The 101,075-nt window shown below is 41.5% G+C and overlaps 5 protein-coding genes across 9 annotated transcripts; 2 read left to right on the top strand and 3 right to left on the bottom strand.

The window, feature by feature from the left end:
- Positions 1-2,263: 2,263 nt before the first annotated feature.
- Positions 2,264-10,023, bottom strand: LOC308110059 (elongation factor 1-alpha 1). Of its 3 annotated transcripts, none has more exons than XM_080464104.1 (8): positions 9,935-10,023; positions 6,444-6,598; positions 5,615-5,794; positions 5,239-5,535; positions 4,339-4,489; positions 3,927-4,183; positions 3,621-3,855; positions 2,264-2,902 (listed from the first exon to the last, which is right to left on the bottom strand). In XM_080464104.1, exons 2-8 carry the CDS (start codon positions 6,585-6,587, stop codon positions 2,778-2,780), a joined length of 1,389 nt encoding a protein of 462 aa, XP_080320230.1. In that variant the 5' UTR covers positions 6,588-6,598; positions 9,935-10,023; the 3' UTR covers positions 2,264-2,777. The 3 variants fall into 3 exon arrangements, with proteins under 3 accessions (XP_080320230.1, XP_080320232.1, XP_080320231.1); XM_080464106.1 differs by having other exon boundaries at positions 3,656-3,855; positions 9,935-10,019; XM_080464105.1 differs by having other exon boundaries at positions 6,444-6,615; positions 9,935-10,014.
- Positions 10,024-11,218: 1,195 nt separating this feature from the next.
- Positions 11,219-42,747, bottom strand: LOC308109634 (ras and Rab interactor 2-like). 2 transcript variants are annotated; one of them, XM_080463332.1, is made up of 13 exons: positions 42,685-42,747; positions 34,915-35,023; positions 29,706-29,800; positions 27,339-27,528; positions 27,117-27,231; positions 26,418-26,490; positions 26,212-26,303; positions 21,836-23,215; positions 17,030-17,112; positions 16,726-16,951; positions 16,510-16,641; positions 15,189-15,392; positions 11,219-13,633 (listed from the first exon to the last, which is right to left on the bottom strand). In XM_080463332.1, exons 2-12 carry the CDS (start codon positions 34,981-34,983, stop codon positions 15,211-15,213), a joined length of 2,637 nt encoding a protein of 878 aa, XP_080319458.1. In that variant the 5' UTR covers positions 34,984-35,023; positions 42,685-42,747; the 3' UTR covers positions 11,219-13,633; positions 15,189-15,210. The 2 variants fall into 2 exon arrangements, with proteins under 2 accessions (XP_080319458.1, XP_080319457.1); XM_080463331.1 differs by having other exon boundaries at positions 15,229-15,392.
- Positions 42,748-46,514: 3,767 nt separating this feature from the next.
- LOC308110170 (ribosomal protein S6 kinase beta-2-like) lies at positions 46,515-58,341 on the bottom strand. Its single transcript, XM_080464303.1, has 16 exons — positions 58,182-58,341; positions 55,394-55,448; positions 54,660-54,697; positions 54,171-54,285; positions 53,699-53,767; positions 53,475-53,622; positions 51,893-51,950; positions 51,706-51,806; positions 51,221-51,311; positions 50,901-50,991; positions 49,948-50,055; positions 49,761-49,823; positions 48,607-48,684; positions 48,416-48,523; positions 47,714-47,826; positions 46,515-46,728 (listed from the first exon to the last, which is right to left on the bottom strand). Exons 2-16 carry the CDS (start codon positions 55,445-55,447, stop codon positions 46,551-46,553), a joined length of 1,413 nt encoding a protein of 470 aa, XP_080320429.1. The 5' UTR covers position 55,448; positions 58,182-58,341; the 3' UTR covers positions 46,515-46,550.
- Positions 58,342-73,340: 14,999 nt separating this feature from the next.
- Positions 73,341-78,846, top strand: LOC308110359 (uncharacterized protein). Of its 2 annotated transcripts, none has more exons than XM_080464606.1 (2): positions 73,341-73,514; positions 76,053-78,846. In XM_080464606.1, exon 2 carries the CDS (start codon positions 76,054-76,056, stop codon positions 76,441-76,443), a length of 390 nt encoding a protein of 129 aa, XP_080320732.1. In that variant the 5' UTR covers positions 73,341-73,514; position 76,053; the 3' UTR covers positions 76,444-78,846. The 2 variants fall into 2 exon arrangements, with proteins under 2 accessions (XP_080320732.1, XP_080320733.1); XM_080464607.1 differs by having other exon boundaries at positions 73,387-73,514; positions 76,033-78,840.
- Positions 78,847-87,366: 8,520 nt separating this feature from the next.
- Positions 87,367-88,991, top strand: LOC308110455 (uncharacterized protein). The gene is made up of 4 exons (XM_080464746.1): positions 87,367-87,579; positions 87,712-87,829; positions 87,923-88,015; positions 88,535-88,991. Exons 1-4 carry the CDS (start codon positions 87,507-87,509, stop codon positions 88,611-88,613), a joined length of 363 nt encoding a protein of 120 aa, XP_080320872.1. The 5' UTR covers positions 87,367-87,506; the 3' UTR covers positions 88,614-88,991.
- The last annotated feature ends 12,084 nt before the right edge of the window (positions 88,992-101,075 follow it).

The raw sequence follows: 101,075 nt of genomic DNA, 5'->3' as shown, positions 1-101,075 counted from the left end.
GGTAGGTATCAAGAGTCAGTTTTAAACCTGGAACTCTGGGAACAAAAACAAAAACCTGGTAATGAGGTTTTGGTGGAAGTCTTACGGTTGAGGTGCACCAATATGCATGCACACAATATGCGCACAAGTACAGACAAGAACGACCACGCACACACACACACACACACACACACACACACACACACACACACACACACACATCTCGCCGTCCGTCGATAGAAGGATCTGAGGAACTGGGTGCAGCTTCTTTTTTTTTTTTTTTTTAATGTTATTGATTCTCATATCAATTATGCAGCGATCGGCTGGATTTCCAGCTGAAGACAGCCATGTATTGAAACGCATCTTGAATGTTATTTCCTGGTTTAAAAGAACTATTTGACACTCTTGTCGGCGCGGGGGGTGACCGAGCGACGCACGTTTGTTTTAGTGCAGAAACAAGAAACACTGAGAAGAAGCTAACTTTGTACTGCAGCTTTTTGCGGCTGTGTTTTTACATGAAAGGAAGGTTTTCACATCTTATTTAAATCATAGTTAATGTTTTCATACAGTGGACTGTGGTTTGTTTTTTGTTTTTGTTTTGCTTGTTTGTTTTTTGCTTCCTTGAAGTGAACTTTGCTGCAGAATGTAACGCTTTTTTTAGTAGAAACACGACATCTATTGCTTGAACTGCTGACATCAAGATGATCAGTCAGCATTTTCCTCCTCGTGTTGCATGGTACGGAATCGAGAACCGGTTCTCTTCTAGTTTTAGGAAAATTATTACACAACACGGTCAGTCAGTTCTGCCCCCCCCCCCCCCCCCCCCCCCGCTTGCAGTACCTCATTGACCCCACAGACGTTCCACAGGCCTCGGGCTCGGTTAGATTTCAACAAGCAGATTTTACTTTCCTCAAGGTATTCCCATATATTTTGCATGAAGAGGCTGTCGTAACCACATCTTATCTAGAACTGAGAATGAATGCTCTCTCAACAAGTCAAATGACTATTTATGGTTCAACCTGACTGCAACAGAAGAAAATGAAGCCATGATATGAAAAAAAAAAATAAAGTGCAGTACATACAGTTTTACCGGTGCCTTGCTTTTTGTGGTGCATATTCAACTCTTGGCCCTTCAGTTTTCTTGAGAAGTGCATTAGGAAAGATGGTCGCACTGTCTTTTTTTATTTTTCTCGCTCTCTCTCCTTGTAAATGTTCTGACTTGAGGCATTTTACAGTTTGTTATATTTTTGAATCAGAGATCATTTTGCTACTGGGCATAAAGACGGGCCTGTTAACATTCTGTCTCGTTTTGTTTAATTTATTTAAATTATGTGCACTTATTTACAGACTAGTAATAATCTCAGTTCGATTTATGAAGCCTGTAATGTAATGAAAATGCAAGTGAGCTTTTATTCTCATTCATCAATAAAGGAAATTCTACGGAAAAAAGCCTGAGTCCACTTTGTCACATTGAAGTGAATTATGGAGTTCCACAGGGCACTGTGTTCGATCCCATACCTTTCACATATTTCCCGAAGTTTTATTGGGAGGCATTTCATTAACTACGCAGATGACGCACAGCTCTATTTATAATGGAACCAGATGAAACAAACTCCCGAGTGAAACACTATTAAAAGACAACAGGGCTGTAATGTTCTGCTTCTGAACTCAGGAAAAACACATATTTAACCTCCAACACTTAAAAAGACAAACTGTCTGATAATACATTCACATTCAAGGCTATTAAACTGAACTCCTGTACCTCTGTGGGGATTTCCAATGCTCCCCAAGAGAAAAACGATGGCTGCTCACTGCTTCTTCAGGATGCATTAAATTAAAGAGGCAAAATCTGACTTAAATGTCTGTTTTCTTGATCAGGACTTCGTCTCCAGCTCCCACATTAAACACGTCTGCAGGGCTGCTTTCCTTCACCTCTAATGTCTCTAAGATCCGGAACATGTTGACTGAAGAGGTGAGAAATGAATCCCTGCATTTGTTTCCCTTTTCCAGTGAAGCTGCTAGAAGTTCGATAAGAAACATTCTCCCGTCTCGTCACTCCAGTCATTTCTGTGTCGTCATGTCGTTTCATTAATTGTGACTGTGGAGCCAAGTCTTTCTTCTGCTGTCTGATGTTCACTTATTTGTTTGTATGATTCCTAAAGTTATCAACTATCAAAATGTGCCAAAAAGCATAGAGTCAGAAAAATATTTCATGAAGCGTTTTTTTTTTAATATATATATAATTGCGTTGCTCAATAAAAACAAACTGAATCCAAGACACCAGGACTGTTAAAATGTCTTTACTTTTCATGAACGCGTGCTCACAAGGAACAGCAAATAAGGCGCATGAGCTGAACAGTGACGTTCATCAGAGCGACTGCGAGGAAGCCGGAGTGGAGCAAAGTGCTGAAGCATGAAGGTTTCACAGTTTCTGAAGCTGGCTAAAGTGCAAACATGCAACATGTTAATCTATCTCCGGCGACTGAGCGTAAACGGTTCGTGGTACAGGCCTCAGTTCAAAGCTAGAACACGGAGCATTACTTCAACACACTGCTGCTAACGGAATAACGTCATTACGACTTTTCTTAAGTTTTACTACATCCGGAGAACTAAGAGACGAACCTCTGACACATGGAACGGCGTCTTTAACCTGGATTTTTTTATTTTTTTTTCCTTCGCCTGCTTTTGCGATGCATTGTGATAATAGACCAGATGTTGACTATGGAGTGCACGAGAGGCGGGCTGTTGGAGGGTTTTCGGCCGCGGCGAGCGCTTGGGCCAGCAGCCCAGCACAACGTTCATTTGGCCTTCTGCGCCTTCTGTGCAGACTTGGTGACCTTACCGCTGGTGGGGGCTTTTTTCTCCACGCCTTTGATCACGCCCACCGCCACCGTCTGACGCATGTCACGGACGGCAAACCGCCCTGAGGGGGAGCCAGAAGAGAGAGATGAGATCAACGTTCAAGTTTCTAATATGGGAATATCAATATGATTTGTGATTAATGTGTTTTCATCCAAATACAGCAGGTCTGCCTCGAAATAATCCAAAACAATAAATGCTGAGTTTGAATGAAATGCCTCGACTCCAACAGAAGGTCAAACTGCGCTGAGGTTCAAGCAGAGATTTGTGGCCACATTCAACAGAGAACAAGTCTTTAACAACAAGTCTTTAACAACCCTACAGACTTTGCTCTACGTGACCTTTCAGTAAAATCTCGTCAGATGGCAAACAGTCAGATCAGGTGTGTGTGTGTTTGTACAGGGCACCGATTGGAGGACTGGAATCACCGACTCTAACTGGAATTGGCTCCATCCAGCTGTGCTTCGGAAGCTTTGAGGACTTGTGATTTGTGGGCCCTGAGCTTCTTCCTCTGCTCAAGTGTGAAATAATGTGGAATTATTATCTCTGGACATCTTAATCTTGCTAACAAATTAAATACGGGCATCATCTAGAGCCAAAGTGTCCAAACTATGGCCCACAGGCCTTATGTTTGACACCCTTAGTTTCGTTGACCAGTGTTTGGACATCATTTCTTGCACGTGTTGCTCTAATAAGTGTTGGATAAACAGACTTTAATGTGAGTTTAAGCTCTAGTTCGGTCAAATAAAGTAATACTGAGTGTGTTCTGGGAGGAAACGTACCCAGCGGCGGGTACTCGGAGAAGCTCTCCACACACATGGGTTTGCCGGGGATCATCTCCACGATGGCTGCGTCTCCAGACTTCAGGAACTTGGGGTTGTCTTCCAGCTTCTTCCCGGAGCGCCGGTCGATCTTCTCCTTCAGCTCGGCGAACTTGCAGGCGATGTGTGCGGTGTGGCAGTCCAGCACCGGGGCATAGCCTGCGCTGATCTGCCCCGGGTGGTTCAGGATGATCACCTGCGGAGCAGCAGAGACGGGTTAGGCCGCGGGCGGAGGACGCGGTGTCTGTCGCCGTGAGAGCCGCAGACCTGCGAGGTGAAGCCGGCCGCCTCCTGCGGTGGGTCGTTCCTGCTGTCTCCAGCCACGTTGCCTCGGCGGATGTCCTTCACCGACACGTTCTTCACGTTGAAGCCGACGTTGTCTCCGGGCAGCGCCTCGGTCAGCGCCTCGTGGTGCATCTCCACCGACTTCACCTCAGTGGTCACATTGACGGGGGCAAAGGTCACCACCATGCCAGGTTTGAGGACTCCCGTCTCCACTCGGCCCACAGGAACCGTACCGATACCTTCCAGAGAGGAAGAAGGACAGCGGTGTCCAACAGAATGAAGAGAGACTAAGAAACACTCGGCAGGAGCAATTAGGACAAGGAAGAGCCACCGGGGACTTTTTCAAAAGACCCAATTCCTCAAATACTTGTAAGAACTGGGACACAGAACTCACCTCCAATCTTGTAGACGTCCTGCAGAGGCAGGCGGAGGGGCTTATCGGTGGGCCGGGAGGGGGACTGGATGGCATCCAGAGCCTCCAGCAGGGTGGTGCCCGAGGCATTCCCGTCTTTACGACTGATCTTCCAGCCTTTGAACCAAGACATCTACAGAGGAAGACGAGCTCAGTACGGTGGATTTGACGACAACGTTTTCAAGTGGAAACAGAAAACTGTCGTTGGGGTTTTGGGTGTCCACTGACACGACTCCGCTGCTCAGAGCCAATGAGAACGCAACTTTCCAAAACAGCTCAGACTCTGTGGAAACGGGCAAACACAACTTTTCTCAAACGCTGCTACTGCTGGGATAAAGAGCGAGTCAAATCTGGAGAATGGAAGTGAAGCCCACAGATCAGTTTTGCTCCATAAGTAAGACAAACCGTAGTATTTTGAAAGTATTTTGAATTAGAAGACACTTTAAACCTGAGGTGTCAAACACGAGACCAAAACCGGCCCACAAGAGGCTCCAGTACGGCCAAACCACCAAGAAGATTGTAAAGATTTCAAAGGAAACTTTATTTTTTCTTTTACAAATTCCTTAAGAGCAGCAGCATGTTGAGATTGTGGTCATTTTTGGTGGTAACTGTTTGTTTTTCTGCAAAAATACAGACATACTTTTCATCTATTGGTGTGTGAATGTGATTAATAATGTAAAGCGCTTTGGGACTGCTCAAGCAGTTGAAACACACTATAGAAGTGAAAATCATTTTTACCGTTTGCCACAAAACACTGAAGGTGAAAATGGGATGTATGTGGCCGTGAACTAAAATGTGTCTGAAATCCCTGATTTAAAGTAAACAGTCTAAGAGGATGTTGTTCTCGACCTCACGGTCGTCTCGTTCCACCTGCGGACTCACGTTGGGGCTGGGCTCCAGCATGTTGTCTCCGTTCCAGCCGGAGATTGGCACGAAGGCCACGGTGTCCGGGTTGTAGCCGATCTTCTTGATGTAGGTGCTGACCTCCTTCACGATCTCCTCGTAGCGCTTCTGGCTGTAGTTGGGCTCGGTGGAGTCCATCTTGTTGATGCCCACGATGAGCTGCTTGACGCCCAGCGTGTAGGCCAGCAGCGCGTGCTCGCGGGTCTGCCCGTTCTTGGAGATGCCGGCCTCGAACTCGCCCACGCCGGCGGCCACGATGAGCACGGCGCAGTCGGCCTGAAGGAGGAGAGACTTTAATGAAGGGCCTCCACCCTTCCAGAGCTCGCTGCTGCTACTGAGGAGGAGCGGGTTCTACCTGAGAGGTCCCGGTGATCATGTTCTTGATGAAGTCTCTGTGTCCCGGAGCGTCGATGATGGTCACGTAGTATTTGCTAGTCTCGAACTTCCACAGAGAAATATCGATGGTGATGCCGCGCTCACGCTCCGCCTTCAGTTTATCCAGAACCCAGGCATATTTGAAGGAACCTTTTCCCATCTGGAAGGAGGAAATAAAAAGTTTTTGTTCAGGTCGGGGAGTCTTTGATAGGTGGTACACGTTAAAGGGTGACTTGGTATTTCCCCGCCTGAATCAACCAGGAAACTCATCAAACATGTTGCATCGCAAAAATTAGAAATATGTAAAAACTACTTTTTTGTTATATTGTGAGACTCATTTTGAACATTAGTAAATAATTAGTAAATATTTCCTTTGATTCATCCATTTACATTCACTTTATGGACGTATCTTACTGACATAATTACTCTCTCTCTCAAGCTCCATTTGCAGGATAACATTTCAAGTCCAAACGGATAGTTCTCCTGTTTTCGTTTCAGAGAAGTTTCCCATTTACACGGCAACATTTTGAAACTGATGTTGTTTTCATGTTGGGCCACGAGTGGGTGCTAGTTTTCACAGAGAGAATTTCCATGTTTTTTAAAGGTTTAACTTGTAGCAACACTAAACTGATATAAACTCTTATGATCATTGAAAAACGAAAAAGGTCCTAAATTCCCCCCAAAAAGTCAGATGTAATCAAAAAATGGATTTTACTGCAGTTACATGTTTTTTCATGTAAAAGCTCACAAAGTTTGAAAATGTATAGCTTCACTAAAGCGAAGCTGAAACATGACTTCTTGAGTCTGACCTCGGCAGCTTCTTTCTCGAACTTCTCGATGGTCCTCTTGTCGATGCCTCCACACTTATAGATCAAGTGTCCGGTGGTGGTGGACTTCCCGGAGTCCACATGTCCGATGACCACGATGTTGATATGGAGCTTCTCCTTCCCCATAGCGGCTCGGTCTGGAAGATGCAGAGAACTAGACGCATCGATAACAAATACACTGAAATGCTCTTCGGTCTGATTAATTTTTAGTAGTTTTGTACTCAAGACATACATTTTCCACATCACCGACAAAAAACAAGCACACTTTGGGTCGAATTTACTGAAATATTGTATAAATATTTGGATGAAGCTCTGAGAAAGTGGAGTTGGACCTGTTGGCGCAGTCATCAAACATATCAGGCAAATAAATCTGAATTTACTTATAATTAACTTACTTATAATAAGAAAGTCCACAACTAAAAGCTGATTAATTGTCTCTAATCAGAATAACAGAAGCTTTTCTGCTGATTTGCGTCTCCTTTAAAACATGTTACAATCAGAAAAACAACAGACACACAAAATAAAAGTATTGAGTCGTGTGCATAAACTCCCTCCAGTATTTAGTGCCAGATGTCAAACTTCCCGACAGACAGGGAACTTTCATTTCTGCATCGCTGATCACTGAATTATCTTAGACAAGTGTTCCACTTTCAGCCTTTTCTTTTCCCTTCTTTTGTGCATAATTTAGAGCACTCGTCTTGACACTTGTCTTGCGACTGATTAAAATAAGCCGGCATCAAACTAAGGACTACTTTTTCAAGTAAAAACAGAATACTTTGATTGCATGGGTTTTTGGTTTTCCGTATACATGATGACGTTTTAAAAACGGTTCCCAAGATGGAACTTAAAAAAAAAACAAAACAACTTAATACCTAAACAAGTGAATAAACTAGACACAGCAGTTACTTTATCTAAAAAATAAGAAACTGTCACACTTTGAAAGATCATCTCATAAACTAATTCTAAAAGCTTCATGTTTTATTAAATGAGCCATTAAATATCCTCACCTCAGCCCATTTTAACATTTTCTATAAATTGCATACTAATTACTCAACAGTTTTAAGCATAAAAAGGTGAAATCGGTGGCATATTTTTACACTGACTTGATTTTCAATTTAAAGTTGTTATAGGAATTTAAAGTGGACAGTTTTATCTAAATAACTTTTATCAAACTAATTGAAGATTAAAGACAAAATTGGCATTGTGTATTAGTAATAACATTATTTAACGACTATATGAGACTTTTATTGACTTATTTAACAGATGCTAGTTGTTTTCGTATTTTAAATGAGGCTACAGGCTTCAAGTGAGCGAGCTTAGCATTTTAGAAGTTAAACACGGATTAAAGTTTAAATAAAGGTTCAACACGACAGAGTGTCAAAGTTTTATGTGTAATAAGTTATTTAGTGCCATATACGTGTTAAATTGTGTGGCTGTTAATTTTAAAAACATATAAAATGTGTTTTTAATCAGAGCGGAGCTAACTCTCGTGAGCGCTTGTAAAGTTTAATTCTAAAAATCTAAAAACGGGATTTATCTTTTTTTTTTAAAGACAGTTTTAAATCAACTATCTGACTGTAGAGTAAAAAGCAGAGTGTTAATGTGATTTTACCTTATTTCATCTGCCTTTTAGGCTTCCTTTGTCCTTTTGGATGCGGAAAAAAGTTTTTTTTAATGATTAAAAAAACTTTATTAACAATCTTTCAGTTAACACACATTTCGCAAACAAATCTCATATAAACCTATAAAAACTCTTCAAAAGTAAAAAAAAAAAAAATCTAACTTTTTGACAGAATACACTGAAAGAAAAAATGCCAGATTTTTTTTATATCATAAAGAAAATCTAAATGCTATTCCCAGGGTTTTGTTGTTGTTGTTGCTGCTGCTGCTGCTGCTGCTGCTGTTGTTGTTGTTGTTGTTGTTGTTGTTGTTGTTGTTGTTGTTGTTGTTGATGATGATGATATTGTTGTTTATGATCTTTAATGTGAAAGAATCTATTTCAAATCCCACATTTTTGACCCAAATTTATTTGAATAATTTTCACTGATGAATAAAGAATATTGCATGACTTAGATTATTATTAGTAGTAGTAATAGCAATAGTAGTAGTCGTAGTAGTAGTAGTAGTAGTAGTAGTAGTAGTATTGTTGTTGTTGTTAAGTTGAGTTTCAACACGTTGTATTTAAAGTGACCAGGGGGTGTCACTGTTGCACTTCTTTTGCCTTAGTAGAACAGAATAGAATAACAGAATAGAATCCTAAAATATCAAATAAGACCGAATCAAATTTAAATAAGTATGGATGAATATTAAAATACACAAAGCTTCATGGAGACTAATGTAAGCATGGAACAATGGAACATACAGAAAAACAAACCAAAAAATAACTGTTATTGATCATAATAGTGTTTTTCAAGGCTTTCTATTTAAACCAATTTTTAAAACACCCAACCATCGAAGATAATACATACATTTAATTTAACATTAAAGTATAACAGGTTTATTATTATTATTATCATTATTATCATTATTATCATTATTATCATTATTATGGTGTTGTTGTTGTATAGTCATGACAACAACAATAACAATAATCATAATAATAATATTAAAACTTTGTTTATGTAGCACATTTTCATACATAAAATGCAGCTCAAAGTGTCGATTCAGTGAGTAAATAATTAAAGAATAAAGGCAAACATGTATATATATATATATATATATATATATATATATATGTGTGTGTGTATTTTTAATAAGTGCATGATAATGTTGCGGGTGCTTTTAGTTTTAAATTGCGCATGCGCACCAGGGTCCTCCCAATTATGCTGATTGACCTTTAAATGTAACTGCATCACAGCGACAATAAACAGCACATTACTTTTGTTTTGGTCAGTTAACAACACATTTGGGTTTATTTCTCGTTTCACGTCATCGTGAACTTTTAATTCTAACTATCAGCACTGAAATCACCTCTTACACCTGATTTTTGAAGACTTATTGACAGAGTGGTAAAGGAAAATAAGCATCCAACAATAATAATAATAATAGTCACATTATTATTGATAAAATAAATAGTAATATTAATAATAAATAGTGTTGAAAGTATTAATATTGTGCGTCAGTGGCGCACTGAGCAGGTGATCATGACTCTGCAGAGCTGAGGGTGTTTTGATGAATGTCTCCTCCTCATCCTCCGGCAGACTTTGTCTCCAGTGGCACCAAGACAGGACTTGAACAATCTCCCTCTGAAACTGCGCCATAGGCCCCCCCACCGACACCCCCCTGAACCCCTTCTCCACCCCCCCGGATCACATTACCACAACATGAATCCACTGCAACCATCGAGTCTGCCTGAAGAAGCCTTCATTACATAACTGCTGCTGCTCTTGTCTCCTTCATCCCCGGATCTGTGTGCACCCTGCAGGGGAGGCTGGTGCAGGAAAAACACATTGATGCATGTGGAGGTGTCCTACCTTTTGTGGCTCCGAGGTGAAGATGAAACTGAAGCTGCAGACTTCGCAGCTGGAATCCGCTGCGTCAGCTGACGACCACCTGCAGTACTATGGACTACTGCCAGGGGGCGAGCTCTCTCTCTTTCTCTCTCTCTTTCTCTCTCGCTCTCTCTCTGTCCAGAATGCCACGCCCACTTTTAAAAATCATAAATCCTCCTGCTGCTCGAGTCCCTCAGCTGAGAATGTGATGTGAATATTTGAAGAAAGAACAGTCTATGAATGTGGAAGAAGAGTCCACATTTAACACCACTTGGCTGGTCAGCCATTGAAGAAAAGAGGAAAAAAGAAATACAACTAAAAGAATAAAGGGAAAAGAAAGGAAAAAGAAAAAAAACAAAAGGGAAATAAGAAAAAAAATTGTTTGTTCTTTTAAAGACAAGGAAAGGAGATCAAATGAAACACACAGCTGCTATAGTTAAATAGCTAAAGTGGCTAAAAGAGCCGATGTATAAAATGGCTAAAGCAGGACAATCCATGGAAAGACCCCGTTCAAATTGGCTACAACATCTAAAAATGTAATAGAGTATATCTAAATTGTACCTATGACACTTCATTAATGCAACCTAATGTTTCGTGTGTATAGCAATTTTTTTCCTTCCTTTATATCAGATATTTGGCATGTTTTGTGGCTCCAGACTAATTTTACTTGATATTAAATCATTTTGGTCTTAAAGGTTGCAGACTTCTGTTCTGTACCTTATATTTCTGTGCAGGTCTTGGGTCACTGGAACCAATCCCAGATTACTATGGTTGAAGGCAGGAAGAATAACCCTGTTAATGTAGTTAAATTAAGATGTGGAAATTCTGACATTTTTTTAAAAAACATTTAGATATACTTTATGTTATTTTATATTTAGTGAACATTGTCTTAAATGAAGTTGACTGCTCATTTTGGTTTAGTTAGTTTGGCCATATATTGATTATAAATTCATGATCATTTCTAGACTACCAACTCAATATTTAGTCTCACTGGGGGTGAGAATACTTCAATTCTTTATTGTGTAACACTAAAGCCCACAAAAAACTGATTCCTGCTCCATGACTACAAAAAACAACAGTTTTACAGAAGATATAATCCGACTGACAATAGGTTTGACACCCTAAGGAAACACAGATTTGAAGTCTGGACAAAATGGGTATATTAATTCAATTAAATTTTCACCGAGCTTGTGTGTGATTGTTGTGGATTTTATGTGCAGAACTTTTAAAGATAAAAAATTATAAGAAATATGCATCAGTCACAAAGCAGCTTCTCCTTTTCAGAGATTTTTATAAATTTCCACGGTCAGCATGGAGCTTCTTATTAACATCAGAAAACAACAGTACAGATTTAAAATGACTTTTGAAGAAATACTTGGTATAAATAAGTCCAGTATTGTGTCCAGTACAGAAATATTCAATCAGAATATAAATCTTTGTCACTTTAGGGTTGAAAAATATGTGAATATAAAAATATTTCCATAGAAATACATGTTACAATCGACCAGCAATTGCATAGAAATACAAAAAAAACCAAACAATGATACATTTTTCCAATAGTTCTTTTTACTTTTTAAATTAACGTTTTAGTCTTTTAAAACTGAGGCTGATGATTTGCTGGACGACTGCTTTCAGTAGCACACAATATATTCCGTTCCTTCAAAAGGCACTTGGGAAACAGCAGTTAAGTCAAAAGTTAGTTACATAAAATACAATATCTGACTGGTTTTGAAGGGTAAACATGTCAAACCTGTCCAAACGTTTCATCTCCGCTCGCATCCTTAATCAACAACAACCTGCTAAAAACAACCGAACTAAAGCAAATATTCTCTCACTTTTTCCTTTTCTGATCTGTTGCACTTTCACACGGCCCTCAACATAGTCATAATTCACCTTTTATTCAAAGACATATATAATATTGGTGTCGGCATGCAAATATACAGCTTTGAGGTCATTTCACACTGAAGGTCTTTAATTAAACCACTTCTGCTGTGTTTTGTAATTGGGAGTTTGATTTATGATGAAAGAAACGGGACCAAAAACATCAAGAAACAGTTCATATAAACCCCCTGATGGAAGACAAATACAGTCACTGTGTTATTTAGACCGCGTTCAAACTGTAAATGTGGCTGTAAATGCAGTGTCTAGTCCAGGGGTGTCAAACACTGTTTCATCTTGAGTGTTTAAAACAGTGTCACAATAACATTTAAATTCAAACTTTAAAGTGTTTTCTTTGCTGTGGCGCAGAGTATACGTAATGAAAATGTCATTATTTTCATAAAACCCAAATTATTACTAATGAAAATTACTACAATTTCAAAATAAAGACAATTTCAATGATGCTTTCTGGTGCAAAATGCAGTGAAATGTTGTTGAAATGTCATTGCATTATGTAATTTTTTTTTTAAACACATCCACAGTATGGCTTTGAGGCTAACGATAGCATTTAGGGCGGGATCAGTGATGTCCGCTATTCTTAAGAAATTCGTTTGAAATAAATCTGTTTTCTTTGAAATCTTTACAATTTTCTAGATATTCAGATCGGAGCCTCTTGCGGGGCGGTTTTGGCCCATGGGCCTTATGTTTGACAACCCTGGTCTAGTCTGTCCTGAAGACTGAATTCAAAACTGAAACAGCTCACTGCTGCCACCTGATGTGCAAGCATGGCATTACTCGACTTTTGCATATTGCACTTTTAAAATGAAAGGTGCAGGAAAGATACAGGTGAATATCTGTAAATTAGACCAATTATTCCTGTATTTTAATTCAAACACTGAATATATTTTAGATTTGTCACTCATAAACTTGTTTAAAGCCTTTTTGAGTTTCTTTATCGGTATTGTAGTGATGGCCAAATGAAGGTTCATAAACCAGTCTTTATTTTCTAAAGCCACTAGATGGCGCTGTCTGTTCAACAAACGTTTAAAAGCACACTTATTACCAGTCTTTAAGACTCTATCTTCTAACCGAGAGTGCCATCTGGAGGAGTCAGAAAATAAAGAAAGTGGTTCATAAAGCTTCATGAAGCTTTGGGCATCACTAGGTAATTGTAATCAGTCGAGGACATCAAACTTAAAAAGAAAAAGCTTGCAGAGTTCAGATTGTGAACACTGCTGACCCACACGGTGATGGCGAGTCGAGGTAAAAACAGGACGTATGTAAACTAGAAGACAAAAAAATGAAATGTCCACCTTCGGGATTAATGCAAATTCTCATTGATCTCTCATGTGAGCCGGTCTGCTCCAGACCTTTCTGTAGATATGATTTAAGCTTGTATGTGAGTTGTTTTCTTCCTGAGTCAGCGTTTGATTAAAGCCCTTCAGTGTAGAGAAGAAGCACCGTCTCCTCCAGCTACTCCATGTGGACGGCATTTCCGTTCAGCACGGCGGCAGCGGGGATGCAGAGGTTGAGGTCGAGCGTCCTCCGGTACAGGAAGTGGAAGACGTGCGATCGCGGCCGGCTGTGGAGCTCGGCTTTGATTCGCTGGGGGTGAGTGTCTGGCGCCAGCTGCTGGCTGCCGTCCTCACTCACCAGGAACAGTGCAAAGTTATCGGGGTCGGCGATCTTTAGCTTGTAGGCGCAGAGCGAGCAGACCTCCTCCGTGGTGGTGTACGAGTGCACCATCAGGGTCTTTGCCGTGCAGCACGAGTCACCGTCCTGCAGAGCGACGCGGAGAAAGTTCTGGAAGAAAGAAAAGGAAAAAACATGAAGCGTGTGAAAGTCTGAAAGGTGCAGTGAGGCCACGTTTACACGAAAATGTTTCAAGAGAAAATGCGTGTTTGCTTGTTTTTTTTGCAATTTTGTATCACAAAAAATTTTGCGTTGACACTCGGGATGGCCAAATGAATCTTCGTGAAGCTTCATGAACCACTTTATTTATTTTCTGACTCCACCAGATGGCGCTCTTGAAAGACTGGCAATGAAGTGTGCTTTCAAACATTTGTTTGACCGACAGTGTCAAGTGGCTTCAGTGGTTCATAAAGCTTCATTTGGCCATCACTAATTTGCACAGCAACATTTTTATGAACAATGTCCGTTTACATTCAGAGATGCTGAAAATGATGTAGTTAGCATGCCAGGCCACAAGCTGGCGCTGTGGGTTGTTATTTTGGCGGAAAAGTTTGCTTTCCCCCCCGTTTCCATGGAGTCTGAGCATTTTCAAAAAGTTTCCCTTTTGGGAGCCATTTTCAAAAACTTGCATTTTCAGTGGCTCCGAGTACCATTGCCATGGAGACGGACAGTCAAAACGCAACAAAGGTTTTCCATTTTCACTTGAAAATAATGTGTGCAAACAGGGCCTTAGTTGGATTGTTGTAATGACAGGTTTGTGCACGGGGTGGCAGCAGTGAGTCCTTTTTTTAACATTTATGATCAATAATTCATTTTTTTAACATACTTTTGAGTAAAAGTATGGCACCATTTTAACCCTTCACACTAAACACTATAAAAGTAAACTGAAATTGGAAAAGTGAACAAAACTACCTTTATTTGACCATTTATAGATTAAAATGTTTGAATCCTTTTTTTGTTCGACGAGGTTTAAGTGCAGATTTTAAGTGCTGAAGTGGGATTTTCATACATCTGTAGAAATGTTGTGGTTTAACAAACAAAAAAACAAAAAGGAAGAAGAAATGTTTTAAAGTGTTTTTGCAATTAGGAGACATTTTGTGATAATAATAAAATACTAGAATTATAATACAACCTAAACTGATCCTAATGTTTATCATTATAAATTATAAATAAAAACCTTGATTCATCTCAGGGTAGATTATTTACAGTGTTGCTCTACATGGAGGAGTAATTCACAATAAATAGAAAAAAAGATATTCCGAAGTTATAAAACATCAAATAAGTACAATGTAAAAACATTTTGGTAAATATCAGTGTGTAGATGTTAAAGAGGAAATAAATAAATACAATGTACGCAAAGGGCTTGACAATAAATATCCATTTTTTTTAAAGAATTATAAAGTCCTGTGAATAGTCATTAATCTGATTTTTCAGTTTGTTTGGAAAAACAAAGAAGAAGAAAAGTCAAGCCTGAAAAATCATGAAGAGCTCAGGAAAGCAGAACGTTTTCATGCTGTTCAATGTAAGTTACTGGACACCAGGGGGCGCTGTTTCTGCATGCAGGCATGCCGAGAAGTCGGGGGACAGACGCCAAAAGCTCATGCACATTCTCAGCTCTGCTGGCGAGGTTTTGGGTTGGTGTGGGATCGGTACGACTCGGACTCACAGCCTTGACGCTCAGGGTGGGCTCAGGTCAGGCGTGATACCTGGAAGTCGTCCACGGTGGGCGCCGAGCGCTGGGTGGTGCGCCGGCGGTGCCACTGGTGCAGCGTGTTCCGGGCCTCGGAGCTCAGCACCCGCGCCGCCTGCTCCTCCTTGAAGTTCTTGATGAGGGCCATGGCTCCGTAGGCGCTGGTCAGGTAGTAGCCGCCTGCAGAGGAAGAAGGGAGGAGGTCAGGATGAAGACCAGAGTAGAACCTGATGGGGTTTCTGAGTTACTCGTCTACAAATAAAAACATGAAACAAAGGTTTTCCTTTTTCACTTGAAAACATGTCCCAATCATGTAAACAGGGACGGTTGGCTGGCGCGAGGAGACGAGAGGACCTGGACTAACACACAGGAAGAACATGCAAACAAATAACCCCTAAACCACTTCGCCTTTAAACAGACCCTCATCAAACACTTTAACTCCACGCCTTACGTCGTCCCGCGGGAGGTGGAAAGGAAAATATTTATTTCTTGGAGGCTTTTCTTGTGAATCAGTTCCAGCCATTCAACTAACAGCTCTGAGTGGAATTTCCTCTCCTTATCCTGGAGACTTGTTCCTTCCCGTTCCTACATCACTGGAGGCTTTCTCACTAAACCCGCTGATCAGATAGATCTGAATGTGTACGGACAAACATTAAATATAACAAACATTGTGGATGGGCTCGTAGGAATTCTATTAATGAAAAGTTGGTCAATAATAATCCTCCATGTTAGTTCTAAGTTGTTTTTACATGTTTACATTGCACCTTTTTCACACGTCAGATTATTTATTTATTATTATTTATTTATCAAAGAAAGAATTCTGACTGAAAACATCTTTTCTCCTTAGAAATAGTCTTCTGTGACTTTTTGACCTTGGAGACAGAAAGAGTATGAAAATGCTAAAACGGTCTTTATGTAAGAGTTCATGACCTAAATTAACCTCACATCCCTCTGTGATCGGCTCCACCTCATGGAGGAAGGAATTCCTCCGAGCTGACGAAAGGTCTCTGGACTGTTTCTGTAACGTCTCTGGAATAATTCTCAAAAATCTCTGGAATGTTTCCCTAAGATCTCTGGAACATTTCTCTAAGGTTCTTGGGATTTGGGCTCTGGAATAGTTCTTGAACATTTCTGGAATATTTCTCCAGAGTTTTTGACAAATCTTCTCAAAAGTCTCTCAAATGTTCCTCTGAAGTCCCTGGACTATTTCTCTGGAATATTTCCTGTAAAGTGTCTGGAACATTTCTTGAACATAAACCCCCCACCCCCCCACCCCCAGTCTGCAGACAGGACCTACCCTCCCCCTGGAGCAGAGACGGATCCAGCAGCTCCATCATGTACTGGATCTCCGTTTCCAGCTCCGGCAGGTCGCACTGCGCCAGGACGTAGGTCAGCATGGGAAGGAAGTCGTCGGCTCCGTACATTCTCCCTGTCCGGGAGAGCGAGGGGGGGGCGTCGTCATGGAAACAGTGTGACAGGAAGTCTGGACGCTGGGAAACCGAGCGACGCTCACCTGAGTTGTCCTGCATGATGGTGTAGATGAGTTTACACACTCGCAGCAGCAGCGACACCTTCTTCTCAGGCGAGTACATCTTCCTCATGCTCAAGAATTTGTTTCGGATCTTCTCGATGGCCAGGGGGTCCGGGGGCACGGCGCCGTCCACCCCGAGCTCCTGGGGCCGCTTGGTCTTCGCCAGGGCCAAGTTCTCCTTCAGCCGCTGCCAAGTCCCGCTGTTCACCTGCAGCAACGAGAGGGAAGACGTGAACAGGCCGGCGTCCAATCAGAAGACTGAGCTAACATGAGGCCTCCTCCTCACCTGGAAGCTGTGTAGGACCACCTCGATGACGCCTTTCAGCGGCTTCAGCACACACTTGTGCATCGACTTCTCCAACACGTGATCTGTGGAGGCAACCAACACAACGGTCACCGACAATGGCGCCAGCGTCGGGTTAACATCTGATCCTGGTTGAGTTTTCTCAGGAAGATTCGGATGCTGGAATTTTTATTTACAAAAGGATTTGAGCTAAAACCTGTAATTCTCATGGCCAACTGGGAGGTTTTGTGTTCGTCATGACCTCTTAATGAACAACGCAACCTCTCATTGGATAAATCAGTAACAGCAGCTACGCTTGCTGCTTTCACACTATCGTCGGCTGGATTGAGCAGCCCGGCGTGTGACTCCACAGCTCAATGTCAAACGTCTGAGTACTTTTCCTTCCACTGCTTCACCTTCAAGTCTGACTTTTAAAGCAGCGACAAAGCAAATGTCAACAGATGGATGAGCTATTTAGCGATCAGAGCAAGTTAATCAGTAGCTGGATATATGAGTGTCACACTGGGTTCACGGGACACCTTCACGCCAGGACTGTTTTTTTTTTTTTTTTAACTCATTCTCTATGAGTGAGACGAACTTCATGAATTCAAAGACACTCAAACAAAAAGTGTGTCTCACTATTTTCACTCTAAAGTGTCCGAAATTACACGTAACAGACGGGTGCACTTTTTGGCAGGCATTCAGAGTTGCTAAGAATCTCCATCCCTTGCGCTCTTCACTTTTAAGCCACAAAATGCACCAGTAGAGATGTATATTCCCACAGATACGTTAAGAATAAAACACGACTATTATAATAAACTTATAATAAATAAAATCTCATATTTCTGTTTTAGGCTTCATGTTCGAATAAAGCAGTGATGACCTGAAACACTTGCCAAACAATGTCATTTCTCTGTTGTTACAAACAACAAACAGTTCAGAGTCAAATTATGTTTATTAAAACTTATTTATTCTATAAATATATTTGAATTTATAAGAGTTCATTCAGCTCAAGCAACACGCTTAATGAAAGCGGTCATGACAAAACTGAACTGTTACTATAATGCACCTCCTCATTTGTTCTTACCAACACTTCAAAGTCAAATCATGTCACAAATACTTTATTTTTGTTATCATGTGTTGGAATTCGTCAAAGTAAAAGTGTTTGATGTGACACATTTGATTTAATAAAGTTGTTGTGTTCACAACTCTCGGCTCCTGCCAAATTAGGTACCTTTTTAATTACAAACTACATAAACGTTGGAGTAAATTTTGTCAAACGGACTTTATTTAGTTTAAAATATGTTTAAGAGTAGTTTAAGTTTAGTTTCTTTCATTCATGTAAAACTCCCGCTGATTTTAAGTTTACAAGTTGGATCACCAGCCAAATAACGTGCCGCTCATTTTTGATACCTGCGGGCACTTTAGAGTCACACAGACTTCATTTTGGTGTTAATCTGATTTCATTTATATGAATTAATTTCATGTGACACTCCTGGCCGACTGTATCAGGGTGGCAAACTTAAGCAACTCTGAACACCTGCCAAATAATGCCCCTTAGCCCCATTTTTACCGCCTGCTTAAAAGTCAAATGATAATAAACACTGCTTCAGTCTGAGGTGGCCCTTCATTGTAAATTCTAAATCTTCCCTGCTTTCACGCAGACCTCAGCGTTGTGGCTGAGCTGAGGTCAGTTTTGCTTCAGTCCTGAAGAAAGGGGAAGACCCGCGGTGCTCAAAGCGGCAGGACGAGTCTCTCAGATCCTCATGTGAACACAGGCAGGGTGGAGACTGGTTTCTGACTTCCTGGTTCCTTCCGGAAAAACCTTGTCCCCCTTGACTGATGTTTGGTATTGTCTTTTATCGGAGTTACAACATGTTCAAAGTTCCCTCCTCTCTATAACAAATCAGCCCCACGTGCAGCAGAGCCTGCGAGAGAAACACATTCCACATTCACGGAGTTACAACTCAAAACTTTCCACCTTTTTGTTTGTTAGTTCAGACATGAGCGGGGCCGTACGTCAGGGCGTGTGCCGACACTCCCACAGGCTCTTTATTCCACATTAACCCTTCGTTTGAAGGACTTCCTCATTTCTGAGGAAAGTCAGTGTTTAAACCCTAGGCTGTGATTAGTGGAGCTCTACTTCTTCTTTCCTTTTAAAAGGTACAGTGTGTGAGGGGGCTGCAGCGGTGGTGGCGTGACGTCAGCTCAGCTGTCTGCTCTCGAACCGAGTTTGAAGAGTAAAAATAAAACCTCAATCACACTCACAGTTAAACATTTAAAACCGAAGCCATTCAGCATTTTTCAAACACAATGAGGTGCTGGCATCCAATCTGTTAAAATGAACTGAAACAGATTCTGTTGGTATCACGTATACAAACTGCTGCAGAGCCGTTGTCTCTGAAACTGAATGTCCTCAAAATTGTGAAAGCCACCACGTAGAGTACTGCCAGACATTTGACACACTTGTTGAGAGGTATTTGTGTAACGTTAGTGATTGTGGGGTGCTTCATGTGTGCGTTCGTGTGGTCCGTCAGCACAATGAGAAAGGATCCGTCTGTGACTGTGAACAAAGCTGCGCTGTCATTGTTTACAATGAACAAGGGACATATTACCATATTCGTGTGAGGAATCCCAAAGGAATAAAACCTCTCTTTGATAGAGACTTTCTATCTGTGCAATCACTGCACCTCGCTGAGGCGTACCAATAACTTTTTATAACATTGGGAGACTTTCTTTTGGTGCCGGTAAAACGTCTCGTTGCAGCATTTTGGATGATCCGAGGATGGACCCAATCCAAACAATTCCAGATGAAACCCTCATCTCCTGTTTTGACAAATTCTTTAAATGAGAAAAACGCTTCCTACTTGGAGTCAAACAATAATAAACTGTCAAAGATGACTGAAGCTGGACGTTTGGATGACTGACACGTCGTTTTTGCGTGTTCGTGTCAGAAAAGTTTTGCGTTAACGCAGCAATGTTGAAAAACAAAGTTTGTTTCCATGGAAACGGCAGAAAAGCTGAAAACAATGTAATTTTCATGTTGGGCCAGTAGTGGGTGATGTTGTTTGTTTTTGTATTGAAACCAGCAGTGAACAAAGCGCTATAAACATTAACAATGGAAGTACACAGACAGTCGTATGGACAGACAAAGTTGGATTGTTACTATGGTAACTGAACAATAAAACTTACCAAGTCCGAGGAGAACATGGACTGGTAGTCATGAAACTCTGGAGGCCAACATTGTTGTTATTGTCCATCTACAAACTAGTGCATATGCAGGAGAATTATTTCCTATGGCCATGTTGCGCATGCAACAGCGCTTTCAAAAAGTGGCATTTTTGCCAATCGACCTGGAGACTGAATCAGAAAGTTTTTGAAAACGTGGGAGCAATTTTCAAAAAGTTGAGTTTTCAGTGGCTCCGAGCACCGTTGTCGTATACACAGACACGCAAAACGCAATAAAAGTTGACCGTTTTCACTTAAATACGTTGTCGTATAAACAAGGCCTCAGATAGGATTCCATCTGAAGTGTTGTCTGATCATCTTATTTCAGATTTCTTAGGGTTTAACTGAAGGAACTTGTTTAACCATTGCTTGATTCCTGTCAGTCATTTTTTTTAAACTAAGTAATTCATAAAAATCACAGCCATTGAATGAACTATGAATCCGGATGTCTTCAGCATTGAGACGATAAGAACTGATGTTGTAATAAGTCCACTTTTTTGAGGAAAAGTCACAGGACAACTAAGTGAAAACAGCTTTTTCCAAAGCGCTGGTGACTGCACATGAGCTCTGCGGTCGTAGTAAAGAGTCCTGCCCTTGCACGAGCAGATCGACGACAACAATGGAGAATTCAGCGTGTTAGAAGGACATTCCTGCACTCAGAGTCAGCCTGTGAAACTGTGCCAGGCAGCAGAGTCCAGGATTATCTGAGAGGCACAGCGCGGCCTGGCATCTCTGTAACTCAACACCAGTAATGGAGGCAGATTAATATGGAAAAGTGCAGCGATTCCCGGGACCGAGGCCGAGGCAGGCCCGGGCTCTTCGTTACCATCGCTGATGAATGAAGTCACTCTCAGATGCTGCTTCACTTCCTTAATCATGTAGAATTAAGACGTGTAGAGAACTGAATACTGCACCTCACGCACGCACGCACGCACGCACGCACACACACACACACACACGCACACACACACACTAAACCTTGATTTTCCCTAAGAAGCTACTGAGAACTTATTCTTTCCAGGAATCCTTCATAAGCACACATTTTTCCGTAAATGGCTCCATTAGAACAGATTTTAAGACTCTAACAGTCACTGGTGAAGTGGTTTGTGCTCTCACCTCACAATGATAAAACTGCTGTACGATTCTGGCCTCCAGTTATTTCTGTATGGAGATTTCAAAATACAACTCAAACCTATTTTAAATCTCTACTTATTTTAGTTTATAACATATTTTGCTATATAGAACTGTCTCATTTTCAAAGTTTTTAAATTAAATAAAATTTCTTTATAGTTATTCATTAGCTTTGCTCCTAAACTGTTTATGTTATTAACAATAATTGTTCCTGTTTTTTTTATTCTCTTAACTGAGTTCAGGCTTCGTGTCAATTTGAAACTGACATTAGCTTGTCATGCTTTTCTTTAAATAGAAATCCTTCTATTTCAGGCAGCAACTGTAGGAGGACAGTGAGGCTGGTGCCAAATCACAAGTAATTCTAAACTTTTATTGTTTATCATCATTTATCAATATTGTTCTGAAGCCGCATTTCTGACACAGAAGGACCCGAAGCAGTTGGAGACTTACCGATCTGGTCCTCGGGTATGAGTGACTCAATGGGTGGGTCGAGCTCGGAGCTCTGGCGCAGGTAAGCCTTCATCTGGGTGAGGAACTGCCGGAGAGTCTGCAGGAAGTCTCCGCCCGTGGTGTGGCAGCTCCGGTTCTCCTGAACGAAGCTGATGTAGTCCTGAACCAGGGAGCCGAAGTACGAGTTCTTATCCCGCGACAGCTCGGCGATCTTCTTGACGGCGCGGCGCTCCGGGGTCATGAAGGAGCTCAGCATGCCGCTCACCTTGCGGAAGCGTCCCTTCAGGGCCTGTGGCAGAATGAAGGAGCCCCCGCCCAGGCTCACGGCCACCCGCCTCCTGCGGGACTTAAAGGAGGGACGGAGGCGCATCTCTAAGTCTGCCTCCAGGCCGACTCCGTAATCCTCCTCCTCCTCTTCCTCTGCGTCGTCGTCGTCGTCCTCACTGCTGTCCTCCACGGGGTCCTGGTGGTTCAGGGGTGTGGGGCCCGGGGCCAGGCCCAGAGAGAAGCCGGGGGACTGTGAATACTCCAAAGAGTCGGAGGACGACGTGGACATGCTCATGTCGCTGAGCCGCTGGCGACCCCGCTCGCTCCGCCGACTCCCAGCGTGGTTTTCTAGAAGGGCATCGGGGGGCAGGGGGGGCGGAGGCTGGCAGGGGGGCAGTTTGGCTCGAGACAGCGCCTTGGCGATGGTTTCATCGTCCAGGGCGATGTGGCAGCGGTGGGCTTCCAGATCAGGCTTCTTGGGCCTGGGGGGCGGCGGATTCGAGGGCGACGTGGCGATTTTTGTGGGGCTGGTTAGTTTGGTGCCCATTGAAGGTCGAGCGGGGGCCGGGCGCCTACTGGGGGGCTGCTGCTGCTTCACAGCTAAAGCGACAGGTTCTGGCATGCTCTTGGGTCTGGTGGTCACCGCTGGAGGTCCAGGAGGAGGCGGGGCGGGACGCCGGCGTGGCATGGAGCGGGGGGGAGGGGGGCGAGGGGGCGGGGTCCTGGATTTGCCGCTCAGTTTGATCTGCTCGGTGTGCCGATTGCTACTCTGACTGCTGCTGATCAGCACGTCTGAACCCCCGGTATCCTCCGGGGGGGAGATGGCAGCGGCCCGGTGGGTAGGCGTCTCGTCCTCACGGCGGTGACGAAGGAAAAGGGGGCTCACGAAGCACAGAGGCCCACTGGAGTGTCTCCTCTCCAGGCGAAAAGACGGCGGGGACGCATGCGATCGAAGGGTCGGGGGGGCGCTGTCGCAGTGAGTGACGGTTTGTCGCCGTGACCCCCCGACCTCCCTGTTCCTGTCGGTCCGCTGGGGGCTGAGGGTCCGGCTCAGGGGCCGCCGGGGACGGGGGGAGGAGCGCCGCTGACTGCAGAGAGCCGAGTCCCAGAAGCCTGAAAACACACAAACACACCCAGAGACAAACATGAACACACACTCACACAGCAGCTTCACATAAAGATCCTCACATGAGAGAAAAGTAATCAAACACCAGCAGCTGTTCCTCACCAACTCTTCAGAAGCTCTCCTTCAGGTTTTCTACAAACTGTCTCCAGTCTCTGCTCGGCAGTGTGTGCGTGTGTGTGTTTGGAGCTCTGATTCACTGGAAGCCAACACACACCCAGAGGGGGAGTCGCCCATGTTAATGACAGAGTGGGAGGGAACTGAACCGCAAGCCAGGTCCAGCTCTTCCACTCCTTCTTTCCTGCTCCGCTGCCCTTTGCACTTCCTCCCAACTTTCAAACTTTATTCTTTGTCTATGTTTTCTTTCCTCTGTTTGAGCCCCGGGTTCGATCATGGCAGAGCACTCATGTTCTCATTTTGATGCGTTTCCACTGAATCGGCCCGTTGTTTGGACTGTGTTGAGCATTGTACTTTGACCCAGCAAACACACGGTTAAACACACGGCACAGAGAGCCGCATTTAAACTTTTCCTGGGGCAATAAATAAACAGGCTCCTGCGGGTGGGGGGAGTCTCATATGTCCTGAGACTGAAATGAGCGGTTGGTATGTTTTCCTGCTGCATGTGACCTGAGGTCTCTTGACTCTGCTGCTGTCCATCTGCAGCTCCACCAGACGTCTCAGACACAAGCAGCACGGACCGACCAACACTGAGGGACAGAGCGAATTAGCGTTTTCATTAGCATTAGCCTGTATCCACAGTAGCTGTAAATAGCATCAGCATGCTTCAATAGCGGTTAGCTTTCCTTTCTATGAGCTGTATGCATGTTAGTAGTTTATCTCAGCTGCTTCTTTTTCTGCTTCTTCCTGTCGTCATTAGTTCATAAATCTATTTCGTTTGTCTTTTGACAGCTCAGCTTGTGCTAACACTACAATAATACAGAGTGGTGAACATTACTAAAAATTACAATTTACAAACTGACTGGTAAGAAGAGGTACTAGTAACTGTACTGTGTCATGTACGAGGCTGTATGCTCACATCCATACGGTGGATAAAGTTGGGTGGATTAAAACAAAGAATTTAATGTCACATCACCATTGAACAAAATGGTCCAAGAAGATCAAAAAAAATAAAAAAAATGCTTGGTTTTATTCATCTGGAAATGGTTGGAGTATGATTACTTCAGCAGAGCGCAAACCAAATGCAAAATAAACGGTCTGTTAAAACTTTGATGGAATTTTTTCTTCCTGTTCGCTGGTACAAACAGTACAATCACCAGTAATAAGTTCAGTCTTGCCCTCATCATGACTAATGCTCTCACTATTAAATACAAAAAGCAAGAGTTAACAGGCTCAGAAGTAACATCAACACCCTCCGTGTCCTTCGGGGAAATTAATAAAGTGCAAACACTGAGCAACGGAGTGTTTTTCACATGTGCATCGAGTCCACAACAAACTTCACGCCGCTCTCATTTTCCTCTTTAAATAGAAGCTGTGGAGGGGGAGTTTCCCTGGATGACGCGATGGCTCTGGCTCTAACTTAAAGGACTTTCAGCCTCTTTGATTCGACTCCGGGCTCAATAAAAAGAGAGATCAAAAACACTTGAACTGTGTGTGCTTTCACCTCCAACTACTCACACAATGACAGCATTTAATCTGTGTGATGCAGCTTTCATACATGTCAGAATGCACCGAGATGGAATGTGTGTGTTTGGAGGGCAGTGCAGTAAACTCTCAGCTATGTGGAGGAAGCTGACTCACTGCAGAGAGCGCCCAGAATAACTCTGCACAGACTGAGAGATCGAACCTGTGAAATCAGAGCTGCACGCTCAGTTTGACCCGAGGAAGACAAATAAATCCAACATGTGAAGACAAACACGGGAACTTTGACTTTGTTTGCACCTTACAGCAGATTTAGGCCTGGTTCACATGACAACGGTGCTCGGAGCCACTGAAAACACAAGTTTTTAAAAAAACGGCCCCCAAGGTGGAACTTTTTTATGACAGCGCTCCGACTCGGTCTCGGAGGAAACGTGTTAAAATGCAACTTTTCTGAAATGCTACAACTGCGTATCACGGCCATTGTAAAAACCTCTTCTGCACTTGCTCAGTGGATGAACAATAACAACAATGGCGGCCTCCAGAGTGTCATGACTCCCAGTCCATATTCTCCTGGGACTCTGGAGTTTCATATTTGACGGTCACCTGTAATAGCAATCCAACTTTTTTGTCTGGCTGTACGAATGACCGTGCACTCGCCATTGTATTGTTCACTGCGCGCATATATATGTGTGTGGTTTTATTACAAAAACAAACAGCACCAACTAGTGGCCCAAAGTGATAAGTAGATTGTTTTCAGCATTTCTGCAGTTCCCATATAAACTGACATAATTGTTAACATGAATGTTTTCTGAAACACTGTTGTGTAAATGAGGTCTTAGTGCAAAACTGAAAACCAAAAACCACTAAACATACTGTGATGTGCAGAGGTGGAAAATTAACTTTGTTAAGTAAAATAACAGATACAAACAGGTGGTGTTATCCTTCAGTAGTTTTTTTTACTGTTGTAGTTATCACTTTTAATTAGGCAAAGAAATGAATGGGTATTTTTTACTTTGATAAAAGTTATTTTTAAGTAAATAATGTCACAATACTACAATCAAAATCTAAAGAAGGGGCAACTATTTACTAATTTACAATTCCTAGATGCTAAAAGTCAATAACAATCTTAGTTTAATTCACTTTTAATCTTAAATAACCAGGTTTTATCAATAAATCCTAAGCGTTACCACTCAGTGTGGTTGTGTCAACTTGTGTCAGGGCCCTGCAGTTCCCCCATGAGGCCAGCAGGGAGCAACACTTTCCTGAATTTGTGCCGACAAGGCCAGGAAATAAGATCACATCCTTATTTCTAAGGATCCACATGGTCGTTTCACTGCAAGCATGCTGCAAGAAGCTAATCCACACCAATGCAAAGTAATCAGATTACCTGCTCCAAGCTGTGCCACCTCCTCCAGCTCTTTCTGTGTCTTGGCCGACGCAATGGCTTCTGGGAGTTTGAGTGTGAAAGGCAGGACATCCCTAGGTTAAAAAAAAAAAAAAACAAGAATAGAAGAACAAGCTGAAGAATAATCACATGTAATACAAACTGTAAAACACACAGAAATACATGAAATTAAAGTGCTGGTTGTTTACCTGCTGATACAGTAAAAAGACACCAGACGAAACAGGTCGGCAAAGCTGATCCCAGATGAGTCCAGAGAAAAAGCTACAGAGCAACAGGACACATTTAATCAGTATGCATACATAATTTGTTATATGTGCCACAGAAATCAGCACCGTAGCTCCGTGTCACAATAATAACGAAAATATCAGAAAATGTGAAAAAAGTTACGAAAAATAATTCAGAAGGAGAGAAAATAAACTTAAATTTTTACAACAAAATGACACTTCAGTGGCAGGTTTCATTAATTATTTAGCCATTCGTTCTATTTTTCATTCATATTTCTTATTCTTTTGTTGTTGTTTTTGTTTCATTTTGTTCATTTGTTTTCAACATAAAGCAGCTTGTCGATGATCCCATAGGGCATACGGACACCATGGAAAGCACCCGCTCGGATTCAAACCTGCAACCTGCAGTGATGTAATAGTGTAAACTGGAGGCCATCAGAACCAATAATTAAAGCATAAAATATAATATATATTCATCTAAAATGTGAAAGGTGATGTTGTTTTACGATTTAATTTCTGACAGTGTGATGGAACTGCTGGTTTTATTCACCAGAGATTCATGTGGAGAGCAGCTGAACCCCAGATGAGGGTCGGACCCTGTTGGGCTTTGTTGTATTGGGAGATTTATTACCAAGAGCTCTGTACACCAGACGTGGTACTTACTGTACTGACTCTCTCTGATGGGGACGTGGCTGATGGGAGCTGCTGACTGACCGTTCTGCAGACGCACTGAGAGAACCTTCCTCTGCAGAGCTGCTGACTTCCTCACCAGGAACACCTGAACCATCGAGTCAGGAAACACCAGACACCAAATATCTTCAACAACTATCCAGATTAAAGAGCTTCTCCCCCCCCCCCCCCGTGGTCAGGTAACTGTATTCTCACCCCCGGCGGTTGTCTGCGCAGTATCTGAGAAGCGTCCTCCTCGCTGACGGTCAGCAGCAGCCACACTGGGTGAGTCTGAGTCAGTCGGTCCAACACGCTCATCCTCCTCCGCAGGGAGTCGTACCCAGAATCCTTTTCGCCTCCAAGGCCGACACAGTGAGACTCCTGAAGGTACACGCCGCACTCTAGCCTGGGAGTGGAGGAGAAAGCACCAGTAAGGCAAGGCAAGGCAAGGCAAGGCAAGGCAAGGCAAGGCAGGGCAAATTTATCTATAGAGCACCATTCAAACACAATGCAATTCACAGTGCTTTCCAAAGAAATTAAAGACATTAAAGAACTACAGTAGTCATCAGACACACTGCAGAGTCACACTGAGGAAATGAATAGATCCAGAAGAGCCTTTTTCCACCCAGATAGAGATCTCATTATAGAAGAGGATGTTGTAATATTTCTACATTCTTTTGATTTCACACATTGCGGGAAAAATGAAACAGAAATAAACTGGAGGAGGAAGCAGCTCCTTCATCAGAAAGAAAACTCAACTTGTCAAAGTGTAATGAAACTCCAGCTGGGAAATGACAAAAAAAAAAACACATATGTATGCACTTCTGTCAGTATTTTACCCTTAATGGAGAAAATGACCAAATTTGAAAAGTTCCTCATTTGTTCTTTCAAACAGAGAGAGAACAGTTGTACTGAACATTGAGACAAGTTAAAAATGGCTTCAAAACATTAGAAATAAAAATAGAAAATACTTGATTACATGCCAAAACAACATTGAACATTGAGTCTTTAGTAGTTTTCAGCACACTTCTGGTCCACTTTACTCTTTAAAACTCATTTTAATAAATATTATTGAATTAAAACAGCATAATTACGTATATACTTAAAAAATTACAATAGAACTATAAAATATGAGGGTTGACATTTCTTTCTCTTCTTCTTTCTTCTTTTCTTTTAGCACACATGTCATCATTTCAGGTTTAAGGACCATGATTTGTGTTTAATAGGACATTTTCATTACCCAAAAAACCAAAACATCCAAGGCAGGTTTAACTTTATGGAATAAAAAGTCATCAGAAGGAAGAAATACTATGTGAGATAGATTTAGTTTCGTTTCGTTTCGTTTCGTTTCGTTTATTTTAGACAATTCATTGGAAAACTAAATGTATAAATCCATCAGCGTGTATTTTCAAGGACCAATCTGCTCTGACTCTTTATTTATACGAAGAATACACTAGGACCAGTTTAAACCCATTGACAGGAGTCTGTCACTTCTAATGTGCAGGAAACGTGCAGCAAACCAGCTAAAACTGCAACTAAATTCAGGTTTTTAAGTTCACTTCTAGCTTTCTTCCACAACATCTGAACTAAATGAAACATCATTTCGTAAAAGAAATCCCATCAGCTGCCAAACAGCTTCAAAAGGTGTAACTGAAAGTCTCTGGTCGTTTGGTTACATGGTAAATATAGTAAATAATGTTTTGAGGTCCATGAATATGTGGTTTAAAGTGATTTTCCAGCAAGAGACTGACAGAAAGATCTAAAAGACACAGCTAACTTATTTTAAAATAATAGAAACATACTTGGATATTCTTTTTTACAGAAATGCATAAATATGTTCATATTTCAATGAACAATAATCAAAGATTATAGATGTATATGTTAAAAGGTAGATTAGACCTTCACAGTAACAATCAGTTGTTTGAAGGAAAGTGAATATAGACAACATTTAATGTATTTCACATTTAACCACATGAACTGAACTATTTATAGTTGTTTTATTTTTATTGATATGCTTTAAGTCACTAAAATAAATAGAATATCTGGAAAAATAATTATATTTCAGGAGATCAGATATTGTTGTTTTTAAAGATTGCCATAATTATAACAAATACATTTTTATAAAGAGCTTAAAACTTTTTATATCTCAAACTGCTGGCTTGTGGCCCACTTCTGGGTCACAACCCTCCTGATGTTAAAGAAAGGTAAGCTTGTCCAATTCCAATGATGAAAAACAATTTCATGGATATAAGCGGCAGATACAAAATGATTGTGGTGGCAAATGAGCCAGAAGATGTTCATTTGTGCCTCAAAGTAATGAGAAAATAAAGACAAAATGAGCAGGGAAGAGAAAACCAATCTGTGATCCTACATCATTTGAAATAAAAGTACACATTTTGATAAATAGATGTGAAGGTTTGCTCTGTTCGCACACTGATCGGCCCTCCAGCGAGCCCCCAGCTCAGCCCTATGAGCTGTCAGAGAAGAAACACTGAGCTTCTCGTGGTGTCGTGATGTTCTGAGGTATCTTAGAGCAGCAGTGAGTGAAACATCCTTCAGAATAATGGAGGAAAACAGTCTCACCCGAGCGGCTCGGCGGGCTCCTTCTCCAGGCTCCGGGGGGTCTGCACCATTTCCTTCTTCAGCTCGCAGATCTCCGACGCAAACGCGTCGATCAGCTGGAAGGAGACAGAGCGTGGGGCTTTATGGGAGGAGGCGGGAGGAGCAGGGCGGGCGGGAGGGTGCAAAACCCAGAGCGTTTCTCAACATGAGTTACAGAGTAAAGAAACCAAGAGTGGAGACGAGAGGGAGACTTCAAACTGGTGGACTCGTGCGAGGACGAAAGGAAAGGTTTGGTCATTCTTCCTGAGCCTGGATCCTTTTTCCTCTCAGCAGGAAACGACGAGACAAAGCACGACAGAAAGACTGAGAGGGAAGATTTCCTCTACACACAAACAGTCCTGGACTCAGCTCAACGTGGAGTCTGTCATCAGCTCTAAAGCATCCAGTCTGAGGATGTGGAGCCTCAACGATCCACTGAGCTCAGGCTTCCGCGCTTCACTTCAACATAACGCTAGTTTGGCATGAGACAGACCTCCTGTCACACTATCCAGAACCTGAAGTTTTTCTTTCATAACAAGGAACTACAGCTCAGTGGCATGGTGGCCAAGTGGTAAGGCGTTGGTCTCGTAAACCAAAGATCATGGGTTTGACCCCAATCCATACCTCAGAACCAGTTCCCTTCTGAGGGAGATGGATCCATTGATTTACCATTGAAGAGGACAGAAATCTGTCCTTCGACCTAATGTAGTTATTGTGTTCAGAATAAATACAATCTAAACCATTATCTGTGTCAGTGCAGCAGGAAGAGTTCTTCTGTAACATAAAGTCCTTTTAATCGGTACATCTGCAAAGAAACAACAAACCCAACAACAGTTTTTAACTGCTTTGCCGTATAAAAATGGCTGCCAATTGCTTTCATGTTGTTTGTTTTCTTCCACATTCCTTGGTTCCAGATGTTAAACCCTTCCCAGGCACTTAAACGCAGCAGATTGACAATCTGGGTCAAACAGCTCTGACACACAGAGGAAGGCTCAAATCTAAAAGATTTCATCATAATGCGAGAGTCCAAGGCAAACCCTCAGAGACACTAACGATCTGCAACGCTGCCGTCAGTCCACATTTCAGCCAGGAGGAGGCAGCGTTTCACCCGAGGCCTTCCTGAAGCCCGCAAGCCCACAGCTCTGTCGCAGCTCCTTAAGCTCTTCATTAAATCCAGCAGCAGCCGAGGACTGAGCTGCGTTACTGGTTCAGAAGAGACAACAATCCAGCTCATGAGAGAAATACTCACCTGAACAACTGATCCTCAACAACTGAGAAAGTGAAGACTTTTTCCAGACGTCGACAAACAGACCCGACGAATCAGCAAAGAGGCCAACAAAACAACCTGACCCCTCGATTTAGTCCCCTTACATTAAACATAACCCCAAAACATTCTCGATTCCAAGAAGACAACAAAGATTTCTGCTGCTGGCGTCATTCCCCCCAGTGTTTACACTCACGTCAGTAACCACAACGAAGCCTCAGGTTCAGACTCAGCCGCTCTGAGGTTGATTCGCTGAGTAAGACGTTTTTCAGGGGGAAAACACGCCACTAAATCATGATGTTAGATAACACGATGAACGCCTGAAGGGTGTTTGGGCATTTTGAGTGAAACATGTTTCGTAGATTAGCTGATGGAGCTCAAACATCCGTAGGAATACTACAACCTAACTCATCTGTGCACAACAAGTTAAAGTCAAGAGAAATGTCTCCATGTTAACGATGACACGGTGACAGAGGCGGAGCAACCGAGGTGTAGAATGTGCAGGAGCAGCGCTTCAGAAAAGTTGCGTTTTTCTCATTTTCTATGGAAACTGAGTTTTGAGCATTTTCAGAAAAGTTGGGTTTCCCGCATTTCCACGGAGAGAGTTAGAACGTTTTCGAAAAGTTCCACCCTGGGAGCTGTTTTTCAAAAGTTGGGTTTTCAGTGACTCTGAGCACTTTTGTCATAAATGGAAAGTTTCCGTTTTCACTTTGATACGTTTCCATGTAAACAGTTCAGCATTAACCAGGTGTGTCCCTTCTTGTCAGGCCAAGAATAAAAAAAGCATGATGGACACAGAGAAAGAGACAGCAGCTCCATAACTGTTTCAATCCAAGAAGATTCACTAAAACTTTGCTGTTACTTTTATTCTTGATAAACAAACCGTTTTTGTTCTTGCTTTAGGGGCTGGCGAGGTGATTATCTCACTGTGGAATGAAGCTGATAGCTCCAAGCTCCAATACTGAGTTAAGAGCATTAAATCATGTTCATGAAAATGAGTAGACGTGTCCAGAAGAGACATCGGGGCTAAATTCCAGAGCAGTAGGATGAAGGCCGGCAAGTACGTGAGCAGTTGAGTGACTGGATCTTGGCACGCGGCCTTGAAGGGCCCTCGTTTTCACACGACAGGCTTTTAGAGGAACATCACTGATATCCAGGAGAAAGGTTTGTGTTTTACCTCAGAAAAATGTGGCACTGTACCTTTAAGATGTGTGCGCATGTGTGTATGGAGGTAAGTGATTCTCTGCATGGTGCAGTTAAAGCCATGGATGGAGTCAATGGGAAACTATGTGACACACACACACACACACACACACACACACACACACACACACACACACACACACACACACACACATACACACACACACACACACACACACACACACAGGGCTCTCTCAGTGTTGTGTGGATGGAAAAAGCCGCAAAGGAAATTATAAGTGTGACTTTGGGAATCACTCTGTTAAAAATTCTCCAGGATACCAGCCTGTACTGTATATACTGGGCAGATACATACATTCAAATTATAAAGCACAAAAAGCCACTTTGGACCAAATAAACTACCAATGTTTGATAGAAATCTATTTAATGACAATAATCTGGCTTTGTAGTATAATGTTTAAAAGTTCAACCATTTAATATAATGAAAACATCTACTTTTAAAAAGTTTTAAAAATAGCAGCATTGGGGATGTGGGGTTATGATAATGGACAAATCCCCATTTTCATTTGAAATAAATGAACTTATCTGCTGTTATACTCCTTTAATATCTTCCTATCCATGAAATTGAGTTTGAAATACCAATTTGTGGAATTTATTCACTTAAATATGAAATCCTAAAACTATCATTATTCAAATTAGTCAATACACTAAACAGCCATTATACATTTTATAGTATATACACAGTGTGAAAAAAAATTGCAAACTGTGCAAGAAAACATCTGTTACGTGTTTATTTTAGAGCGTGAAAGTGAGTTTTCGAGGGAATATTTCCTTGATTCGTGAGCTATTTTGGTGGAAAAGGAAAATAAATGGTCAAAGTAAAGATTAAAGGGATTGAGAGGAGTGGTTAGGAACACAGAAACAGACATGGAGAGTTTTATTACTCCTGTGAGTGGGTTTTGTTGAGCCGCCAGCATGCAGCTGGCAGCAAGTGTTTCCAGCACTCCTTCACAGTATGGCCGAAAGTAAGAGGAAACTGTCGAGACACGGCTCGTCATAAACATTTCAACCTGCTAATATGAAGAAAAAGTGTTTGGTCTGATCTACTAATGTGAGAAATTAATTCCACCAAAAAAACTCAGCAGTGCATAAATATCAACGTTGAAGCATAAGAGTCCCAGGAGGGGACGATACGGACAAAAACAACTGTATTCGTAGGCTTATGCTAACAATTGTTTTTGAAATATTGTTAGAAAGAGTGAAAAACATGGAATCTTTTGCTGTTGCAATGTTTCAAAGTGGCGAAGTTGACGCACAGCCGAATAATCATCATTTGTCTTGAATAGTGAGCCACTGAGGCCCTGTCCACACGGCAACGCAGTTCCATGTAACTGTATCGTTTTTGGCCGATCATCCACACCGTGAGACGTTTTGGGAGGCTGAAAAAACGGGTTCCAGATTGGAGAAATTTGACAATGCTGCTGCGGATTTGACGCATGAGATGGACAAAAATGGCTGAATCTGATGTTCTCACCCCACGTCACGTAACAACAACAATGGCGGACTTACATGCTCAATGTCGTGCTGCATAAGCTATTGATGCCATTTGGTTTAATAAGGCAAGATGCTCCATTTCTTGAATACACAGATTTTTTCTTACAGTGCCCCCTATAGGCCTGGTATATGTGCTCCATTGTTTTTAGTCATTTTTATGGTACCGCGTGGACGAGGAAAAAAAAGAACAACGGGGAGATAATAGATTAGCCTGAGATATGGCCTGAGCTTTTGACAGGTTGTTGGACTTACAGAGCTTTAAATTGATCGAATTACGATACCAAGCTATCCCAAAATCCAGTCCACTGGTCTTTAGATGATGACAAAGCATCGCAGAAGATTTCATGCATTTCAGGTGAATACTTTTTGCGAAAAGTTGGTAAAATATATACAAACCAACAAATAAATAAATAAATAAATAAATGCAGCCAAAAGCATAACCGTCGGCCAACTTTCATTGGCGAAGGTTAAAAGACAGCAAGAGACAAAGATATCTGAACTTTGTCGCTGAGATGACGCTACAAACCTGAGAGTTCAGCCTGATTTCAGGACGCTTGTGATGAAAACAAACAACCCGTGTCCGATACTTTTAATGTGGAGGTTACGCGCAGAGGTTTACTACAGGTTATTGGAAAAATTTGGTATGTCTAGAGGTGGAAAAATAAAGATGAACAAACATCCAACAAACTTTCAACAGAAGTTGTTCTAAAATGAAAGAAAAACAGGAAATAATTAAGAACAGGCATCAGTCTTCTGTAATACAAAACGGAGAAATAAACATCAAACGCTGTGGACTCACGAGAAAGTCTGAGCAACAAAAACTCCCAAAAACTTGTGTGATGATGGAAGTAGGTCAGATTGTTCTGTGATTTGTTTTTTTTTTTGTTTTTCTACACTGAGTCTCACTCTGTCTGCCACAATGGATCTGTAATTAGTGAGGATGCACAACACTTTTACAAGCGACATTCCTGAGGACACAAGAGTCATTTTCAATGAGAACCGAGCCACTCTGAAGAAAAGATAGATTGCATACTCTCAGATGGGAAAGGAGACACGTTTATTTTGAATATTTACATACCTCGTACTTACTGAGGTTTAAACAAACCCAGTTTGACTATAAACCGGTTTGTTGCGGTTCTTTCACAACATATGATAGAACAGAAACAATGAATTTAATCTGGTCGAGGTTTTCTGGGGAGATTGGGTCCTTACCTTGAAGAAGCTCCCGCTCCTGTCCGTCAGGCCACAGGTGGGGTTTCCAGGAGGTGTGTTGGAGGCCATGTTGTGGTCCTGGACTCGTTGGTCAGCTCGGGCTTCAGCTCTGGGGGTCACAAACAGGCTTCAGCTTTCAGAGGAAATTCCTTCTTGGACCACAGTCGGTCTGCAGGAGCGATTTCATCGCGGCTGTCTGCTTCCTCGTCTCTTTACACGCACTTCTCCTGTCACTCTCCTCGACCTCCTCGCATACTTTGATTATGTATTCACCGGTTAAATTTGGCCTCAACTGAAACAATTTCTTGTTCCTTCCTCGTTCCCCCAAACGATCTAAGCACTAAACAAGACGCAAATGTCTCCAATGTCTGTCCTCTCGTTGGTCTCCTTTGTTATGAACTCTGTTGTTAGCTCGTCTCTGTGTTTGTGTCCGATCGGTCCACCCTTCTCCTCTTCTTCCTCCTCCTGCAGCTTTTCTTCCTCCTCTCTCCAGCCAGGCTCAAACTATGAGAGCAAACACGGAGCCTTGGAATGATTCTGCAGTTTATCTTACATTAATCCCCCCCCTGACCACAGAGCCAAGTCAGGAGGCTACAAACATTCAGACGAGGAGAAGTTGCCTCACATTATCAATGCAGACTGGAAACTGTGTGAAGCAAAATCAGAGACTTGTTACTTAATAACTGTTACTGACATAATATGAAACGGCTCATTTTTGCAACAGCAATTTTGACTTGAATGAAGATGAAAATATAAACAAATCAGCTGAAGATTTTATTTTCTTGCATTAATGTTAGATAATACTTGGTAGCTAGCAAGCTAACGAGCTCTAACCAGCCTAGCGATCTGGCTATGTCTGTAGTTGCCCGTATTTTGGTTTCTAAAAGAAGAGAACGTCTCTTGACCAAGTATTCTCGTATTCTGTGCAATGTTCATGCAGTTTTTGATCAAAACTGAACATTCATATGAAATCAGAATTTTAAAACAGAGACGGACATGAAAAGAGAACATTCAGTCACACTAATCCATCAAGCAAACCAAGTTTTCTCGTCTCAGTTGGACGTCCATGGGAAACCTCTGATGGAGACTCAACCGCAAAACTGCTCCAAAGAATGTTTTTCTCTCATGTGATGGATCGTGGCTTTGTCGGGGTGAGAGGGCGTTCATAGTCAAAATATGTCCCGAGGTATCTCTTGGTAGGTTCTTGTGGTGCAGACAGTTCTGCAGTGAGGAACCAGACTAAAGCCAAATGGCACAGGAGAGGTCATGAACCCTTCTCTGACCTCGACGTACCACTGGATCTAGGACTGAGGAGCATCTACAAGACGTCAGACACAGGTCAGGTGGGAGGTCCAACTGTAGCTCTTCTCTAATAATAAGATCATTAAAAGAGCAACGAATGACTAAATCCCAACATCTAATGGTGTTTGGATTCATCTGTTATGTATCAGGTCATGTCGGGACGGATTTCCCCTGCTTTTTCACTTTAAAGTTGAGTGCACTGAGAAAGGTGAGCTGTGAATTAAAAAACTGAATTTCAATTAGACTGACCAGCAGTAAAAACAATTTCCTAAACTAACTAATGAAGTAAGATTATTGGTGGAGAGGGAAGGACAATATTGATCTGAGAGTCTAAATATTAAGTTAAATACCTAAAAGTAGATGAGTAAATCTTGAGTTAAGCTCTCTATATGTGCCTGAGCAGTTTGATTCAGCGAGCAGCACAAAGATGTGGTCTTTAACCAACAGGCAGTACAAAGATATCATCAGATACATAAATCTGCACATCGTCAGCATAGATAGACAACAGGAATGTAACTACAGTGAATTTCGCCTTTTTGTCTTTCTGAATTTCACCTTGTTGCTTTGACAGAAAAAACAACAACCTTTTGTCAATCCAGGAAGTCATAAATGACTAATGAGCGAATTATCGAAAATATTTATTCAACATGGACCTTTTAAACAACTGGAAAAACAGAATCCTGAGGAAACTGCTGACCTTGCAACACACACATTCATTCGCACACACTGAGTACCGTCTGCACCAGTTTCCTGTCTCACAGCACAACGGATTGTCTGGTCCTGGCGTTAAGGTTTCATTTCCACAAACAGAACCAAGTGGGGAGAACGAGTTTCTGAGAGGATGGAGGAAAGATGGAGGAAACATGAAGTTCACAGCGTGAATCCTGCTGAAACTGTTTATTACAAACCAGCTCACAGAAAGTTTCTGAGCTCCTTTGTTTCTGTCAAAGATCCAAAACTGGAGGCCAATAAAAACTCAGTCAGCTGGCAAATATATTTTTCCGCACGTGTGAACGCCTCAGAGCCTCTCGGGGCCTCCCGATGAATGCTGAACTTATTGGATGACATGTTTATCCACACAGAAATACCATTAATATTAACTGAGACGTGAAAAAAATATTTGCCCTGTAATTAAGTTGTGCTGAATGCTACAGTTGTGTTGAAGGAAACAACGACAATAAAATGTAGTCTATTGAATTGCATTTAATTTAAAGCTTTAAACCTTCAGTCATGGCTTCAGTCGGTAGCTGCAGGTGCACATTTAGAAGCAGAAAAATGGAGGATTGTGATTTGAAGATTTGAGCCAGTTGGTCTCATAGGCTGCAGCTGTTTCAGGATGTTCTTGTTCTGCAGAGGTCAGGATGTATCAGAGGTGAGCTGGTGAGAGGAGGATAACAGTGGTCTGATCCAGCAGACCACTGCTGCTTCTGACAGAAGCTGTCAAATACACAGAGGGAAAGCTGCATAAAGGAAACCTTTCCATTGTTGGTCAAAATATAATGGCAAACCAGTGTTTATATACTGTGTGCGAGATCTGAACAATGATTCTAACCTCTGGGCTGCACAAAATACAGAATCAGTTTGTCACTTTTTAAACCGGATTGAGTTGAACAAACTCTGAGTCCAACTATAATTAGGGTCCGAGCACTGACAGTGCAGAAGGACCCTATTGAAATTGTAAAGATTTTTATTATGATTAATACTACTACTACTAATAATAATAATAATAATTGTTTTACCCTTGTACTTTTTTCATTATGGGAAAAACACATTTTTGAGGGCCTAAACATACATAACCTTTTGCGACACTTTGTACACTCATCAGGCCCAGCAAATTTTTTTTTAAATTTTGGAGGAATGACATGTGACTAGAATAATGGCTTAGTGGCCCCACCTGGAAAATGTTTAAAATTCAGCCCCCGGATCCCGATTCACCTAGGCTGCGAACGTCGGCACACATATGTAAGAACCCAAGACGCCAAAAAAAAAGTCTCTTCCACTCATACCGGAAAATCAACAGGAAGTACGCAATTTTTATATATATATATATTGGATTTTTGCATATTTTGCAACCCTGCTGAAAGGCAGCGTTTTGTCTTCCAATATGGCCGGATGAACATAAATCACGTGAGTCCTGACGTCACACGGTGGCGGCCTATCCGGGCTGGCAGGGGTTTAACTTGACCCACAGGGCTAACGGAGGCTAACGGAGGCTAACAGGGCTAACGGAGGCTATCGGAGGCCTACGGGGCTAACGGAGGCTAACGGAGCTGCAGACAGCTGCATAACTGCACCGCAGAGAAGAACTACCACATGTGGGTTGTGTTTTTGCCCCGAGGAAAACCAGATGATGGTGTGGGCGTGGGCAGGAAAACAACAATCAGAGGGGGCAGGGATTTATTTATTCTACTGAAATGCTGTTTTTAAAGAGTGGAGAGCAGAGAAGAGCAGAGAGGTGGAGGAGGAGGAGTAGAGGAGGAGTAGAGGCGCTGAATGTGGGTCAGAGGTTCTAGTTGAGTTCAGATGAACTCTCTGTCCTCGGCGCTGGTGGAGAAACCATGTGAAGAATTTGATTGCTCAGGACAGAAGTTCAGGATTCCTCCTTTAAAGTCTGACCTCAGCTTCAGAGTGTTGCCATAGCAACCGGCTCAAATCCACCTCAAAAACATCCAGCTTAATTTCAAATGACCGTGAAGCCGGCTGAATTGTGGTTTTGAGGAAACACCCAGAAACATGATTCCACTGTAAAGTTCAGCCTGGAATCTTCACTCTCCACTTTTAATCTGCTCCAGGATGAAACTGAACTCAGACGTATGAGCTGGAGGAGGAAGAGGAGGAGGAGGAGAAGAAGGAGGAAGATGCTCCAGAGCTATTACATAGATATATCATATAGGATCTAACTAGTGTGTTTCAATATCTAACATGGAATTCATAAACTTACTGGGCACTTTATGAAATACTGCTTTTTAATGAAATTATTTAGTTGCAGCAACTCAATGATTTTCGATGTTCAGGCAGTTGAAGTTCAAAACGAGCACGAGGATGATGGAGAAAAGGGATTTAAATGACAAACTGTTGATCTACTGGGTCTTTTCACATGGAGAATGGTGCGAGAAAGAGAAAACGTCCAGTGAGCTGATGTTCTCTGGGATAAGGGTGAGAGAAGAATGGAAAGAGACTAATAGGACATTGTTTATTTGTTTTTTTCATTTATTTTGGACGTGGGAGGAAGCCGGAGCACCCGGAGATAACCGATAACCCACACCTGCACAGACAGAACATGTATCACACAGAGAGCCTCCAGGTGTTTGACCCGGTGACGGTTCCCCTCTGCTCCTCTCACAACAAGTCTATGAGGGTTTCCATGTTGGCTGCAGCCGTCGTCTGATTGGCCAGGATCGCTCCGTGGTCCAAGCCCATCGCCATGTCATCAATTTGATAAAAGTAGAGCTTCACACCGTCGTCCTTGTCTTCCTCGGCTATTCTCTTCTCCGGCGTTCTCTCTCCTGAGCTGGAGATTCAGATCTTGAAGAGCAGAGTTTTCCCCTCGTTCTCGCTCTCTTTGCACAGCTCTTGTAATTTGTGGTGGAGCAGAGAGTTGTCCCAGCTGAGAGTCTCTCCATCTCTCTATCCATCCGTTCTCTAGGAGAACAAGAAGATGAAGGAGTCCATCCTCCATCTTCAGAGCCAAAGCATGGCTGCCTGAGTGGGTGGAGCAGGTTGCCGAAACATCGCTACGGGGGTTTATGCAGGTTCGCCTGAAGCGGCCCTCGGAGACCGTCAACAAGATCACCTTCGCCCGCGTCCACCGCCTGGGAGGGGGGACGCCAGGACAACCGGCGCCCGAGACCCATTGTCACAAAGTTCATACTTTTCAAGCAGAAGGAACTAGTGAAGAGTGGCGGCAGAGAGCTGCCAGAGACGGACATCAGTGTGACGGTTAAAGTCGTCATGAGAGGCAAAGTCATTTCTTATTCATCATATAAGACCAAAAAGGAAAACAATATGGAAAAATAATTGAGACAGCTGATTGTTGTCGTCCTTTTCCAGTGCTTCCTGGTCTTTAAGTCTGCAGCTCATCTCCTTGGAATTGTTGCTGAAGAGTTTGGTTGACCTGGAATACTCTGTCTTTGTCTGCCTGTGCAGCCCTGCATTTCTTCAAGGGCACTTGAGCTTTGAGTTTACTGTGGAGGTCCGGCACTCGCTTCTCCAACCGTTTCTTCAAACCGCCGGCAGCTTTTGTCTCGGCTTTCAGCTCTTTGTACTCGCGCTGGGGGTCGTTGCTGAGCTCTTCCGGCTGGAGATTCTCTGTTCTCAGAACTCTGTTCTGTCGGTGGATCCCTTTTGTTTCCCTAAAAACAGCCCGAAACCGGTTGCAGAGGGCTTTTCCGCCTGCCGCCATCATTCTGGAGGATCGAATCAGTATCCACTTCAAAGCCTGCAAGATAGATGTTTTTAGCTTCGAACATCTCCCCTTCTGTGTTTATGTTGCTCTGCAGAGAATCAGTAACCTGATACCTGTAGTGAAACCGTGTGAATTAGAGATGAACTGGGGCGGCTGCAATGTTTGGCAACATTCTGCACTTTGACGTGTATCGACTGAGTTTGCATAGTTTTCACAGTCTGTAGCGGGACTCCAGTTAAAGGTATTCCGCATTAACTTCCCCCACAGGGCCAGTTTGCTCTCACACCGCAGACCGTCCAGCCACAGTTACATCACTTTTTATAAACCTGCAGAGCTTTCACTTCTTCCTCGAAGCTACACCCAGAAGTTTCCAAAGCAGACTCCACAGACATGTGAAATGACCCATTCAAGCTCGAACCGGCTTCAAAATCCAAATCTGGAGGAATATGTTTTTTTTGGGGTTTTTTTCCAGTAAAATGATGTCTGATGCATTTCCTCTGTGTAGAACGTTTTTCATGTGTTGGGGGGTGGGGGGTATGAAAGTTAATCTCTTTAACAGATTCCAAGGGAGCTCAAGCTGGTTATTATCCTGAATGAACATCAGCGAACCAGAGGCTCGAAAACCAAGGCAGAGATATGTGTTCAGGTTGAGACTCGTTTCACATGAAACAGGAAGCAGAGACATTCACAACATATTGATGGCGAAAATATACAGAAACCAGGAAACAGACTGAAACACAATGAGAAGATAAAACAAGGTGCAACTTCTGCTGCTGTGATTAAAAAGAGCAAGAAAAACCTTCTAGGATTAGATTTATCAGTGCAAAACCAAAGTGACTTTTTAGATGAAAATCATCTCAGTTCACGAATAAGATTTTTACAAATATATATTTGGTGCTTAATGATGCAAAAGTGTAAACATTTGTAGAAGTTAACGAGCGAACTGGCAATCAACAGCTTGATCTGTTTTGCAGTACCACTTTGTACCAGCAGATGGTGCAGCGAGTCACTTCTTGTAATAGTGGGCACGAATGTATAATTTCATCAGTTTCCATCTCTAATAAAGCAAATATCAACTTACCAATGATGAATTAAGTTATTACTATTGAAGTAGTATTTAAGAAAACCTTTAAAAGTGTATCATCTACAGATTATATTCTAAATATAATACTTTGTTTTTGTGCAGTTATAAAAAACAGGTATAGAGGATGCATTCATTCATTAAGGATACATACTATACAGCACTCTTAGTTATGCTAATAATTTTCATTTGTACAATTTCATTGTATTATTAGCTTTATTACAATTAAAATGCCACAATTATAACATTGAGTCCATTATTGGTAGTTACACTTGTTAACATCAGAAAGCTAATAAAAACTAAATCTGAATCCCTGATGAGCAGAGAACACTGACTCAATACACCCTCTGGTGGTACACACTGGTATGGCAAGACCAACTGGCACTAGCAGTTACATTCTCTCTCGTTTTCATAATTATTGATGGTTGAATTACTTGCTTAATTCAGTTTAAACTGCTGCACCACACACATTTTAGAGTTGACTTCACTGAGGATTTCTCACCTTCCAGGTAATTTCTTTTTCATGCATTAAGGAAAAAGAACGTCTTTGTAATGCAACTTTCCAGTGAAAAACTGTAGCTTGACTAAACAAAGGCAAAAGCTGCAGCTCCTCTTTCTGCACTCTGCAGATCTGCTTTTTTTTTTTTTTTATTGCAAAGCCGAAAGTAAAGTCCAAGACTGTGGAGCTTTGTCAGAAATACATTTTAAAATGGAGCTTTGCACATGCCCAGTCCTCTCAAAGCCTTTCTCTTCTCACTTTGAAGGATTCAGACAAACTTTCCATCACCTGACTGGACCTGTCTGCAGACTGCTGCAGCACAGAGAAGTCCAGAGGAACTTCGACAGAACCCAGCAGACATGAAGGATTCATGACAGCAAAACAACAGAGAGCAGACTGAACTCCTTCTGCACGAGGAAACAGAAACTCAACGCAGGCAGAAATGTCTGAAAACGCAAATAAAGAACTGAAAACTTCCCTCACCTTTAACTGGAGCTGCTAAACTTTTCCTCCATCATCAAACTCTGCTTCTCTTTACTGCTGCCGACACCGAGGAACTGCAGAGGAGGAGGAGGAGGAGGAGGAGCAAGGGGAGGAGGAAGAGGAGTGGAGGTTGTACCTTTTGCTCAACAACTACTGTTATGATGCTTAAGTCGTACTTAAATACGAGTAAAGGTACAAAATACCTTTCTGAAATATTACTGAAAAAAAGATTTATTGGTTGACAATGTACAAAAGTACATGTAATCTTTTTTTTTTTAAAGTACATTAACAAAGAGAGAAAAACAAACACATTTCAAAGTCAGAACATAGAACATACCAGCCCCCCCCCCCCATCCCTGTATTTGTGAACACGTGCTCGAGTAAATATACTTAAAAAAAATTTGAATAGTACTCTTAATGTCTAAAGACACTGCTTAATAATGGTGATTTCAGTGTTTGTTAGTTACTATTATTTCCTTATTATTCAAAGTAGGACAAAGGGTGTCGTGAATACTCTAATGTGAATATTTCAATTCGTTACTTCCACTCACTTGTGTTTCAGTAGTGTCGTGGATTACATGTAAATAAAGTACTTTTTAAAGCCCGCTGTAAGCGTCGGTGTTCATATTTCTGGATGTGGCGCACTCTGGTGGTAAGTAGTGGAATTACAATGAGACAAATTCTTATTTTTCAAAAAACTCAATTTAAAAGTTCAAAAAAGAGGAAAGTTTGGATTATGACGGCAATATTATCTAAAATAAAGACGCTATACATTCAAATTCATAATGAAGCTCCTCAGATGTGAGCAGATTTTATGTTAAATTTCTTAATTTGTTTTATTTTCTCATAACTGGAGTTTTCTCATCAGAAAAATGTTTATTTACCTACAAGTTATTTCTTGTTCTTTTCCAAAAATATATTATTCTCGTATTTTCTAAGAGAGATTAACTCACGGCGTGAAAACAGAGGCCAGAAATTAAAGTTCTCATGACAACAAGTTGGCAATTAATTATTCTTTTATTCTGAACACATTCATCAGTAAAGAAGAAAAAACATCACAGAAAAGAGAAAAACAAGCAAAAAAAACCCAAAACTTCCAACTCTTTCTGATGTTAGAATCTGGAAGAATCTGTAAAATATATTTATTATCATCACAGCAACACAGGAAGTAGATTTAATGCAGCTATAGCACTCTTTAATTCATCGTAATCATGGAAATAAATAAAAAGTAAAGCCGGCTGAACCTCGCTTCTGATTCATTTTCACTTGTTGCCGGGTAATTCTGGGTTTTCTTTGCCCCTGATTCAGACTGGTAGGCTCACTCGTCCCCTCTTACAGTTAATAATTTCTGTTTTGTTTTCTTTTTAAACACATATCTCGTCTTACAACAGTGTTTTTGCTGCATCGATAAACTTTATTTCTTAAACAAAGGTCCAGTAATTTACCCTTGATAGGTCGACTGATTGTGTACGGAAGAAGAAACGATTCCATTTTGAGATTAACCCTGGATGGAGGAATAAACCCTCACGTTTACCTCATTGTCGAGTGATTTCATTATTTCACGGCTCAACCTGGTGTTTTACCGTCATTCTTTCACGTTTACTCTTTATTCCCAGTCACATCGGTATTTAATACAATGCAGAGGATAAAATACATTCGTTTTCAGATGAAGCACGAACCATGCTAAAGCGCGAAAGCTAACAGACGATTGTATCGACGGAAATAAACATGACGCGTCAACATTCCTTTCTTACACTTTATCCTGGATTAATATACAAAACTCACACTTTTGGACCTCGGCGTGGGTCGTTACTGAGACTTTAGTGCCCGAACACACGTTTTGGCATCTTTCATCGGCTCAATTCATGATAAATAAACCCAAAATAAAACACTATTGTTAATTTCAGAGAGAAAGACTGAAAATAATTCCACATTTAGTTTCTACTTATTTGATTGTTTCAGTCGCCTCCCTGGTTTAATGTTCATATGACTGCAGATATAACGACTGAAGTCATCAGCATCAAATGAACATTAACAGATATGTTGTGGTTGATCCAGGTGCTAAATTACAGGCGGCAAAAGCTTTTTTTCTTCAAATTAACACTATTCCATTCGAGGTTTCACGTGTAAAAATATTTTCTGTTTGATTATATAAAATAGGTTCTATACAGGTTTTCTGTGTGAGAGCACCACTGGGAAATGGCCGGTACTGTGTGTGTGTGTGTGTGTGTGTGTGTGTGTGTGTGTGTGTGTGTGTGTGTGTGTGTGTGTGTGTGTGTGTGTGTGTGTGTGTGTGTGTGTGTGTGTGTGTGTGTGTGTACCCGATGAGCTGCAGTGAAGGAAATCAGAAGGAGGAAGAGTCCAGAATGGAAAACTTTACTTTCCGCAAAACCTAAAAAAAACTAAAATAAAAAAAACGTCAGTCCCTTTAAACTCGCATTACCAGTTTTCACCACAAGACGGGTCACTGAGCAATTTAAAGAAGCCGCTGTAAAGAAATCTCTGGTTGAAGCCAATCTCAATCTTTTATGGAAGCTCTGTCAGCAGACCTTCAAATTAAAAGCGGGCAGTTTTCCGGGTCTGTTCTAGACTTTGAAAATCAGCTTTATGTGGTTTTCTCTGACTAAACTACTTTGGAGCAGGTTAAAAAAAAACAACAAAAAAAAACTTCTTCAAGATTAAACTAATGTAAAAGCTTCAGACAACCCACCACAATAAAAACAAAACAAAAAAAAAAACCAAATAGGCAAAAGCATTCATCACATGATCAAAAATGAGTGATCTGCTCTGTTTTGGAGTATCAAGAGTATCTCGAGTTTCCCATGGTGGTTTTGTTCCAGAACTCTGTAAGTTCTGTAAATGTGTGTCCTCGCCTCCACCTCAGACTGTCCGCTCTTCCTACAGGTGGTTTTTCTTTTGTCCGTAAAAATCGGTTTGTTCGCCCTCAGTTCAGACTGGCAGGTTAATTTTAGTCGGGCTTTGTGCCTTATGGTCCAACGGGGTCCCAGTGATGTCAAACATCAGGTTACAGGAAAGAGAAAAGAGCCTGTGAGGGCAAATCAAACTTGGGGTGACGGACGATTCCCTTCAAAAGTAAAACTCATTTGTAAAAAGAGTGAGAAGCCTGAGGGCGACAGTTTCCACTGAAAGCATGAAAATGTAACTCCTGCATCTGTTCTTCACTCCAGCTCATCAGCACTTGGCCTGACCTGAGGAGAAATCCTTTATTAACCTGCAATCCATAAATCCAGGGCGTGATTGGTCTGTCACAGGGTGTGTGTGTGTGTGTGTGTGTGTGTGTGTGTGTGTGTGTGTGTGTGTGTGTGTGTGTGTGTGTGTGTGTGTGTGTGTGTGTGTGTGTGTGTGTGTGTGTGTGTGCGACAACAGCTTTGGCAGCATAACGACAATCGCAGGATGAAAACACTGATGAACGTCGCCGTTTTTCACACTGAAATGTTCAAACATTCATTTGGCAGATTTTCCCTCAGAAAGAAGCACTTTTCTTCTCATCTCATTAGAAGCTGATTAATCCCAGGATAAAGAAGCTTTCCTTCGAGTTACAACCATCACTTTCTCCACCTCGGAGGACAGAAACGGAGCTTATAGTTCGTACCAGTGTCAGACTGACTGATGCTGTAAATTAAAGATGAGGTAAAGTGACTATGTGAGTTTAACTCTTCATGTTCTACCAGGAGACGGAAGATGAAGAGAGAAAAATCAGCTTTTGACGGTGTCAGGGGAAGTTAAACCACTTCAAAAATACCACGGAAAGCCCCCAAATGCCCCCCACCCCCACCCCTGTTGTCCCCCCTCCCCGCGTCCTCGTCCGCGTACAAACCGTCGCCCCCCTGTGGCCGCTGCGCTCCTCATCTGCGGTGTGCCTTCTGCTTCTTGTTCCTGGAAGGGGTTTTGATTGGCTGGCTGGCGGTGCCGTTCTCCAGCGGGGCGGAGGGCGGGGCCGGCGGCGGCGAGGTGGGTGAGAACAGGTCCGACTCTCCGTCCATGCTGGACTTGAAGGGTCCGGCGGGAGAAAACTTCAGAGGGCTGAAAGGAGCGGAAACAAGAGAAACAAACAGCAGATTACATACACCTGATCTACCTCCTGTTTATATCCGATCAACCAATCAGACGGCGGCAATCCGACCCGTCACAGTCACAGTGAAGACGAGCTGAAGGCAACTTCTAACTGGAGCCCGAGAACCCGTTGGCCCGATTCTGCTCCCGCAACTAAAATATGTTCTCACCAACACACAATTTAATTTACGTCACTGATGAACACAAATCAGGGAAATGTTCACTTTTCAGGCTAAAGAAGCTTTTATGAGCCAAAGAGACATTTTCTCAGTTTTCCATTAAATAAAATTTGTCTGGAGCCTCAAAATATATTAATTATCTTAATGATGAAACGACCTGCAATACATTAAAAAAATGAATTTAAATTCATGAAGTGTCATTTCTCCAATAGACTATATTTCATGACATTTGTAGCTTTTGAAGCCATTTTCAGAGATTTTTCTGGCTTTAGCCTTTAAAGCATCTTAGATATTTTAGTCCCCCCACTTCCATTTTTCTGGTTTCTTTTTTCCTTTTCCTAATTTTTTTCCTCTTTTCATTTCCCTTTCCTGGAAGAAAAAAAGCTGAATTAGCAAGTTTAATTGCTTCAGTTTAACCTTGTTTCCTGGATTATTATTATTGAGTAGTTTTATCTACCTTATCTTTTTTTGTTGTTTTTTTGTAATTTCAGCTATTCTGGCGGTTTTACCCTATTGAACCATTTTGAAAATTAGACCCATTTTTAGAAAATCAGTGAGGAATGCACATAAAAAAAAAAAAATAATGAAAACATGATTATGTACATTTATTTTTCTGGAAACTCCCGGGAGCTGCAACAGAGGAGCTGAAGAGCCACATGGGGCTCCGGAGCTACAGGTTGAGGACTTCTGGGTTAGAATGAGACGAGGTGTGTGAAAGAGTGATTCTGGTTTGGGTTCAGGGCATCACAACGCGACGCAGAGGGACAGTGGGTCACCTGATGGGCGTGCGCGGGCTGCTGTTGTGTCTGCGTACGGGGCGGCTCCGCGGCTCGAAGGAAAACCCTTCCTTCAGACTCTCCAGGACCGACGGGGCCACGTAGGTGAAACCCTGCTCACACACACACACACACACACACACACACACACACACACACACACACACACACACACACACACACACACACACACACACACACACACACACACACACACACACGCACACACACACACACACACACACACGCACACACACACACACACACACACACACACACACACACACACACACACACACACGCCAGAGGATGAGTGCAAGGGGGAAACAAACACTACTCCAGTATTACTTCAAACAGAGGGGAAGTACTAACTGAGGCTGTTTTAAGTAGAAACTAAACTTTTAAAGATTTTTGCTTGTTGGTTTCCCAAACATTTTGCTCTCCAAGTCCATGTAAACATGGAAGATGCAGATTAAGCGATTACGTCACATGACCTCGACACTCACAGTAAATACTCTGAGTAAATGGACGACACTGGATGGCATGAAGTGTTTGCGCTCACGCTTCAGACTTCCACCGATACTGGGTGGAGCTTTACCGTGAAGAAGGAGCTTGAATGGACCAACTAGTGTCCTAACATACAGCCTGCGGTGTCTGAACTTTTCTGTAAGCGGCTCCTAAATGTGACGGGTGATTTCTCACGGCGAAGGCGAGCTCGGCGCTGTGGCTCAGCCTGGTGTCGTCGGGACTGTCCACCGGCGTCTGGCGGGTGAACCTGGTGTCAAACTGACTCACGTCCTCGTCCGAGTGCTGCGGGGGGGGGGGGGGGGGACCAGACATGTGGTGAACGTGGATAAACCAAGATGAGGTGAAGGTGATGAACATTTACCCACCAGCTGCGGCTTATATGGCGGCTCCACTCTCTTGTTCAGCAGCTCCTCCCAGTTTATGTGCCTGAAGAACGGATGTTTCTGGAAAAGGAAGGAAAAGGTTCATTTGAATATAAGTTGTGTCACATGAAGTGTTTAGGAAACACAAGTAAAATGGTGAATTCATATCATTTGTAAAATATGTATTTTTTTTTACTCTTCAGTGTGCATGTGAAGCGTTTATGTGTGCACGTGAGACATTAAGGGAACATCTGTGAATTGTTAAGTGTCTGCATGTGAGGCGTTTAAGAGGCATCTATTGTTAACCTGTCTTCGGGGACCGCCTGTTAAATACTGCGATACACGCAAGGATGGCCACGAGAAAAAACTACCTCAGCAGAAAGTTCTGAAACTGAAGGTTTTTAAACAATTCCTACCCATTTACCTTCATTTTGTTCAAGAACAACAAAATATACAAACCTGCTTCTTGGTCTCGTGATCAAAACTTAATAATATTGCTGATTTTAAATCCAACAAGCCGCGCGCAATATGTATGACTAAGAGTGAAATGAAAAGGCGCATTCTCATTGGTCGAAATCGTTCATTTGAAGCCAATCAGTGATGTGTTTACTAATTCTTTGTATACGACATGATTGCTCTCCTGTTGTTAGCGAAGCAGTGCAGAACAGTTAGTTTTGGTACGATTCAACACTAATCTAACTTTACCCTTGATGGTAAAGTTGAAAATTAAGTAACTCACCCTCCCCTAAAACTTCATCAATGGATTTAAACGTTTCCCCCCCAAATAATGACCAATTTGAATTGCAAATCGTTGGAAAATCTGTGGGAAACCGGCATCACTGTAAGCTGGACAATTAAAGGAACTTCTGCACTACCCGGTGTACCCCAATAACCAGAGAGCTGCTCAGGGGATGTCTGTAAATTCTGAATCCATACAAGATGTTTCAACTTCTGTAAAAATAATGGCAAATATCATTGTTATGTATGTGATGTGTTCAAGGAACATCTGGAAATCTTGGCTTCAGTCTGCTTACAAATGCACGAGAGGGTATCAGTACATCCGAGTCCCTTAATGACCGTCTCTGTTTGATAGGTTTATGGAACATCTGTAATTTACAGCGTTTATGCGAGGCGTTCAGGAACATAAAGTTATCAACCTGGATATCAGCACTGTCCGCTTTACTGGAGCCAAGTCTTTGAGATGGGTTTTTCTTCAGCAGCTGGAAGTAAGAAAAACAAAACAACAAACCAAAACACACAAAGTGGCTCAGATCAGAGGATGTGGATTCTTTAGTTTTTGACTTTTGCTGGGATAATTCTTTTTGCAAGTTGTGCGTTACAAACCTTCTTGATGAGGTCCCGGGCGTCGATTGTCAGATACGGGGGCAGATTGAGTTTACACTTCAAGATTTTATCAATGGTCTTCTTTCTGTTTTCAGCGGTGAACGGAGGCTGGTGGAGGCAAACACACGCACAGTTTAAGGAGATTAAGCGTGCAGGTTCTAATCTGTAAGCAGGTAGTAAGCAGTGTCGGGCTGTGATCCATTATTCAGTGTTACAATAACATTACAGTGGATCACAGACTCTGCAACACGTTGCGCCGCTGGAAACGGTTCGCTGCAATATTCCATCCATGAATAAAACGGTTGCCTTCGGGGGACGTTATTAAAACTCTCTTCGCCTCCGTCTTTTGTGCCTTAATGAAAACAGCCCAGCTGTGTGAAAATTCCTCTATAATTTCATGCAGTCTGAATATTTACAGATGTCGGAAATGACCTGAAAACAGCAGCGACAATTATTCAGAGATCAAAAAAGACTGAGAAGAAGTGAAGCAGAACATTATTCCCAAATTCTTTGCATGGTTTCATGTGCTTTTTGTGTCTCATTTTCACTAAGATCCCGTCCGCTTTGACCAAATATTTTTCACAGGTTTTGGCGATTTTTGCCGAATTGCTAAGATAGGTCATAGTACACGGGACAGTTAGTAACTGTAAAATGTAGCATTTAATTATAGTCTAACGTGTGACGCATTTAAAGAACTTCTGGAGATCATGGAATATTTGATTAGCCTGTTCATGAGGCATTCAAGGAACATTTCCCACAATGCAACGCCTTTTTCTATTTGACCTAAAGACAATAAGGGAACGTCTGAAAATGTATTGTGGCGTCAACACAAACTACACATATATTGAGAGATTCGTGTAGATGTTAAAAAAAAAAAAAAAAAAAAAAAGCTCATTGGACTAAACGACTTGGTATTGAAATACAAGATGATTGAATGACTGGGTGCATCTCACCGATCCAGTCATCATATCGTACATCAGAGCTCCGAGGCTCCACCAGTCCACCGCTCTGTTGTGACCCGACCGGGTCAGAATCTCTGGAGCCCTGCAGAGAGACACACGCACACGCACACGCACACGCACACGCACACGCACACGCACACGCACGGGAGAAAGAAACACTATTAATTCCAAATAATAATTTCTTTCCATTTTGGTCCAAAAATAAAAGACATTTTGTGATTTATGTGGTTCAGTTGCATGTGAGGTGAAAAGGTGTGTGTGTGTGTGTGTGTGTGTGTGTGTGTGTGTGTGTGTGTGTGTGTGTTACACACATGTATTCGATGGTGCCACAGAAGGTGTGTGTGACGGTTCCATCATGAATGGATTCCTTACAGAGGCCGAAGTCGGTCAGCTTGATGTGACCTGAAAGCAGAAAGAAAAATAAAAAACCATGAGATCACAGGAAGTGACATCACAGGAAGAGTGAAGTGGCAGGAAGTAATGTCACAACTATAGTTGACTTTACAACATTGAAAAGATTTCTACTAACTTTTGTTTAAATATGAAACATTTGTTTAATAACTGATGACATTTTTCTTGATGCTCTTTAGTGAAGCATTTTTTATTATGTTTTATTTTGGTTGAAGCCATTTTCACCATTTTAGTTGTTTTGGCTCTATGAGTGAATTTATTTTGAAACTGTATTCACTCCTTTAGACATTTTTGTTGCTGAAGCCATTTTCAGCCTTTTTCCAACTTATGAAGTCATTCCTAGCTATCTAAGCCATTTGAATTATTTCAGGCGCGGCGAGGTTACCGTGGTGACTGAGCATGATGTTTTCCGGTTTCAGGTCTCGATAAATGATGCCGTTGGAGTGGAGGTGGCCGAGGGCCAGAGTGATCTCTCCCAGGTAGAAGCTGCACACAGAACACGGAGAAGAGTTTCAGCTCGACTCTGCAGGTGGAGCCGTTCAAACACCGAGGGAGGAGGAGGAAGCGGTTACCAGGCAGTGTCCTCCATGAAGATGCCTTCTTTCTCCAGCTGCATGAACAGTTCTCCTCCTGGTCAAGAACGACACAGAGAAACAAAAACGTGAGAGTTTACTCAAGAAGCGAGTCCAACAACATTCAGAAATCAATTTAATAATAATTCATCATTGTGATAAAGCCACCAACAATATCCTGTAAACACTGACGCTCCTTTAAACTGTCTTTCTTCATAGTTCTGGTTCACTCAGTAGCTGTTTGTAAGAAATAAAAATATCTCTACAGGTGATCCAGATGATGGTGCAGGAAATGTTCACTTTATTAGTTAAATTCAAGAGCGAAAAACCAAACACTGCAGACATTTCTATGAATGACTCCCTCTTGAGCAGAACTATTTACCATGACTGTACTGAGAATGTGACGAATCAGCGTTTCAGAAACGTTTCCATGGAGATGGGAGCATTTTCTAAACGTTGCATCGTCCCCCTTTTCCACGGAGACGGGACATTTTCAAAGGGTTGCGTCTTCCCCCCGTTTCCACAGAGATGGAGTTGGAGCACTTTTGAAAAGTGCCACCTTGGGAGCCGTTTTCAAAAAGTTGTATTATCAGTGGCTCCAAGCAGCGTCGTCGTGGAAAAAGACCAAGAACAAGCAACAAAAGTTTTCCGTCTACTCGCCTTAGTTTTATTTTCTCACTGTGGCTCTGAGTGCAGTTTTAGCACCAATCGTCTCACTGACGGACTTCACGCTGTGGGGTGAAGTTGCTGGTGAGATTCCATCAGAACCTCGGGGAGAAGCAGCTTGAGCTCTCGGAGGAATAATTCCCTCAATAAGTAACTTTGTTGGTGAATCGGTGATAATTATTCAGACTACCCGTCTCCCTTCCCCTCCTTCTCCTCTTGTCTCGTCTCCACGACCCGTCACCCGTGAGTAAGGGTGACTCAGCAGTTCCTGCCTCCTTTTCGCTTGATCTTTTAAGGCCCTATTTACACGACAACGTTTCACGTGACAACTAATCCGCAAAAAAAAAGTGGGGGCGTTTACACTGCAGCAGCAGACACAGAGGCAACGATGTAGTTAGTATGCCGGGCCACTGGAGGGCGCTGTTGCTTGATTTTGTTATGAAACTACACAGACGTGTGTGCAGAGAACAAAACACTATAAACGTGAAGAAAATGGAGAGAACCCGACATCCGTATGGACTGATGACACATCGGATGATATCAGGGGTGAGTCTCAACTATTAAACTACTGATCTGGATGATAAAACTAGAATATGGACCGCGGGTCGTACCACTACGCGGCCGTCATGTTTGTTTACAACTGAATGAGCAGGAGGGAGGGGGAGAGATATTCATGCGCAGTAACAGGCTCTGTTGCCTCCATCAGTCTCTGCAGGACGGATTTGCGCCGTGAAAGAATCTTTCCACCTTGGCAGCCGGATTAAAGACTTTGCGGATACAGTGCATCCGCAAACTGGTGCTGTGTAAACGGACCCCCCCAAAAGTGAAGTAAGTTTTGCGGATACACTAGAATTTGTTGTCGTGTAAACGGGTCCTAAAACTTCCTCCAGAAACTCCCTTCGGCCGCTGGGCTCACCGCTCAGACACTCCAGGATGAGGTAGAGTTTCCCTCCGGTCTGGAAGGCGTACAGCAGGTCCACGATGAACGGGTGCCTCACCGTCTCCAGGATCTCCCGCTCGGCTCGAGTGTGAGCCGTGTCTTTGGCGTTGCACACGATTTTAGCCTGGGAGACAGAGTGGTACCGGAGTCAGAGCGAATCCCGGACAGGAGGAAGCAAAAGGAAACAGAGAGACGTTTACCTTTTTAAGGACCTTCATGGCAAAGATCTTCCCCACTTGGGCACCTTGAACCTTCCTCACCTGGAACACCTGAGACACAGGGAAGACTAGTTTGTAGCTGTTTATTGGGCGAGTTAGTAAACTAGTTATTGGATTAGTTAGCAATTGTGAAATTTATTAGAGGAGTGCTAAATATTTCCAGCTAAAGTATTAAATCTGTTAGTTATCATCTGAAGAGTTTACTGTGTTATTAATAGTAATTAAAGCTCCGTGAGGAAACGTGAGCATTGCTGGAGACCCCCCCCCCCCCCACACACCCACACCCACACCCACACCCACACCCACACCCACACACACACCCACACACACACACACACACACACACACACACACACACACACACACACACACACACACACACACACACACACACACACACACACACACACACACACACACACACACACACACACACACACACACACACACACACCTTGCCATACGCTCCTTTTCCCAGCACCGTGAGCAGTTCGAAGCAGTCCGGTCCGACTCGCTCGCTGTCTCGGTTCACACTCTCGCTGGTTAACTCCACCTCCTCCGTCTGAACGCTGCCGACACACAACGGGTGAAGTCAGTGTGAATCAGTGGACCTTCAGCTTTTCTATGCCATTAAATAAAACCATGTAGCAATACGTTCTACAGGCACGTTAATTTTTTTATTAGATGCGCTTATAATAAAAGTGACCAGTTCAACTGTTTTTGAAAAGTAGCATTTTTGTTTGTTTAAATGATGAAAACAGTTCATTCTCCTCCACTTATCTGTAGAAAAGCTGTGAATACTTAAATCTCTGCACTTGTTCCCTTCCGACTGTAAATCACAATTAAAGTCAGCCCAGTGGAACATCTTTAACTCTTCTACAGTATCAATCAGGAAGTAACGTTAGTTAGTTCGCCTCATGTTTCATGAATGAAGTGAACTTACTTTTCCGGCTCGGTCACAGTGAAGTCACAGACGTCATCCTGCAGGAACAAACAAACAAACAAACAAACAAAGAAGGTTTTGTGTTATTTTAATTCACCAGAAACTATACAAGTCCTGTAGGTTCAAACATTAACAGCATAACATCTTGAACTAGTTTGTAGCTGGTTGTTGGGATTACTTAATAATAATAATAACAATAATAACAATAATAATAATAATACTTTTCATTTATAATGCACTTTACATTTAAACAATCTACAGGGGAAAAAAAGAATTAAACGGTAGGTCAAAGGAAGAAAACCTGTTAAAGCTTAAAAGGAACACATAAAACACAACTAAGAGAAAGTAGCTGGTTTTTGAGCAGATGAGTCGCTGGTTTTTGGACTGGTTAGTAGGTAGTTTGTGGACCAGTGTGTAGTTGGATTTTGGACCATTACCAGCTGGTTTTCAGACTAGTTTCACACTCTAACTAGCACTTCATTCCAGCCCGGCTGTGTTTCTGATTTCCACTGAAACTGTCCCACTTTCTGGTTGTTCCCAGCACAAACTCCGAGGAGCAAACTCTGTGGAGTTATCGAATGGTTGAATCAAAGAACAAACTTTAAGTTGATCGGCACTCATGGTGAAGTCATGTGACAGTTGTAGCTGGTTGTTCGCCTCAGAAATACACCTCATTGATGTTTGTTGTTTCTAAAGCAATTAGCTGCAGTATTATCAGCAACTGAGACACACACCTCTGTGTCACTGACGTCCTCGGTCTCCAAGTCGATGTCAAACACTCCGGCCATCCTGAAACAGAGCGAGCAGTGTCAGTGTGTTGTTTCACTCCACCAGAGGCCTCCCCCCGACAATTTCACCCCAACCAGGAATGCAGGAGGATCGTCCAGACGAGAAATAGCAGCTCTTCACACATGAACGCACAATATTGATGGTTAAAACAGAGAACAGACCCCATGACGGCTGTCAGATCATCTACCTCACACACTCAAATACACAGATAATCTCATTTACAGCTTATCTGTGGATCTGTGAAACAGACAGGAAACCTCACTGAATCTTAAGGTTGTATCATTAGATCTTCTCCTCAAGACGAAAAATATCCTTTGAGCCCTAAATAGACCTTTAATCCCTGAAAGAAAGCAACTTATCTTCACACTACTGATCCAATCAGTGTGGAAACAAAAAGAAAAGAAAAGAAACAACAAAGTTTATCAAAATGTAAAATCCAGTTTCCAACTCTGTAGTGCAAGAAATCACTTTTCAGGGCACTTTAAAAAAAGAATAGAATAGAATAGAAGATATTATGCGCCTTAAAAAGTAAGTTTTGAACAATTGTAATACAAAAGTTAGTATATAAACATAAAAATAGAACTTCTTAAGATAAAGTTAAAATTATTTATATAATTATACAAAATATAAATCATACTTTGTTAAAAGTAATCAAACAGGTGATTTTAAAAAGACTAAATTAAGAAATGGCTCTAATTTAGTTTTAAGTTTAAAAAAAATAATATACTCAATGCTGAATGAAAATAAGAGTTTAAATAAAAAGATTAAAAGACATAACATGTACTGTATTGAGCATTTTATAATGGCTACTCTATTTGTAGAATTTTTTTTAAATTTTATATATATATAATTCCAAATCCTATAGATAAAAAAAATACATTGTACAGACAAATAATACAATACAATAGTAAAATTTGTTGGGTTTCGCTCTGTAAAAAGCCTAGAAATGATTGTGTTGTATGCAGTGCTATATAAATAAAGTTTCATTGAATTGAAGTTGAATTACAAACATATATTACTGGAAAACAAATTACATGTTTAATTCTAGTTATCTTTAAAAAGGTTTAAATGGAATGTATAGACCGTTATTATATAATATATTTCTATTACTTATAATATAAATAAATGTAATATTTTTAAATATAAAGAAGAAATATATTTCATGGAAATATAAAGTAAATATACCTATATAGCTTTATTTAAATTAGTCGCTATTTTTTAGACCAATTTCCAGCTGATTGTTGAACGACTTTGGAGCAAATTAACGTTTCTTAACACTTGTAAATGTAAAGAAGAAAAACTCTGATAAAAAAAAAGAATATTATGGGAAAATAGAAAATAAAAAATGTAAGTTTAAATAATATCACAAATAAAATCATATACATCAAAAAAACACATTTGGAACACAAATAAAAAATAAAAAAATTACCCACAGGGTTCAATGTTTTAACAACTGTTCTGATGAAGACTGATGTGATATCTGACCTCTCATAACGCCTTTGAACTGCATTTTTCTCCCACATTAACTGAGCTTTTATCCAGAACATGGGCTCAGATGTGACACAGACTTGTAGAACCGGTCTCTCTCCAGCACAATGACACATCCAAGATGATCACATGATCGGGCTGAACAAAGAGCTCAAAATCTCACATGGATTGAACCCACAGAGACCGAAAGTGGGAAGTGGACCGAGGAGAAATGAAAAGACAGTAAAATACAGCATCACACATGTGAAACCGAACAAGGCAAACAGAGCAAAAATAATCGAAATAAATAAATAACGAACACATCTTGATGTCCTGAGGCGACCTTATTCAAAGCTGGATTTTGAACTAGTTACTATTTGTTTTAGACTAGTTAGCACCTCTTTTTTTGGACTCATCAAAAGCTGCTTTTGGCCTTGCTACCGTCTGTTTTTCAGACTGGTTTGTAACTGTAATTTGAACTAGTTAGAAGTTTGTAGCTGGTTTTTGGTATAGTTAGTAGGTGTAATTTGAACTAGTAGCTGTTTCTTAGACTAGAGAGTAGCTGTTCTAAGGGCCTCACATCCTTCACCTAACAACCTGAGCTTTTAACACGTGCTGTTTCTGTACAGATCAGACATATACACACACTTAAAGCCTAAAAAAAACACATTAAGTCCAGAAAAGTGGCCATGGTGATATCCATTGATCATAATGACCATACAATCAAACTTCATTCTCTGTACATGTTGCATCATCTGTGAGTACTTTATCTGCAACACTTTACATTTGTACCAGTAAACAAACAGACACGACTGAATATTTAAAAACTGAATGAATTACTTCATGCTGGACATGAACACGGTAATAAAGGGGAAGAGCTGACAGCACTGCTTTGTAGTAACTGAAAATAAATTATGTGTAAACTGGTTGACGTGGGAAACATTAAGTGAGTTCACCTGAGGATACTTTTAGAATACTGTGGATATGCTGTGTGTGAATAATCTTTCTGTTAGAGCGACGAGGAGCTAACATCAGGGTTTCTGTACCGCGCGCGCACACACACGTGTTTTCCGCGGTGCTGATTCAGCCTTGTGTTCGCCAACAGCTGATCCGACATGACAGCAAACTCAGCCGATGCTCGTCCACAGGCGTTTCTACGAATTTTTATCTCTGACGGAGCCTCTCCCCGCGGGACAGACCCGGCTGATCGACTATCAGCTGACAGCTGTGTTTAAAAACGCGTGCTAATGCTAACTAGCTTCTCACCTGTTTTCATCCGATGAGCTTCCGTCGGGATTAAAAGTGAAGCTGCTCACAGCGGCTGCCGCGGCTCATCGCTTTGTTTACGAGCCGGTCTGCCGAGCGGAAACGACGCCAGCTGCTGTTGTTATTGATGTTGTTGTTGTTTTCTTCTTCTTCATGCTCCGAGTGGCGCGAACTGCTGACGTCATTGATTTAACCTTTGACTACACGTCATCATTAGAGGACGATAAAAACATGAATATTTCAATAAATACATCCAAAATAGAATACTTTGGTGACAAATAACGTTTGATGTTTCTATGATGTATTTTATAATAATAATAATATTCTGTTAATTAAGTATTCATGATGTTAAGTGTAAATGTGGACCTTTTAGTTGAGTGAGTTCAAATTCCACAAGGTTTATTTGAAAATTTATCTTAAGATAGTAAGGCCACATTTACACCGCAATGTTTCACATACACATGAATTGCTGTACATATTCTATTCATATTCTAATAATAAAAGTTTTGTATTTACACAGCAACAGTTCGAAAACAATTTCTCTTTACCCAGAAATGCTGAAACATCCCACTAGTGGGTGCTGTTGCTTGTTTTTGTAATGAAACCACACACACACGAGCACAGAGAACAATACGCCATAAAATTAACAATGACGAGAAGTACACTGACAATTGTATGGATAAATAGCCAAGTTAGATTGCAGGTCCTAGGAGAATATGGACTGGGAGTCATGACACTCTGGAGGCCATTGTTGTTATCAATGCCCATCTACTTGCACATGTACAGAACTATTTACCACGGCTGTGGTGCACAGTAGCAGCTTCTCCGCCATCTACACAGAGACAAAGCCCAGGCACTTTCAAAAAATTGTGTTTTCCCCTGGCTACACATTCACAGAATCTGAGCATTTTCAAAATGTTCCACCTTGGAAGCCATTTTCCAAAAATTGCTTTTTAGGTTTTCTGTTTTCACGTGAAAACTGGTAAATGGGACCTACATGCACCCAACACTCCACGTGGATCAGGGGCTGGGCCTATGGAGAGGGGTCTTCCTTACGCACACTCCATTAAGGTCCTGCCCCGACCGAGATCAGTGCGGATAGAGCGGATAAAGCCTGTTTGCTTGGCCTGGCATTGCTGGGGTGAGGTTGGAACCTCGCGGTGGAAATTTAAAACCAAAGTTAATTAACTAGCTCTCAGCTGCTTTGTTGGACCACTTTACACCACAAGAGGGTGTAGTGAGTCACTGTAATGAAATGTGTTCTCAGGGAGGAAGAAGCAGGATTCAGAACAGCTGAAGTTCTTACAACTAACTAACTAATATATATATATATATATATATTAGTTAGTTATATATATATATATATATATATATATATATATATGTATATATATGTATATATATATGTTTTGGGTTTTTTTTATATATTATATATATATATATATATATATATATATATATATATATATATATATATATATATATATATATATATATATATATATATATATAGGCTTTTAAAGTCCTGTAGTGTTCTTATCTCGCATTACACTAACCATGCTGTAGACATGTTCTCAGTTGACTGCTTTATTCCAGGTCCGCATGTTAACTCTCACACATACGTCTTAATCAGCCCATGACCTGTACCAAACCGGAAGTGATGCACACTACAGGTCCAAAGAGTGATATGGAGAGAAACTAGCTCCTTCTGGCCCAAGAAATTTGTTTCGGCTATGCCAACCATCCGGGCCGAAGTATGTCGGTGCCACGCTGCCGAACTTTCTTGTTATTCGTACATAGGATGAATCGCCTTTAGTTTCTCTCCGTTTCACTCTCCGGACCACAAATGCCTCAAATGTTTGACTTTTACATGCTCGATGCTCAACAGCACCCCCATAATAGATTTTTTAAACGCACGCACGCACGCTTGTTTTTCTTTTCTCTTTTTTTTGTTAATTTTGATTCAGAATCGCGTTGTAATGCCAAAACAGACATTAGCTTTGTGAAATATTTTCAATGAACCAATAAATCAGAATACAAAACATTTCAATATATGCAAACTCGGTTCAGTTGGTCTGCGTCGTCTCCGTTCTGAGAATTTACCAACACAAGAAACGAGCGAAGCCAAAGCTCATTAGCGTGACTGTTAACAGCGTCTCCATGCAGATATTACCAGCAGATAATGTGTGTGTGATCATTCCTCCTTGTTGTGATTGTTGGATTTGTGGAGCTCACACAGAGCAGTTCTGGGCCGGGCGGCTCCTCCAGGACCGTCGTTATGGATTGATGCTTCCTGCTTCTACAACAGCAGCTGGAGCAGCGAGTCCCCAGCAAGCGTCTGCTTAATGCTCAATGCTAATGGAGGGAAAACAAACACAGGAGGGTCCAGAGACCCTAATAATACACACAATAAATGAGGCTTGCAGACCTCGGCAGTCAGTTGCTCAATGCCTGAAGCCAGCAGCGTAGCGAAAACAAAGGCGAGCGTACGAGAGCCCATCACACATGGACTTTATTTTCAGAATTACACAAAGAAAGAAAAACCAAAGCTTTGAGACGCTGATGCCAGTTTGGGCATTTATTATCCGCACAGTTATGCAACGCTCGCCTTTTTTTATTCTCTTAGTCTTTTTTCTAATCTTCTCTTCTCACAGTGGCTCCCTGTGCAGCGCTGGTGGCTCCTCTGCTGCATGAATATACAAAAACACACATCAGGGAGCTTCACAGTGAACGACAAAGAGGCAGAGGAGTCTTTCGGCATGTTGCATTTCTTTTCGACAGCGTCTTCTTTGCAGAATATGACATTCTGAAGCTGAAGTCTGCACATCCGAACATGATGAGCTTTTACTAATTGCAATAAAGTTTTACTTATCAGATGGTAAGATATTTCATAGAATGTTCTCAATAATACAACTTCAAACACCCCAAATAACCAAAATAACCCTGAAGTCTTGACAGAAACATGAAACATGTCCCACCAGGTGTAGAATCAGCATTATCCGCTATCCACGGAGCATTTTCCTCCCACGCATGTATGTAACTTCAGCTGAGCTCAATGAGTGACTCGCACATTATCATGACCCTCGGCATTGTGCACACACAAAAGTGGCGGTAACTTAACAAGTAAGTAGTTACTTTTAAGGTGCAGCGTCACCAGCTTTACTAAGTAACTGGTGAGACTATTCAGTCATAGAATAGAATAGAATAGAATAGAATAGAACTTTATTCATACAGCGCCTTTCACAGACATGAGTCACAAGGTGCTTTACAACACTAAAAACAGAACAAATAAGACAGGTCAAAGGCCTGCCTGAATAAAAATGTTTTTAACTGCTTCCTAAAAGTCCCACAGGAGTCAACAGATCTCAGCGCTCTATTACGGGCATATAAAATATATATATAAAAAGGTGTTTGGCCATGTAATGCTCTAAAGGTTAGCACTAGTATTTTAAAATAAACACAGAAGGTAATCGGGAACCAGTGAAGGGAGGACAGGACAGGGTTGGACTCTCCGGGTTGTTCCTGTTGAAAGACAAGCAGCTGCATTTTGGACTGTTTGAAGGTATTTTAGAGATGACTGATTTAAATGGGTAAAAAAGGCGTTACAATAGCCTAAACGAGAAGAGATAAGAGTAGGTCAAATCATCTCCAGCTCCACATTGGATACAACACCTTGTAGTTTAGCAATAGGTGGAAAAAGCAGGAATGCGTCAACAGGCTGACATGGATGTCGAGTGACAGAGACTGTGGAGAAAGACTCACCCAGGTTCCAGAGGCAGAGTTTGATATGATCTTTTAATGGCCCAATGTGCTGCTTAATGGGTGGTATCCATTGTTGGGAAAAGTTTACACCCAATTTATTTTGACACAAATAAAAATTCTTGATTTTATCCAAACATGACTGAATGATCCACTGAAATTATTGAAACTTTTTAAAATTTGAAAACTCCAAAATCAGCAGCTCTTCTACTAAATTAGGTGGTGTTGTAATACCAGTGTCCACCACAGGGGGATGTAGTGAGTCGCTGTAAAATCATCAGGCAGCGGTTTTGTGGGCGAAACATCAATGGATGAAAACAAACTCATTTTGCACCTTTACGTGAAAGTTTTTTTTATTTTTATTGTGTTGTTCTGTCGAACAAAAACACATCCTCCTTCATTTATGAGCCCAAATAGCTCAGATTGTGATTGGATTTCACTTTAACCTCAGCCGTTTCATTTGATCTCCCACAAAAATATCATTTGTTCTCCAGATGGTCGAAGCCATTACGCTTGTTTTGTGTTAAAGACGCAGGCCTCACAGGCTGATGGAGAGCGGCACGGCAAATTAAACCCACATGAATTCTGCACATTCGCTTAAAGATTAAAGAGCCGCTCGTCACTCCAGAGTCACGCTGAGTGTTTTCTCACCACCTCGGTTTCTTCGAGTGCTTAATTTCTTTCTGGGTAAATAAACAGAAACATGCTCAGATTGAAGAACCACAAACCTCAACAGTGAAAAGTTATTTTTAGACCCCAAATCAGAGCAGATGGCTTTGATTCCCCTCAGTTTGTCTGCCAGGGCACAAGATATGAGTCAGAAGCACATTAACTGTTTATCAGGGATGTGAATATTCCCGAAATTTCACATTTCTTTAGATTTAGTACAAATTGAACAGTTTCATCCCAGATAGACGATTCCCAGTTAGACGCCTTATTATAATAAGTTAATTATTTGTAACATTTCAGTGACCTAGGATGAATAGTAATGTATTTTTACACATAAAGACACATAGTTCCTTTGACAAAGTAGCTCAACGTTAGTTTAAAATCGCAGTGGGGGAAGAAAATAAAAAACAAAAAACAGGGTCCCGATGGCGAGCTAAAAACACATGTTTTATAAAAACACATAAGCAAAGAGACAAAAGCTTTTGGTATGTAAAAATGGACCCAGGAAGTGACTTCAATCTAAAGGTGGGGAGCTGGAGGTTTGAGTCTGCCTTCAAGATAGGAGGATAGCTGGGGGGTCAAGAATGCTCCACTGTGATTGGCCCAGAGAGGACAGGAAGAGGGTCACAGGAAATACCCAGTTGGGGGACCGTCCCTCGTGTGTAATACCTACTGTTTTGTGTTTCAATCACTCTTTCCTTCACCATAAGTGTTGCGTGAGCGCCGGCCCGACTTTTATGAACCCCGTGGTGGTGAGAATGTTTCTTGTTAATAAATACTTGTGTAAACGATCTCAGCTCTGTTGTCCTGAGACCGCCACAGTTTTGGATGCAGGATACCGAGAAAATATTTAACACTATGCAACCCCCACAAGACATCTCAGGGGACACGGTTGTAGGTGTAAGTCTACAAAACACACGTGGAGAGAATTGGTCAACTCTAATAGTCCCTCAATAATCGAGCTGCTTCATTGGCCGACAGCCAGGATGGAATCAAGTTGCTGCCCAAGCTGTTTCTGATGTTCAACTATTGGTTGGAATCTACTTTCAAGTACTTTTCCCAGGGAGGCTGACGTTGGCACACACGCTCCAGTCTCCTTTTTTTCTTTTTTGAAAATTGGTACGAGCACTCCAATCTGCCAGTCTAAAGGTGCTGTAGAGCTCGAAGTGTTGCTCCTCTCAGTTTGGCTCCTAATGCAGAAACACTTTTATTTTTACTGGAGATGTGACAACATGTGAAAATTTACAATCCCCCCAAAACACTTTTTATTTATTTTATTTCTTTATACTATTTCTTCAAAATAACAGGGTCGAATCCCTTTTTTAATCTGCGAAAATCACAACAAACTCAGTGTTCTCTGGACAAGTCAGGAGCTGATATTTTAGATCAGTATGCAGGTGGTTTTGGGACTAGTTAGTAACTGGTTGTTGGAATCATTTGTAGCTGTTTTTGGACAAGTTAGTATCACATTTTTGGATTAGTTTGTAGCTGGTTTTGGACTAATTAGTAAACAGGTTTTTTTTTTTAACTCTTAGTAGTGGGTTCTTGGACAAGCTTGTGGCTGGCCTCAGGAATAGTTAGCAACTGTTTTTGAACTAGTTAGAAGTGGATTATTGGATTAGTCCGTTGTTGGTTTTTGGACTAGTGTGTCGCTGCTTCTTGGACTAGTTGGTAAAGAGTTTTTGGTTTTGGTTTTAGGTAGTTTAAATTTAATGAAATGAAATGAAATTTAGTCTAATCTAATTGAATTGAATTGAATGAAATACGCCTCATAACAAGAACATACCAGTTCACACTGTGTGTGTGTGTGTGTGTGTGTGTGTGTGTGTGTGTGTGTGTGTGTGTGTGTGTGTGTGTGTGTGTGTGTGTGTGTGTGTGTGTGTGTGTGTGTGTGTGTGTGTGTGTGTGTGTGTGTGTGTGTGTGTGTGTGTGTGTGTTGCGCTTTACGTTCTTATTTCTCCAGATGATAATGAACCCTGATCTTCCAGCCCGCTCTACAAAATACACTTCAGACCTTCCAGATGTTGGATGGAGTTTAATGACTCCACTGGAGCCTCGGGTGAACCCCCCCCCCCGTCCCCCCAGCATGCTCCAACAGGGTCCTTCCTCTTTATTTTCACCGACTCATTGAACCGGTTCATCATCTGATCCAGGATGTGGAGCAGGGATAAGAAGAGCTTGATCTGACCAGAGGACACGCTGAAAGAAACCAGGAGGAGGATCAGTGTTGAGCAGCAGAATATAAAGGAGGTGAATTGTGTTCCAGTGGAGGAGGAACAGAAACAGAACCGTGCTGCTGAGGAATGTGCTGCACGGCCGAGCCAGAGCTGCTTCATCTCATCTGTCTCCACTTTGCGGCCTGAGGGGGGAAACACTCAGGTTGTAACCTTGAACCGTCCCTGCTCTGCACATTGTGGACAATCAAAAAGTAACACATCAATTTTGTTAAGTAAATAATCCAAAGCCACTTTGGAGCATCGCTTTGAAGGTTAAAGACGTGTTTGTAATGGAGTGCGGTTGGTATTTGTTTTTTAATTCACTCCTGCTACTGAAACAAGTTCCGTTTGAATGGCTTGTAATGGTGCATTGTGACCAGAAGAGGGCGCCACTCAGCTGCTGCAGCCACTGTGAAGGCGCCTCAAAATTAATTTATTCTCATTTAGAGCAAAAAACCAAAGATACATGGTTCACATGATATTTGGAAGTGGACATGAAAGGAAGCTCTTTTTGGAAAAAAAATGATCTTTTTTCTGGAGCTTTTCTGCAGGTCAAAGAACAAAACATATGAGAACAATAAAGTAAATCATTGACAGAAAACAAACACAGAAATAATAAAACCTTCAAGAAATGATTTAGGTATCAAACAAATGACAATAAACATTCATTGTTAGGAATGTAAATATGAACATTTCTTTTTGGACCTTCAGTTAGTCCAGCTGTGTGTGTGTGTGTGTGTGTGTGTGTGTGTGTGTGTGTGTGTGTGTGTGTGTGTGTGTGTGTGTGTGTGTGTGTGTGTGTGTGTGTGTGTGTGTGTGTGTGTGTGTGTGTGTGTGTGTGTGAATTTATATCTACAATAATGTGAATGCTCTTGCAACAACAACAACAACAACAATAATAATAATAATAATAATAATAATAATAATAATAATAATTTGAAAGCAGGACCATTTTGAACAAAGATGAGAAAATAAAATTATGAAAAAAACCTCAATATTAAATATTATGATGGAAAAGATAGACAATAAGAATGAACAATAAACAGAGATAATTAATCACGTATTCATAAATAAACTATCAAGTTCAAATAAAGAAATATAGATATTCTCAGTATTCACAGCAGTTACTTTGTTCAGTTTGGTTGGTGTTTAATATATTTTTATGCCATTTGATAAATATCCAATTGGTAGAGTAAGAAGAAGAATTTTTTTTCCGTCTTGAAAATCACAAAAAAAAAAAAAAAAAAAATCATTTCTGGGATGAACGTGTGATGCAAATATAAAATCACTGGAGGAAATGAAATTACTCAGATTTTGCTTCTGAATATGAGAGAAGGTATAATCATCTTGTGATCATACATTTATAACTGAGAGCTGAGTAGTATAACTTCCTCTTCCCTCCAGAGGTTTCCCTCTGATGTGTCTTGTGTTTCTTTACTTTCCAGGTTGTGTCGGCGTCTGTGTCTTCCAGGACGTCACACGGGCACAGACGTAAAAGAAAGATCAGATTAACGGATGTATATGCATGTAGACACCAGATTATCGGGGATAAATCTCTGCACGTTAATAAGATTTCTCTATAAACACATCACATTATGTTGTTTGCATGATCCAGACATCCCACCTTCATTGTGTGTGTAATCGGTGACGGAGAGCTGGCCGCTCTGCTTGACTGTTCATGGCCGTGTCACAGATTTGATCGGATTTTGAGTGAAGTCAGAGGACCTGAGGGGTCAATCCAGGTCACCCCGAACATGTGGATCCTATTTCCTCCTGCAAAACGACGAAGCGCTTTAAAAAAGATCCCCGGATAATCTGCGAGCAGGGAGCCACACAGTCATCTGTTGTCTCCATCCAGTCACCTGCTGAAGAGCAAAAACACTTGGGTTTGTTCGATACGGTGTTTTTAACGCGTGTGATCTCTCCCCGGGAAAAGTGGTGAACCAGCGGAGACGGAGCGGACGTGTGGTTTATTTGAAGTGAGCTCTGTCATCATTACATAACCGCATGATGTCAATAACTGGAGCTCTGCACTCACTGTTTCCATTCTCCATTCATTAAAAACAGCAGGATGAAACATCGTTTCCACCTCATCCTCGCCACTTTTACTTTAACCTACTTTTCAAACATCGTCCCCAATCCTGAGAGGGTTTCTCTCCTTAAGAGCCACAAATTTGACTGAAATTTGCAGAAAAACACAAAAATAATAAAGTTAATCAGATGTGATGTTTGTGTTTTTGATTTCGCAGGGCAAATCTTTGCTGTCTCCAACATGGATATTTGAGCACAATACTGACTTTATTATTCATTTATTATCGAACATTTCATGTTGTTGTCAGGAGAACTGAGCCGCTCAGTACAACTGAAATGAAAATTGTAATAACTGACTGTTGCATGAGTGTTATTTTTTATATGAGTGTTTTTGTTAATGCATTATATTCTCCTTTAAACCCTCTACCTCCTTTTATATATTTCTGCTGCTGCACATGCACAGTGTACATGCTTTTTATTGTTCTAGTTTAAATATTCTAGCTCTTTATATATTTCTAATCTGACACACGCATGGACGGCATGAACAATGCGGTTGTTTTTAACAATAAATACAGGGATGCATGATATTGACTATGTGCCGATAATCGATATTTTTCAAACAAAACATTTCAGATTACCAATGCTGATACCAGTATAAGCTGGAGTCGACGGTTGCGTTGCCGCGCAGTTTGCCGCTTCCCATTCATCGTCTATCTGAAATGCACCACTTTGCATGCTGGGTGCTGGGCGGCGCGTTTTCAGTCCTTTTGCGTTTCGTCGCCCTGGAGCTCATTTGTGGAAGCGAAAGTCCGACACTGTCGCTGTAGTGGAACCAAAACGAGGACAAATTCAGCAACTGCGCGGCTTATTTCCTGCCTCAAATGTTTTCAGAAATACTTTTCTTGATCCCCGAGTGACGCGTGTCCTGTACAAAAGTGTTGTGGTTGAAGGAAATCCTCTTTTCAGATGCAACGTCAAAATAAAATGCCCCTGTGGACACGTGCCTACCTGACGCTCATCATGTGACGATGTCTCTTTGTTTTTAGCCCTGATGGCTTCGCGTGCTCATGGCGTGCTCATGGCGTGCTCATGGCGTGCTCATGGCGTGCTCATGGCGTGCTCATGGCGTGCTCATGGCGTGCTCATGGCGTGCTCACATTGATTTCGCCCCAAAAAATAAAAAATAAAAAATCGGCAGACAAGTATCGACATTTCATGCTGATGCTTGTTTCTTTGGTGTTTATCGGCAGATACTGATGTTGTGCATATCATTGTGCACCCCTAATAAAGACGATTCAGATTTTTTAAATCTGAGTTAGCTCGGGATTGACGAGACTCAGAAAACAGGAGTTTAGTGAAATAGCAACAGTTAAGACAACAACCTGAGCTAATGCAGTAACAGCTGTAAGACCAACACAGACTTTACTACAGCTTTAATATACAACAGGAGCAACAGATAACACAGATGTGAGTAATTGTATTATTTCACTGGTTTCATAAAAGTAATCAGTTACTTGCTGAGTACAGTTGAAGGTCGCGAAGTTACAGTTCTATTTAGAGCTTCATATGTTACCCGCGTGTCTGAATCAGTAACCAGCTCAGGGAGGAAATATGCTGTGGGAGGAAGCTGTTTGTCTCTCCTGAGGACTGATGGATCCACAGAACCTCACTGAGATATTTCGGTGTCACCCAGACGAGCAGCGGGACCAGGATGTGGACAGAAACTGTTCCGGTGACACACACTTCAACACACTTTAGTCATCAGACGCTGCTCAAAAGGAGGCTGCCATCACTCTCACTGTGGGAAATAACACTTTCACTGAAACAGTTCATCATGTGTATAACTGTATCTGAATGAAAGAGGAGAAACTCTATAAAATGAGATTAAAAAAAGTTTAAAAAGGAAAAGAAGCTCACTTAGTGTGATGAAGACGATGAGATAAAACAGACCTGGGCACCATAAGGCCCGGGGAACCAGATGTGGCCCTGAAGCTCTGCCTGACCAGCCCTCAGGGTGTCACCAGCAAATCCTCAATCAAATGAGAATGACTGTTCTTATTGGCTTTATTAATCTAAAATGGTCAAGTGCTTAATGTTATTGGCCATTATTATATTAGTGGTTGTGTCCAGCACCTTGGCTGGCAGAGTCAGCAATTGTTAACTCACAAAACCGGTGCTTCACAGTGGGAAAAAAAGATGCTTTTAAAACATTTAAAAATTATGATTTAAAATATTATAATTATCTTTTTATTTTTTTTTAGATTTTATTAAATTGTAAGCATGATTTCCAGACAAATACTGGGAAATTGGCTCACTCAGGATGAAATTGGGCCGTACAGTATGTGGCCCCTGAACACCTCCGCTCGAATTTATTTGGTTGTTCGTCTGTTATCCAGTGATTCAGTCTTTCAAAACAAAAACAAGAGTGAATAATTTCAAATATTAATCAAAAGCAAGACAAATAAATAAAATAAACACATTGGAAAAAATAGTTTTTCAAGAAAACAAAAAAACAAACATAATCAAACAAACAAATACACAAACAAACAAATAAATACATACATACAAACAATTTCTCGCAATTTTTTAAGTTCTTTAGTAAATGCAAACGACAAAATCTCTTTTAAAATCAAGAAATCAAATAAAACTTCTTGGAATGAAAAATAAGTTACATGATTAAAAACACTCTTTTTAGTTAAAACAACAACAACAACAACAACAACAACAAAAATAGTCAGTTAATGTGGGCAAAATTTCTATTTTTGAATGTTCGACTATGCCAACAATTAAATACCAATTGAGAGAATAATAAAGGAAAACAAAAAAATAAAGTCCTTATTCTTATATTGTCATATAAAGTTTTCTTTCATTGGTTTCCTGTTTATTGACTCAGATGATTAAATGTTTTCATTTGAATTTTTTTCCCATGTCTCCAAGAATTATTCAAAAAGCTGAGAAATCTGCTCTTCATTTGTTTTTTATCGAGGAATTAAAGACCCTGAAGCCGTGATGGAGGACGAGGAAATGTCCCGTGGTCAGACCACAATGCAGGCAGTGACAAAGTGACGTCTGAGCTGAACTCCTGGGAAGCTGAGTCACTTTTTTTTGGAAGTCCATCGCGTCCGGTGTGGATCCCAGTGAAAAAGTCTTTCGCAGCTGCTCTGAGACTCGGCGTCATGTTCCAGGAAGAAATGTAAAGCTCGGGACATTCGGAGGACACGCTGGCCGAGGTTCATTAAAAACTCCTAAATCGGACTCATTCTTTAGCTGAAAATGGGAAATGCGAAAAGAATGCGTTGGCTTTCCAAAAACACACATGAACTACACACAAGATTAGTCAATGTCAACAGTAATTAAAAATTTGAAGGAAATATCCCGCCCTCCGTGTAAACAGGGAAAACTGAAACTCGGAATTCGGCTCATGGGCTCTACAATTCCAGCAAATAGTTTTTTTCTGCTCGATGAACAATAACGAAGAAGGATTCCAACATTTACTGCAACATCATCTGAATCCATGGAGACACGTTTCTTCCATACAGACACTGAGTGGACCGATACCATGAAGGAGGACGCAGATCAAACGAACCCAAAACCTGACTCAAGCCAACACACATCTGATACACATATTTTAGTCTCCCTTCATACCAATTTCAACTTTAAAACTCATTTTAATACAAATAAATGATACAGAATAATTAATCCTCTAATTTTGTTTGTTTCATTTTATAATGTATTCGTCAATATGTATTAATATATTAATGTCTTTTGGCCACAGCCATCAGCAGTCTGAATCTCACATTGACATTAACCAAGAATTGTGCTCGATACCCCGACAATGTGAATGTGTGCCTCAAAACAACAAAGTGGAATTATTATTTATACTATTCTGCTATTTTTTTAATACTGTTTAATGCTGTTTGTGTCCATTTATAACGGTTGTTCGTCAGCACCTAATGAAGAAGCGCACTACAATGTCTTACAATGACAACAAAGATTTTCAACTTTCAACTTCAACTAATAATTCTTATTTTCTTTATTGACATATTGCAGCATTTTGAAATTGTATGCTTAGAATACACTACAAACATAATAGTTTCACCTCCGTGACTGTGTGTTAATGCTCAGATTCCCAACCTTCATTCGTGTGGGAAATAAAATATCAGCTTCATGTGAATTTGTTAATTTCTTCCTCGTGGGATTGTACCATGGGATTTTACTGGAAATAAAGATCAGAAATGAGCGTTCACGAGTGGAAGCGCTGAGCTCGGTAAACCGGAAAGTGTGTGTGCCCTAAGCTCACACGATGACTTGTGATCTGAGGAACATTTCTGTCTCGACGGATCCCGAATTAACCTGCAGATTAGGGTCAGGTCTGGAAATAAATACTGTAAGAATAGACTGTGAGAAAGGCCTGATGCAATTATGCCCAGACAGTTTGCTCACATTCAGTTTATTTACATTCTTCACCTGTTCATTCATTGTTTTTGTGGTTATTTGAGTTCAAAAATTGAAAAGCCTTAAAAAGTGTGTTTCCTCTTCCTCCTTTTCAAGAATGTTAAACGTTCATTGTTCTTATGTGTTTAAAGTAATTAATCAATTCATTCATTCATAAAGTCAAAGGAATCAGTAATAGAAACATCTAGATGTGATCCCAATTATATCATTTCTTTCAGTTGGAGCTGACATGTAGGTTATAGAGCATCTTCCGCTCACTAACTGATGTCATTTTTCTTAATTCAATGAGTGAATCAGACTGACTCGCACAGTCCTGGCAGCTCAAGCAGTTTAGCAAAAGACAAATATCAGTGTCGTGTGAAGGAATAAAATTTAAGTGGAAACAATCAAATCACTAAAAGTCAGAAAATGGGAGCCAGATTATCATCATTTCAAACTTTTTTATTTTTTGTTTTCCATCAGGTCACTTTGACCTTTTGGCTGCTTCAACGTCTTCTGCTGGAAACTGAACAAGTTGTTTTCACTGGTTTGCTCCTTGAAATATGTCAGAAATTAATGTTGTGGAGGTTATATTTGAAGAATAAAGCTCACACGCACACACACACACACACACACACACACACACACACACACACACACACACACACACACACACACACACACACACACACACACACACACACACACACACACACACACACACACACACACACACACGGTGTAGTGAGTCGCTGTAGAATCAGAACTATAAGTACCTTTAATGTTAAGTATAAATATATAAATACTTTTTTGGTCATAAACATACATTTCTATTTCCTCTTTATTTCTTGTCTCGGGTCTTGTTTAAAGGGGTCATATCATCCAGCTTTTCAACACTTTCACATGGGTCTGGTTGGTCCAAACATTTTGTATTCAAAGTTTTATGCCACAAATCCAGCTTTTCCTTGATTTTCCTCCATTTGAATATTGGATCATAGGAGCTCCATTCCGAATCTGCTGTGTCTGTGTGAGCTGGACTGGCTCCGCCCACACATGCCCATCTTTCGAAAAGGAGGGAGTATTTCTTCTCATGGTGCCATGGGCCATCTGCTCTGGCAGAGCTGCCTAATTGTGGGAGGGTGAAAGGGGGGGGCTAACTTGATTGGGATTGGCTGAACCCCTGATGACACTATACAGGGTTTGATTTCTGATTCGCTTGTTGGAGAGAGATGACAGATTTTGTTCACTTCTGGGTCTTCCTCAGGTATGGGGACGATTATGACTGGAAAACCATTAGAAAGTGAATTTAGCATAATATGACCTCTTTAAGCAACAAGTGAAAATGCATAATTTTTTTCAGTAAAGTTTCACGTTTACATGGCAACATTTAGAAAACGGAAACAGCAGAAATGCCAAAAACTACATACCCAGCATGCATTGCCACATGTTGGCGTTGTGGTTTGTTTTTGTAATGAAACCACACACATACATGCACAGTCAACAAAACACAATAAACATTAACGATGGCGAGTACACGGACATTCCTAAAGCCAGACGACCAAGTTAGATTGCTATTCCAGGAGACTCTCACCTGTGACACTACCAAGTCCCAGGAGAATAAAGTTTTCAGTTTTTACTCGAAAACTTTGTGGAAACGGGGTCTAAGCTGATTGGGATTGATTTTACCAAACTTGTCCGAGCTCAGAGTGAAGAGAGGAGAACAAACAGAGTTGTAGTGTTGTTCTATGAAGCCCAGTGACCTCCTGAGTGAAAGCAAGCCGCCTCTACCTGAGCGTTACAGTGATGTAAGAGGAGGCTGTTATTGACACGGTTAACAACAGACAGTCAATAAAAGCAGAGTTGACGCTGTAAACTGAGCGGACCCCCATTCTCTGACACTGACCCGGCTCCCTGCGCCCCCACCCCGACACCCACTCAGACCACCATGTTACTCTCCTCACGCACCAAACACCCCCACCCACCTCCACCACCTCGCTATAATTGGCTCTCTTAACCCGGCTGCCTAATGCATTATGAAAGCTGCTCTGGCGAGCTTATCCTCTGGCAGCTCTTACAGAATCACACCATCACAACATGCTCTGAACAGGCCCGGAGCTTGGACGGGAGGACATCACACACCTTTCAGGACGCAGGCAGAGGAGGAGGAGTAGGGTCTTCCGTAGGAGGAAGGAGGACAAACAGAGTCGCCTGAGCACTGAAACAGGTGAGTCTCTTCAGATGGATGGACAATTCACATGTAATCAAACTAACAGCAGCTGTTGATCAAAGTGCTGTGCATTTGTAAAAGACCCACAGAAAGACAGAGAGTCTGAATATGAGTGTCGGGAGCATTCTTACATGCATAGACGTTTCGTTCCGAAGCTTTAGGGGCTAAAACAGCAGAAACTCCACCAGCACTTCCCGTGGTTTAGACAGGATTATGGACCAATGATAAGATGTTATTCAGCAGTCATAAAAAAACCTGGAAGAGACGTAAGGTCAGATGAAGAGATTAAAAAAACTGTCACTGACATTTTAAATCCAATCCGAACATGTACAGACAGGGGACTTTGAATTCTTGAATGACCTGTTGATCAAAGATTTGAAGAATTTAGAGAGTAAAGAACTGAATGTTCTTGTAAAGGTGAATCTAAGTCATATTCTGGATGCGAATTGAATCAAGAAAGAAGGTTATATGGAAGAGCCAAAGATTAACACCATCACCTCAGAGCAAGAACGTCACGCTTCAGGCTCTGTCCTGTTCACCTGTCCATGTGAACCTGACTTCAGCATCGAGAGTCTGAATGAAGTAAAAACACATATGACCCTCTCAAAGACACGACGGGATAAAAAAAACTGAGCTTATTTATTGTTTATCTATTTGTCTTCTTTAAGAGTCTCTCCATTGACCCACCAAAGTTTTTGACTTTGAGTTTAAACAAACTGTTGCAGGGACTCAAAGTCACTCACCAGTGAACGTGGTCATGACTGAAGGATTGAGATTGTAGATACGAGCAGAAAGATGCCCTTTGATTGCCTCCCATTGGAGATAGACATGGCTGGTCTACGATTAAGAGACCCCCAAGGGTTAGACCCAGGATTAGATGTCTGGGTTCTTAAGCTCTTCATACTGCCACTGTGAAACCATGTATACGTAGATGTCAATTGAACAGGCCAGACACATGACCTGGTCTAATAATAAGGACGTCAACTAATTTTTCTTTAAAAAAAAAGGAAAAAAAATGTCCTCCAAGGCTTTGATGAGCGTCCAATAGTGTGCCGGAGGAGTTTTGATGTTTCTATTATAAAGGCAGGTAGATTACAACTGGAAGGACAGGAGGTGTGTTCTCAGAACTGGCCTAAAGTATAAATAAACCAACCCAAGAACAGACCCTTGAGAGACTCCACAAACTAGATTGTCAGTGGACAAAAAACCAACTACTGTCAGACAGGTGAGACTTTAACATTATTTCCCCCGGATTTTCTTTTCTTCAAAATTCATATATTTAAACAAGAGATAGGATCAAATGCAGCTATGAGGTCTAAAAGTCTAAACAATTTTTTTAGTAAACATTATTTTTTGATAAATACTGACATAAACAAAGCCAAAACAAGGCAGTTCCAATAGGACAGTTTTGCGAGTCTCCTCAAGGGATAAATACAATACAAACGATACTAATGAGGTGGAAACAGTGTCTCTTAGTATGAACAGTGAAGTCATACGTTAACTGATAAAATACAAAAGAAGGGAAAGGATATTTAAAAAATAAAATAAAATTCTGGGAATTATATATAGTCATCTGCTTCCAATGAAGGAAAAATATTTTAATCGGTTTATGAATTTCGATGTAAAAATTCCTGATATTACTGAGAGAGATTACCATTCAGTTGTCGTCAACATCAAAATCCAAGTAAACAGACAGAAAATAAATAAAGTCAAATATGATCACATAGTCTGTGTAATCATAGGCTGAGGGTTTGTATGCTCTGGGCTTGTCAAAGCTGGATGAGAATGTCAAATGAGAACAAACCATTTACAATAATCTTGATTCGACCTGAGAAACTGATTTTTGTGTCTTGGTGAGAGTGGAGAGGCTTGCTCCAGTGAAAAATGATTGAGGACAAGTGTACAACAAGACGATCCTGGTTCTATTATGGATCTAAGTCTTTCTGCGAGGTGTTCTGAATCTGAATCGAAATCCGTCTGAGTTTATTTACACAGCTTGAAAACGCATCATTTTTTAGTTTGTTTTCAGAAAAGTTATGCGTTTGGATCACAACATTTTGAAAACGATGTTCATTTACACGGAAACGAATGAAATTCTGAAAAACAATGTAGTTAGCATGCCAGGCCATGAGTAGGCGCAGTTGTTTTTTGTTTTTTTAATGAAACCACACACACATGCACAGAGAACAACACGCTATGAACATTAACATATGGACAGACGACTATCACAGGGGACTCTCAACTATAAATCTACCAAGTCCCAGGAGAGTATGGACCGGGAGTCATCACACTCTGGAAGAAAACATTGTTGTTATTGCCTAAATACTCACGCATGGTCGTGGTGCACATGCACAGTAGCAGCATGGAGTCAGACCTTTTTCGAAAAGTTGTGTCGTCAATGGCTCCGAGCGCCGTTGTCACTTAAACGATCACAATCAGGCCTTAGCTCACTGCTGGAATCTGCGTTCACGGATGGTCTGGGTTTGAGCTGGACAGACGCTCCATCATCATGTAGTTCATGTCCTTCTGTTGCAGGATGAGGCCCCGATGCTTCCGCTCCTCCGTGGACAGACTTCCCACCATCAGTGAGCAGCAGGAGAGCGACGTTGAGGACGGAGACCTGGACTGCTTCCACACCATGGAGGAGTACGTTGACTCCATCAGGGAGCTCTCCCAGCCGGCTGCCTACCCTCTCCATGGGCCCCTCCGAGGTCACCGCCGCTGGACGGCGTGCCGAGGGGCCAAACCCGCGGCTATGGCCATGTTTTTAAGCTCCCACAGAAGCCCCGCACCATGTATTGCCATCGATCCGTCGGAGGTGTTGGTCACTCTGACCGACCAATCGAACTGCGCCACGTCAGTCTGTGTGAGACAGAACCTGCTGGACCTGCTGGTGTCTCACTCCCTGTTTGCAGGTCTGGTGTGAAACATGACGCGCTTGCTGGACAGTTGAGGAATTCCGTTGTTTTGAGCGACGCGCTGCTGGATTTGTCTCCACGTGAAAAGTAATAGAGTACTGATGAACAGGACTCACTTTGAAGGGCTAACTGAGTCAACTCAGGAAGCAAAGGAAGAAAAGAGAAACACACTACCTACGGAACAAAGTGAGAGTAGAGATCACCATTAGTGTGAGTGAGCTGAGAGGCTGCAATGGGGCAACTCAACCACCAGGGGGCAACTCAGCTACTAGTAGCAGCTCAACCACCAGGGGACTCCTGAACAAGTGGTGGGCAACTCAACTACCAACTGGTCCCTCAGCCACCAGGGGGCAACCGGGGTACAATTCAACCAGCAAGTTCAGTTTAACCCGAGGCTAAGTTGAGTGAAACTATACTCCAGCCTCATCTCCTTTTTTTATTATTTTTTTTATTTTTAATCTTTTTGCTATTACATGCCAGAACAAAGATTTAAATACTCCAATAAAGACAAACAACAACATTTGGGCCCTATGGTCGCCAAGGGCCTCCTGAATTAGACCAACCATTTGATTAGGTTCTAATTTGAATAATCAAACACAGAGTACCTTTGAAACACACTCAAGTATAAAAGATTTAACCACCCAACAAAAAGAAAGCAATGAAACTACACGGAGCCCCTCAGGCCCCCAAGGGGCCCTTCAACAACCTCAGTCTGCTGGAGGCAAATTACAAAATCTAAATTAAACCTCTGAAACTGGATGCTCTTTAAAAAGTCTGAATGAAACAAAGAAACAAACAGAAGCAGGGATAACCGACCCTCAGCCATCAGGTGCCCCTGAACGCATGAAGGTCTCATTGGGTTTGTCCCATTCGCATGTTAAGAGTTGCCTAATTTTTACCAGTACGCGCCAAAATAAGATCGGAAATACCAAATCAAACCAAGCAGACACACAGACCCCTTCAGGCTCTTTAGGGCCCTTAAAATAAACTATGAATTTGAATTATCCACCAAAAGGAAACTAAATAGAGAAACGGCCCCACCGATTGCAGGGTCCTCCTGAAACAAACCAAAAAACTTTAATATTCAAAATTGAATCACAACACAGAAAACTGGACGAGCCACCTCACAGAAAACTGAAAATGCAGAGGGCCCCTCATTTGAAAAGGGGCCCCTCAATCAAATTACATTTCTTCAAACTGTTTGCAATATTGTGAGATTTCCTGCCTGACTGGATCTTTAGGAAGATGTTAGATGTTTGATTAAAATAAAGGCCTATTTGACTCGAGGGGCCCCTGAGATTAACCAGTGTTTAATCTTGACTGGATTTTCATCTTATCAAATATCAAAGGGTAAAACCCAACAGTTTTGCTTTAAAACGCTGTTAATGACACAAAACCTTTTCAGATTTCATTAAGATGAAAGACACTATCTCATCTGTTCAGTGGCCTCTTGTTGGCTGAAAGGACTGGAGTGGATGAAAACTCCTCAGTTCAAATTAAAATAGCTGAAAGGAGGCTTCTCTTAGCCATCAAAAATCCTTAACTGAATGAAATAAATACACAGAAACAAAGCAAATAGCCAGAGCCCCCGGCCCCCCGGGGGCCAAAAGAGTGAGAATATCTTTCTGATTTGGTTTTAATTTGGATATTTAAAGACAGACCTAATCACTGCTGCTTTGAGGCAAAAAACAAACGAACAAACAAAAAAAATACAGAAGGACTGCCTGACAAAATGAAAATGATGAGACCAGATGGGACCCCTCACCCACCAGGCGGGCAAAACAAATTAAAACTATTTACTCTCTTTGGGATTTACTCCTTCATTCACAGCTTTTAAGTAAAATTTTATTACTCATTTTATTTTGATATGATCACACACACAGGGGCCCACTGAAATACCCCAACAACCCTCCTCTATTCTGGTTTTAGATCATTAAACAGTTCTGCTTCAAAACGACGTGCCACAAACTGTGGAGGATGAACGTGCACGTTGGCCCCTCGTGACACCAGGGGCCCCTAAAGTGAAACTGTGAACTTTCCTTGAGTTCAAGTGTCTGAAATTTCCTGTTTAGTTTTTTTTTTTTTTTTCCTTCAAACTGAACTCTGGATCATTTTAAAGGCCTGACATGTGATAAAACCCACGACCCCTCACTCACCAGGGGCCCCCATGATACCAATAATACTAGCCAGTATTTTCACATTGTAATGCTTTTGACGGCCCCAAACTATGAAAGAGGTTAAAATATAAACAGAGAAGCCATGAAACGAGCTGAGAATCGGTTTCTATCTTCTTATTTCTCACAGACTGACGAAAAGGTGAATCCTTTGACTGTGTGTTTGTGGAACTAAACGTTTTTCGGGGATTTCAACATGTCTGTTGCATTTCAAATAAAACAGCCGTGAGAAACGCCGACCTGTTGCATTGTTGTACGTGAAAACATCCGGCGTGACCCCCGAGCGCCGCCGCCCTGCGCCGCTCCGCTTCAGGCCCGAACAGATAGAACTTTTAGTTTCTCTCCCCGCCCCTGTCGCCTCCCCGCCATTGTGAGAAAAGTATCTCCAGCTGCGCCTTGGCAAGAGCCGCCTGACGCCGTCCAACAAACATGTGGTGAGAGCGAGTCAGCGAGCGGAGCAGGCCCCCCACCCGGAGATGTTTCCACAGAACGGTGACCTCAAATCGCTGGTGCAGATTGTGCAACACGCCAAATACACAATGCACCGACGCCAACATCATCGCTGTACTCCCATCACATGCAGATAGGAAAAGTATTAAACGGAGCTACAGCTCGTTTTCAGTTGTGCAACACCGACTGCTTGAGCCGCAACTCCCCCGACGTTTCCGTCCAATCGAATCCGCAGCGAGCCGCAGATATCATCTACTCTCCAGAACTCATTAAATTAGGGAAGCTGTGAGTTATTGCGAGCAATAAGATACACCGCCGCGTTCCAGACGAGTTATGCGAAGCAGATTTTCTCTAGTTGATTCAGAGTTTGCTTGGTGTGTGTGTGTGTGTGTGTGTGTGTGTGTGTGTGTGTGTGTGTGTGTGTGTGTGTGTGTGTGTGTGTGTGTGTGTGTGTGTGTGTGTGTGTGTGTGTGTGTGTGTGTGTGTGTGTGTGTGTGTGTGTGTGTGTGTGTGTGTGTTGCATAAACCCCATGTAATGTGCAACGTAGCTAAAGACGGCAGGACAAAGCAGCTGATGAGCACAACGGTGCAAGTTACTAAGAAAATAATACTTCATGATAGTGACTAGTCATTTCTCTGAAACATGTAGTTGCTTCACAAGTTACTGAAAAACAACACGGGCTGTGCTGCCAACACCGTGTCTCAATAAGTCCAGCCCCACTGACATCAGTGAGTGGGAGGAAGATGCTCTATAACAAAACGTCCGCAACCTGCGGCTGTGGAGCCTCGTGTGGCTCTTCAGCCCCTCTGTCGTGGCTCCCTGAAGATTTGAAAATATCATACAAAAAATTTCAGCGAATGATCTTTTTTTTTTTTTTTGATTATTTACACAACAGTCATTTTCAAAGGGACGAAAAGGGCTTTAAAAAAAGAACTAAAACCGAACTGATGTGAATGTAATTGCACACATTTGGACAAAACCTTTTCTCACATTTTTGCTGCTGTAACAAATGAATTTCCCCGTTGTGGGATTAATAAAGTCTAATCTAATCTAATGTAAAATGGGGAAAAATAAGTAAAACCACAAGAAATAGGTCAAAACAGTCCCCTCCCCCCCAAAAAAGACTAAAAATCTGAAAAGAAATAAGCTTAGAAATGAGAAAAATACATGCACAACTGCGAATAGGATTATAAAAATTCAAAAATGTCCAAATCATCGGAAAAATACAGAAAAATAAGCAGGGAACTGTTCAAATCAGCTCCAAAAACAGCTGAAAATGTAAAGAAATGTTTACCATCCTAAATGGTAATTGAATGCAACATAAAATGCACTTTTTTGTATCAAGGCAAACCTGTTTTGCGGCTCCACTTAAATTTGATTTGGTGGAAAGGGACAAAAATGGCTCTTTCGGTCATAAAGGTTGCAGATTTCTGCTCCATAATCTGGACGCCAGTTCTTCTAGATTCGTGGACTCACGACAACGAGAGGAGGCGGAAACAAAACAGCTGAGATCAATTACCAACATGCGGACATGCTCTGAGAAAGAAAATCCATTGAAGCACGTATCAGCAGCTGAACGTCTCCGTCAGTCTCTCTTTGGATGAAAAGAAGATTCAGTGAATCTGAAAGGGTTTAGCGCGCGACTACTGTGAAAATAAAAAGAACTGGAGTGTAATATTGAAGGAACCTACCTGCTGGTGAATAAAACATCTGGATTAAAGTGGACAACAGAAAGTAAAACGTGATGATTAAGGTACCTGTGTGTGTGGGTGTGTGTGTGTGTGTGTGAGTGTGTGTGCGTGTGTGTGTGTGTGTGTGTGTGTGTGTGTGTGTGCGCGTGCCCGCTGTTTATCCTCACTTCATCCTTCGTTAGATTAGAAACCAGAGATTGTTTACTTGGCAACATTCAGTCCATTTTTTTCCCGATTAAAAAGCAGCTTCATCCTCTTCACAGCACGCTCGCCTCCGGGCGTGCCTCAGCGTTTAATGGCTAAATAAATAAAGCCAGTGTTTGGTAATTTGTTGAAGAAGGCTGAACTTTCTCCTTGTAAATAGCACCAAAAAATACTGGGAGTCACTGAATAGGCCGCACATCAGAGTCTGATTTTCTTTCTTTTTCTAATGATTGAAGGGACTAAATATGTGCCTCAATAGGACTTGTTGTGATATCACGCACAAACGGCAGCGACTCATCTGTGTGTCATCTGTGCTAGAAATAAAAGCACAATGTTTCCTGTGCGCACGGCGGACAGCTGTGATTAATGGTGATCTTAATTTGTGTGTGCACAGGTTTGTTTGTGTGTTTGTGTAATCAGGCTCAATGTAGCTTGCTGGACTGTGTCTCATTAGTTTTTACTGAGCAGTAAGTTCAGACGACGTCACAGGACCCGGATAGAACCTGAGAAAACCTCAGTGTGTCTATAAGGACCTGCAAACAAACTAAACCCAGAATTCTCAGTCAGGCTCATTGAAGTGGACGGGAGGACGGAGACATTAACAGGTTCTTTTAGGAACAAACGCGTGTCACTATAAAAAACGGACAAAAACAAATCATCGTACACACTTATTGTGATACACACAAATCTGTATACAAACAGGGTAAAGGTATGATATATACTTGTGTGCACACACCTATCTTCTTATTGTAATTGTGTGCAGAGAGACTCTTGTTGGTATGCACAGATCTGTGTGTGTGCACACATTTTGAGACACACGCATTTGCGCACACAGAAATGTTCATATTAAGGAATGTATGGATGCCCATACCCACCTGTGTACAACACACACGTTCATATACACCAAACAACTGTATATGTAGACACGAATGTGAGACAAATGTCGCGCGCGCGCACGCACGCACGCACGCACGCACGCACGCACGCACGCACGCACGCACTTTCATTCAGAGAAATCTGTGTTGGAACACAAAGTGGAGACACTAACACACAGCTCTTTATGTGAATTATTTATTTTATTTTTTATTTATTAGCCCCACGCAGATCCTCAACATTCACGTCCTCTCACAAGACGTTCGAGATGTTTTCAATAGTCCCATTAAATTGAAATGTGATCGCCTGCACAACCGTTGGCCTTTAATACGCTGTGCAATCATATTGATTTTGAAATAAATAGTTGCTCATAAAAAAATATGCTTGGTGTAAATAAGATTCTGACGTCTACTGACTAAGAATCTGCGGCAGCAGACGCGGGGGGGGGTAATTAGAGCGACAACTCTGGAGAAGCACTTAATGAGGAGGCAATATGTCACAGTGCACAATAACAGCTCTGTCATCTGCGTCCTCTTCTTCTTGTGGTGTGATCACACACTGTTGGAGAGCGGCGTGCAGCTGTGAGGCCTGAACGCACCGCCCGACTTCCTGCCACTCGGCCTCAGCTGGGTTTTCAGACCGGCGGCTTGGCCTGAAGAGCTGCGGCCTGCGAAGGTCTCTCACCTTTGATGTGATTACATCAAACCTGTCCGCCCGTCTTTTTGAGCTCCACAAACACTGCAGGGCCTCCAGTGAGACAAATGTTTCCTTCGGTGCAGGGATCTAATCAGCAACATGAAGGACAAATACTTGTGTGTCTGTGATGATGTGCTGAGTCAGTCAAATCAGTCAAGTATCTATTCTATTCTATTCTATTCTGTATTCTCTATTCAGGCTGGACTGCATGGTGTTGGCTTGCACTCATGCCTCACAGAGAGAATATCATCACACAGTGAGGGATTAGGTATTCTTTATGCTGTTTTGAGTTATTTAAAAAAAAATGGAATTAATAATCCAAAATGCTTCAGATTAAGATTCTTAATTGGTTTGTTTTATTTCTTCTTCTTCTTCTTCTTCTTCTTCTTCTTCTTCTTCGTCTTCTTCTTCTTCGCTCAGTGGGCATCTCCTGTCTGTCATCTAATAGCAGGAAGGAAGGTGGAAGCTACAAACCCGATGCAGGGTTGAGAAATTTAAACATGACGTCTGTGGCAGGTTGAACTTAGACCTACATGTCTGCGGATTGTTGTGGATCTGCATGTTAAGGGAGCTTATTGTGAGTGCAGTGCAAACCACTGCACCACTGAGCCATTTGACAGTTTCCACACTCTCTCTTGTTTGTGTTTCTTTCCAGTGGGTCTCGGTGTTTGTGTTGGTTTCCTACCTGCTCATCGTGAGTACGCCGTTGTTCTGCATCCTCTTTCTGGATTCATTTTGACTTTCAGTCTGTGGAATTGTGATAAATGTGGAGTGAGACGGATGAGAGTTTCTGCTCCTTTTCCCAAGATAACGTCATCTTTCAGTATCTGTCAGTTCTTCGGTTTTACCGAGTGTATTTTGTACTGAGAAGCTCATATTGCTCTATATTTCTCTGCTTTAGTTTTTTTATGTTCCTAGACATATCTGTACTGTTGTTGGAGTTTTGGTCATGATTAATTCATATGCTGGCCATTGTCTGGGTGACAGGATAGGAGTAAAGCGGCTTTAATGAAACAGGATAATGAAACACCTGGTTATCGTCGTGCTTAACACAATGTCATGTTTATTGGAATCACTCTCTGCTGTGCAAAAATATATCTAGGTAATTTTTGGGCTTTGTCAATAAAGATTCTGGGAAATTCAAATTCTTATACTGAGAAAGAAATGCATGTGTGTGTGTGTGTGTGTGTGTGTGTGTGTGTGTGTGTGTGTGTGTGTGTGTGTGTGTGTGTGTGTGTGTGTGTGTGTGTGTGTGTGTGTGTGTGTGTGTGTGTGTGTGTTAGTGTTTTATTCAAGACCACCTAACCTGAGACCAAGACCAGATCATCCCAAGAACAAGACAAGTCCAAGATCTTGAATATTTGAGTTTTCAAGACCACTCTGGAGTACTACAACACTCACGTATGTATATAAATCACAAGGGGTATTCATGGTTTTACATGAGTTGATTTTACAAATATAAAATAAACAAAGTCCTAATAATTGAATTAGCATAATTTCCATTCCATTCCCCCAAAAATCATTCAATGAGCAGAAAACATGGCATGTGATAATTTATGCGGTTTTCCCTCCACGTGTTCCTTTTCTCCCGCTTCTCTGATGTTACAGTTGATTTCCCTCCCCCCGTTCTGGCACAGTGGCTGTATGAGTGACAGACGCTTTTACCTACTGTTAAGTATTTGTTGCGTGGGCTCTGGGAAAGTGATCCGTTCACACGCTGCGCGCTGTTCGGTCTTGACTGAGCGGATACTTGCAGCAGCATGTATCACGGGAGACAAACGCGTCAATGAAACACCGGAAACAGGAGCTGATTTCGCTGCAAGCGTCAAAAGGCTGTTCCAGTGAAAGTGTTTCAGAGTGTTGCGAGAAAACAGGTGCTGGCGTTCTGCCAGCCCACTGCATTCAGACCAGAGCCCTCCTCCTCCTCCTCCTCCTCTTCCTGCGTGAGGCCAAGCTGTGTCATCATCATGTTTTGTGGTTGCCGGTAAATGCTACCAGGCGTGAGGAGTGTCGAGGAATGACGAGTTCATCTCCCTCCTGGACTTTTACTTTAGACGCACCTTTTATTTTTCCTCAGTAAAAGTGATGTTTTAGCCGTTAATCAAAGTTTCTCAACGTCCTCAAAGCGAGGCGTCGCTTCAAAACAAACCTCGCTCCTGATAACGCCTCTACGGAGGAGCTATCACCACTGTCAACCCTAAGAGTAACTTACATGGTACCAGTGCTGGAAGTAATAGACTACAACATCTGTGCTTTTATTTGCCGATTCTAATTTAAATAATCAACACATTTGCTATCACATAAAGTCTCTGTGAGCTTGTTACTGTTGTACTTGAAAAAAGGTTATAGAGCATCTGCCTCCCACTGACTGATGTAACTTCAACTCACCAGGAATGCAACAGTTACCTATTTAGTTACTTAACAAACAGCACTTCAGACATTTCAAAAATGTGTGCAGGCACGTATTTACATGTAGAGACATACATTTCCATTTATAAACCCCTTGTTGATAATAATTAAATTAATATTTTATGAAAATATTTTTACACAAAATAAATAATGTATATCTGAGTATACCCACACCTATACATACTTATGTACATATATACATTCATACATGAGTCATATATCTAATTAAACATACCTGAAACGGGGTAGGAAGCTTGACTGTGTCTTCAATAGCTTGCCACTTTATCTAATGCCAAGATCCTTTGCCATTGTTCATAAAGGTCAGTAAAGTAGTTACATTACTATTCAATTAACTTATCATGTCATCTAAACCCTCATTTCTCCACAGATCATTCAGCAGTTACATTTCAAAGTTTCTTCACACCTTTCAGGAGCAAGAATCTTTGTTTGTCCTCCATCAAATAAAGATGTCCGATTAGTTTGGATTCTCTATGTTTATACCACAGTGAAGTTGGACCGTACAAAACCCCCCAAAACATTTCCTTTTCTGTGAAACACCAATTATTTATCTTTTCCCACAAACAATCCCACAGTTCTGCACAATTCTCAATATTTAATGTTAAGATTTCATCTTGTAAATATTGCCTTAAGAATACCAAAGTGTTTCTGAGGGTATGACGAATATCATAGTACTTTAAGGAATGTACTAGTAGTAAGTAACATATCCATATACAGACATGTGAAAAAAATTAGGACGCACCCTACAAAAGCTGGTGTGTTTTATTTTTTTCCCCCATATTTGGACATATGGATATTTAATATTACTTTCAACAATGCAGAAAAAAAATGATAGTATAAATAAATGATTATAACTGAAGAAAAAAACCTTCTATAAAACGTATCCCTGAAGTTATTTCAGCCACAGGTGGAAACACGAGCTGTTAGTGGGTAGAGTGTCCTCACGTTTCCTCTGTTAGAATTTGCATTTTGTTGATATTGTTTGTTTAATGAGTAAAATGAAGTTTATTTTGGTTGTTTATCTGCAATTAAATCACTTTCTTGTCCAGAGCTGAATAAAAACAAGATTAGACATCAACATGTGAACATTTCTTGATAAAGAACTGATTATTTAATGAGGTGTCCGAATGTTTTTTCACATGACTGTATAGGTATTTTGATACCACACTGAGTATTATGAAATACTGAAAGATACTTTTGCTAAATCTGATCTGTTTTAAAATTTATATGGTGTAATACTACCTGGCATATTTTCATATCCACCTCATTATACAAGGTGTGCTTTAGTGGCTTTAAACTGAATACCTTGGTTCATTTTGAACAAATACAGTATAACAGCTGTATAACTGATATATATGACAGGTATGTGTGTATAATGAGCGTCATTTCAGGGACAGGTCACCCCAGACATCCATTTTTAAAAATTTTCCCATCAGGCAAATATTAGGAAACAACACAATCTCACGGACTGATGAACAGCTTCTTTCTCCCAAGTGGTCTCCAACACTCTTCATCCATCACACTTCATCCCTCCGTCATAATAACCTGCACTGATATCACTGTGACAACCACCAATACACAAACCAACATGTGAGAAATGTTTGGATGATTAAGTTTTTTTTACTGTTTGTGGGTGTGTGTTTGCTTTATTCACCTTGAATACAGTGGTGTTATCGACATAATGGGGTATTTTCACAGTGTATGGTAAATTATGCCTTGCATTATGAATTCAACAGTGAAATGGAAAATCCACAGTATAATCGTCAGGATCATGTCTCATTAATACCAAACATTTATTGTTATGGTCACTGTGGTACCAGTACATTCATGGTGTCACAATTCATGTCACATTTTACATTTTCTAATGAGCTAGAATGCACATAAGTGTTTCATTCATTCATCTTTAGTGTTTCTCTTCAAGGTTCGTTCAACCAATTATCCTGAAGATATCCATCACATCTCAATTGACTTGCATGAGGATAGATTGGAACTGATGCAAGAGAGAGCAAACCTGCATCAGTTTGTCAGAGCCACGAAATAACTCTTAAAGTGTGTTAATAGATGGGGATTGATCCACATAAAGCACAAACACGTGAGTACAGTTATTTACTCTGCTCTGTTGCGCAGCTTCACTTTATAGAGGTTTGGGTTTGTCCAGACATGTCGGGGCAAAACTACTGTCAAGAGTGTGTCACTGGGGTTCGTAGTCCAGTCACCCTGTTTAACTTTTACTCACACCAACAAATTATGTCAGGAATTCTCTTAATGAATGTTTTGACTTAATCCTGCTGGTCCTTGCTGAGCTCATGCTTCAGACTGCCTCCGGAGTGAGTGTGAGAGTGGAAATTCCTGAGCATATTTCAGGTCTGGCCTGACGGGAAAGAGCTCTTGCTCTGGGAAAACCCACCGCGGCCTGCCTATAAAAGCCGAGGACGCTGGCAGCAGCAGCTATTCGCTCTTCTCCCCTTCTCTTGATCGTGTCGGACCTCACTCACACTCTCTCCAAAGGGATTTCTGGACTTGTTTTTGTGTTTAGTGAAGAAGTGACGAAGAAAATGGCTTCATCACAGAGAAACTGGGCTCTGCTGCTGCTGGTTGTGGCTGCAGTTTGCATGGAGCTTTATGAAGGTGAGTGGCGCAGAGCAATAGAAACCTGCAAAAAATGTGAAACTCTACAATGCATTATTGCACAACTCCCAGTGTGAGGGTGCAGCTGCAGCCTGGTTGACTTGTTGCTGACTTTGCATGTCTTCCCTGCAGCTCAACACTTGGGACTGGGACACTGCTCCTGTCCCATCACCATCAAGTTCATCAGAGGCAACATGTCAGACTTCCAGGTCCTGGAGCGGCGGCCCGGCTGCGATAAAACTGAACTCATGTAAGTTTGACAATTTGAGTTTGAGTATTTTGACGGAGTGTGTTGCAGCTTTGTGACCATCCTGTTCACCCTGATGTGTCTGGGATGTTTCAGTGTGACCATGAACAAGCCGCATAAGGCCACAGAGAAGATCTGCCTTAACACAGAAGGGAAGATGGCCAAGGCTTTCCTGAGGTGCTGGGAAAAGTGAGTGTTATTAATGCATATTTCCCTCTCGAACAGCATCACTCTGGCCTCGCATGAACCTCCTTAACCAGCCCAAAGGGGAGCGGCAGACACTGACCGCTCCGCTCTGCTTCTTTGATGGTGCTAAATTAAAAAAGACTTGTGGAGTCTGTCTGCAGCTTAAATCTGCACGCAGGTTTTTTCTTTCTACTGCGTTTGAGCTCCATTTGCAGATTGAATCCTCCCGCAGAGTCAGGGGCAGAACATCACACCACTTAGAAATGTTGGATTTGGCCTCGAGAGGAAGCTTCAGAATAGATTTTGCAAAGCCAAAAAAAGGGGAGAGGGGAAAAAAAAAAACATGAGCCTGGATAACTTTCTCTGCAACACAAAGCAAACGAAATGTTTCTGCTTTTAACAAACCTCCGCTCAGCAAATCTCATGACACATTAACATGCGACTCCTGCCATGAACCTCCAGATGTTTCGCATTAGTCCGCTGGCCTAATCCCAGATTTTCTCCCCCCCGTGTTCCTCCAAGGATAAACAAAGACGAGGGCCGTAAGATGGAGTGCCTCGAAAGAAAGAAGAAGGCGGAGGACCGGACCTCCGAGGACTGAGGCTCGGGAACACAGAGAGACGAACTTTTCACTGAACTCCTGCAGGGGAGCTGGGACGTGACGGCGAGGGCCGAGGAGAGGCGGGGAGGAGGAGGAGGAGGAGGAGGAGGAGGAGGGTGACTGACAGGCAGGAACAGCCTGAGAGGAAAGACGAGAAGATGTAGAAGTCCGAGCAGAGACCAGTAAATGTACAGTACCACAGCAGCAGGTCTGTGTACGAAGGCCACTGTTGGAAATGCACACAGCGTTATATTTTTTCTCCTTGACACAATTATTTATATAGATTTATTTATTGAAAGAATTTTATTGCTATGATGGTTATTTTTGTGTGTATTTTTTACAAAAGTCCAATCAAATAAAGTGAATTTTTTCAGACGATCCCTGGTGTTTCATTACCCACTAGCGCCAACCTCAGGTCAACAGTTCTTCTGGATGGAGGTCAAGAGGTCGGGCCTTTTCCCAGCATGCATTCTGTGGTGTTTAAAAAAAATAAAAAAAAAGAAGTTGTTGGGCTGAACATGTGATTTTGGGGAGGTGGGGTGGGGGGTATGTATTTGTTTTTTTGACACTTTGTTTATGTCTGGAAAGTGCTGCTCACGATCGTCCGGTTGTGCGACGGTTGCTTGTTGGAAGGTGCTTGGATCGTTGCGTTAATTGCAGCTATTATATGACATCAGCAAGGGAATTGATGTTTCATTTATTTGTCAGATCGTCAACATGTCTATATTGACAGCGCCAGTAAAATAAATGATTTTGCCCACCTAATTGCCCCTTGGGGATAAATAAAGTTTTCTTTTATTCTGACACATAATGCACATTTCAATCACATAATTAGCAATAGCATACAGGTAAAAGGCTCAATGTCTCCATTGGAAGCAGTTTGCGGTTCAGTGTCTTGCTCAAGGACACGTCGACAGATGAGGGATCGACCTGCAACCTTCTGATTTAGATACCAACTGAGCCATAGTCACTCTTATGTTGTCTAAAGCTAAATTAAAGCTGTAATCTGATGATCTATTTGTCAATCAATCTGCCTTCTACCAATCACTGGGACCTTGGAAATGTTGCAAGTTTGCTTTGCACTGATTGGTTGATGGGGGGCAAAAGGGGCGGGGATAAGTGAAACTTGCTGACTCCAGTAAAGCCACCTTGATTTGTTCCAGCTGTTTCATCACAGAGGGGGCTTTTTCACAGTCATCTTTAACTTTGGATGGACATGAAACCCCCCAGACTTCGTGTCTCCGTTTTGTTTTTTTTCCCCCCTGTAGCAGAAACCAGAATCCATTACAACTCTTCCATAAGACTTTTTACCTTTTTGTCGCTGTTGGTGAAAACCCACGAGCCATCTGTTTCCAACTGTCATTTCGCAACCCTGCTAATGAAACTTGTGGCTCACAGCCGCATCCCAACACAAACAAGTCCTCATTATTGTGCAGCGGAGGCGCATCTGCCTCACCAGGACACTGATGTGACTTTGTTGCAGGGACTGACAAATTAATTGTTATCACTGAAAAAAACCACTCGCACCTCAAGCGGGTTGGGGGGGTGGGGGTGGGGGGGTGATAACAATAAATGATGCCCATGAGGGTATTTGACCACAGCTGTTTGTAGCAGCTGCAGGCCGCACGACAGAGAGAGGAGATGGATTCCCGGAGCTCCTCCAGACTCTGATGAGTTACGACTGGTGGAGTTTTTATTTCAGTCACCAGAGCAACAGAGAGAGAAAAAAAAAAAAGACAAGTCCGAAAGTTAAACTGAAATGGGATTTCTTGTCATAAATGTGCACTTTCAGCAAAGAAAGACATGAAGTTGTCCCATCTGGAAACACATCCGCTCCAGAAAAGTTCTGTTGTTTACTTCATCTGTAAGTCATTGTGAAAGTGGCATCCAGCTTTCTGTTTCGGGTTCACTTCTGAGAAAAACTGCAGTTCTGGATCATCAAAACATTGAAGTAAAACCAAACACTGGACGCAGAAACACTCATGATCAGGCAAAGCAGGTTCTTTTTAATGTTCTTCACGTTCTAGAATTTATTCTATTATGGTTCTTGAATGTGTCAGTCTAAATCTGAGTTGCTGTTTCTGCAGTGTTCACAGACAATGGTTTGTTCACAGGTTTTCAGAAGCTGTGCTGGTGGAAAATGGGTTTGAGAAGAATGTACTGAACAGTTCTCATAGTGAGAACAACATTGGCTTTCAGATAACCGTTTCAACGGTGTTCACAGGCGATGGTTTCCAGATGTGTTCCTAGATAATGGATTTTTAGAATTCCCTGACACACACAATGTCTGTTATTCACCAACAATTGGTTTCAAAAGTGCGTACAGAATGGTTTTCATCAAAGTTCAACGACAATGGTTTTCAGAAGTGTTCACAGGTAATGGTTTTAATTCCTTTTTCTTTTTTTTTTACCAAGGTGCCTGCAGGTAACAGTATTCTGGAGTGCTCACAGACAATTCAGAAGACTTTCTAAGTGAAAGTTTTAGGAAGTCACCACAGATAGTAACTTTCAGAGGTGATGGTTTTCTGTAGATTTCTCAGACGACGGTTTTCAAGAGTGTCCCTGAGTCCATGCAGTAGTTTCCAGTACAGAATCCTTTAACACGGTGCTGTTCAAGAGCCAGACTTCTATCACAAAGACTTCATTTAAAATGTTGTCTCTTGTGGAAACGGATTTCTCCAGGTTCTCTAAATCAACCCAAAAATATATCTCTTAAAAATAAAGTGCTATGCTGACCATTCCTATCATGAGTTGCCATTTGTTAAATGTGACCCCCCCCCACAGTATGATGCAACCCTTCCAGTCTTTTGTTGCAACAGTTCTAAAAGAACAGATCGCTTATGGTTACAACTAACATTTGATATGTTTTGTTTATCACTTTGAGTCAAACAAAAGGTTTTTGATGAGTTACACTTCACTGCCAGTGGCCTGTTTTCACTTAAACTTTACGCCGAAAAAGTGGAGTTTAAGTTTTGAGCACAAGCCTGAAGTGAGGATGCCTTCAAAGTGACTGCACGAATAGTTTTAAATATCAGTAAACCAACAGAGTGCGCTACGTCTGCTTGTGGATTCAATCTGTCTCTGTCTCTCCATGTAATCCCTCAGTGTGTGTGTGTGGGGGGTTTGGACCATCTGCTGCAGGCTTCCTCAGTTCTTTAGGACTCCGGCTGAATGTCGGGGGGCTGAACAATGAATGTGGGATCGAACAGAGGCCTCGCTGCTGGTCCAGCTTGATGCAAACTATCTGAACTGCCCATACTGTTTTTCACAATGCATCCTATGATAGTTCAGCTTTACGTTCCTGTTGCACTTGAAAGTAACGGACTACAATACCTTCTGTGCACTCTCACACTCCCACGCTGTTCACATAATCTCACACCGACGAAAATGAAGCCTGGAAGTTGCTCCTTCAGGGTGAAAAGCAGATCTGCTCAGTACTTTAGTTTTTTTCTGCTGGAGATAGGATTTTTCCCCCCACTTCATACCAACAATTAAAGAAATAAACACCATTTGTCAATAAAAACCTTCCAATCACACAACAACTTTTTCCAAATTGTATTTATTCAATAAAATATGGGATGAGCAGTTTGGATATTAAAGACATTCTGCTGTTTTGGACAATGAGTGTTCAGAATATCATGAACTAAAGTAATACATAACTTTTGGCTGAAACAACTTAGTACCTCTTTACTATTCCAGAATTTTTGGTGTTAAATTTTCTGTCACTCTACTGTTAGGATTGGCATTAGTTGTGAATTTAACTGTTATTGTCTCACAAAACTCCTGTTTAATAGTTAGCATTAGCCTGTATCTACCGTAGCTGTGATTCAGCTACTTCTAATAAATGTTGACTAATAACAGTTTCTTTTTTTAGAACTGTCTGTATGAAGTAATTTATACGAAGTGGTGTTGTCGTCAAGGCCAAGACCAGGGTCTTCCAAGATCAAGACGAGATGAAGACTTTAAGGGGCCGAAACCAAGTCAAGACCAAGACCTTGAAAACACCGTTGAGACCAACACCCTTCTCGAGTACTACAACAGTAATGCCAAGTATGTCTACATGATTCATTCAGGAAAAAGGTCAACCTTATAATGTTAATGTGAAAATAGTCACACTTAATTAGTCTAACAAAGTTAGCTAGCATTGAAACCAGCAGGAAGCGTATCTGTGTAGAAAACACGTCTATAGATATTAACTTTCAAAGCATCATTTCACGTTGGCTTCTGTGTTGGATTATACGTTTTTTATTAATGCAGTAACAGTTGACAAAATAACATTTGACAGTAACATGCTAGTAACTGTTTAGAAATTTTTTTATGAAACTCATTCCTCTTCCATCTTCCTTCCACACAGTTTTTTTTAGCATGTGTGTCACGAAACAGCGGACCCAAAAGATTCACAAACAAAGTTCCATTAAAACAGAGTTTATTCTCAGTTTGAAAAGCCAGAAGTGTGCAAAGGGTAATCCACAGCGTCATCCACCAAACCAAAACAGAGTCCAGCAAACCATGAAACAGCGCAACAGGAGAGGACAGGATCAAGTTGGCAGAGGGAGGCCACAATTACACGTACCCAGGTATTTACAAATCAGTGATATTTCTCTGCATTTGGGGCTCACATTTACACATAAACGAGTCGCCAAGTCGTCCAAGTCGCCTGAAACGATGATTCCTGAAAACTCCGTCCACAGTGGCGCTCTGGATAAACTCTGTCTCTCTGTGTGCATCTACAGGGGGGTAGGCGGGGATTTACGCCACAATTGGTGACGTCTTGTTTTTCCAAGAATTCTGATTGGCTATCATGGCTTATTGCTTCTTGTTACACTGCCCCCTGCAGGTTTGGCATGCTCATAGTAGCTGTGTACCAGATATATATATGGGTCCCTGGCAATGAAGACTTTTTCGTAAATTCGGAACGGGGAATATCAGTTTTTGTAAAAACCCTGGGTACGTGTAAACGTGGCCGGAGAGGGGTTTAAGTACACTGGAAAGTGGAGGAAACTCATAATGACACAGATTGGAGCACACAGAGGGAGAATAGTGCAGACGCAGACACAGAGACTTGACAATATGACGCACTTCTTTAAAAAGCCACATCCCCTCATTCAAAGCTTCTACATTCCAAACTCTAAGATACAAACTTAAAGAAGTGCACAGTCATTGCCCATTGTATTCAGTATTTACATTCAGTGAAGTAAATTTGAAAAAGGTTCAATCAGGACGTGACTTTTGACTTTGTGGCAAACGACCCACTATTGCCCAAAACTCGTTTCACTGAAGGAAATTAACATTGTGGGTGCTGTCAGTGCAGAACTAACTTTAATCTTTTTTCTTGACCGAATAAGAAGAGGAGCCAATCTGAGGTCCAAGGTTATGCAGTCTGAAGAGGGAGAAATAATTTGGCTTTCACTCTGGTTTCAGGCTGATTTTCTGCTGTAATTCACTGCTCGTACAGACGCAGCGGCTCCGCCTGCATAAATCATCCTTCAGCCTGATGAAAGGTGAAACACTGATTGATGAGATAATGTACCAAAAACATTTTGTGCTTATCTCAAAAAGAAGCAGCTTATACGGGTGTCTGTTGATGAACACCTGACACCGTGATGCTGAGCAGGTTATCGATTGGCCCTGGGGCCCCGCGCTGCCTCTCAGCGATCGGCTGAGCCGACACGTCTCGATTTTTTGACCATTAACTGCTTTTCTTTTTTCTTTTGCTTGAGAGATAAAGTTAGCTGGAGAGTCTGAGAGCCGATGCAGCTTCACTCAAGGGAAATCAGACGCGGCCTGGTCCGGGTCAGAGCGCCGGAGTGTGGGAAAGACCAGATCCTCAATAAGCCCGCTCTCTTTCCTTGGTCCTCGGGCTGTGTTCGACCAGGTCGACTGTTCACACACACACACACACACACACACACACACACACACACACACACACACACACACACACACACACACACACACACACACACATACGCTAACATAGAGCTGACATACAGGCAGGGCAGTCCCCGGGGATCAGGCGCAAACGGACTGATGATAGGAGCTCACAGCTTCAAGACAGCGAACAGGAAAAGAGGGGAAGAGAGTTGGAAACCTGAGCATGTGGCTCTACAGACAGTCTGTGTGGCTACCTGAAGGTTTGGCAAAAGTTTTGTAGTAAGAAACATCTTTAATTATCTCATATCTCAAAAATGAACAAAAAAAAAAAAGAACAGAAAAGAAGGTAAAACACTTGAAAATAGGTGTAAAGGAAAAATATCCAAATCGGCCGAAAAAGAAAAAAGTAATGGGTAACACTAAATCCATTAAAGTGTTATTTAAAAGGAGTGAAACGTCTTAAACGGTTAAAAGTCTAATAACATGTTTACACTTCCTTATTGTACAAATTAAACTTCAATGCAACATAAGGCACTTTTTGTAAATGTGGAAAAACATTGTGCACTGTGTTATCGCCAATGCAAAGGTTAAACATCCTTTGTGGCTCCACCTGAATTTTATTTGGTTTGAAGTGATAAAAAGCTATTTTACTCATAGAGTTTGCAGACCTCTGCACTAACTGATGTAACATCAGCCAACATTCATATCCATACTTTAAAAAAAAATGTTCACACTGCAGGTCTTGAAGCTCAATTCCAATTTCTTGCTGGGATCCGATTTTTGTTTTTTTCCATGATTATTCGCATACATTTTTTAACACGACCTCTATCAGACTGCTGTGTGAACGTAATTGGACCCTAAGTTTTCCGGCATCAGAGCGCGTTTGCAGACGACGCTGTTTACGGAAGTAAATATGGATGGCACACAGGTCAGCACCAGCCTTGTCTGATGTGACTCACCGTTTCCAACCCAAACAATGCAAAACCCACAAAGCACAATAAAATGAGAAATTATGTTAAAATTGTGAAATTATTATATATGTAATAAGGAACACACCATAAACACATGCATAAAATCAACAAAGTTAAAAGGTAAGAGAGTTTGGCTTCCCAATTGGAGGATACCTGCCATATCTGGCAACACAGGTCAGCGTGTGTACTGTATATCTATTTGCAAGTGGTCCTTAAATACAAACAGACAAAATCTAGACAAAATGATGAGGGAAAGAAGAAAGCACAGCTTTTGACATTTTGGTGGAGCTGCTTCCTCCGGCTTATCCGTGACCTCAGTCACACATCAATGAAGAAGCAGCCACAAATAGAAAATTTGCCGCAAGTACAATTTGTACCACATATGACTGTGGCCTAATCAATCAATCAATCAATCAATCAATCAATCAATCAAGCAAGAAAGACTGCGATTTTTCTATTTTTTCAGGAACATAACCAAACAAACATGTTCATCACTGAGATGACTGTGCAAGACAACTTTTTTTTTTTTCTGTAAATACGTAAGAAAATGTCCCCGATTGACCAAAAAGTGTTTTTAATTATTATTTGCTGTAAAAACACTTGTATGCCCCCCCCCCCCCCCCCCCCCCCCAACACAGTGTTTGTCCTGTATCCATTTATCGTCTAAATAAAAAGTAAACTCCAAACCTCAGATTTTAATTGCTCTCACTCGCTTGCCATTAGAAGTCACAGCATATCGACTGCTCTTACACAGTTGACCTGTATGGCTGGTTTTTTTTTTTTTGATGATGAGGGGCTGAGAGGTGAGCGAAAACAGGTCAGAGGTCATATACGTGCAGGTAGTGAGAAAAGTCAAGTCCTTGAGGAAAAAAGTGACAAAAAAAACTACATTTTCCTATGTCTGTGTATTTTCATTATGTAATCAAGCTGTATATGTAGTACAGATTAAGTATATGTATAATACTGCATGATAAAATAGAAATATATTTATGCAACATACATACACATCATGAACATTTCTATATACATATGTTATATGTTGATAAATATTGGGCTATCCAAATCCTTATCTATATAAATATTACATATTCAATATTGTATATTGTATCTATACGCTATGAACTAATTGCACGCAATAAATAAAAAATAAACAAATAAATGAATGAATGAATGAAGACAAAAGTAAAATGATTTTTAAAAAGGTCACTCATCCAGCAGTATTCAAATGTATCAGTGAGGTATGAAGAACATAGCAATATTGAAAGAAAAGCAGATGCGATGCAATTTTAAATTTGGCTGTGTTCCAACTTTTTTGAGACGCATCGCTGCTTTCCCATTTCAACATCTGAGATTAAGTTATAAAACGCATCTTCCCTACTTTTTTGGACTCAAGGTTGTTGAATCTTGGTTGTTTATCTGCAAGTGTGATGAATTAGTAAATTCATATTATTTATGGCATATATATAATCCAAGATTATTATTGCGACTCTTCTTTACCCAGAAAGTAATCTGAATACTGGTATCTGACAGTATGGGGGATGCAGCTACTCTGGAGCATCATTTGGTGGCGCCATCGTGCTGAGGTAACCTGTGAACACTGATGAATAAATGAAGGCAGTGGCCTAGGTTGACGTGCATGTTTTATTCCCTCACTTGTGCAGACTCCAGGTTAAAGTGAAGCCGTGTCAGTCTGCGCAGAAGGTGATGTGGGAAAGAAGGAGAGTGAGAAAAAAAAAAAAGAGAGCGCACCTTTTAACAATGGCCTTTTGTAGCGGCTGCTACCTCTGTACCGAGGGGTGACTGGATGCGAACTCGGAGCCAGGACTGGTGGGATTGTGATACGAGGAGATTCACTGACGCAGAGTTCATCTGCAATTTCAGGATGTCAAGGAATATGTTACAAGACATCTGTCAGCGTCTCTCCTCGCGACTCTCAAGACAAGACGCAAATTTCTGTCCCACTTCAGCGACGTGAAAGTCGCATGCAGTACATGCGACTTGACCATTCAGACAGCGGGCGCATTGAAACACATCAGAAACCAAACCGATTTAGTACCACATATGATTGAGGCCTGCATCTGGTGTGCATGAATCAGAATTGTAACGTTCACATTGAAACAAAACGGGCTGGATATGAGTCACTTGTGAGGAGAAAATTGGAATTTGGTTACATTTGCCTGCTGCGTGAACGTAGCCTGAGCTAAGCCAATCTAGCTTAGCCACCGATGAACTAGCCACTTGGGTTTTAAATAATAATAATTTCAATAATTAAAGAATCATTAAAAGGCAGTGCGTTCCGGACAGAACGAGACAAGGTGGTTTTGGAGGAGCTGGCTGCTGAAAAGTCCATGGATTATTGCCTCCACAAGGGCCTCAGATTTTCAAAATCAGGCCCCGAATCTTTCCCAGAGATTCCTGGATGGTGATTTGAGCGCTCTGTAGATAACCAGTTGTTCTTCTTCTTTTGGAGTCTTTAGATTTGTTTACCCACTTTGAATCCGGACACTTTGAAATGTCGTATCATTTCTCCCTGCTGTTTGGAATTCAGCTCACACTCGGATTGATTAGAGTTTCATTATGTGGCCAACTGCAGACTTTTCTCCCTCATTCCTGTAATAGTTTGGTCTTTCGATTTGATGCTGTGGCTTTGAAAAAGCTCGTCTCTGTGAAAAAGCTCGCAGTCCATCCCCGCTCATTCAGCCTTACTTTGGCCCAGAAATTTCTTCTTAGTTTTCCTGCATTTGCATATTACCAATGCTCTTTGTTATTTTTTATGATCTTGTTTTTTATGGACCTCTACAATCATGTTACTTTAAAATGCTGTACAATAATAAAGAATAAAATCAGTCTTAATACCCACAAATAAGAAGTACTTTGTAAAAAAAAACCAAAAAAAAAACCCTGCTCTTTTTTTCTCTATTTATTCTCGTTTTAAGTCTTTGGCTGTTTATTAGTTTCTTTGTTTTGTTTTTTTTATTATTATTTTTTTTTACATTTGATAAAAGGTTTATTTGTGATGTTTGTATCCAGATTGACGGTAAACATGTCTTAAAATGATGTACCTTCAAATACAATGATGCTCTTTGTCGGGAATTTGTGAATAAATCAGACTTGATTTGAATTTCTGTGCCGCCCGTCTCACTGGAAACCTCCAGGGTTTGATGGCACTATCATGTATATCATGCGGTTTCCAACAGTTTCCAATCAGCGGGCGTACTGAACCGTGGTGAAACGCACCTCCACATGTCTGCTGTTAATTTAGTGTGTGAGGTGAACCTGCTGACTGTGTGTGAGCTTCAGCTTCTCCGTGATAAAACAAAACAACAATACGACAGGAGAATGAAGCTCAGAGAAAAACATTTAAAAAGATGCTTGTGATTAAGTACAATTACTTTATTAGTTATGCAGTAACTTAAAAAAAAAAAAAAAGTACTCAAACTCAGATTCTTGAGAAGTTGATGACCATAAGTTTTAAAGCTGTATTATTGTGCTTGAGCTTGAGCTATTGTGCATTGAGCTTGCTAATGCTAATGACAGCTACTGGATACATGCTAATGCTACTTCCAGTGGGGAATGCCTCATGCTGCTGTCAGGAGGACTGAGTTAGTTCAGAATTAGCGAGGCTCCTCTTCCTACTGTTGGCAAGAGTTTCATGAAATAGTAACAGAGCAGCTCTTAAAAAGATATAGCGGATATGGCTCATGCTAATGGACTTGAAGAAAGACAGAAGCTCTATTACTCTTTTCACTTGGAACAGTAATGCTAATGACATGCGGTGTGGATACAGCCTGACGTGTATTTCAGGACTGAGGCCCCGTCTACACTACAACGTGCCGACTCCTTGTTCATTTCAGAAAAGTTTTGTTTAGTTTTCCCTGCAAAGGCAGAGAACCTGAAAATGATAGTTAGCATGCTCGGCCACGAGGTGGCGCCGCTAGTTGTATTTGTAAAGAATTAGAAGCTCTTGGGATGAATCCCAATAGTATCAACATAAAACTACCAATATGGACGATAAACCTAGAATACAAACTGGGAGTCATGCCACTAGAGAGGCCACCATATTTGTTTCCCACGCGTGAGCAGAAGAACTATTTACCACCGCGGTTTCCCCCGTTTTGGTTGTTGTGTAAATAGCGCCTGAAATGCGACTCCATCTCCTTGTTTACAAAGGAAAACACAACTTTTCTGAAACGCTGCAACTGTGCATGCGCACCATGGCCGCAGTAAATAGTTCTCCTGTACATGTGCGAGTAGATGGACAATAATAATGTTTCCTCCAGAGTGTCATGACTCCCAGTCCATATTCTCCTCGGACTTGGTTAGTAGTTCTAGTTGAGAGTCACTGAATCTAACTTCGTCATCTCTCCATAATGTCATTGTACTCACCATTGCTTTTGTTTGTAGAGTATATTTCTCTGCGTGCATCTGTGTGTGGTTTCATTATAAAAACAACTAACAGCACCCATTCGTGGCGTGGTTTTCGGCATTTCAGGTGTTTCTGTGTAAACGGACATTGGTTTCAAAACGTTGCTGGGTAAATGCAAAAACTTTCTGAAAGCAGAAAAACAATGCCTTTTCACTCGAAACGTCGTGTAAACAGGGTTAACTGTGACTAGGTGTGCGTTCTCTTTAACTGCCAAAAGTAATCCGATCACAGGAATTGGTTGCTTTACAATGTGGTATTTCTGCTACTGCTTCCCATGTTTTCGAGGCTCTCCCGTTCTTCCGACGTAGCGTCTGCTCCTCCATCGATCAGTGATGTCTGTCCTGCAGTTTGCTGGTTTGGGCTGTCTGGGGCTCTTATTACGCGGCCGCTCACCGGCTGTCAGGGCGGCCGCTGCTCTGTGAAGCGAGCTCCCTCCGACAAAGCAAACAGTGGAACCATCGCCACACTATTAAAAACATTCGATCTGGGTGTGTGTGGTTGGGGGGAGGGGTTCATGTCCACGCGCTCGCTGCTGATAATTTGTCAGCCACTTTGTAAAGGCTGCGACAAGCGTGTTTAAATTTTTCAACATTCTGCGGCAAAGTCCTGAAAGGAGACTCTGCATTTTATTTCCATGATATTATGTGTCGCTCTCCATTGCTTTGAAGTTTATATATAGCTTTTTGAGTGTGCAGGGGGGCGGGTGGGGGGACTGGGGGATGAAATGCACTCTTGTACAGCAGTACAGATCAAATCAGACTGATGTGAGCGCTGTCAGTCTCTCCTCTGTAGTCCTACACGTCCACGCCGTGCATCACATGCAGAGAAACTTTCCCAAATACAAACATATTGTCCCCCTGATATTTTATTTATGCCAATTCAAACCAGCTGGTAGTTTGTTGATGGAACTGTCAGACAAAGGAAAAAGTGTAAATTGGCCAAACGTGTTTGCATGGTACAATATTTATGGAGCTCAGTTGGAGCGAAAGGCTTTCATGTGCTCTCTCGTTGCTTCAGCAGGGGTGGATGTTAAAGCGTGGACATAAGATCAACAAATAATTCATTTTCTCTAAAGTCAAGGCGAAATCCAGCAAAGCGGGACAAGAGGAAAATGTTTGAGAGAAGACAGAATAAGACTTCTTACAGGATGAAGACGTGTCAGGACGAAGCGTCGCTCTCAGATCCGTGTGT

The sequence above is a fragment of the Lipophrys pholis genome (assembly GCF_963383615.2).
Source record: "Lipophrys pholis genome assembly, chromosome: 5".
Taxonomy (NCBI): Eukaryota; Metazoa; Chordata; class Actinopteri; order Blenniiformes; family Blenniidae; genus Lipophrys; species Lipophrys pholis.
The sequence above is the reverse complement of the archived record's forward strand: the minus strand, read 5'-3'. Positions and strand labels throughout refer to the sequence as shown.

Excerpts from the sequence above, each read along its gene's own strand:
- LOC308109634 (XM_080463331.1), bottom strand. The coding sequence starts at position 34,983 with ATGGCCTCCAACACACCTCCTGGAAACCCCACCTGTGGCCTGACGGAC. Across the intron at positions 16,952-17,029 it reads TGGTCCTACACAGCTTCCAG|GTGAACAGCGGGACTTGGCA; the intron begins GTGAGGAGGAGG and ends TCGTTGCTGCAG. Across the intron at positions 13,634-15,228 it reads CCACCGTGGACGACTTCCAG|AACTTTCTCCGCGTCGCTCT; the intron begins GTATCACGCCTG and ends TCTTTCTTCCAG.
- LOC308110455 (XM_080464746.1), top strand. The coding sequence starts at position 87,507 with ATGGCTTCATCACAGAGAAACTGGGCTCTGCTGCTGCTGGTTGTGGCT. Across the intron at positions 87,580-87,711 it reads TTGCATGGAGCTTTATGAAG|CTCAACACTTGGGACTGGGA; the intron begins GTGAGTGGCGCA and ends TCTTCCCTGCAG. Across the intron at positions 88,016-88,534 it reads TTCCTGAGGTGCTGGGAAAA|GATAAACAAAGACGAGGGCC; the intron begins GTGAGTGTTATT and ends TGTTCCTCCAAG.
- LOC308110359 (XM_080464607.1), top strand. The coding sequence starts at position 76,036 with ATGTCCTTCTGTTGCAGGATGAGGCCCCGATGCTTCCGCTCCTCCGTG.
- LOC308110170 (XM_080464303.1), bottom strand. The coding sequence starts at position 55,447 with ATGGCCGGAGTGTTTGACATCGACTTGGAGACCGAGGACGTCAGTGAC. Across the intron at positions 54,286-54,659 it reads ACTGTGACCGAGCCGGAAAA|CGTTCAGACGGAGGAGGTGG; the intron begins GTAAGTTCACTT and ends GTGTGTCGGCAG. Across the intron at positions 50,056-50,900 it reads ACGATATGATGACTGGATCG|CCTCCGTTCACCGCTGAAAA; the intron begins GTGAGATGCACC and ends TGCCTCCACCAG.
- LOC308110059 (XM_080464104.1), bottom strand. The coding sequence starts at position 6,587 with ATGGGGAAGGAGAAGCTCCATATCAACATCGTGGTCATCGGACATGTG. Across the intron at positions 3,856-3,926 it reads CGGCCGGCTTCACCTCGCAG|GTGATCATCCTGAACCACCC; the intron begins GTCTGCGGCTCT and ends GCTGCTCCGCAG. Across the intron at positions 2,903-3,620 it reads CTCCGAGTACCCGCCGCTGG|GGCGGTTTGCCGTCCGTGAC; the intron begins GTACGTTTCCTC and ends GCTCCCCCTCAG.